Source organism: Daldinia caldariorum, assembly GCF_022478825.1.
Source record: "Daldinia caldariorum strain CBS 122874 unplaced genomic scaffold F4812scaffold_2, whole genome shotgun sequence".
Taxonomy (NCBI): Eukaryota; Fungi; Ascomycota; class Sordariomycetes; order Xylariales; family Hypoxylaceae; genus Daldinia; species Daldinia caldariorum.
The window spans coordinates 1,010,975-1,139,784 of NW_025953038.1; the positions used below are offsets into that span (position 1 = coordinate 1,010,975).

At 47.7% G+C, this 128,810-nt stretch overlaps 35 protein-coding genes and 1 non-coding gene across 36 annotated transcripts in view; 21 read left to right on the forward strand and 15 right to left on the reverse strand.

Moving 5' to 3' along the window:
- Positions 1–440: 440 nt before the first annotated feature.
- On the reverse strand, positions 441–1,035 carry F4812DRAFT_172755 (uncharacterized protein). Its single transcript, XM_047929965.1, has 2 exons — positions 980–1,035; positions 441–891 (listed from the first exon to the last, which is right to left on the reverse strand). Exon 2 carries the CDS (start codon positions 833–835, stop codon positions 497–499), a length of 339 nt encoding a protein of 112 aa, XP_047793613.1. The 5' UTR covers positions 836–891; positions 980–1,035; the 3' UTR covers positions 441–496.
- Positions 1,036–15,012: 13,977 nt separating this feature from the next.
- Positions 15,013–18,010, forward strand: F4812DRAFT_172916 (uncharacterized protein). Its single transcript, XM_047929966.1, has 3 exons — positions 15,013–15,656; positions 15,730–16,806; positions 16,907–18,010. The coding sequence occupies exons 1-3, from the start codon at positions 15,235–15,237 to the stop codon at positions 17,358–17,360; spliced, it is 1,953 nt and encodes a 650-aa protein (XP_047793614.1). The 5' UTR covers positions 15,013–15,234; the 3' UTR covers positions 17,361–18,010.
- A 1,212-nt stretch (positions 18,011–19,222) lies between these two features.
- F4812DRAFT_455413 (dual specificity protein phosphatase 12) lies at positions 19,223–20,431 on the forward strand (the record flags this gene model as incomplete). The annotated part of the gene is made up of 2 exons (XM_047936818.1): positions 19,223–19,269; positions 19,366–20,431. The coding sequence occupies 2 exons, from the start codon at positions 19,223–19,225 to the stop codon at positions 20,429–20,431; spliced, it is 1,113 nt and encodes a 370-aa protein (XP_047793615.1).
- A 7,670-nt stretch (positions 20,432–28,101) lies between these two features.
- On the reverse strand, positions 28,102–29,307 carry F4812DRAFT_173078 (DUF1742-domain-containing protein). Its single transcript, XM_047929967.1, has 4 exons — positions 28,863–29,307; positions 28,484–28,804; positions 28,371–28,435; positions 28,102–28,316 (listed from the first exon to the last, which is right to left on the reverse strand). The coding sequence occupies exons 1-4, from the start codon at positions 28,971–28,973 to the stop codon at positions 28,202–28,204; spliced, it is 612 nt and encodes a 203-aa protein (XP_047793616.1). The 5' UTR covers positions 28,974–29,307; the 3' UTR covers positions 28,102–28,201.
- A 69-nt stretch (positions 29,308–29,376) lies between these two features.
- Positions 29,377–31,297, forward strand: F4812DRAFT_173157 (Rtt106-domain-containing protein). Its single transcript, XM_047929969.1, has 3 exons — positions 29,377–29,591; positions 29,653–29,979; positions 30,038–31,297. The coding sequence occupies exons 1-3, from the start codon at positions 29,507–29,509 to the stop codon at positions 30,994–30,996; spliced, it is 1,371 nt and encodes a 456-aa protein (XP_047793617.1). The 5' UTR covers positions 29,377–29,506; the 3' UTR covers positions 30,997–31,297.
- A 1-nt stretch (position 31,298) lies between these two features.
- On the reverse strand, positions 31,299–32,602 carry F4812DRAFT_173176 (Aldo/keto reductase). Its single transcript, XM_047929970.1, has 3 exons — positions 32,421–32,602; positions 32,010–32,357; positions 31,299–31,953 (listed from the first exon to the last, which is right to left on the reverse strand). The coding sequence occupies exons 1-3, from the start codon at positions 32,528–32,530 to the stop codon at positions 31,362–31,364; spliced, it is 1,050 nt and encodes a 349-aa protein (XP_047793618.1). The 5' UTR covers positions 32,531–32,602; the 3' UTR covers positions 31,299–31,361.
- A 1,758-nt stretch (positions 32,603–34,360) lies between these two features.
- On the forward strand, positions 34,361–36,576 carry F4812DRAFT_413493 (cytochrome P450). The gene is made up of 4 exons (XM_047932791.1): positions 34,361–34,917; positions 34,975–35,091; positions 35,152–35,926; positions 35,981–36,576. The coding sequence occupies exons 1-4, from the start codon at positions 34,711–34,713 to the stop codon at positions 36,409–36,411; spliced, it is 1,530 nt and encodes a 509-aa protein (XP_047793619.1). The 5' UTR covers positions 34,361–34,710; the 3' UTR covers positions 36,412–36,576.
- Positions 36,577–37,143: 567 nt separating this feature from the next.
- F4812DRAFT_413496 (DUF726-domain-containing protein) lies at positions 37,144–40,164 on the reverse strand. The gene is made up of 4 exons (XM_047932792.1): positions 40,080–40,164; positions 38,689–39,999; positions 38,196–38,524; positions 37,144–38,071 (listed from the first exon to the last, which is right to left on the reverse strand). The coding sequence occupies exons 2-4, from the start codon at positions 39,758–39,760 to the stop codon at positions 37,403–37,405; spliced, it is 2,070 nt and encodes a 689-aa protein (XP_047793620.1). The 5' UTR covers positions 39,761–39,999; positions 40,080–40,164; the 3' UTR covers positions 37,144–37,402.
- Positions 40,165–40,347: 183 nt separating this feature from the next.
- F4812DRAFT_413500 (kinase-like domain-containing protein) lies at positions 40,348–44,300 on the reverse strand. The gene is made up of 10 exons (XM_047932793.1): positions 43,699–44,300; positions 43,160–43,631; positions 43,061–43,085; positions 42,749–42,960; positions 42,621–42,685; positions 42,504–42,550; positions 42,278–42,449; positions 41,953–42,221; positions 40,749–41,722; positions 40,348–40,631 (listed from the first exon to the last, which is right to left on the reverse strand). Exons 1-10 carry the CDS (start codon positions 44,245–44,247, stop codon positions 40,567–40,569), a joined length of 2,850 nt encoding a protein of 949 aa, XP_047793621.1. The 5' UTR covers positions 44,248–44,300; the 3' UTR covers positions 40,348–40,566.
- Positions 44,301–45,389: 1,089 nt separating this feature from the next.
- On the reverse strand, positions 45,390–48,186 carry F4812DRAFT_413501 (uncharacterized protein). Its single transcript, XM_047932794.1, has one exon. The coding sequence runs from the start codon at positions 47,956–47,958 to the stop codon at positions 45,748–45,750; it is 2,211 nt and encodes a 736-aa protein (XP_047793622.1). The 5' UTR covers positions 47,959–48,186; the 3' UTR covers positions 45,390–45,747.
- Positions 48,187–49,253: 1,067 nt separating this feature from the next.
- Positions 49,254–52,554, forward strand: F4812DRAFT_413502 (uncharacterized protein). The gene is made up of 3 exons (XM_047932795.1): positions 49,254–51,415; positions 51,482–52,036; positions 52,112–52,554. The coding sequence occupies exons 1-3, from the start codon at positions 49,970–49,972 to the stop codon at positions 52,211–52,213; spliced, it is 2,103 nt and encodes a 700-aa protein (XP_047793623.1). The 5' UTR covers positions 49,254–49,969; the 3' UTR covers positions 52,214–52,554.
- Positions 52,555–54,602: 2,048 nt separating this feature from the next.
- F4812DRAFT_413511 (sugar transporter) lies at positions 54,603–57,582 on the forward strand. Its single transcript, XM_047932796.1, has 9 exons — positions 54,603–55,099; positions 55,181–55,334; positions 55,430–55,557; positions 55,659–55,897; positions 55,964–56,029; positions 56,086–56,270; positions 56,354–56,675; positions 56,765–57,090; positions 57,182–57,582. Exons 1-9 carry the CDS (start codon positions 54,887–54,889, stop codon positions 57,364–57,366), a joined length of 1,818 nt encoding a protein of 605 aa, XP_047793624.1. The 5' UTR covers positions 54,603–54,886; the 3' UTR covers positions 57,367–57,582.
- Positions 57,263–59,794, reverse strand: F4812DRAFT_173299 (DUF382-domain-containing protein). Its single transcript, XM_047929971.1, has 2 exons — positions 59,448–59,794; positions 57,263–59,378 (listed from the first exon to the last, which is right to left on the reverse strand). The coding sequence occupies exons 1-2, from the start codon at positions 59,520–59,522 to the stop codon at positions 57,660–57,662; spliced, it is 1,794 nt and encodes a 597-aa protein (XP_047793625.1). The 5' UTR covers positions 59,523–59,794; the 3' UTR covers positions 57,263–57,659.
- Positions 59,795–60,044: 250 nt separating this feature from the next.
- Positions 60,045–62,475, forward strand: F4812DRAFT_413524 (TPT-domain-containing protein). The gene is made up of 2 exons (XM_047932797.1): positions 60,045–60,817; positions 60,890–62,475. Exons 1-2 carry the CDS (start codon positions 60,386–60,388, stop codon positions 62,201–62,203), a joined length of 1,746 nt encoding a protein of 581 aa, XP_047793626.1. The 5' UTR covers positions 60,045–60,385; the 3' UTR covers positions 62,204–62,475.
- A 926-nt stretch (positions 62,476–63,401) lies between these two features.
- F4812DRAFT_455425 (ATP synthase beta chain mitochondrial precursor) lies at positions 63,402–65,394 on the forward strand (the record flags this gene model as incomplete). The annotated part of the gene is made up of 7 exons (XM_047936819.1): positions 63,402–63,412; positions 63,510–63,657; positions 63,745–63,766; positions 63,849–63,934; positions 63,991–64,033; positions 64,100–64,654; positions 64,703–65,394. 7 exons carry the CDS (start codon positions 63,402–63,404, stop codon positions 65,392–65,394), a joined length of 1,557 nt encoding a protein of 518 aa, XP_047793627.1.
- A 592-nt stretch (positions 65,395–65,986) lies between these two features.
- Positions 65,987–68,753, reverse strand: F4812DRAFT_173552 (putative ferroxidase). The gene is made up of 7 exons (XM_047929972.1): positions 68,037–68,753; positions 67,478–67,981; positions 67,186–67,406; positions 66,768–67,123; positions 66,656–66,706; positions 66,361–66,535; positions 65,987–66,293 (listed from the first exon to the last, which is right to left on the reverse strand). The coding sequence occupies exons 1-7, from the start codon at positions 68,388–68,390 to the stop codon at positions 66,032–66,034; spliced, it is 1,923 nt and encodes a 640-aa protein (XP_047793628.1). The 5' UTR covers positions 68,391–68,753; the 3' UTR covers positions 65,987–66,031.
- Positions 68,754–70,449: 1,696 nt separating this feature from the next.
- On the forward strand, positions 70,450–71,696 carry F4812DRAFT_455427 (iron permease FTR1; the record flags this gene model as incomplete). The annotated part of the gene is made up of 4 exons (XM_047936820.1): positions 70,450–70,608; positions 70,676–71,121; positions 71,178–71,376; positions 71,430–71,696. 4 exons carry the CDS (start codon positions 70,450–70,452, stop codon positions 71,694–71,696), a joined length of 1,071 nt encoding a protein of 356 aa, XP_047793629.1.
- Positions 71,697–72,087: 391 nt separating this feature from the next.
- Positions 72,088–74,128, forward strand: F4812DRAFT_413535 (uncharacterized protein). The gene is made up of 2 exons (XM_047932798.1): positions 72,088–73,170; positions 73,226–74,128. Exons 1-2 carry the CDS (start codon positions 72,360–72,362, stop codon positions 73,867–73,869), a joined length of 1,455 nt encoding a protein of 484 aa, XP_047793630.1. The 5' UTR covers positions 72,088–72,359; the 3' UTR covers positions 73,870–74,128.
- Positions 74,129–75,512, reverse strand: F4812DRAFT_413537 (uncharacterized protein). Its single transcript, XM_047932799.1, has 2 exons — positions 75,176–75,512; positions 74,129–75,082 (listed from the first exon to the last, which is right to left on the reverse strand). Exons 1-2 carry the CDS (start codon positions 75,221–75,223, stop codon positions 74,432–74,434), a joined length of 699 nt encoding a protein of 232 aa, XP_047793631.1. The 5' UTR covers positions 75,224–75,512; the 3' UTR covers positions 74,129–74,431.
- Positions 75,513–76,270: 758 nt separating this feature from the next.
- F4812DRAFT_173686 (HSP20-like chaperone) lies at positions 76,271–77,859 on the forward strand. Its single transcript, XM_047929973.1, has 4 exons — positions 76,271–76,668; positions 76,854–77,246; positions 77,376–77,387; positions 77,486–77,859. The coding sequence occupies exons 1-4, from the start codon at positions 76,647–76,649 to the stop codon at positions 77,662–77,664; spliced, it is 606 nt and encodes a 201-aa protein (XP_047793632.1). The 5' UTR covers positions 76,271–76,646; the 3' UTR covers positions 77,665–77,859.
- Positions 77,860–78,962: 1,103 nt separating this feature from the next.
- On the forward strand, positions 78,963–81,077 carry F4812DRAFT_455431 (uncharacterized protein; the record flags this gene model as incomplete). Its single annotated transcript, XM_047936821.1, has 2 exons — positions 78,963–79,186; positions 81,011–81,077. The coding sequence occupies 2 exons, from the start codon at positions 78,963–78,965 to the stop codon at positions 81,075–81,077; spliced, it is 291 nt and encodes a 96-aa protein (XP_047793633.1).
- Positions 79,880–79,976, forward strand: F4812DRAFT_t23. The gene has a single exon. It is a non-coding gene; the product is annotated as a tRNA-Thr (tRNA).
- A 632-nt stretch (positions 81,078–81,709) lies between the features above and the next one.
- Positions 81,710–82,930, reverse strand: F4812DRAFT_413543 (uncharacterized protein). The gene is made up of 2 exons (XM_047932800.1): positions 82,470–82,930; positions 81,710–82,410 (listed from the first exon to the last, which is right to left on the reverse strand). The coding sequence occupies exons 1-2, from the start codon at positions 82,870–82,872 to the stop codon at positions 82,352–82,354; spliced, it is 462 nt and encodes a 153-aa protein (XP_047793634.1). The 5' UTR covers positions 82,873–82,930; the 3' UTR covers positions 81,710–82,351.
- Positions 82,931–90,218: 7,288 nt separating this feature from the next.
- On the forward strand, positions 90,219–91,381 carry F4812DRAFT_173938 (uncharacterized protein). The gene is made up of 2 exons (XM_047929975.1): positions 90,219–91,221; positions 91,285–91,381. Exon 1 carries the CDS (start codon positions 90,704–90,706, stop codon positions 91,178–91,180), a length of 477 nt encoding a protein of 158 aa, XP_047793635.1. The 5' UTR covers positions 90,219–90,703; the 3' UTR covers positions 91,181–91,221; positions 91,285–91,381.
- Positions 91,382–98,227: 6,846 nt separating this feature from the next.
- On the forward strand, positions 98,228–104,356 carry F4812DRAFT_173946 (uncharacterized protein). Its single transcript, XM_047929976.1, has 7 exons — positions 98,228–98,444; positions 98,581–98,774; positions 98,835–99,089; positions 99,173–99,299; positions 99,374–99,685; positions 99,784–101,037; positions 101,096–104,356. The coding sequence occupies exons 2-7, from the start codon at positions 98,597–98,599 to the stop codon at positions 104,163–104,165; spliced, it is 5,196 nt and encodes a 1,731-aa protein (XP_047793636.1). The 5' UTR covers positions 98,228–98,444; positions 98,581–98,596; the 3' UTR covers positions 104,166–104,356.
- Positions 104,357–106,217: 1,861 nt separating this feature from the next.
- Positions 106,218–107,394, forward strand: F4812DRAFT_174189 (GPI-GlcNAc transferase complex, PIG-H component-domain-containing protein). Its single transcript, XM_047929977.1, has one exon. It carries the CDS (start codon positions 106,420–106,422, stop codon positions 107,266–107,268), a length of 849 nt encoding a protein of 282 aa, XP_047793637.1. The 5' UTR covers positions 106,218–106,419; the 3' UTR covers positions 107,269–107,394.
- A 126-nt stretch (positions 107,395–107,520) lies between these two features.
- F4812DRAFT_455435 (pseudouridine synthase) lies at positions 107,521–109,164 on the reverse strand (the record flags this gene model as incomplete). The annotated part of the gene is made up of 1 exon (XM_047936822.1): positions 107,521–109,164. One exon carries the CDS (start codon positions 109,162–109,164, stop codon positions 107,521–107,523), a length of 1,644 nt encoding a protein of 547 aa, XP_047793638.1.
- Positions 109,165–109,417: 253 nt separating this feature from the next.
- F4812DRAFT_174197 (P-loop containing nucleoside triphosphate hydrolase protein) lies at positions 109,418–110,424 on the forward strand. The gene is made up of 2 exons (XM_047929978.1): positions 109,418–109,704; positions 109,770–110,424. The coding sequence occupies exons 1-2, from the start codon at positions 109,637–109,639 to the stop codon at positions 110,341–110,343; spliced, it is 642 nt and encodes a 213-aa protein (XP_047793639.1). The 5' UTR covers positions 109,418–109,636; the 3' UTR covers positions 110,344–110,424.
- On the reverse strand, positions 110,379–111,236 carry F4812DRAFT_174202 (HRDC-like protein). The gene is made up of 2 exons (XM_047929979.1): positions 110,796–111,236; positions 110,379–110,735 (listed from the first exon to the last, which is right to left on the reverse strand). The coding sequence occupies exons 1-2, from the start codon at positions 110,925–110,927 to the stop codon at positions 110,415–110,417; spliced, it is 453 nt and encodes a 150-aa protein (XP_047793640.1). The 5' UTR covers positions 110,928–111,236; the 3' UTR covers positions 110,379–110,414.
- On the reverse strand, positions 111,086–111,837 carry F4812DRAFT_413586 (uncharacterized protein). The gene is made up of 2 exons (XM_047932801.1): positions 111,613–111,837; positions 111,086–111,550 (listed from the first exon to the last, which is right to left on the reverse strand). The coding sequence occupies exons 1-2, from the start codon at positions 111,663–111,665 to the stop codon at positions 111,313–111,315; spliced, it is 291 nt and encodes a 96-aa protein (XP_047793641.1). The 5' UTR covers positions 111,666–111,837; the 3' UTR covers positions 111,086–111,312.
- Positions 111,838–111,846: 9 nt separating this feature from the next.
- On the reverse strand, positions 111,847–113,754 carry F4812DRAFT_413588 (uncharacterized protein). The gene has a single exon (XM_047932802.1). It carries the CDS (start codon positions 113,621–113,623, stop codon positions 112,460–112,462), a length of 1,164 nt encoding a protein of 387 aa, XP_047793642.1. The 5' UTR covers positions 113,624–113,754; the 3' UTR covers positions 111,847–112,459.
- An 835-nt stretch (positions 113,755–114,589) lies between these two features.
- On the forward strand, positions 114,590–119,313 carry F4812DRAFT_174264 (uncharacterized protein). The gene is made up of 5 exons (XM_047929980.1): positions 114,590–114,856; positions 114,919–115,047; positions 115,178–115,415; positions 115,496–117,762; positions 117,821–119,313. Exons 3-5 carry the CDS (start codon positions 115,238–115,240, stop codon positions 118,904–118,906), a joined length of 3,531 nt encoding a protein of 1,176 aa, XP_047793643.1. The 5' UTR covers positions 114,590–114,856; positions 114,919–115,047; positions 115,178–115,237; the 3' UTR covers positions 118,907–119,313.
- A 239-nt stretch (positions 119,314–119,552) lies between these two features.
- On the forward strand, positions 119,553–119,822 carry F4812DRAFT_455441 (uncharacterized protein; the record flags this gene model as incomplete). Its single annotated transcript, XM_047936823.1, has 2 exons — positions 119,553–119,714; positions 119,781–119,822. 2 exons carry the CDS (start codon positions 119,553–119,555, stop codon positions 119,820–119,822), a joined length of 204 nt encoding a protein of 67 aa, XP_047793644.1.
- A 491-nt stretch (positions 119,823–120,313) lies between these two features.
- F4812DRAFT_174279 (Sds3-like-domain-containing protein) lies at positions 120,314–122,682 on the forward strand. Its single transcript, XM_047929981.1, has 2 exons — positions 120,314–121,173; positions 121,238–122,682. Exons 1-2 carry the CDS (start codon positions 120,745–120,747, stop codon positions 122,459–122,461), a joined length of 1,653 nt encoding a protein of 550 aa, XP_047793645.1. The 5' UTR covers positions 120,314–120,744; the 3' UTR covers positions 122,462–122,682.
- On the reverse strand, positions 122,682–124,151 carry F4812DRAFT_174284 (uncharacterized protein). The gene is made up of 2 exons (XM_047929982.1): positions 124,082–124,151; positions 122,682–123,873 (listed from the first exon to the last, which is right to left on the reverse strand). Exon 2 carries the CDS (start codon positions 123,779–123,781, stop codon positions 122,903–122,905), a length of 879 nt encoding a protein of 292 aa, XP_047793646.1. The 5' UTR covers positions 123,782–123,873; positions 124,082–124,151; the 3' UTR covers positions 122,682–122,902.
- A 982-nt stretch (positions 124,152–125,133) lies between these two features.
- F4812DRAFT_467448 (uncharacterized protein) overlaps positions 125,134–128,810 on the forward strand; it is a 5,758-nt gene continuing 2,081 nt past the window's right edge. Inside the window, exon 1 of the mRNA XM_047938658.1 lies at positions 125,134–128,810. This exon is cut by the window's right edge and continues 2,081 nt beyond it. Within this exon, the coding sequence (XP_047793647.1) occupies positions 125,435–128,810 (3,376 nt within the window). The 5' untranslated portion in view covers positions 125,134–125,434.

Consider the following 128,810-nt stretch of genomic DNA (forward strand, 5'->3'; position numbering starts at 1 on the left):
GAATCGTCTCATCTAACATACGAATAGCCTATCTAGTATCTATCGTAGCCGTGTAAGTAGTTGTAAACCCATCTCAGCCTCCGAAATACGGGTTCGAATCCGACAGGGAACTCATGCTGGCGCCGCAATGCTGGCGGTAGATCTACTTGCCTAACTGTCAGATACAGCAAGCTAGCGGATCCTCCAGCTTATGCCTACGAGTTTCATAGTTTCGATCGTCGTCGTGCGAAGACGAAACTGGCAGACCGATGTCTCCTCCCGTTCCCACCGGGTCCGTCAGTGTTATGTACAAAGCTGCGTTCCTTCCACCGACCGGCTCGTGGAGCTAGGCAGCTATCTTAAGTGCTTAAGCTCTTCGTGGCAGGGCGAGGCGAGGATTGTATAATAGTCGACTATGCGTATATCGTCCAATGATCACCCCTAAAAATACCCTGCGCCGTAGGGCAGAGGCCGGCGGGTGGGGATGATACAGGATTGCTGCTAATGACAATGGGCGTCAGGGCCGCTTCAAATCATTCGCAGACACGGACCAACGCATATACAGAATCATTATGGGAGCACCTTGTTGTCGCAGACGGTAAATGCCGGACGAGGTCTGACAGAGTATGCTCCTAAGGCTTGACGTATTCACGCTCCTGGTTGGTTGAAGTACGCTGGCACGCAGGTACGCATCCAACCTTTCCAGCAAGGCTCCTTGGTGACCCTTTCTACCTCGTCTGTAGGATTGACATGTATTAGGTACGTAGGTATCTGTTTTCTCAAACACCATGGGCGTCGCGGTACGGCATTCGATACCCGACGGTAGTAGAAGCCCTCCCATAAGATGGAACCGCATGTTAGGCAGACGCCTCTACACGATAGCGAGGAGGACCTAGGTGTGGTGTCAACCTACTATACCATATCGAACACATTAGCTTATATCACACTCCCATGGGTTTTAAGGTACGAGAACGTGATGGAATTAGGACCGGCGATGTACAGGGGATATCAGGAGGGTGGTCCCCGATCTACAGGTTAAGGCTTTCTGAAAGAATCGTAGTGCAGAGGCACAGCGCGAACTCATTGACCCTGTTGGAACTTTTGTGGATTAGCTAATCCGCTTGACCATGTTTTAGGAGTCTATCTTCTTAACTTAGTCACGTATTAATTATTTGAGAGGCCGGCGTGATGTAAGCATAAGCCTACTTAATATTGAATAGATGCCTAGGCTATATGTGTTTCCGGGTGGTTCTTTCCAAGGACCGGGACCAAATGCCAATTCGTACCGGCCCCGGACCGGCGCCTAAGGTTATTATTAATACGGACTTACTCCGTGGCCGGAAATTAGGTGAGGTAAGAAAAAAGAATAGCGGTAGCCGTTACGACTTACCGCCTCCCCGGCGTAGGACTTTTCGCAGCCGGTAACATTGTGTTACTAGCCATGCAGTGGTTTTCCTGCATATATCATATGATTTATACGTAGCTGGACGATCACATCGAAAATTTCTGCACCGCCAGAGAGAAGAGACCCTTGCGAATATTGCTCACCGTCGTGGAACACGATAGGTAGCCTACTAAGGCTTAGGTAATTCCGAAATACATAGTAAAAGCAAGAAAGGGACTACAATCTGCAGTCAGCATAACGTGCATGCATAGATATATGATCACAAGACATTAGCAACGCACACGCACACACACACATGGTACCTAGGTAGGCAGGCAGGTGTGTACCAGGCTCTCAGCCGGGGACGATCGACAGCGGGTCGAGGCCAGTAAGTCAGCTCTGCTGTTGAACGCCGCCGTGGTGTAGCGTCGTACAATCGTTCCAATGATATAGAGCTATGAAGGTCCTACATGATTATACGTCGTAGCAGGCGTGGCAGCTGTAACCATGATAGGCCCGGCGACACGAGAAGGCGACCTCCGCCAGTGGGACTTGGACAGCTACAACCCAGGGCAGCGGAATGGGCCCTTTTTCTTGTTATGCTTTGTTGCGCCTTGTTGCGCCTTGTTGTGCCTTGTTTACAATGGGATTTGCGGGCGACGATACGACGTATATTACCAAGTTCTACGCATGTACCTCATGTATGTATGTTCCAGGTAGGTTAGGTTAGGTACACGATGTGGTATACACTATATTCCGCATGATGTATTGTACCAAGTACGCCAGGGCTTAACACTAAAACCGTAGACTACACTAGGTAACGCACCTCAATATTGGGCATGTAAATCAAACTTCGAGAACACGATCCTATTGGAGCATCCCTTGCTTTCGAATCCACTTCTTGAACCATACCGCGGGGCCCAATAGACACTAATGTATGTTAATGTGCTAAGGTGGTTTCGAGATTACGTAGGGCGTGTGAAAGAAAGAGAAAAATAAGGTCCCCACCCGCGATTCATCAGGAGTTACCGGAGTAAACATGTACGATCCAAGCTGGGTAAAGCTAAACGTACTATAGCATGGTATGTACATAACGTGAGTCTATGCGTCTGCCTGTCTCTACGCGGAAAAGGATCGTAAACGGGAACTGAGCATCGATACCACCGGCGGACGATTCACTGTATTAGGGTTAGTCCAGTGGGTTTTTTTTCTTCTCTAGACCAGAGCGTCGCCCTGGTTTTATGATTTGAATTGAACCCTTGGAGAAAAGAAAAGAGATTCTGTTGTTGGTATTGTTGCTTGCCACAGTAGACCTCAAACCATACGGACTTGCATCGCGGAAGTTAATTATAAAATTTCTATAATATTCACATGATCGGGGATAAATTTTCCGATCGGGCCAATTCTACTGAATAAAGCGTACCTAAATTTTAAATATTTTACAAAGGTTCGGGTATAAAATAAGTGTAATCGAAACGCTACTATGTAGTCTGAACCCCGCGGGATATAACTCGGAGAAAAATGCTTGCTCCAAGATCTTTTAATCAGATAGAATGCTCCGGTTATTTTCTTTCGGTTATTCTTTCAAGTACTTCATACTGTCTACCTACCAGGTAGTTTAGGGTAGTTTAGGCATGTATTAGGTAACTACATAGACTACAAGGTAGATAGGTGTAACTAGGTATAATAAACATACCTACCTAACGTACAGTAAAACACGTGGGAGTGTAAACATATAAGCATGTATACTACGTAGGTACGTACATAGAGGAACACTTCTCTCGCTTTCTCTCTCTCTTTCTCTCTCCTTCGGTAGGGCGGCTAGAAGCTCGTTTGCTAGAAACATTGGGGACTAAAACTCAGTTTAGGTAGCTACCTGGCTTGCTATCATCTAGGTACCTACCTAATGCTATGTAGGATGAACATGGTGGAGCACGGTAGTGAGTGACATCTGCACCTAGTTTGTTTACGGAAGACATCGTCCAACATAGTGACGCCTTGCATAACGACGATCCCACAATGAGCTATGTAGTAGTAGTAGTAGTATAGGTAAGGCCTAGCGTCGAGACGACAGATCTCGCAGCTGAACAACGCAGTCAGCCAAACCCGTTCGCGCTCATCCCTTGGGTTGGCATGAGCAAATAGCCACCTTCCCTTACCCACAATATCCGAGGGTGGTAGGTAATAGTGCAGGTAGATTTGGGAAGTTCGGGATGGCAGAAGGGATGGGGTGATTGTTGCGCGTGCTTGTTATAAGCGATCGCCCCCCTTCGATACGATGACTGGGCTGACGGACTTGTTGCCGGCTTCACTTTGGAAGAGTAGGGCCGGTACCGTATGCAAGGAGGGATAAACATGGGATAGCATGGGATAGCTCATGCGGGTGGGGGTGGATGGAATCATTGAGATGATGGAACTTGAACAGGATCTATCCACGCAATATTTCTAGTTTCCATGGTTGTCGTATACCAGCGCCTTGGTCAGCCTTACGAGGGGTTGGAAGTTTTTTTTTTTTTTTTTTTTTTTTACGTGAAAATCCAGGGGTCACTAGCAGATATCTTCCGGGCGAAAAGAAAAAGTAACAAAAAAAAGCACCAAGGCATGGATAATCTCAACACCCCCCGTTTTCCATTTTCCCGACTGAAGTAGTAATTCACCTGGTAGGTAGGTACATAACAGGTACCTAATCTAACCCAAGGTAGGGTAGATACTTGTTAGCCAGGCCAGGCCAAGATAACTAATAAATAAAATTCATATTGGGACCGAGTTCTCGGAACGGAAGACAGACCCGCTTGAAAACCCGTGGACCCCTCGAGAGATTGGTTAGGGCGAACGTTCAAAAACCCTCGTTTTCAGCTAAAGTGGATTGTCGAGGCGCTTAATAAGTTGAACTCTAAAATTTCGTTCCAAAAAATCTCCCTATGAAAGATAATTAGATGATTGGCCACGTGCTACATAGATGTTTGGCTGCCGTTGGCAGTAGCAGGGTCAGGGTAGGTAGGAGGTATTCAAGAACAATCTACGTCGCGGGCGGAAAATCCAGATAATTAATTTAGAGACAGCAAGTCGACAAGCTGGGGCATGTCATCGTGCATCCGTAGTGGTTTGCGACAAGGAAGAGATCTACGGGTTTTGGTTACACGATATTTTATTATACTAGCTGCGAAAGGGACTAATAGTATATCGAAACCTTCTCGCTAGGAAAATCAAGAGGTACGAAGTATGTAGTAGGTATCTAGGTAGATCAATATTCTGGAAGATCGGCCGAAGTTTTCTCCCGAGCTTCCTGGATAGGAAGGTTAGGAGAGAGGTGGCCCGCGGGAATGGAAGACTCGGTAGCCTATGGTCACACAAGGGACCAGGTGTGGACCGTATAGTTAGGTAGGTAGGTATGTATGTAGGGTGCGTTGTCATCGCATGTCCATTTGCAGATTTTGGGGGAAGTTGGGTTTGTGCTTCTAAGACAAGACGAGACTCGGAGCGCGGGCCAGTTCAGTTTAGAAGCGCCATATCACGATAGGTGAGAAAGTTCCTGCAAAACTGCTAAGCGATGATGGTCTGAACTCACTCTGAAACGTCTCGATATTAAGAACCATCACATTCACCGTCCGTAGCTTTGACGATACTATGCCTCAGGATACTATGTCTCGGGTCTCCCCCGTTGGCCTATGCTCGTTCTGGGTGCTACGCTATACGTGCGCATAACTACGTTACTGGCAATGTGTGATAGGAGTAGAGAAGCTCGGGGTAGAAAAAAAAAGGCGTGCCGCTGAAGAAAGAGGTAGCATTTAGAATTTCCGGATGTGTGATGCTAAGTGATGTGACCTCCAATTAGTCGAGTGACAATAGTAACAACGCACGCGCGATGAAGACGATTCCAGGGGGACTGTTCGATAAGGTTTCTTTGCATACGGAAAGGGGTCTTAATGAATAACATATTCGACATATTAGACGCACAATAACGTGCCATCCGCAGCTGGAAACAATTTACTCCGGCTGATCATTTATAGTAGCCGGCGAATGGCCCGTCACTGCGGGGATGCGTGGGCAATGCTACTAGGCACCCAAAACTCGTCCATTCACGTCCGGACGTCGATAGAGGGTGCCGGGCGCCGGGCTTTCTAAACAGCTAGCTTCGACTTACCACGTATCAAAAGCATATCAAAAAGCTGGTAAGGTGTTAAACGGGTGGCTGTCCGCGGGGCCACTTATGGGGCCACTTATACGGTCCCTAAGACGGGTTGCCCCCAGCCATCGACGTCAGTACCGTTGGTAGCGGTTGAGCTACCTTCACCGTCTCGTCTCGCTAGATGTTGTCGAGCAAGCTGAGAACTGATACGTCTTTAAAGAGGCGCCAATTTCTGATAAGCATGGCAAATATGATAACGTTTGATGTCAATCACGATTGAGCCGGGGTAAAAGCGAACGATTTAAAAAAACGGTATCATTCGGTCTACAGACCTTTTTGAATCTCCGCGGGTGAGATATCACACACACGCAGGCTTGCTGCAAGGGGCCATCAAGATGCATACTAGAAAGGAAATAAAATTTCTCTCCTTTTATTTTATTTGCTTGCTTCTTCTCGGTGTTACGTATCTGGGCCGCCTCATGCACAAGCAAGCAGACTAAAACAACCTACCAGTTCCGATACCATTTTTCTCTCTTCCTTTAACGTTTACTCCACGAGCCAAATACCCGCAGGCATGTGAGGGGTGTAAGGAACTTGGGAACAGGCAAATATCGGCCACGGCTTAAAAGGGCTGACGTTCCTGTTTGCCGGAAAGGGAACGATGTAGTAAGTAAGGTACCTAAGGTACCTAAAGTACTAGAGAAGAGATTGGCAAGGTCAGTAATGACAAATGAGACTCGTATGTTGTCTCGGTGCATGTCGGTATTTAAGCCGAGATCCAATGGGCTGCCAGGCTGTTGTTGTCGCCGTTACTATCCCGCCTAGAAGGAAAGATATGACAACTACTAGTAGTTAGTTACTACCTTTACTACTACAACAACTACACTTAATATTGGGGGACATCGAGTAACAAGCAGGACGAAAATGTCTGGACGAAAAAGTGCATGGCATATGCAGCAGACGACGAATATTGTTGGTCTCTCTTTGGACACAGCCACACAGGCCTGCATATCACGCGGTAGGTAACTCGGTAATAAAATAGACCGGGACGTGCATATTGTCAGCAATAGGAATGAAGCATTGTGCTGAGTTGAAGGTGAGAGAGGTTTTTACCAACTACATAGGTAAAGAGGAAAACCAGCCCCGTCTTGTCTACAAGTTGGGTTATCCGCACGGCAGGCGGAGGACAAGGAAACAAGTACCTAGTAGGTAATCAGGCGCAGCCTTGTCGCCTCGTTTTATGGGTTAGCTGAGCTGAGCAAACCTCAACCCACGTAACAACGTGTAATTGTACGTACATTTCTATGCTGTCATTGGCGTACCTAAGGTTAGGTTTTTGTTTGGCCCCCAACATCAGGCGCTGCCCGAGTCCGGAGCGGGACGAGATTTCAAGCTCAATATGGATGCAGCCTTGTAAGGTTACTTGCAGGTCTCGGGCTGCATGACATGCACGCCAAGCTTATACACCTCACATACATATCTACACGCATACACACATGTATGTAGCGTGCGTACCTACCTCCTATGTGCGTTAGGTGACAGGTCAGGTCTAGGTAGCCGAACAGTCCAAGTACAAAATACATACATACATACCTCCTAATCTAGTATTTGGATATATTGCATATGCAGGATAGAGTGTTGTATGTTACGCGGGTACGTATGTGAATTTATGTAGGCACCTAACCCAATGTATGAGAAAGACGAAGGAGGAGGGGATAATAAAGGAGAGGGAGGGGTCAGGCAGGGGAAATTGTACCCGAGCAAGAGAACCATTTTGTGCACCTCGAGCTGCTGAGCTACTTGAGCTTATAACGCAGCCAATACGCAGCATGTCAAATACTTTTAGTTGCATTATCGTTGGGTCGTCCGACGGCGTTTCGTCGTAACACATAATATCGCGATGCTCGTTGAATTCGGAATGCCGAAATCGTTAATCAGCTCCTTTGAGCGATAGATCCCCAGCTGAAAAAAAAAAAAGGATAAGGGGAACTTTATTATTAATGCTGTGCTAGTAATCCCCGAGACTTCTCCTTAGCTCGGTAGGGTCAGCTAGGGCTGTTAGGTGATGAGAGTGGGCTGCTGCTACGCAACGCGTGATGATGGTTTAAGTTAGTTGACAATTTTGGGTTGCCCGCCGGACATGTCAAGCCCTAATAAGTCTAGAGAATCTTGACGCACTAACCCAGACATTGGCCGTCAGTCTAGACTCCTAGGTAGGTATAGGTGCAAAGCTATGTAATTGCTCACCGCAGGCTCGCCGTGACGGATTAGTGGTGGGGGGTGGTTTTTGGTGTATCTACATAGTAGCCTTAAAACCTCAAGATCTTTCTTGTTGATCCTTACATAAGGGGTAAGGTCCACCAAGCAGGGGTGAGGTTCACCTAGCTTGACCAAATTCTTGGTATGGTCCACGGGTACTAGGCGGACAAAATTCCGCAAAGTAGGGCTAACTCATATGCTAAACAGGTAGTTATACTATGGCGTCCCCATCCACTATGCGAGAGCGGACTCAATATCCGCAACTATGATGATGACCCTGGTTATCCGCTGTTTTCACTAGATTCATAGTGGACTGTCTGGATACCTGCCGACAACCTGATATATAATCTACTAATATACGTCGGCATGGCACTGATCATGGTGTGGGCTTAACCATCTTCAAGATCTTAAGACCCGGAAGATGATTTCTTTTTTCTTGAACGAACGAAACTGACACAAAATTAAGGGTATGACTTTGGTATAATGTAAAAAAGTAACTTTGCTGGAGTGCCTAGGTACCTAAGGTATAGAGGAACTTTTAAGATTATAATGAAGTTTCCAGCTCAACATAGTTTCCGTTAGCTTGAAACTATGACGAGTAAAAGCACTTGGTACGATATGTTGACAACCAACAACACGTGCGTTTAAAACATGTTGTTTGCTTATACGTGAATGAGCTTGTTCTCCTTTTTTTTTAAAAAAAAAGGAAAAAGGAACCTAAAAGAAGCGAGCATAATCGCAACGTATAAAGCATCGGGGTTAGAGTATTTCCAACATTACGGATCCGGTATTAATCTGACAGTTAAGCACATGTGGCTATGATGTATTAAATCCCGTTTGCGGGATCCGGCCACGCGGAGAGCATTGACCGGCGGCATGGTTTAGGCCGAATGTATCCCCTTTGGGGTGTAGATTGCCGTATTAGTGCAGCTATTCCTCCTTTTCCAGACCTTCCGAACCTTGCCCTATCTCCGAAAAGATATCATAAAAACCAACTCAAGTCAGGTTGGATACCAAGACAGGTACATAGTAGGGGGTAGAAACACCCCGGAGCTTTGTTGATAATCAAAGAGTAATTTTTTATAGGGGTTTGGATAACGTGAGAAAATATTACTAGCATTGGTAGTATTATCTAAGAGCCCCCAAGAGGTATCCGCTTCTCATCAATCGCCGAACATTTTGATGCCGTTGAGGTATAGGTGAGGGTTTCTCGGTCTGGATCGCACAAGGGGCGGAAGCTACCGGGCGACCGGAGGACCCAAATTCAACCAAACCGTGCTCGGCCAGTCTCCCAGATCTTGCATTACCAAAGTGGCAACGAGATCTTCGGCATTTTGACGTCTTAGCGCCTAAATTGCAGCCATTCGGCCCTACGTAAGAGCGCTCACGAATCATGTTTCAGTGTCGAACGACAAGTGCCGCTCAGGGCGAATCAAAGTCGCTGCACTGTGACGATGTGCCTGCGTCCGTCGTCGCGCGGCTCGCCTGTCGCCTGCCGACGTGGCACGCGCAACCTTGCAGAAGTTTAGATTCTTATATGCGCCTTACTACCATGCCCAAGTCCAAAGATGTAACTTTATGACATGGAGCTCTCTTGTCAAACCAGGCGAAAATTTTGAAAGAAACTCCAAGCATGTCAGAATACAGACCCGTCGTGAAACCGTCTAATCTCCCCGAATCGCGGACGTCGTTGCTAACTCGTATGTACAATATAATACGTGCGTACATATACTAGAGCTCTAGAACCTCGGCGAACATGAAATGAGATTGGATAGGGCGGAACGGGTTGTTCGGACACACCCCCACATAGTAAATGTTCTATCCAGATGAAGCACGACATGGTTTTCTGTGCTTAGGGTTTGGGTCTGTCCGTAGTGGGCTTCCCCGCGGTATTAACGCACTTACACCAAGGCAAGCAACCTCCCGATCCCCTTTTTTCCTTCGGTTAGACACCTAACCCTATGAGAATGAGGACACCGACTAAATGTGAGGAAGGGAGCCGAGCTAAACTGGGCCAGGGGGGGGGGCTATGTCGATTCCCATCAATGGATTTTCGTTGCCCTACCATAAGGGTAACACGGTTTCAGCAGCACATGAAGCCTTGTAGAGTACAGACGCTTTATCAACGTAGCCAGGCGAGACGCCACGTTGCGCAGCAGATCATCCGAGATCCATTTCCCTAGGCGATTTCGTGGCACATTCTAATATCATCACCACATTATCAAACCCCGGCCGTGAGGTGAAATGTTAACGATCAGGAAGGCCAGCCTTTGTTAGTGCCATTGTGTAGAGCGCATTATACGCTAAGTGGACACTTACACGAAGTACAGCTTCTAAAAGTACCTAAAATAATGGAACGAAGCTGAAAAAGTCGCCGGCTTATAACGTCTTACCTGTCTGTAATATGTGTACCGTCTTTCACTTGGAGGCGAATTTTATATTTGTATAACACTATATGCGATGAATTCGAAATCAAGATAGGCAATATCATCACTAAGAGGAGTACGTACTCTCGAAGGAGGGATTCCTGATTCAGCGCCACGCGTTGTGTTAGCTTGGCGTACAGGGCAATCATTAGACAAGTCATTAGATAGCTGAATATCTACCTAACCTAACCTTACCTTACCTTACCTACCTAAACATACCTAAGACAACCAGATCTAGCCACGATGGGGCACTATCATGTGCGCAATAGAGCAAGGTTTTAGCGATCGAGAATGCCCATAAAACTGAGACAAATAGGTTTGGCTTAAGTCTCAATTCCCGGTACGTCCGGAAACTAGTCCTGGGGCCTAGGCGGCTCTTTGAGGGAGACGTTGAAAGATCGTGAACGTAGGATTAGGATTAGGCCTCATACCAATTTTTTTTTAAAAAAAATACCTATCTTTAGTCTCTTGACTTCTATCCGTTCTTGACGTATGTATGTTTAAATATCCGGGTTTGTTTTGTTAATGGACAAGAAAAAAGAGGTGAAGGCCTGTGGGAATATACGAGGACGCATATTATCAAAACGGCTAAATGAAATTAGCTGACGGATTAACGTGACGCGGAGGCGGCGGCGGCGGCGCAACGAACTTAAGGGGGACAAAATTGCATGATATGCTCTCGAAGCGCAGGGCGCTGAAGACTTGCGAATGGATGGGGAATGGGACGGTCATGCAAAACTATTGCGTCGAGTAGAATAAACGAGCCAGTTAGAAGCTATTTCGTTGAGATATAACCTTGGCGACATTGATGTCCGAGCTGGAGGCGCTTAATTAATCAGTTTTTTAGAACTTTCAGGTGCTCTCGGGGCGCGTACAGTTCGATTGGGGTGATTGAATGGTGAGATGGCTATCAAAACATTCTGTCTACGAGTTGATAATCGCCTATTCTTAGTCCTTTCTTAGTCCATCCTACGCTTGAATACGCACATGTGTACTTACATGCAGCATGCTGTGCAGCAAGTGCTAGCAAAGGAGAGAATATGATGGGCTGGGCGGATATGTAGGTATATGAGCGGTGAGTAGATGACAAAGTAGCACATTCTCGGATTCTTTGATATCTTATGTACTCTCACGATATTCCCCCAAGAGTGGAAATTTGTTGGTATAGGAAATAAGCATCATAGATCAACTGATCTGTATGTATGTACGTATGTTATGCGCGATGATGTTCGTCCGCGCGGTAGCGAGGGGTGAAAAGGAGGGGGACATTCTATGGAAAACTAACCATTTCCGTCGAAGCAAGAGTCTGCGAAGCCAATCACAACATCCATCCCAAGGCTCTTTTTAGCTTGTCTCAGTTCTAATGATCCCAAAGGGCTCGTAGGGCTGAGAAGGGAACATTCGCAAAAGCTGGAAATCTACATGTAATACTATGTTAGGTTAGGTTAGGTACGTACGTAGGCTGGCTCAATTGTTCGGAAGTTCTAAAACTCCTGATCTCATGTCAGTCAAGAAAAAAAAATTATATCGAAAAGCCACAATCCCGTATTAGTCCATTTCCACCCAACGACGCAAGCTGACGGCAAATCGATCTTCCCATTCCCTTCGTTCCCCACTGCGTCGAAGTAAGAAAAATTCATGCGCGCCTCCTGCACATACCGTCTATCAACTCTGCAAGCTCTGCAAGCGTTCTGCGTACCAGTACTTTGATTTGCCAACTCGTATCACAGTAAGTCGATGTACTCCGGTGTTTGGAAAAAGACGCCTCTCATCAAGGCCGTTCGGAACTAGACCTTATGAAGTCCTGCGGTCTAGAATACTTGGCTTGTACAAGTCATATTCGTATAAGTGGTGCGCGCATACAAGTTATGTCTGGTGATATGAGTTCAACGTTCGATCTCGGCGAGGCTCTAGGTTGATGAGTAAGAGTTGCTTGCTGAACAATCAATACATGCTTCATCTTGTTGCGCTGCCCACAACGGGCATCGTCCATCTAGACGGTAAAAGTGGATTTCCACCAGCGTTACTGAGGCATCCCCTATTGCAGCGCTTGGTACGGTTTAATATTACAGCATCCATTCCGGTAATGAGAAGATGCGCTTTGTGTTGTCGTGACTAATTAGCATATAGGTTTTTGATTAGTGATAGCAATGTTGTCACTAGCCCCATTAGACTTCGGTCTGTCGTGGATATACGTTTACCTACCTACCTTAGGTAGGTACCTATATATGGCTTTATAAGGCTGAGCGTCCCCATCTCAAGTATCAACTTACCTGGTTAATGAGGCTCAATTTGGAGTTATGGCCGGCCCGTTACTATTTGCCGGCAGCAGTTTCACGTGGGACTATTCTGAATCCGTGCGAAATTGCCATGATCGGACCGAAGACCGCCTCCTGACAAGCCTTGGTATATCTAATTCGATATAGCTTACGACGTACGGAGGCCCGGGAGAAACCAAGTACGAAGCAAAAGAGGTATAGATGTAATTAAGGAAGTGAGGGTCGAGGTACTGAGTATATGCTATGCTATGCTCAGGTTATGGACTATGGTACGTAAAAAACGAATCGTTCGATGATCATCGCATTACTATGTACTATGATCTCCTCAACGACGAAACAGCTGTGCAAATCGAATGGAGAGTAGGTAGGCTTATTAGTACAATACCTCCCAAACCTAACCTATCTGCCTACCTCTCTACCAATAATATATACCCTACCTACTTTATACACCATGTACGATATATGCACACCTACTAAATCCGCCATAGGTAGTGTGGGCAGCTGGACAAGATTATCGGGGTAACTTTGTTTTTGACGCATCACCAGAGATGTGCAAGCAGCGTTTTTTTTTTTTTTTTGTTTAAATCTTGTTTAAATGGATGTCGGTTACGTAGGTAGTACTGCAAGGCGGGTGACATGAAGCGGGTACACCCACCTCCTCGCCTCTGAATTTGTAGGAGGTAACATACCTAAGATGTAGTTAGACGGCGCTCATGGATATTATGTATGTTAGGTACCTATTAGCTGGACACTTCCAATCTTTTAGGTATACTGCCCAATACGCATCAGATACTCGACATCATACGTAACAAGGCAAGAAAAATAACTGCTAGTCGATTACAACTATGATGAATTGTTTGTTTACTATGTAGATAGGTAGATAGGTAGGCACCTATGGTCCGTGATGTACGACGTGACAAAGTACACCCTTAAACCAACGTACATAACATGTTCAGGGTTACATTATGTACCTATCCTACTTCTTAGTAACGTATAAGTGTACCCCAATTCTCGAGATCCAGTCTTTCTTTAGGTAGTAGGAAAAGAAAAAAAATAATTGAACAGGCAGGCTGTAGCCTGTAAGTAGTGCAGCCCTGTGCCGGGCTGGGAGTTACATCAATCCCACCCACAGCATTTATGGGTATGCCAGGTAGGTACCTAGTACCTAGATACCTCCTACATGTACCTTTTACGATAGGTACCTAGGTACATTGTACTTCGTACTCCCATGTACATTAAGTACGACGAGAAGACGAGGGATTGTAGAGCATTTTTCGATACACGCCCTAACCCTGCCCCCCCCCCCCCCCACCCCACCCCACCCCTAGTACGTAGCCAGGCAGCCAGGTACCCAGGTACCCATTTCCCTTATTCCCGTCTTTTCAACACACCCCCCTGACGTTCCCTGGCCCAGCAGAGGACCCACCTGAAGTACTTTTGTATAACCTCAATTCCAAGGTACCTAGGTATCTAGGTACTGTGTACTTTAATAACCATGTAGCCCTAACCTTCCCTAACCTTCCTGGGTCCCGCTTCATGAACTACCCTGTATGTAAATAAGACGCTAAGAGACATCCCTGCAACTCTTCTTGAAGGGCTGAGAGTGGAATTGGGGATCCACAAGCAGACTAGGCAAGTACATACATACTAGTGGTGAAGTAGAGACTGTAGGGCTTTTTCCTACATAGTAATGTTGCGGGTTAGTCCTTTCTCGAATCTGGTTTTAATATGCACCTAAGTCGCCCCTCTTCACCTCCCCGTTGCCCTTTCAAAAGATGAGAGATAGAAAAGAGAGGAACAGGTTGTCGATGGATTCTTGCGAGTGTTAGGTCGAACTTCGAACAATTTTCTATTTCAATATCGCCACTCACCTTGTCGTACATATTCGGTCTCAGAGCAACATACGTCTTTCTCTTCGTCCAACCCCTATGCAGATGCAATTCTTATACTCGCCCCAAGTCTGCGTATAGCCATCATAAGGGAATATCATAGGGGAATACCAAAGAGAAAAGCAAGGGGGCTAAATTCGAAATTGGAACCATTGGTCGACATTGGTCGATATTGGGTCAACATTGGTCAACAAGCTGATCAACCAAACCAAAGCTCCTCCTACAAGATACCATTTACCTCGCCCAACTTTATTAGTATTCAGCTATATCCTCCATTCTTGTCATCCACCACCAAGGTTGTAGCTGAGCTGAGCTGAGCTTCCATGACAAGAACACAATAATCTCGACTTCGACCTCGACTACTTTCTATAGAGGCTTTTTTTAAACTTTTGTATTTGCTTCGGTTTCTTTCTCCATTGGGGCTCATCTCGCGGGGTGTTATCATCGTGTTTTTTATATCTTACATTTTTACTACTGTTATGACCCTTTACGTTTTTCTGCTATTTTAGAATACCCTCGCACGACCATTTGTTCTGAAGTACGAGTCTCCGACAACACACATTTCGCAACCTTCGCACGTATATCACATCGGCACTGCCGACTTCGAATATCGCCACCGCCATCTTTACGACATCCCGCTTCTTGATTTAGAACTGCGCCATCGTCCGTCTGCCTCCTGTGCACCGTCTTTGCCAGCTCCACAAGCACATCAGATGCTCTAGCCTGTCCTCCTTGGTCCGCTATTCGTTCGGCTCGGTAAATTAGGACACGGATTCCGCATAACTTCAGCTACTCACTGTTACTACTAAGCTGTGGCAACATCGTCATTGGCCTACGTCGAACGAGATCAGCTTTCGTTTGCTCGAGTATTTGGAAGGGGGAATATAGAATGGATATCCCGAGGTGCGCTCCAAGAGGGCCGGGAGGCTCGCCGCCGGCCATATACATCGAGGAGTCGAGCCACTTCGATCATCATTATGGAGGTCCGGGCCGGTCTCATATGCAATCGAGATTCCAAACTTCTCTAGCCTCTTCTACTCCTATGCCAATATCTAATAGGGTTCGTCTCGCTGAAGACGACGCACCGCCGCCGTTACCTCCTCCGAAATACTTGCCCGGGTTTGGACAGCCAGCACCTACTCGACACGACCGCATTCCTTCGATTGATTCCAATGCAAGCTGGGATAGTACAAAACAGGAATCAGAACACGATCGGCTTCCGTATGGTAGGCCTGACAGTGATCGTGGGATAGGACGACCTCATAGAGACGAAGGCTATCACAGTCTCAATTCGACCATCTCATCATTAGGGTAGGGATTGCCTGTTAAATTTAAAGCGATATGCCAGTCGAAATGAGACGCTAACTGCCAGGCTTGCCTTCAGATCCCAGGATTCTCTCCCTAAGAAACTCTTCATGTCTCACGATCAGTACCAATTTAACAGACCGAACAGCAACGACTACGACAGTTCGTTAATTAAAAAGTTAGATTCCAGACGAACATTCGACAACAGGACCCCGCCTCGACGGTCTGCTCTTAGTGCTTCTGTGTCGGGCTTGGCTGCGCAAGAACAACAACAGCAGCAACAGCAACGTCTGTATACCTCTCAAATAACACCTCTTTCTCTCCCTATCCGGCCGAGTAATACGTTGGTAATCGACTCCCCCGGTCGTTATACGGACACTCCCCCGCAGTCTGCACTCTCCCCGCGTGGGCCCTCGTTCTACGGGGCTTCGAGCAGTGAATACCGTTCGCCCATTGAACCTATGGATCTAGATCGATCGCCATTTGCGCGGACGAGAAGGAATAACAGTGGTTCGCTACCCGATGATGCAACGATATCCACACACAGCAGCTACGACAATGCAGATGATAATGACTTTCCGATGGAGGATAGGTCGCAGACTGAGGAGTACATGTTGCGATCAGAGCACCAGGCCATTGGGCAGAAGAGACGGGCTTCCTCACCGCCTGGAGATGACGTCCCGATGCAGGGCATGGCTGGCTTGTGCGACCCGTTACGACGTCGTGAGGGCGCATCCAGGGCATCTCCGACCCCGCGTCTCTCCGGCATCCCTCCCGCTTCTATTCCTTCCGTTCCATCCACCACGCGAAGTGGATCTTTTGCTTCAAATGCCTCACTTACGACTAACCTGTCAAGTCTTAATTCTTATACTACTGGGAGATCACCTGGCGGCTTGTCTAGTGGAGGGCTTTCGCCTGTTGACGTCATTTCAAATTCGCCTTATAGCATCTCGAATTCTCTCAGTCACTCGCCACGCTCTTCGCTTGCACGTATTCCCCATCAACGTAACATGAGCAGTGAAACCAGGCGCCTTGCATCACCCCGTAAGGTGAGCGAACTAGCTAAATCCGGTATTTCAAAAATACCTGGTGGTTACTTGATGTGCGAATGCTGTCCTAAAAAGCCGAAAAAATTTGAGACGGCAGAAGAATTAAGGTAAGTGGTTATTGAACCCCCCTATAATTGGATGATTATATATGTTACCTCTCATTTCTACGAATAGTTGGCTTATTATTTATTTTTTTATTTTTTTTAGCGCCCATCAGGCAGAGAAACAATACGAGTGTTCGTTTTGTGGAAACCGCTTCAAAAACAAGAACGAAGCTGAGCGCCATCAAAATAGCTTGCATGTAAGGCGACATAGTTGGTCATGTTCCGCGCTGCATAGTGTGCGATACCACCGCGCGTTTCACGAGAGCACCAATCGACCTGGTGAAGCAGATACATGTGGTTACTGCGGAGAAGAATTCGAGCGCCACGGTGGTGTTGGGCGTCCACGGCAGCCAACGGACCAGGATTGGGACGAACGACTGAAACACCTTCAAGAGGTGCATAAATTCCGCGAGTGCAACTCGAGTAAGAAATTCTACCGCGCAGATCATTTTCGACAGCATCTTAAGCATAGCCACGCGGGGACCAGTGGTAAATGGACTAATATGTTGGAAAATGCATGCATGCTCGATGAAGAGCCACCACAACCGTCAAGATGAGCCAATTGAACTGACCATCAGCGACGGGGTTGGGTAGCAATACTGCGCGGGGTTTTCGAGAGGGAAAAAAAAAAAAGAATCTACAAGCTGTGGATGCGAATTATTAGGGTTTCGTTGGTTGGGGGGGATTAATGTGTCCATCGACGCACAACAACCGACGTACAATTGGGCGGTGGGATGAAAGGGATCAGTCGAAAAAGCAGGAGTAATCAATCAATCGTGCGCGGTGCGCCTCGGAGTCTCACCTCATCTGGGAGCGGGCTGGTCTTCTTTGCCGATCTCCCGCCCGTTGGATGCATCCTCACGGAGATAAATTAAATGGTCGGTTGCGGCATGATTACCAAGTCGATGCCTTATACGACAGGCCTAAACCGGATGGTAAAAGTCTTGGCTCTAGCTACCAATGTTCTATATTCCATATTCAATATTCCAGCCGAGGCGAGTAGGCGCTACTAACGCGCATTGGGATATAGTAGGGTGGGATCCCACGTTGTCAATGGCTAATTTACGAAACGTAAATGCTCGCTGACGGCACCGTTCCATTCCAACGGGTATTTGTGGTTTAATAGAGCTTATAAGGAGGTGTGGTTCGTCAATCTCGATTTGAGCCTATCAACAGTTGAGTACCTCTTATAAGGTATTTATTATCAATAGGTAGCAATAAAATTCGGACAGAAATGAATTGACGATTGATTAGGTTAACCAAAAAGTATAGATGGTATATATTGTTTAACTTCATGATATATAATAATTATTTACCAACTTATTATACCTGATAATATAAATCTGTGGTTTGAAGAAGAATATAGTTGCATAAGTACTTAGGTAGTAAAGTAAGATTACCTAGGTACCTTAGGTTAGGTAAGTATGCATGTCATCCGAGTCCGAACGTGTAAGCTAAATGCGTAACAGGTGCTGACTGACATCCTAGGGCCTTACTAGTTGGGACGTTGTTAGTTGAGGCCATTCTCTGCTCGGTCCTTGCGAAGGGTTAGTTATCTCCTGCACAGGTAAAGAAAGGGTTGCGTCATTATGACTTTTCGGCTTTTCAATAATATTTCTTTCGTGGTAACTTGGGGTTATTTTTATTTTATTTTATTTATTTATCTTTTCGAAGGGGTTTTTTGGGGGGAGGGAGGGTGGTAGCAGGGCGGGGAAAGGAATGGTATAAGACTTTCTATCGCGGGATTCGTTTATAATCCTTGCGGGCATAAAAGAGAATATTCATGGTGGAGGTAGTATTTGACTAATATCACATATGTATGTCCCCAAAGTCCCATGTCAATTGGATGGGAATTTGGAATTCCCGAGTTGTATTATTAATAGCTTAACAACCTAGCAGCCCAGCCAACTAGCGTCGAAAAAACGGGCACTCAGCATGATCACATGATTCAGCCCTACCGGAAGGATAGGAAAAGTCTAAACCAAAGATTTTTAACGTTTTGCACAGCCGCTAGTGAACGCCACATGTAGAAGATACGAGTTACGTATATATGTATAATGTATATTAGGTACCTACCTTTGGAGGGCCGCATGGTCCCGTTTTTCTGCCCTCTTCACCCGCACAATCTACGGGCGGCACAAATACGGCATTCCCGCAGAAATCCATGTAAGACGGCTATCTGACTCAGGATAGTGACATAGTCGCAGATTTGAAAAGGCAAGAAAAAAATCTAATTAGGCATAGTTCGATTACTGGAAAGGTTACAAGTGATCCCTTTGTCATAACATATCCTATTATTTTCTAATTTTTTTTTTCCTCTTCTAATCTAGACCGGGTTGATCGCTGCTTTTGACATCAAATTCCTCCTCTATCATTCCAGGCACCGCCCAAAGAAATTGACGCTACAAATCAGGGCATTATGTTAACTTCTAGGGTATCCGGGCCCGACAATCTTCACGTTGGAGGGTAATCTCATACCCTTACTCTTCCCCACATCATATATATGGTCACTTATTGGCCTGAGAACTGAGAATATGAATATGAGCTGATCTAAGCATACAGGATTTGGGTTCTGAATATCGAGGGACACCGTAATCAGCTTTACGAACAGAATATCACCCATGTGCTCTCCGTTATCAAGTTCTCATTTGATAAATGGGGTGAGGAAGGAAAGCGCTTTAAGCATATGAGCATCGACATTGATGATGACGAGGACTCGGATCTACTGGTTCATCTCTCGTCCGCTGTACGCTTCATCCGCGACGGACTCCATCCGCCTGTCAGTGGTACCAACACAGATGTATCTGCAGAGTCCAAAGATGACAGTAAGACCCCAGGCGGAGTGTTCGTACACTGTGCGATGGGCATATCGCGTTCCGTAAGCTGTGTTATTGCCTATCTCCTTTACCAGTACCCTCACCGCTTCTGCGGCAAGCAATTTACTCCTTCAACTGCTTCGGCAGCCCAGCGGCGGCAAACCTCCAAGGAGGCCGTAGAGAGAGCTTTGGAGTGGGTTCGTCAGACTCGTGACCGCGCCGGCCCCAATGCTGGGTTTATGCGCCAGCTCGAACTATGGTGGGAGATGGGATGTCCGGCCGATGATGACAGTGCTGTGGAGCGTCACCCCATATATCAGAAATGGCTGTACGAGAGGATGTTGAAGGAATCTAGGGATGTACATCAAGCTCCAGAGGCCGAACGCATCCGGTTCGAGGATGAAGTGGATCTAGGGAGCGACGATAATGAAACCGGCGCAAACGAGAAAGGTGGTAAGGAGATCCGCTGTAAGAAGTGTAGGCGTATTCTCGTCACGCCGAAGTTCGTCGTATCCCACGGCCCTACTACTGGGCGACCGGAACCTTCAAATTGTGCCCATGTTTTCGTCGAGACGCTTTCCTGGATGCGACCAGCGCTAGAAGACGGTGCACTGGAGGGGCGTCTCTCTTGTCCTAACGCCAAGTGTGGCGCCACGGTTGGTCGTTTTGCCTGGCAAGGCTTGAAATGCAGCTGCAGCGAATGGGTTGTCCCGGCATTCTCGCTTAACCGGAGCCGCGTTGACGAGGTGGCTCCCCGAGGCGCAGGTGCGCCTGCGATCCGGCAGCCACCTGGACGAAACGGGAACTTATGACATGGTATACTTTAGCAAGAGCCTCATTGATGCTTGACATCCTTGTCTGCTACCGTAAGACTCGTACCCATATATCCGCCAAGTTGGCGGCCTATCGCATTGGATGAGACAACGATCACGTTGGTTTCTTATGCCCGTCGTCGGCCTTTTTAAAATTATTCAATAATAAGCACGAGCCAACACATGCTGACGCTCAACCTCACACCCCTTAACAAGTATCTTACCTAACCCGCCGCTAACAGTCTAAGGATTAATTTTTGAACAGTAGGCGGTTGCACCTCTTTCTCTGACACCTCATCTCCTCCATATACACCCCTCTTCATCGCTTATCGCGGAATGTACTTCGCGGAATGTACCTCGATCGGATATCACATGTATTGTAGGGTGTGTCGCTCACCAGGCCGTTTGCCTTTGAGACATAGGGTAAGATGTACGCCACTAGCCTTACCGAATATACACTTCGGGCATAGGGCTTACCCCTATCTCAACAGACCTGGGGTCGTAACCTTGCTTCCCCATGCTGGATTACGATCTTATTACCCGAAAGATTCCTAAACCAGCAATGTAAAGGCCCTGCGGCGTTTCTCAGTCAATTTGCGAAGCTTGCATTTCGAATTCTATCCCATCTCTCGTCAGCCAATCGAGTCGGGATTACCTAGTCCACGCCTCTACGAAGCTCTATTTGGCTCCGTGCGACCTCCCCGAGATGGATTATCCAGATTGAGACCGACAGCTTGTTTGCAACAGAACTGTCGGTGTGGATAGGTGGGATGCTTTCAATCACCGCCATACCTCGCAGCCGCCCTTTACAGTGACACTGCATTACAAGAGAAACTTGTGACGCGGGGGCGCTCATCCCACAAAGCCACCGGCTCTTCTTGCTTTGCATTCAACAATTAGGGCCTCCAAAAAACATACCTATTGTATATGGTAATTAGATCTTGGCGGGAAAATATACTGACGCCCAAGCAAAAAGGTTTCGGCGCAGTAAATTGGTATACGAAAACCACATGTCTAGTTCGTATTACATTGAAATGGCATATATCGAGTTAGACCATCGGCAATAGCCTTTATCGACAAGATGTGTCGCTCTTGAGCTATCCATAAATCGCTCTACCATGGAGCTCCCCACGATACAGATCACAATGGCTGGCAACAAGTAGGGTCAGCTCTGCTGACGGAGCCGACGACAGTTACGTTATTCAATCATGTCAATCGAGAAAAAGCTGTTACCGGAGATATTCCCAACAGGAATATTGAAGTTCCTAGCCGAATCGAACGCATCTTAATCACAATTTTATTTTCCCCCATATACCCGATCCTCTTATTGTTAAAAGCCGACTATAGTTTTTTTTTTTAACGCCATCGTAATCTCTTTTCTCCTTTATTCCCTCATATCTAGGTATATACCTACACAGCGATAGCTTCTTTTGATAGATAGAAAGACAAGAAAGATAGAAAGAAGCCCGTGCGCCGCGTATTTGATAAGGGAAACGTCAAGAAATCGTATTACGACCTTTTCCGGAGAAAGAAAAAACAAAAACCATGAGGAAGGAAGCGATACCAAATATCCCTGCTTGTTGGATCTACAGATACCCCACGGACCTTGCTTACCTGTAATTCATTCATGCAGGAACGGCGATAGGTGACAGGTCAGTGTTACGAACAAGGCGGCGGCTTGTGCCCCCGCGTCAACAACATACATACAGGTAGGCAGCGGTTCCCCGTTCACCGATCCGGCGGGTTGGTGAAAAGAAAAAATATGATAATTGACCGTGCCAATGGCGATGATGCCGCTATTTGCGTAAGGGGTAATGCAAGAGAATAATAATTGGAAACTTCGATCGCTTCGAACTTTGGGCAAGGTATGAGTGATAATAGCTAAGAGAAAAAAAAGGGGCTTTTCCATTTATTTTATTTTTTTCTCCTTCAGTTTATGGCATGGCGTTGAGCGGGCAATGCCCGCCGCGTACCCCAATCTTACGACGCTCGCGCAGCCGCACACAAAGCACGCGCAACCCCCTCCCATTCCTCGAAAAATGAAGCCCATAGATGACCCGAGTTGCGCTCCCGCTAAATACCAATATTAGGTACGTTAGCTACCTAGGTTAGGTAGGTACGCACATAGAGAGACCAGACGGAGGATCTATCTACATAAGGGTTTAGCGCGTGGCGTGGAATGACGCGCAGGTAGCAGTATGTAGGTATGTATGTATGTATGCGCGTATGATGTACGATGTATGTATTAGGGTAGATTAGGTATAGGTATGGACATGTAGTTTACATGCATGCTATATCCTACCGTAAGGGGTAGGTGAGGGTAGGTAAGGACGTCGTATGTTCTCTCTCATAAGATAGTGGTTCCTCCATGAAACATACCTAATATGGCGTAACGGAATGATTCCCTATATCATACACACTATTCTGCACGAGAAGGTCCCGGCGTACTATTGATAGCCCCTCCTCCTCCCATCTTCATTGTCGTCGCCTCGTCGTCATCAGGAACCGGCGAAAAATACATCCCGATTCGGCTAGACCGTATATTGGGTTCGAGAAGCCTCTTTCGAGCCGACGCGCCTCACGTGAACGATTTCTGGGGCTACGCGGTAGGTACAGAGCGCCGGCTTATGTTATTTGGGACCCGGGACCTTATTTTCCTCTCCGTGTGGAGTGTGTGGGATTCCCTCTCAGAGAATAAGCAAGGGAGGGGGGGGGTTATTAGTAGCAGCGGCGGCGGCAGCGGCGGCGGCAGCGGCAGCATGGATTTAGATGGATAGCACTGCTTGCTACCAATTACCTAACCTTGACTGACTACCTACCTAGTAGATAGGCGATTCCTTCGCCCCGGGGAGATTACTCCGACGCGGGCGGAAGTTCGAACCGGCCTGACTGGATTCCGGCCGCTGCAGTCAGCAATGAGAAAAAAAAAAAAGAGCACACGCGTATGGATTACCCGGCGAAGTGGCACGACAGGAAAAAAAAAAAGCCACATAGGCTGGGATGGGGTTATGCGATATGCGATAGGTATCATATATCGTATGGGTTCTATCGGCCACGTATACACGCATAGGTACCTAATATTGGGGGGAGTTTCCGGGTGGACGAGGAGAGGGGACGCGTGATGAGAAATGCATAGCTAGATGTTGAGAATCGGAAGGATTTGGTTTAGCTAGCCACCTACCTACCTAGGTACCTGATATGTATGTAGATGTTCATGGTGGAAGCAGTCAGACAGGAAAAAAAGAAATAGAAAAAAGCAAAGGTACAGGAATACCGTTTTAAGAGCTTGTGTTCCCGTGACGAACGCCCCGGAATCAGGATCGTCGAATGATCGGGTGTTGAAAGTTAATCCTTAGCACGATCTGTCGGCAATGAAGAGAGGAGGTATGTGCCTAGATTTGGGGGTTTGATGTATAAGGCATTTCATCCATCTGGCTTTTTACTCCAGATACGCCTTTGCTCATACCGTCTGTATGTATGTATTGTACATGAGAGTAGGTACCTATGCAGTATTAGCTATACCCCGGGTCACCAGCTGGTGGTTCACAATGGTTGGGGGTCACGTCAAGGTGATTACATCAGCAGCCGAGGGCCTAGTCCTCACTGCATTAGTTATAAGAGACCCAATATGATGGTTTGATAGGTACTACCTACCAGGTAGGTAATCGGTAAGATTGCCAATACTTCGCCCTTCATCGCTATCAAAACAACTTTTGCAAGTGGTTCTGCGGCGTACCGAATAGAAGTACACTACATAGGTCCGAGAGGCCACCGAGTTAGAATTAGACCGAGCCGGCCGAATCAGCAAGATGGATAGCCTCGTTATGTTCGGCCGTGTTTTTTTGGGGGGGGCGGGGGGGACGAGGAGGCTCTTCATGGTACAACTGAAGTGAGGGTCAAGGAATGTACCCTAAATAAATCAGCTTTGAACGGGCCGTTGCCGGCAGGATCTTCAAACGATCTGACTTTTTGGGGGCGTACAGGTTGGCCTTAAGTCCGAACTCACCAATAACGAAAATACCAGGTACCTAAGCTGTGTTATGTTTGGTACCTAGATACCCACCTGCTTAGCATGTAACGTGGAATCTCTGTGCTTCGTTCTCCCCGTCCTCTAAGTTAGTAGACATGCCGCACAGATGACACTGCAAGATCACGTTGCAGTACCTAGTAGAAGTAACAACATCTGCCGCTGTTCCAGGTTGTTCACATCACGGAGCAGGCGTCTTAGGCGTCTACATAACCTAAAGAGTAAAAATGAATTCGGCTGCTCCGAGTTATGGTAATGCTGTTTTGCATTGTTGTTGCTCTTCGTCCGTAAGGGCAAAAAAAGAGTCTTGGAGTAACTCCTATTGGCGGAACACACGATGTGAAGGATTGGCGATTGGGGGGGTTTTTTACTGTATTAGGTATCTGTGTACGTGACACTTCAGAATCCAAAATTGATAACAGCGACCTAACCTAACCAAACGCCATGTTTAAGGCTTAAAGTAGAAACATTACATAAACAATCTCCTTTCGACATTCACGGGATCTGGCTTACACGTAGGTAATAAAGTTGTGCTACCCAACCTCATCTTATCGCCGCTAGAGGTTACGCTGTTAGCAAAGGGAGCTAGGCGTTAAGACGCGATCATTCCCATTTCGTCGATAAATATAACCTCAAAACAGGAGAAAAAAACAAAGTTGTCATATGCTTGGAGCCGCGATAGACAGACATGCAGTGAGCAAGTGGGAAAAGTATCGTACCTAAGGTAAGATTTGCTAGACGGCGTGTGCTTAACACCCGACGTATTCATATGTTAGGTACCTACCTAGACCTAGGTACCTTAGGTAAGTTTATCGTACAGTCCAAAAGGTCAAAAAAGGTCTAATCTTAAACCATAGCCGATGGGTGGCTTTACTAACCCAGCCATTCCATTCTATTACGCCATAAGGCTTAAGGCGCCAGCCCTATGCAGCCCAGATTCGGCTCGGCGCAGTGGTAGAGCCAGCCCTTATCATAGAGAGGTACAATATGAAAAGCCCCGAGATAAGGTTGGTTACCTTTTATCTGGACATCCTAATTTATTCAATAGCCTTTCATAAGTACCTACCTGATACCAGGTACCTAAGGTAGAAAATACGACAGTCGGAATTCACCCACGTTAGGTATTTAGGTACCTATGTGTTGGTGCTTGAAATAACCGGCTCCATTTACTTACAGGAATAACAACGGAAGATGCCGATCGTTCGGACTCGGCTGCTGTGTAACCTTAACTAAGGTTGCGGATCCGTAAAGCGGAGACAATCCCGGGAGCTAACACCTGTTAAGCGAGCCTTTCGAGATACCCGTGCTGTAATAGCCTATCGATTCTGTAAGGATACCTAACCTAGGATTTGCAAAGTATTGTTACTTTCTCTAGCCATACCACCTGAAGCGTTGTTAGAATATACCTGTAGTTAGGCTAGGTTTTAGAAAACGTCAGCTTGCGAGGGTTAGATCTCGATTCTGTCCTCTGTCTAAAAGTTTGGCGGAATGATACTGATGGACTAACCTAGTATATTCAACTAGGTACGGGTAGGTAGGTAAACCGTCACATAATGTAAGCAGCTGAATTGGAGTCAAATATGTAGAAGATTAATGGCTTCTTACACGTCACATTAGCATCATCCCGTCTGCAAGCTCTGTCGCCATGCGAATTTAATCAATACATCCAAGCAATTCTGCACGATTCCCGTCTTGAGACTGGACCGTGTAAGAGCATTGGACAGCTCGTAATCAACAAGCGTAGCCAACTGCAGCTTTGAAGTATACGGCTTATACCTACTTGGTCAATCCCTGTCCACAGGGGGGTGTTAATAGCGATGGCATGGGCGAATCATTTGAACCGATTAGTATATGAAGGATCGGAGGGGGGTGTACTACCTTAATCTAGAATGTCAGCGCTAACATGCATCCACATGTAAGACGGCCCCGCGTAAGTGGACAAAGGGTGGTCCGGTTAGCCATGCCGAACCGGAAACGTTCGAACAGGCGAGCGTCCTCTTAACGTCGAAGCGAATAACTGAAATAGCCAAGAAGAGTAATATTGCCGTGCAGCAAGCCTGGGGTACATGTATTTTCATCGATCTGCGGTATCCGGCAATGGACTTTTGACGTACGTGTGTGATATACTATGCAGGACACTGGTCTTTTAGTGAGAAGTAACCTTACATTCGGGAGGCGGCTTATGTCAGAGCCGACGCTGTCATCGTAGTTGTAATCATAGTAGATGCTCACTTTAACCAGACGACGAGATCTAACGAGAGGTCCATGAGTGACTGATAAGACAACCAGTTGCGACAAAGAAAAGAATAAAACATAAGATGGGTATTGCCCAAGGCTACCTTTCCGGTTACACGAGACAGTCCGTGGCCGATCGCCGTGTTAGATCCGGGCATACACGACGTAGCATCCCCTAAAGATTGGTAACGGCCGAAGAATATCAAAGTGCCCCACCAATCCGTACTACCCATCGTAAGGCTGACGCAGAATTGTACTTTGATACCATTTGCTCGAGGAGAGCCCGAGCAAAGCCGAAGTACATCAGTTTGCGAGCCCGGGATCTTGCTGCACCTTGAATGTTACCTGTCCTGTAACCCCAAAGCGTTGAAAGCACCGCGAGTATGTCCAGTCAAGTTGCAGAAACACAATGAAACCAACCCCCCTCTCCCTTTACCGTCAAAAGCGAATATAAGTAGGCTATACGGTTGAGCTTTTCTCTAAAGAGTAATGCAATCCCCCGGATGCAAGTACAGCTAACGCATCTCTCGTGACCTTTCTGGAAATGTGACCGGTTGTACGAATGATGCATCTGTTCACCAAAACGCGGGAGATTCCCAGTAGATCGATCCACATTCGGGTATTAAAGTGTTACAACGTTTTGAATGCCTTATCGCTTAAATGGTATCATCAGACCAGGTGCTGTGTGTTGTCGATGCAATGTAAGCACTAATCTTCTTACAGGAATTACAGAGAGCGACGAAGTTGTTGGCTTTCATGAGAAAGTTTGCAATGCTTCATGCAGCTCGCGAAATGTTTTACCAACAGTAGAAAACGGAGGGAGCGAGGCGCCTCAAAATTGAAGCCTGTCAGACCCCTATATGGGCATTCAAACATGAGAAGAACCCTATTGTTGAGAGGCCGTATTTAGATCATATTAGCTACCAGGAAGAAGTAGTGTCAGCCTTGTAAGGCAGATAGTCTAATAAGCTGTCAGCTTGTGATGAATTTTACCCCGTGCTGCAGTGGGCAAGCTATCCGGGCAAGCTAAGCAGAACTAGGTAAACATGGTGTAGTTAATAGACTGGTGTGTCCCCAGGGATGAAGAATGGGGTGCTTATAGAAAGTAACATTCTTTACCGCAGTAGTTTGCCGACCCAAGATAACGACACTTCAGCTTACCGCACGCTCCACGCCGATTAAGTGAATATCCAGCCAATTTGGACTTTCGAGTACTGGGAACCTTGAGGGTACTTAGGCCAAATGTTGTATCTGGGGTTGTAGTAAATGAGATATAAATTTCATTAAGCATGGTTAATGTATCGAACATTTACAAGTACCTATCCATAGTAAAAATGTTACTTCTCTGCGTAGGTAGGTAGCTTATGAGTTCCCCCCATTGGGTGATATGCTCATGGGCGTAGTAAGGGTATGGGCTAGAATTGTTGTCGGGGTCCAACGAGCCCGGCTTGCTTTAATATACTCACCCACCTGCCGAGTTGAGGTTCTCCATGCAGGTAAAAGCCACCTCACAAGGGATCTTTAGGGACTGAGGGAAAATAGTTAGGGTTACTTAGGCGTTCCCGGTTCCTTTTGGCCATCTCCGCAGCGCGCTTTCTGTCCAGTCGTTGCTGGTAGAAATTCCTGCATGCTGTCAGTATCTACGGCTTGTATTTGAAGAGAGGGCCAACTATAGACTTTTGTAATGTAAATACCCGGGGCTCTTCGTCTGGTTTTGGTGGAGTCTTTTCATCCGGTTTGTCCTATATCCGTAAGCCAACATGGTTTTAAGGCGTAGATAGGAAACCTACCTCGGGTTGAGAATTTGGCTCGTCTTTCTTCTCACTTTCCTTCTTTTCCTTCTTTTCCTTATCTTCACTATCCTTCTTGGGGTTTTCTGATTCCTTCCCCTTCTCCTTCCCCTCCTCCTTCTCCTTCTCCTTCTCCTTCTCCTTCTCCTTCTCCTTCTCCTTCTCCTTCTTTTTGCGCTGCTTCTCCTCGTACTCTTTCTTCACACGTTCAATTTCATCTTCCATTTCTTTCTTCTTTTTGGCTGCGACGGCATCATGGTCAATGACAGGGGTGCAAAACCCTCTATCTTTTAAATGAGCAGGACAGACATAAAAGAAGTCCTAGTAACAGAGCATCAGGGAGAGGTGCTTAGAATGTTATGATAGAACAGCAGCCCACCTTATTGTCCGGGGTTATGAGCACACTGGTACTGGGCTTAAAGCACACCTCGCATGCTTTAGCTGAGGTTTCAGCTACTTTCCTATGATGCCAAGTATTTGGGAAAGACATGACTTTATTTTTCTTCAAAGGGGGGGATTAAGTGAGTACATGAAAGAACGTATGTATAAAAGTAGTTTGTAATTATGATTATGATGACAAGGCAAAGAAATCATAAAGGAAGGCAATTGAACGGGCCAATGCTGAGAGAATAAATGTGGGGTCAGACGAATAGATACATAGGTACTACAGTAGATAATCTCAGGAGACATGAATGTATTTGTACAATTACCTAAGGTGCATCAATAAGGTGGTGCAGTTACATAAGGTTACAAATTTATACTGCCTGAGGCCTACCTAAAGTAAGTGCAGCCTTGTAAAAAGTAGGGGTTTGTTTTAGGGAGCCCCAGTACGTCATAAGTTTAACGGTAACAGACTTTAGCGTAAAACAAATTCGCCGACTGCAAAAACAACAACTGAGCATTGTGAACGTCAACTTTCCCAAAGTAAACAAGAACTTTGCAACATTTTCCCATTCTAATTTCCAATATCTCCCCTAGTACTGCGCCCAGGTGTAATTGCCCCAACAAGTCTCTTCCGATATCATGGCCAATGGACTTGATGTCCAGAAGCTGGACTCCGTATTCAAGTCGCGACCAGATATTCTACAAGATATTCACAAGGCTGCCGGTATTTCTCAACCCTTTCGCGTCAGATATTGCCCATGCTTTTATCTAACCGAGCTATATAGATTCTCCGTCGCAAATCCAATTATTTAACAAGATTGCAAATTTCATTTATGATCAAATAGGAGACCACACAGCTGGTTCGTCCTTAAAGCGACGCCGCGTCGATATAGAGCCTTCCCAAGATGGGAATCCACCTCAAGTTACGGAGACCAGTACAGTCGAAGACGTGTCCAATGAGAATATTCTGCTGGAGATAAAAGATATATCCGTATCTATCCCCCAGCGTAAAAAGTTTGAATTATGCTTTACTCCCAAACACATATACGCCCGGATTCCTGGTGCTACCGCGGCGCCCGCGCCTGGAATTGTATATGCGTGGAAAGATATTGGTATGCCATACGCGTCATATGTTGCAACGATTTAACATGAATGCTAATAGTCATATAGCGTATGCTTTTTACCTTCCAGTACCCGAGAAATCCCAGATTCAGCACAACTACGTCTTATTTCCACGAAACGCCCTCTCCTTCTCTAAATCAGGCACGCCGACCCAAGATCCGTTGCTCTTCACCGTATCAGCCGGTGCGCCGAAACCAGGCACAATTGGTGGCCCCAATGCTGGCGCAGCTTCTGCCGTCTCAGACTCGTATACCACCCTGTTTAACTGGGCTCTGAATAAGTGTCTTCAGGCGGCTGGAAATAATGTGCAAATAGTTGCTGCCAATCCTGCGAAATTCCACAGTAAAGTTCGGCAACCACACCGCCCAAAGGAGCCAGCAGTCTATGTTAAGGCATTCAGGGGCTCAAAGGACGGATACTTATTCTTTCTAGAAAACGGAATCTTATGGGGTTTCAAGAAGCCGCTACTATTTATACCACTAGATAAAATTGCGGCCATCAGCTACACAAGTGTATTGCAGCGTACATTCAACATGGTAGTCGAGGTGTTCACGGGCGAAAATGGGGACAACGAAACGACCGAGGAGATCGAGTTTTCTATGCTAGACCAGGAAGATTATGGAGGCATCAACCAAGACTACGTCATGCGCCACAGGCTACAGGATCGAAGCATGGCCGATCAACGCAAGGCGAAGAGGGAATTGGCAGAGAACGCCAAGGGAAAGAAAGATGCCGAAGGGGAAGGGGAAGGGGAAGATGCCAGTGCACAGGCCGGAGAAGACGGCATGACGGAACTTGAAAGGGCACAGATGGAAGCCGAACAACAACTGCAGGATGAAGAAGACGAAGATGAGGAAGATTATGACCCTGGGTCTGAAGGTGAGAGTGAGGGTTCAGGGACGAGTTCCGAAGAGGATGATGACGAGGAGGACGAAGAGGACGACGACGACGCAGAAGAGGACGACGAGATGGAGGACGACGGAAATAAAGGGGAGGAGGAGAAATGAATTTATACATAATGGTAATGGCGATATACCGGAGCCTGTTGTTTCGGTGAGACTTGGGTATAGATGAGCTCAGAAATGCGATGTCTTCGACCTCTGAGAACCTCGCGTCTTGGTGGCTATAGCGTGGATTAACTATCGGCAAATCTATTCGGGATTAGCTTATTAACCCGATCTACACAAACTACTTCCAACGAGCCCTATTAAATCCCTGCCGGATCGAGAGCATCCCGTGGGCCTATTCTCATTGCTATATCACAATACGAGAGACAGGCTGATTATAATATAGTATAATAGGTACATACTCAATTCAGTTATGCTAAATATAGCTGACCCATAGGACAGCAGTAAGGTCCTATATATCAAACTCATTTCAGGGGGGCGGTGTCCTGTAGATGTTGTGGCGGGACATTTGCAAGTGGTAAGTTTCGCTGCCCTGTAACTTGCAAATTCCCAATGAGATCCCTAATCTGCCGGCTCTCTTCGTCAGTGAGCTTGGCGTCTAATGCGCCAAGGTTCTGCTCGAGATACTTGATATTCCTGGTCCCCGGAATAGGGAAGAAATCGTCTCCTTGAGCCATAATCCATGACAAAACCAACTGGCTCGGCGTGCGACCCTTCCTTTCCGCAAAGGCTCCAAACTTCTTGACTAGCTCCAAGTTCTTCGGGAAGTTCTCTGGGCTGAATCTTGGAAAGCTCCTACGATAGTCATTAGGCCCGAAATCGTCCCGAGACTTGTAGCGGCCAGTCAAGAATCCACGACCAAGGGGCGAGTAAGCGACAATAGCAACCCCAAGTTCTCGGCATGTAGCAAGCAGATTGGTGCCATCTTCGCTTTCGATTTCGAGCGACCAGGGGTTGTATTCAACCTCGACAGCCGTAATTGGGTGGATAGCATGAGCACGTCGTAGCGTACTGGAGGAGCACTCAGACAAACCAAGATATTTGATTTTGCCTTCCCTATTCCATTAAATCAGTAGCCGCACTTAACTGTTGGGATGTCCTTTTAATAGTACTTCTTGAGCTGCACCATGGCTTCCACGGACTTCTCAACAGGGGTGACATTGTCGAAGCGATGGCAATAGAACAAATCTATACTATCAACTCCCAGACGCTTCAAAGACCTCTGGCAGCTGGCGATGCAGTTCTCGGGCGTGCTGTCGACGTAAACTTGCGGGTTGGCGTCGCCGCCATACTCGAGGGCCCATTTGGTAGCTAGGAAGATGTCTCCGCGTCGCTCCGGGTGCAGCTTGAACCATTTGCCCAGGAGATCCTCGCTGTCGCCGTAAGCGAACGCGCTGTCCCAGAATATCTCGCCGAGCTCCCACGCTCTATCGAGGATCTTAAATCGTTCCTCGTCGGAGCTTTGTATGTATTAGGTAGTTAGCCCACGAGCAGGCTAGGATGTTGAATTGATTTTTACCTACATTACTTCGCCTGTTCCAACACTGAGGCCCATTAAGCCGAACCCAAGCCTGGGAACAAGAGGGCCGTTTTTCCCTAGCTGGCCGGTCGGGAGCGCTTTAGGAAGAGACATGGCGAGGGTATTATATAAACTTGAGGTGAGGGGTTCCTTCAAAATCGGTTCCAAATTCAAAGTCGAAATTCTATCAGCCAGAGCTTCGTGAGGCAGTTGCTAAATAGGTATCTATCCATCTTCCCAGGCCGCAAAACTCGAGGTGGGAGAGCCCGTATTTATGTCCTACATCTCCCCCTTTCGAACAGTAATTAACACCTCATATTTCCATACCACGACTCCCTCATAGACAGCCTATAATCGAAAAAACGTCTGCGTGTTGATGGTATCTACGATGACGCGGCCGGGGATAAAGCACGCTACAGCCGCGACGTGCCCTAGAAAACCCGCAAAACCCGCAGGCTACATGGCGGAAACGCGTATATTTACGATGTTGTACGCCCCTTAGATGATGTACTTAGTGTGCTATATCAGTTGGCGGCTCTTGTCTTTCGTATGGAATAGTCTCTTGCTTATGTCGGGGTCCTGCGGGCGCTTGGCTGAAAGGAGACAGTCGGCTGGTGATAACGGCGACGGTTGCATAAACTCCGAAAGAAGAGTCGAAGTTTATCAGCCAATATGGGTTATTAATGAAGGTTTTCTTCTTTACTATGTTAACGTTTGACGCTTATGTCTTTTTTTAGGAAACTTGTTGACGGTTCATATCTCTTGGTTTTTCATTGCTTCCTGCTTCTTGCTTCAATGGCTACCTATTTGTACCTACCTGAGGTAACTGTAAAATTTCGATAGATTACTTAACAATACCCTTTCCGTAACAGCTCGACTACATTACGTTCTAGTACGCTGAGCTTATACACACTTCACGTCAATAGAGGTTTCGTGAAGTTAGGTAAAAAAAAACTCTTTATATCAATGTATCAACATGGTTAAAAGCCTAGCGTACTAGCCCACTTGGCAATGGAAATATAGTTTGCGACATATTACCTTAGGTACCTAGGTATGTGTCATTCAGTTCCGAGAAATAGATCTAGAATGAGTTGAAAAGGGTAAAAAAATTAGAATATTAACAAATCTTAGAATCAATACAACTTAATTGTCCTGCCCTACCTTAGGTACCTCATTCTATATGTTTAAGAGGAGCCATGTATTTAAAGACTTGAAGAGTTCCAGGTGCGTCTTTTGTATCCCTTTGTGTTGACTAATTTTATATCTTGAGTTATATCGTTGACTTAGAGAATGTAAGCGTAGCTGACGTCAATAGATAGGCTGTGACAAATTTGGAAATAACCGGCAATTTATCTACTATTTGAAATATATGTCGCAAATTCAGGGGCTAATAAATCGTACATATGAGCTGAACTGTCTAGGTAGATGTTTAACCCCGCGCTAAGGTTTATCCAATTCACCAAAACTCATTTCAAATTTGTTCAGCACTTATACATAGTACTCAATTGCATGTCTTATTCTTCCACAACTCTTTTCTACATTTTTTTTATTGATATACAAATTCAGATAGAGGGCGAGTAGATGTCTTTATGTGGGTAGTCAGGATAAGGTTACTACCTCGGCCTCGACGGTGGGTATATTTGTGTGCAGTACTTAGTAATACCGCGGAAGAGGGGTGACCGCCCGCGACGGGGTTCCTGTTGAATCCAATGGGCAAGTTACCAAGATTGTATTCGTGATTCACTAACTTCAATTGGTCAGGCATTGATGCACAAAATCAGCTGGTATAAATTTGACGTCGCGGATTATGCAAGACGTGCATCGGGTTACTCAACAGCCGATCCGACGTTGTGCAATCCCCGTATCATCGTATCCGTATTCAGCAGAGCAAGAACCTCCTATTGGTGTTCGAGTCACTACCATGTAGGTACTTTTATACGCTACTTTGTGCACTTTTATACATATATGCTGGGTTTCTAGTTTGTAGATCATTCTAGATATACCGGCTGTGGATGATCCGTATACTATCTACATATAGTAATAAGAATCATGGAGTGATTTCAACCCGGAATGGTTAGCTTTACCGGTGATGGGCCTCGCTACGCCATGTGCCACGTGGAGACGTGAAACGGTAGTAAGATATAAAAGAGATGAGCGGGCAATATTAGGTACTTTTTAGAACAAATTGCCGAGAATGGTGAAGGAGTATAATTTATATAAAGTCGACTGCCTTTCCGACAGCTCGGGCTTGTGACGCCTATGACTCTAACACCTTAACGACGACCACATTCGAAATGGAGGCCATCCAGCGTGTTATCCCCCAGGGGTTACCAGTATCTATACAGGTGGTTATTGCCACCCTGGCACTTGGCTTTATCTACTCGCTAGTCACCGCAGACCGACCTTTTGCTGGATTTCCAGTTATAACAGTTGACGGACATAGTCCAAAGAAAACTTGGTTATGGCACGGCGGGAAGGCCGTAGCCGAAGGCGTGAAACGGGTATATAGTTGCCTAAGCATACTCCTATTGAAAACATCATGCTAATTTATTTAATAGTTTTCTGGGCCGTTTCAAGTCATCACAGGGACGGGTCCAAAAATTATCGTACCGAATAGATTCGCCGACGAACTTCGCAACCACCCCTCGCTAGACTTCAACAAAGCATTTGCTAAAGTAACCTACCTTCTTCATGTCTCCCCTATTGTGAGGTCTCCAATCAACTGACAACTTCAGGATTTTATGGTGAATTATCCAGGCTTTGAGGCTCACCGTCTAGGCCTACACGATGGGCATCTGATTCAGGAAACGGTACGGGTGAAGTTAACCCAGTCACTCAACTTGATTACGGAAGACCTTGTAGATGAGACAACGGCGTCGCTCCACGATGTATTTGGTGATAACAAGGAATGGACCACCAGGTACATCAGAGATGATATGCTCGAAATAGTCGCTCGTCTTTCATCGAGGGTATTCTTGGGAAGGGAGCTGTGCCGAAACCGGAGATGGCTTGATATCTCCAAGTCGTATACTGTCGACTCGTTTCTCGTCTCGCGTCTAATGAGAGCTGTCCCTTCGTTTCTACGTCCTCTCGCTTATATACTGATCCCACAGTCGAGGTCCCTTCGGAACGCTGTCAGAGACGCACGAAAGCTTATCACCCCCGAGGTGGAACGCCGCAAAGCTGTAGTCGACGCAGCACGTGCAGCGGGCGAGAAGCCGCCGAAGGTTGCGGACACGATCGGTTGGATGTATGAAGTGGCTCAAGGCCGAGATGCCGACTACGTCGCGGGACAGCTTTCACTAACAATGGCTGCTATTCACACGACCACGGAGGCAACTTGTGCAGCACTGCTTGACATCTGCCAATATCCCGATGTGGCTCAGCAACTTCGACAGGAAATCATCGAGGTTATTGGCGAGAATGGATGGGCAAAGACTTCTCTATATAAGCTCAAGCTTATGGATAGCTTCCTCAAGGAGGGGCAGCGACTCACACCTATGGGTGCAAGTATGTCTCTCCCCAACCCGTTTTCCCCTGTCCTGGCTAATCATAAAAATCCAGCTACTATGCATCGATACGTAGAGAAGGACGTGAAACTTTCTGATGGAAGCGTGTTGCCGAAGGGTGCCCGCATCGTAGTTGCGGGCAACTTCATGGACCCGACGATCTATCCCGAGCCCGAGAAATTTGATGCCGCCCGGTTCCTCAAGATGAGACAACAGCCCGGCCAAGAGAACAGTTGGCAGTTCGTGACCACCAGTCCGGCACACACTCTTTTCGGCCACGGTCAGCACGCATGTCCTGGACGCTTCTTCGCATCCAACGAAGTAAAGATTGCGCTGTGCCATTTATTGCTGAAGTACGATTGGCGGTTCATTCCGGAGGAAGGTCGACCTGCCCCGCGTGTCTTCGAGGGTGTTAACGCCGTTGACCAAAAGGCGAGAATCCAAGTGCGGAGGAGGAACGCCGAGATTGACCTTGATGACTATTGAACGGATGATTCTGTGGAATACCGCATTCCGTCGAACTGTTTCTAGATTGTTTGTACCCTTGAAAGTAGAACCAGTTGTTTCTGAGAGCTTAGTGCCGCCATAGATGCCCCCTAACACAACCAGGTGCGCCATTAACACCCACGTATCATATAATTTATTCCCATACATCTAAGTGTTTAACCTCAATGTGACAGCCAATTGAATATCACTCTTCTAAAAGAGCTCCTAGATCAATTGGGTGTATCATATCATCAAGCCCCTGAAGAGACCGAAGCAGAAAGCGAGATTAAATTTTGTGAACCCGAAGGCAGTGAATTCAAGAACGGAGATATTGTCATTGTCTATACGGCTGACAGTATTATCCAACATAGTAGACTAACAAGAGAAGGCTTGCTAGCCTATACCATTCTTGCGATTATGCCGATGGCCTCCAGGGCATTGGGCTAAGCACAATTCTTAAATTGGCAAAGCATTATAAGTCCCAATAAATGACTCTTATACTAAACAATTCCATGTCGAACCATCACAGAAAACTCAGCAAACGGCGCGCTGTGCTCTTTTGCATCGTCAAAGACACTTTCCCAAACAGGGATTTCACGGTTCCTCCAAAATCTTTCTCCTATATAAACTTCCACCCAGGAAGAAATATACGCTGACCCTTGGAGTACCTAGTGGTACTCTGAGGTCAAACAGGTACTTAAGTAATAAATGAAAGATCATCAAGATGGGAGAGGAGATCATTGCCCGCAGAGATGAACTATCTACGTAAATTGAGAAAGGGGCGAAATTACATGTTATTATGGTTTAAATACGAGAAGTATAGTTATACCTACATTCTTTTCCACCGGGGTCGGCGAATCTAAGGTACTAACTCAAGTAGGGAATAGAGTATTCTCAGGAGTTGGTTGCGAACGAATGTAATTCATATTGATGTATGATAGATATCTCTGAGAGTGCCGAGTCAATTGCCTTTTACCTTGATCCAGTACACCTACTCCGATACCTTCATCTGCTCAACATCTCGTTCCATTCTCCTGACCTCTCGGTCCTCTCCCTCGCCAACCTCTGGATCAGCGCCCTCTTTTTCACCGCCGCTCTCAGCACTCCTCCGCTGCTCCTCTTCCTTCTTCTCCTGCTCCGCCAACCGGTCCTCTTCGCGCCTAATCTCCCGCAAGTCAATGTCTTCGAAGCCGATACGCTTAAGGACCGGCGCCGTCGCGTGACGGTATAACGTGTGGCCCTTGACTAGATCGCCGACGTCGACGTTCTCGACCCCCTGGACGTCGAGGACGGGACGCAAGCCCGCGACGCCGAACTGGATGCTGCTGCTCCGGTACAGGAACGCGAGGATGTAGTCGTTCGCGCTGTACGCGTTGACGACCCTGCCTGCGACGACGGACCGGATGCGCCGCCAGTCCGCGGAACTGCTGGGCGTCGGCGCGCCGAGCATGATCGCATTCTCGACGATGCCGAAGGCTTGCCTCTTGGCGAGCTGCTGCAGGCATACGTATATGACCTTGGCACCGAGGGAGTACCCGATGAGCGTGACGGGTCGCTCGCCTTGTGCTTTGTTGATAAGCGCGTCGGCGAGGACTTCGCCGGCTTTCTGGGCGCGCTGGTTGGCGATGCTCCAGGGGTTGTCGATGATATGACTGGCTTTCTGCGCTTGTATGTTAGCGTTCTAGTAATAACTACCTACTGCTTATAATTTTCGAAAATATCATGACGACTATTTCGAGAGGAGCGAATAGGAGAATTAGGGCGGGACGCTGCATTGTACTTACCACTAAGCCTAGCGGCCACAAGCCAGCGGACAGCGCCGCGAAAACAGTACGCTTAATGATCTCAGACTTCGCGTAGGACCACGCTGCCGAAGTGACCAGTGTTGTAAGCGCGTTCCCCAGATTGATCAGCGCATCCAGTTCGAACCGTAGAGCGAATGATTCTTGGCCCGAGCCGATGCATTTCCACGGCTTGACTACATCGTCTTTGTCGTCCAGCCAGCCGGAAATGCCAATGGCGATCCGCAGACGACGCGCTTCGATCTCGGTTTTCCCCGGCCTCTCGATAGGTACGAATGCGCAGTCTTCCACGTCCCGAGTATATTTCTCCACTGGGATATCGTGAGTGAGTAAACGCCGTCGAATAAATAAATGTCGGACTGGCGGGCTCATTCTATAGACCACTAGATCTAGAGGAGGTCTGAAGCGAGTGCCTCTACCTACCTTACCTAGTTTTCAGGAGGCTATGAGACAAAGAGCTGGGTAGTTCACTTACTAGCTTTACTCGTCATTTTAGCGCCATAGGCCCCGAATAGACCACCTACCAAGACACCACTCCCCGCTAACGCTCCCAGGTAGCCCGCCGTAGCGGTAGCACCGAGCCCGATCCCCCCCAGCACGGTACCCAAGCCGGAAGCTAGGAGGGGAGCAGCCAACCCGCCGGTAATACCGATGAGGGCGGCGCCGGCGACCCCCGCGACGCCCATCTTCCATCTTCGCGCGGTGCGGTTCTCCTCCGCCCTTTTCTTCGTCTCATCGTCGGCCGACATCTTCTCGGCCGCCGAGAGGAGCCCATGAGCGACTTTCGTCTCGTCCTCCGCGAGCACCGTGGCGGAGAGGCCCAGGCTCGTGGTTAGGTGCAGAAGAAGGACCCGGGAGTAGGCGTTGTAGTGCTCCAGGCTCAGCAGGAGCAGGAGCACGGAGTGGAGGATTAGGATTCGCTTCTCCTTGGGAATTTTGCACAGCGCGGTTTCGACGGGGGGATACGTCTTTAACAGCGCTTTGGCGATCGTATCCTCGTGCTCGTCAGCCTCGACGCCCTCTAGTCCAGGTTCGGTTTCCGAGCTCGCGAGTTCTGGATCGGCTTGCTTTGATTGTTTCGCGGCTGTTTTCCTGGAGTTGACGACCTCCCCGACGCGGAGCACGACCGCGTCTCTCCAGCCATCGAAGAACTCCAGCGCGCTCGCCTTGAGCGTGACCATTTCCTCTTTGCTAACCTCCTTTTCGCGTTTCGCAAACTCGGCCTTTTGCTTCTCAAGCACCTTTTGCGCCCTCTTCTCTTGTTCCTCGTCGCTTAGCATTTCAAGATTTTCCGATTCACTGCAATTGTCACTTGCTAGCGCAGAAAGGTGGTCGTCTTGAGAACCCGTTTGCTTGGGATCAAAAGTATCCACGAGTCGTCTGCGCATAAGCTCGGTAATCTCAGAAACGAGGATTGTGAGTGAGCTGCGGTCTTCGTCCGTTTCTAGTACGCTTGTGAGCGACTCGCCTTCCTCGTCCTGTTTCCTTGGATCGTCTCCGTCACCGCCGCCCAAGAAAGTGCTGGCTTTCTGGAACATTGACGCCATTTTCGCGCACTTGATTAGTCAAAGGTTTATGGATTATTCTTGAAAGTTGGAAGCAGATTCAAGATAAGATAAAACCAGGTAAAGCAGACCTATTATTTTTTTGTTACTATGTACCTCTGTCAGGTACCTAATTCGAAGAGCTCCTACGTCATCAATCTCAGCTTTAGCTTACAGCTCATATCCCTGTCAGTAGGGTTTTGTTTACATAGCAGGTACTTCGTTGCCGTAGTGTCTCTCTGCTGAATAACGTAATTTATGATAAGTTTCATATATTAATGCTAAACGCAAACCTTTCGTGATAGATATCTTAGGTACATACAGTAGGCGGTTTATTACCTAGGGGTACCTTAGGTAGTTATGTGATGTAGATAAAATGGCTTCGGCAGACTGAGATATGGTAATGTGGTATAATGTCGTCAGTCTCAAAACAAGACTACCTAGGTACCTATGGGAGAGTACATATATGCATGTAACCACTCATATCTATCCGATAGATGTATATCTACCTTAGTTACCTGACATGCAAACGGGACGATAATTGACAAACCGAGTCTCCAGATAGGGGAGAGAAAAAAAGAACCAAAAAATAAAAATAAAAATACCATGCGAATATTCTAAAGTATATACTACATAAATACCTAAACGACATGCCCTACCTGTTTTAGCTCCAGGTAACTAACAAAATAACCTTCATATACCGGAAATATATTTCTTGCTAAATCAATCAAGTCAATATTGACTTCGCCCTCCCCTAGAAGAACATGTTATATAAAAGCTAGGAACCAAATGACGTTCCAGGATGTTTATCAATGAGCACCTCCCTGATGGCCGCCTCCTTGATGGCCGCCTCTTTGATGGCGGTCGAACATATCTAGAGTTTAACAAGTCAACATTCCGTTTGAATTTTATACCTATCTATCTCAAGGGACACGGGGGGAGGGGTGGGGTTTAAGGTAGGTAAGTAAGTAAGTCTAGGGAGGCTACTTACGTTGGAGCCGTTCGCGAAGAGCATCTCTACGGCGTTTACGAGGCAGAGCTAGCCCGTGCCTTGGAGGGCGGGGGTGTCCGAAATTTTGCATCCGTTTTATAACCCGGTTCGCAAGGCCTTGAGGCTCCCGTTGTGGCAGCCCGGGTATGTTATTCGCCGGCCCCTGGCCTGCGCCGGCGAAGAATCCGAATTGATTTGGCGGCGGCTGCAGAGGTTGCGGTATCCATTGTAATGGGCCACCACCGGGTTGAGGCGGTTGCGGTGGTAGCCACTGCACTGGACCACCAGGTTCTTGTGGTGGCGGTGGCGGGGGTTGCGGGGGTAGCCATTGCACTGCGTCAGGGGGAACCAGTGGTGGATTTATGGGACCAGGTAAAGGTGGTGCATCGTCCATTGGAACGTCAGGCCCGTCGAAACCTGCGAACGGATCAATATTTTCGGCGTTTTCGTCAAAGCCATCCCACTCATCCTCGTTCGGATCGACCCATACAACACCACCTTCGCCCACGCCTCCACCTCCACCGTCTGGCACTGCGTCATCTTCATCGTCTTCGCCGCCGTCGTCGTCTTCGCCATCTGCGTGCGCTTCGTCTTCCCAAATCACAATCTCTTCGACATCTCCTTCCCTTGGTGGCGCTAATGGCGGATCGGCAGGAAGATCCGGGAGAACGTGGTGTGGACGAGGAGCGGGCGGAGGAGGACCAATAGGACCGAGGGGGTTGGGTCCTGGAGGTCCCAGAGCATCTGGAGGTCCTGCAGGTCCAGGAGCGGGCCCAGGAAGACCAAAAGGACCGGCACCCCATGGAGGCGGTGCGGGTCCAGGAGCAGGTCCATGAGGTGCAAAAGGATTCCACGGTACTTTGACAGGGGCAGGGGCCGGGGCCGGGGCCGGAGGTTCCACGTTTTCGGGATAAGGGTACGGTCCATATGGGTTTAAAGGAGGGGCATTGTCTGGCTGAACAGCATCATAGATACTAATATAACGAAAACATTCATGTCAGTAGTTTGATACCTTGTTCATAGTATCCACGCTCTTCAACCCGAGAGGGAAATTTGGTAATTACGAAGGGGATTGAGCGGGATTGGTTGCTTTACATACTAGAACATAGTCAGCTGAACGGTCATTCAAGTATATATACCCGACGAAAGCTTTCCCAAAACAGGAGGGCTAAGGCTAGGATATGATCTACTCTTATCACATACCAATGTCTGAACCCAGTTTCTAATCATATGATCAGTTTCTCCAGGATATCTTCGCACTGAGCCTTCTTTCGCCCCCCTCATTAAAGTATCTAGTGGTGGTCGCTCTTCCGGGTGATGCCTCATACATTGCGTAATTGTTCTTCGGAGGTCTTCGTCTATATAACCAAGCTCGGGATCATCCATGAGCAATGCCGCATAGTGAATCGGTTCTTCCGCGCTCCGCTGTGGCGGGACCGGCGGGCGAGATACCGTCATGAGCGTCCATAAGGTCTGTCCGGGCGTTAAACCGTTTGTGACCTTCATTATAGTATCCAAGGAACTCTTACCAGCGCAATCCCCCATACGTTCATAGGTGATCCGTAATGCCCAGCTACTCTTTCTTCCGCAAGTTCCCAACCCGACGTGGTTTCAACATTTACGTGATCCCAATCCGTTCCAAATTGTTCAGGGGCATAATGGCCGTATTTCCCGGTGAACCGATGTCGAAGATAATACTGGCTGTATTTGAATAATCAGTATGAACCCAAAGCATGGAACAACGGTGCAGCTTACTTTCCCTTGTTAGGCTTTATTATTCTTGCACGTCCATAGTCCGCAAGCTAAGCTACAGTCAGCATAGAAGGAGACGAGTCAAAGATAAGTGTATTATGTCCAAGACTACTAGCCTACCTTCAGTCTAGGAATTATAGCATGCTCGCCGTCTCTAGCATTTCTATCTGGGCCGCCGATGAGGACTTGGTAGTTTTCAGTTAGCTTCATCTCATACAGTAGGGAAAATTAGGAGAAAGTCTTCTTACCATTTTTAGCGTCGATATCAAAATGGACCAATCGCCTCCCAGCCCATCTCTTACGAGTGGGTGGGACCTCTTCATAAAGGTCATCTCCGGTACCTTTCCACTGATCAGGCCCGCCTTCGGGATTCGAAGCAGCCGCTTCCTCTAGCGCCCTTCGTATCTTGGCCGGATCATGTCTGTCGTGTCGCTCAGGGTGGTACATCCGCGGAGGAAACCTTGAAAATCCCATCATGTCAACGTAAGTTACCCAGGGGTCGAGTATTACCAAATATTTTTGAGTAAAGAAACGGGGGCTCTCGAGATCCAAGAACTTACTCCAAGCCAACACATGCCCTAACCACTAACAATCTCATTAGTTATAACACATCGTGATTGGAGGAGGTAGAAACAGTAGAGAGCAAAGACTTAACATACAGCAAAGCCAAAAGGACCAAAGGACACGATTTGGAACCCTTTTTTCCTCTCTTGGTAAGCTGGCCTTCTCAATTCTTTGGATGAGATGCCCCAAGTCGCCATTGCCCAAATACTCTAGGATGATATAGTCGTGGCGGGAGAGTGGGTTCTCAGGATCGTTCGGGTCACGGTCACGGATCATACGGTCGATCAATTCGTCCTTTTCTCTCATCCTTATCCGGTGAAGCCGAACCTTGTCCTCTTGATCTTCGGGGTCGTTTTCAAAAGTGTGCCTCCGACTATCGTTCCAGCCCGAGTAGAAACGATTATCGTCTAAAGTTTCTACATCCGATGGAGGTAAGGAAGGTAGATCGTCGTCATCGTCGCTCGAATCATATTGGTCTATGTATTCGTACTCAAACGGCTGAACGTTTGCAGCAATGACATGAGCCGGATTGACCATCTGGACACTATGAGCCCCGCGGGCTACTTCCTATTTGCGCCATTAGAAGATATCCTATAGGTAGGTACCTAACCTTATGCTTGTCGTCACTACGTACCTTCATCATTCGTTCTTCGCGACGGATTTCCGGGCTAAACCAGCCCTTGCGACCAATCTTGATGACCAGTTCCTTAGGTGGATTTAGGCGCGCGAACTTAATAGCTATACCATTCGCACCATAGCCCAGCACTTTCAGAGCCATAAGATTTCTCGGGGGGTGCCTCTCAAAAAATTGTATAGCATCGCGACATCTCTGCCGGATATCGTTCCTGTACGGCTCATCCCATATATCCGACGTATTAAGTACGAACGGCGGCCAAGTACTTTCCCAAGCGTCATGCTTGTACGGGGTCCGATTCCAATTTTTCTTTATGACATAGTCTCGAGGGTTGGCTTCTCCTGGCCTCGGAAACGGTTGCTCCGCCCACTCCTCTCGGTCTACACGGTATGATCTAAAGCCCCCTTCGTAGGCGCCGCCCTCTTCTCGATAACGTGCCCAGAGGGCGTTCACAGCTCTATAATGTTCCGAAAACCCTTCGGGATTCCCATATATGCCTCGGTCAAAATCCTCCGGGTAATCGTGCATCACCCTATCCGGGTCGTCCATTTTTCTTGATTACTGAAGGCCTGTAGCCGCGTATTGGATAAACAATTTTGAGGAGCAATACACATATAGAATTTATTTGGTATCGCGGTTTCAAAAATATGGCTATACATATGTGAAAGGCCATAATCGCTATTGTGCTATTGTGCTGCTTGCAGCAATCGAACAACTGGTAGACAAAGAAACTCAACGACCAGGAAGGATCAATTTTCTCGGTAGTCCCACGTAACCGCAGTCTTAGAGATTATGAAAGAAAGAAATTTATAAAAGAAAGGAAGTTGTAAGGAAAAAAAAGACAAACAGCACCTCTGCCACGAATTTCTGTAGGAGGTAGCTAATTACCAACTCTACCAGTAATTAATTGGAGGTTGACTGAATTGTTCCAAGAATACCCTTTCATTGCCACATTAGTATTGTCCTACGTCTTGAACAGAAGGTTGCTGCATTCAAATCAGGTATCTATATCACATAGTTCATCCAAGTGCCCCTTTTCTACTTACGAGTCCCTCTAGTTGCTCACGGCAGATCTCTCAACTAGCTAGTCCGCTCTGCAATCATGTAAACAATTCTGGCGCTTATCAGTATATAACTGATGGTTTGTTGAATTACCTAGAACTAAAATTGTTTTATTACGTATTCAGGTAAGTAGAATCGGGAGAATCTGTCATAAGAATAGTATGTAATAACGATATGTAGATGGCTTTAAACGGTTTCCAGTGAGTAACTGGGTTCACATTGGAACTCGGCTTCAAGGCCAAATGAAGAAATAGTCACGAAGGGCTAAAAGTGAAGTCTGATGAAAACGACATGATAGCCCTCTTCTCCAGTTGAAATCTATCGCCCAGTGAGGATATCTCGGTACTTAATTCCATGCTTTGAAAATAATAAAATAATATTAGGTATTAAATCGGCATAGAATACTACCTACCTGTTACAGGTAGGTTCCCGTATGGCGAATGTACTTTAGGATCAACCCTGTCGAGGAGTAACTTTCTTCGTACCATGATTTCCGGATGCAGTATCACAAAGAACCAATAATAGGTCGACAGTGGTATTACAGAATGACTTCTAAAATCCACCTCTCTGGTACCTAACCCGTTGGTCAGGTACGTACCAGGTACTCAATCACCTGGAAATGAGGCACTGTTCGGATCGCTGTTAAATTTTTTTTTTTTTTCTATTTTTATATAGGCGAGCCTAGGATACCAAGAAAGGTACCTTACATATACTGCCTCTATTTGTAAGCTACCTTTCAGCCATGCAACATGCAATTTCTAGCCCTTCTGTATCAAGTACATTGGATGCCTTGGACGCCTTGCCAATCAAACTCCATGTGCGGGATCGTCGTGTCAGTGATGACGTATATCTAATAATGTCCGATCTTACCATCCAACGCCAAGTTCATTAGAATAATTTCCATCCCTCCCACTTCCATCCTCATGCAAGTCATAAATCTCTTGTTCATATTATGTAGGGGAACCTTCAACCCATTTGAGAAGGCTATTAATCGAAAATATCGGCATCTCCGCCGTCCCAATCAGGATCCGACTCTTCTGGAGAGTCCAAAAAGTCCTCCATGTCGAACTGTCTTTCCGTGGGCCGATGGTTATCAACTTGAATATCCACCACATCACAGAGACCATGAATAAATTCATTGTCCGATACTTGTCTCGAAACCTTTCTCACCTTGCGTTCCAATTGACTCTGATCGGAGTGGTCAGCGGCTAATTCGTCTTCGCTCTCTTCATCGTCGGCATCTCGTTCCTTCAGCAATAATCCACTCCCTCTGAGCCGCTTGAGTTCTTTACTGATGGCCGAGGCTCGCGTGAGCTCAGCCTTACTGAGGTAATTCGGCTCACCCTCTGACGAGGTTGGTGCCGGTGAAAGATTAGCGATTCGCGTGCTTCGCCGCCGTGGTAACGTTGTAGAAGTTGAGATCTTCGGCTTTAGCTCCATCCTCTGTTCTTGCCGCTGGGGTTTGACTGGTGGTGCGCGTACTGTCTTGATATCTTTTCTAGGCTTCGTCTTCCTCTTAAAGATCCTCGCCATCTTATCCACCCAGAATTCCCGGAATTCTTGGCGTTGACGCCAACCTATGTCTAGCGCGATTCTCAATGCGAGTCGACGAAGGTGGGGAAGTTCCGACGCGCTCTGCACCAAGCTTTGAAAGAAAGTCTCTGCTGCCCTACGACCCCACTTCCGCATGTGAAGGATCTCAATAGATTGAATTGAGGGCGGCCACCTCGGCACATCGTTCTCCGTAAGCAGGACGTCATACTCAGGTTTATTGTCAGCATAGTGCTCGTGGTGTCGGAAGTAGGACAAATCTATGTAGAGGTGTTGCAGCTTGGGACAGGCGAACTCTAAGACGGGAAGAAATGTTAGGCTCAACGATTGGCAGTGATTGATAGTGAGACTTTGCAAGTGGCTCCCGTTAGAAAGTAGAAAATTAGTAAGATCATTTGCTGTTAGCTCCCAGCAGTTGATAAATTCCAGATGTTTGAGGGAGGTGGGAAGTTGTTCCAGTAATAGGCCATTAACCAATGTACAGGACTCTAAAACGAGATGCTCCAGGTCTGGCAAAGCCGAAATACAGGCAGAGAGTTGGGCGATCCTTTCATGGTTTTGTCTCTCTATCACTTCACTAGACTGTTGTCTAGCCGTCAAGCCCCAGGACGCAAGTTGATAATTCACAAATGCTACTTTTCGCAGGCTGGCGAAACTTGAGTTGGAATGAAATCCCGCCAACTTATCTAGCGAGAGCGAGTCCGAAGTAAGACGCGAGTTCCAACGCCAACTTTTCAATTGCGTGGGAACGGTCGTATCACTAACTTTACGGCCTGCTAAAGTTTGCATCAAGTCATCTGCAGCACATTTGAATCGGATGTGCTCGTCTAATTTACGATAAGGCGGCTCGTCAAATTCGTGGTACAACTCCATACTTGACAGTCTTGGCAGATTCCGCACCACAGTCTGAAAGTTTAGATAGTTTGTGCCGAACCTTGGGATCAAAGTTGATGCCACTTCCATCTGTAGAACTTCAACTTTGGGTCGGTAATTCATTATGGTAGTGTCGGGAGACAAGTTTAGAGTGTCGATGAATTGGCTGAGAGAGGTTTGGGGGGCTTTGGTGTATCGCCAGTGGTGGTAGAATGGAGGGCACTTGTACAAGTTTGCTAACGCAGGTTCGAGAAAGGCCTTGCAAACCCGTGCGGCCGACATTAAATCTCCAACCGCCTCGGAGACATCTTCACGTCGTGATGAAAGGTCACGGATTGGCGCGGCGATGCTGTCGAAAACACATAGGAGGACGTGATACGGAAGATTTTCCAAAGGAAGACGGAATGTACAAGTGTTGGAAGGGGTAGCAGGTGAAGCCGCAGGTGTAACCTCATTTGAATCCGGGGTACTAGGAGCTATTGTTTTCGGAGAGGCCTTTTTGACGACTTTGTGTGCTTGACGCAGGACTTTTTTCGGAGGTGGCGAGTAGTTATCGCTGGTGCTCTTTCGCTTTCGCGTGGTAGGGAATGTATGTTTAATCGGGGCATGGCTAGTTTCGAAATCGTCGCTGTCATCGTCAAGATCACTGTCGGACTCGGATGAAAGCGAGTAGGAACGGAAGTATGCGGCTGTTGATCTAGTCGTGCGGCATGGTGCCTTCAATTTGGCGGCGCGGGATGGATTAGTCCGAAGAGCTCGTAGAGGGCGATCCATTGTCAGAGGCGAGATCGAGAATCATTAGCTTGCTTGGAATAATAAGCGGGCACAACGACGGTCGGCATAGGAATAACAAGGGATCGAGGAATAGAGTAGCGTATGCTACTTAGTTGATTGAATGGTGGATTGATTGGCAAGAGGTTTCGCAGGTGGATGCTTCGGCGTGAATTAAGAATTAACAAAGAAAAATGGGTTAGGTAAATCGGAAATGGATTGTGTTTATCCTGGGAAAGTACGACGTAGGAGGTACGGCATTGACTCACTCAACTGCAGCTCAAGGTACATAGTAGATTGGCGGTACCCACTTAATAAGGTTTTGCGCTTATGATTGGATCTGCACTCTACACCCCCACCTTCCCCGTGTACCATAGGAGGAGGTAGCCTCTTACCCGTGGAACCTCACTTCCGCGCGCAGCTGAAACTGTATCTATGTACCACTGAACTTCATCTTATCGTTCTTGGACATCACGGAAGAATTCTACAACCATGTGCACACATATATGTAGAACATATTAGGTAGGTACCCCCGCTAACCTAGAGTGGAGGCTATATTATCATATTAGATTTGCTATGTACTTACCTAGGAGTTAGTCAGACCATACAACCCTTAAGGTCTGAATTCCGCTGATACTATGATCGTAGTTTTGCCATTTTTATTTAACTGTCGATGGTGCAAGTCCTACTTCTCATTTCATTACGAACTCTTCCGTATGTGTCTTGATTGCATTTACTTCAATTGGCTTTTTACCTAAGGTAAGTGTATATAAGGTAAGCTGCCTTAAGGTAGCTATTGCTTTACTTGAAAACGTATTTTGGAAAGAATTTATAGCTCAAATACAATGTATATTAGAAACCCTTAATCTTTGTAATTATTACAAGCCATACTTAATTAATTCATCATCTATAGTTTCATCTATAGTTTCAATCCGGTCGGGTAATATCAACAATAATTATATAATCCATATCTTATTAATCTGAGAAGCAATTGACTCCATCTTTTAACTTGGAGAATAGTGCCTTAGGTACTTGTAAGTGCGTGTGTTAATCTGCACTTAAGTTTTGCTAGTTGGACTTTCACTGTTTCAATGTTACCCATGTGAAAATCAAGTAGCAAAGGAGGGAAGGTGGGTCTAGAGTACATACATCCAGTACCTAGAAGCAACCTGTACTTGTGGCTTGTATGCTTGTATCTCCGAGAGTACTACGTGGTACGTATCTTTTTGTACATAAATGCACGGTTCCGCCACTTAGAAGATCCAACCGTAGCCACACAAATTCCACTTAAGCCATACAAGACTGGACAGGCCAGACAGGATTGGTCCTTTCCTCCTTCAGCCTACCTTGGTTAGTCGGAACGCGTCGACGGGTTCTTCCACTTTTCACGCATCGCATCGCGGAACATGTCAACCGCATCACATGCCCTCCCAACTTATTTCTCTATAGTCACATTTTCTTATATTCAATACCGTTTGGTATTGTAATTGCATCCGCCGGCAAGCCCGCAACTTTTGCCGACAAATCATCGAAATCATCGCACCGAATTACGGTTAACATAAACAACCAGGTTCACCATCATTTCATGGCCAGCCACACTTAATTTATTGCACATCTCATCCCTCCATAGCCACTTTCACTCATTCTTAAACTTCATTTCGTCTTGGCCCTCGATTCCTCGCCTGACTTTGATCTCAGTTTTACGCCATAATTCTCATTGACTTGTCTTCGGCGCTAAGAATACCTAAGGTATCCAATAATGCAACCCCAATATCTGTAATTCCTAATTGGTTGTGTCCGAAACTTGGTGCTTCCGAGGCAACTACCTAGGTTAGGTACTCAGCAACACTCATATATGCTTGCTTTACTTCCATAGCAGGAGTTCAGGAGTTTGCCCAATAAGACTTTAATAGCGCCTTCAGTCATTCCTGTAATTATCTGACGACTCTATCTTTATCTCTAAACCAGGGTGCCACAACACCGTGGTGGGCTGCGCCGATGTTCTCCTTCAGAGATGGCAACCATCACCCCGTACAAACGCGAACTACCTTTCATCCATCGAGCCTGGAAAACTGCTGTCGATCACCTTTCTCCGTACGGCATGGGAATCAAGTTATCGTCAACGAACGGTGACAACATCGTTAGTGATGAGCATGGCTCACGTGCCCCTAAAAGACGTCGCATAGAGGATTCCCCGGAGTTGACTCCAAATGGCGCCGTTAGTCACTTGTTACCTGAGAATTATAACGACTTCGAAAAAGCTCTCCGTGTGGAAATTCTGCAGATCACCCACAAGGACAGCTCTAACTTCAGATCCAGCAACCTGTTGAATGGCACGGGATCTCCCGCAAAAAAGGACACTCCCACTATTCGCATCCGCTGTAAGCTTAGCATTTTTCGATTACGCGGGTCAAAGGAAGTTCGTATCCTTCATTGCGATAGTCAGATATGCAATCTAAGGGTCTTTCGAGACGCAGACGATGTCTGTCGGAGGGCTAGGATTTATCTAAGTTCGCCATTTCACGTCCCAGCAGACAAGATATTCGTTGAGCGAGATGATGGCAATGGCTTTAATCTAGATGACAGCTATTTGGTCCAAGCCGAGTTGGAGTCGGCCGGTGATCCCTATTGGCCGCCAGTTGACTTACTACCTAAAGAAGAAGCCCAGGGCGACGTCTCGAGCAAACTGCGGCATTGGGTGTTGACATCCCAAGTCATCTACAGATTTGAAAAACACCGGGCCTCTACGCCTGTTAAGATCAGGAAACGAGTCGGTCATGAAATAGCAACCGAACTAATGATGGACATGGATCTGAGATGGTCCACATGCCATAGAGCAAGGAGCACCACTGAAGTCGAGGTTTCGCCACCAGAGACCAAAGCATCAATCCCCAAAGGCGCTTTAGAGCCGTTGACAAACGGACACGTTAACGGGAGGACAGATAATGCAACAAACGGTGTTTTGAAGGATGATCAAGATATCTTGATAGAAGAGGACGACGATCATGAAGACGCGGCAACCCCTAGTCGTTCTCTAAGAACGCGGGAAAAGCAGAATTATAATCTCAAGTTACTGAGTGACAAGGCTCGAGGGAAAGAGCGTAAAGAACGCAAGCAGCGTAAATTGGCTGAGAATAGAAGCCAAAATGGGCAAGTTACGTGGGTGCTCCCTCAAACCGGGGAAGTCGTACTAAAGAATTACCAATGCATACGATGCTATGCGGCTCATCCATCCATGAACCAGCTAGTAGAACATGTAAAGGTTCATTATGAGTTCAAGTATGACTTTGATATGAGCTCCTCTCGCATCTCGATCTCTCATCACGGCCAAGAAACCCCGCGTCGATCCAGCTCATGCGTATTGGACGTTCAAGGTTCAGAAGCTCAGGAGAGTGACTTCGAAGACAGTATATCTCTTCATAGGAACCAGAAGAATCTAGTGCAGTCAAAGTCTTTCCAAGTAAGTTAATTACAATGACAGGTACATAATACGGTGAAATCTGTGTCATGCTAACTTCATACGAAGACATACCTCCCGGGTCGTCCAAAAGATGGAAAGCAGCTAGTGCCGAATAATAAGCAGCCCATGTACGATCGTCTCAGCAAAGCGTTGCTCGAGCCAGGATCGTTGGTTGATCCGCCAGACATCGACGATACTTGGCTGGTACAGAAGCATCGAGATATCATTCGAGATTATAGTGACGTCCATCAAGATGAAAAGGAATACATCTCAGAATGGGACGCCTACGTAAATAAAGAATGCGTCACCTCAGAGCCTCATTTACAAGAGGTTTATCTCAAATTCATTCAAGACAAGGCGTCGTGGCTAGCCGCGTCCCAGAGCCGAATGACGGAATTTTCGAAGCACTTGAGCTACCTAAAGGCAAGGAATTCTTTAGTCGAGTCGACTATCATTAAGGCGCTTGCAATTATGCGGCAGGCTAGATCTCAGAGGCGCCCTGAGCAACCTGAGGTTACAAAACCACCTTCTCCAAGAACCCAATATCGCAAGTCGACGTCAGGATGTGCTGTCTGTGGCCAACCAGTTCGCGGACCTTCCACACTAATCTGCTCGAATTTGGTTAGTTACATGATTTTTTTCCCCCAATTTCCTTTTCAGTGTCACTCTAGATAGAACGCAAGGCTAACTCTTTAGGATTGTGATAAACCCCTTTACCACATCAACTGCCTCCGAGGAGACGAGAACATTCCCACAGGGAGTCGTAATTGGCGTTGCAATGATTGTTGCAAGAATTAGAGAGCTTTGGACGTGGACGTCGTAGCACGTCGAGCCCCACCGGTGCTTCGAGTTGGAAGCCGGGAATCACTCTTAGGCGGGTAGTTAAAGGTTGGCAGTTCAACTTAGGAACGCTAAGCCTAGCTCCGAAGGAAATACGTGGACCTTGTACATAATAGGCGATCTTAAAGCCTCAGTGGCGATCAATGTTTGGATAGGTGGATATGAGGCATCCACAACTTCTCTGTATCCCATACTACATTTAGAATCTCTTCTAGAGATGGTGTACTAAACATACCATACCTTAGGTAGGTATACCGATGGGGTAATCCACTGCCATATGAATTAAATAATTTAGTTAATGATCAGGTTAGCTCGTCATCTGTGAATTGGATACCTGCACCGTTTAGACAATTTAAGAGTAAGTCTATTAAAATTAATAGGTGAGAAGCCGAGGTATGGAGTGGACTTGACTATATATCTTATACTTCTACGGCCTGCAGAACAACTTCATCCAATTACCTACCTTAGATAGGTACCTTGATTAAATGCCGATGCACCACAACTGCCCATCTATTATGCAGTTGTTTCTAGCGACTCTTCATGTTATTAAATAAGTGGTATTATTTTCGGCTATTCTACCTGTTATCAGAAATATTCTTTCACGGGAGAAGCAAGCGTTGGTGTTCTATTGGAAGCAAATGGACATTGAATGTTTTACCCATAGCAAACCCAAAAGTCCCAATGGAGTCATTCTAAGCGTGTCATTTCACTTCTAATAGAATAGTATAGACTAGATCACTTCACATTTGTCTTCTGTTGTCCAAAATAGCAAATAGAGCTAAGTCAAAGCAGACAACTATTAGCTGTAATCCAATTACGTTAGGGAAACGAGATATCATCTATGTTGATCGAGAAGGGAGGTACCTACCTAGTGAATTATGTCTCTCTTCTTATACGAGTGATCTAATATGACTTGAAAGATCTTATCACTAAAGTTACAGTTAAACATCCGCTGCTATACTTGTGACTACGATAGCAGGTCACGCTGACACGTATCGTCCGGACTTAAGAATGAACGAGCAAGTCGCTCAAGAGTTGTTACTTGTTTCCCATCATATATCAAACACTAATTCTTTTTCCAGTATTATTTAACTCTCCCAAACCTCTCTCATCCATTCCCACTATACCACCAAACATCCAACCGCCATCAAACAACTTCCCAACCCCCCACCCCCCTAGGCATAACAACCGGCGGTCATATCACAGCACTCCAAACACAAGCACCCATCAGACGATAGGTACAGCTGTCTCGCCAAAATGCTCAAGCCGATCCTCATAATCGGCGTCCCCTCGATGGTTCTGCTAGTCGGTCATAGTGTGATAACGATAATGACGTCCCAAGGCCAAACCCTAGAGGTTTTGTGGATAGGATTGGGCGCCTTCATGGCCACTAGCGCTTTCATCACAACTATTCTCACCTACCCAAACTATTACTAAAGCTCGGGCGACGCGAGCCACCGGGGGAAATGCGAAAGTGGGTTTTCTCTTGGCTTAGGTAGTAATAGGTAATTAGTCTTGTCGATTTTGAGGTGCTTGGGACGAAAGCGTGGTATTCACTCGAGATAGGTACCTATACTAACCTAGGCAGTTGTCTCGTGTATGGAAATTTTTGATCCGGCCCAAGCCGTGGTGGTCGATAGGACGCGAATACATTTTTGAGTGTATATTTAACTTGGCTTTAACGTAAAATAATATGCAGTACGTTGTTATAGTGATGGCGACATTGATTTATGAATATTTGATTATATAGGCGAAAGGGGTTGGAGGTTATCCATCATGTTCTTCCTTATTAGTAGGTCTCTTTTGAAATCACAGTTGGTCAATATACTTAGCGATATGTCTTGCTATATTTCCGTAATTGCCATCCTAATGTTGCTTAAATTTCATTGATCGACGATAAAGTTGATCGTATCAACTAAAAACCGCCTTTCCTCATGATCGGCTAGTTCACATGAGATTGGAGATTGGGGATCACCGCTTTACTTACATAGGTGAACTGTCACATGACCCCAACCATGGGATTTATACACAGATACATAGTATCAACAAAGCTAGGATACAGGCAGGACTGATTGGATTTAAGTTCTCGGACGTCCTTTATTGGGAAGTAATGTAGGTGCACATGCGTTGAGGGTCCTGAAGTGGAAAAGGCTCATGTTGTGACCAAATCTCTACCGATGTCGTGGAATCTCAGGACAGCAAGAAAGCTATGGGCTGTACCCCGCATTCCGAACAAACGAACGGGATGCCGCGCCTCTCGGTCCAATCACCGGACCCCCCATGTGTACTACATATGATAACGAGCTGGTTTGACGGGTTTCCTGGTTGTCTAGACCTCGGGACGTTGTGGTGGTGGTATGGTATATATACCTAACATTTATTATTGCCCAAGGGATGGAATGTGGTAGGTACTAAGTAACGTTGCGGGGTAGATCTGTTATTCGCCTGATAGGTAGTATTAATATTATCTTATTATTCGGGGAATTCCCTACGGTGCCGTGAGATATGGAGGTGTAACAAAGGGAATCTTTTAATGGTCAATCTCCTCGGCCTCGTGGCGAGACAAAGCAGTACTAGATCTCCTCAAGTCACCATTCACTGGAGTGCTTCCCCTAGATAATCGTGATCAAAATGGGCAATTCTGAGGAGCGCAAACAGCAACCTTCTCAAGTAGGGGAGAGAGGCGGAGAGAAGATTCAGCCAGAACTGCAGCATATTGGTAGAGCTGGTGGCCATGATTCCGAAAAGGGCCTTGGGCCTGGGCACGGGTTAGGGAATGGGCAGTATGCCCAGATCGATCCAGTTATCGCCAGTCGCATCGCGGAGAATGTCGACGACTTCATGGTAAGACTCACACATTTTAAACTACGTATAGGTGTACCAAGGTAATTACAAAGTCGAGGAGAGATACTAAACGGAGGATAGACTCTCGTCAACGAGGCGAACGAAGCAAACGAGAGAGAACGAGATATGAAGCTCACGCACGCCTTCAAGGTGTATCCCAAAGCCGTCGGTTGGTCGATGCTGCTCTCGTCGTGTATAATCATGGAGGGCTTTGGGACTTCGATTGTCGGATCATGTAAGTTGAAAAAGAAAAAAAGAAAAAACACGTTTTGTACTGCTTAATTTTACCCCGAACTTAACACTTATACACCATACCATCTCTGTAACTAGATATTTCGTATCCCCCTTTCCGCGATAAGTTCGGCACTCTGGCACCCAACGGAGACTACCAGATCCCAGCGAGTTGGCAGAACGGGATTTCTGGCGCGACGAATGTCGGCGAGATCATCGGGCTTCAAGTATGCACTTCGTTTTTCATTTACCTTTTATTTTAATTTGCTGCTGAGTAACCACCCTTAAACTTCGTACTAAGAAATGTCCCTTTTCTTTTTTTACCTAGATCGCCGGTGTTTTATCCGAACGCTGGGGCTACCGCTGGACGTTAATCTCGGCGCTAGTCGCCGTCACGGCGTTCATATTCTTCCCGTTCTTCGCCAACAGCCTCACCGTGTTCCTCGTCGGCGAGCTGTTCCAGGGCATGGCCTGGGGCGTCTTCCAGACCATCACCGTGGCCTACGCGGCTGAGGTCTGCCCTGTGCCCCTGAGGCACTACCTCACTAGCTACGTAAACCTCTGCTGGTTAGTCTCCCATAAAATAAAACGCCTTACCTGCAGATTGGATATATTGCTAATGCTACTCTGTAGGATCATCGGCCAGTTTATCTCGTCGGGTGTACTCGCCGGGCTCGAAGGGCGACATGATGAGTGGGGGTAAGTTTGTACCTTTGTCCCGTGCTGGCGACGCTCGCACTAAGAATCCTCCTTAGATACAAAATCCCCTTCTCTCTACAATGGATATGGCCAATCCCCATCGCTATCGGCACGTACCTCGCACCCGAATCACCCTGGTGGTGCGTTCGACATAACTATAAAGAGAGGGCGGAGAAGGCCCTGAAACGATTGGCTCGCAGCTCTGGGTTTACCCAGCGCGATGCCGATGCGGCCATGGCTTGTGTGTCACCCTCCCCTAAGAGCGACTAGTCAAGAATCGCGGACTTACCTAGAAGAAGAAGAATGGCCTGATTTATTTTATAGTGATGGTATATACCGACGAGATGGAGAAGCGAGTCTCCGAGGGAACTAGGTATTGGGACTGCTTCAAAGGGACCGACCTTAGACGGACCGAGATCGTATGCTTTATATGGCTTGCGCAAACCATGTCCGGCACCGCCATCGGAGGACTATCGGCTTATTTCTACCAACAAGCGGGAATTTCAGACGCAGATTCGTTTAAGCTTGGTTGGGGCCAGAATGGTCTCAACGCCGTGGGGACTATCGCCAGTTGGTTCGTCCTAAACAAAGCCGGCAGAAAGACGCTAGTTTTCTGGGGAATGGTTATCATGTTTATCTTACTCCTGTAAATTCTGAGTCTTCTCTTCCGCCTTATATGCCTTAGATAATAACGACTATTCCTCTTGGGCAAGTTGCTAACTCTCTTATAATTAGGATCACCGGCTTCATGGGAATCCACGATCCGCCTAGCACGGCAGAAGCCTGGACAGCAGGGACGATGGTCATCCTGCTAAGTGCCACGGCCAACTTCTCCATCGGTCCCGTGGTCTACACCATCGTCTCCGAGATACCGTCGACGCGGCTGCGCTCCAAATCCATTATCCTAGCTCGCAACGCTTACAACGCCATCAACATCGCCTTCGTCAACATCGTCTCGTACCGACAGCTCAACCCGGTTGAATGGAACTGGGGTCCCAAAGCTGCCTTCTTCTGGGCCGGCACGAACGCCATATTTACGGCTTGGGTTTTCTTTAGATTACGTTAGTACCCGTCCCCCTCTCTCGCATAAGCTTGGTTATTTCTCTGTTTATAGAATCGTTACTGATTACGTGCTTGATCGCTTTCGTATAGCCGAAACTAAGGGGCGGACCTACGCTGAGCTCGACATCTTATTCGAAAATAAAGTACCTGCTCGTAAGTTTGCGAGCACCAAGGTCGAGACTTTGCTTCGAGGTACAGAGGGGGCACAAAAGGAACAAGCAGATCTTATTACCACGAGTCATGTTGCGGGTGGAGAACAGAAAGCTGGGAGCTAGGAGCTATATTCCATACCTGTTGCTAGGATATGTGGAGAGTATTCATAGTCAAACCACGCACAAAGATATGGTAGCAATAGCTGGTGTATTCGAATAACCAAGGATATGTCAAGTCATCGTAAACTACCTATATAACACTCATTACCCAATCTCCCGCCCAGGGGCATGTCACATTCGATTGGATCAATATACGCTCGATAATGGAAACTTGCAAAGCGCTCATTCATCCCAATGCTATACACTAAAGTACAGGTCAATTTAATTATTAGTTCTGTTCTAGGAAGCGAACCGGCCTAGAACCTATATTTCTTCTTCTCCTCTCTCTTTTCTTCGTCGCGCTTCAGCCTCTTACGACTTTCATTGGCAATCATCTCTTCGAGACCCTCTTCTCTTCTCCAATTAGCACCAATGCCTTCATCGCGCCGACCTTCTTCGAACTTCTTCCGCATCTCGTCCTTGCTAATACCATCTGCTAATGCATCTGGGTCGAAAGATACATCTACATCACCAGGCTTCTTTCGCTTTCGGCTGCTATCGTCGTCCTGGCCGAGGACACGCATGTCCCCACCAGCGTTCTTAAGATCGTATACGCGGTCACTGCCGAAGAAGCCTTCCGCCCGTGCCTGCTTCTCTTGAATGACTGTGTAAGCTGCGCGAGGATGCGTGCTCTCCTCGGTCTCATAGCCACGGCGGGATTTCCGAAGATCCAACTCTCCAGCTACAGATTCGGTTGCTGTACCATATTCTGTCGGTACACTGCTAGCCAAGCCGCCAGGTGTCTCCATACCAGTCGGAGTCTGTAATCCTACACCGACGTCTTCTTCGTCTTCCTCCTCCTCCTCATCTGACTCCTCCTCTTCTTCGGACTCTTCTTCAGCTTCTTGAAGCTCACCCCATAGTGTACGCTCAATGGGTTCCCCAGGAGGGGGTGCTGCTTGGGATGGTTGCATGATACCGAAGATATCTCCTCCGTACAATGGCCTGTTGTATTCATCGACAGGAGGCTTGCCATAGCATCCTGGGTTGAAACCCCATTGTGCACCTGGTGGGATAGGAGCATTCAGTCCGGGAATTCGAAGGGAGGGATAAGATGGAGGTGGGCCAAATCTTTGTTGATGGATAAGCCATGGCGGGGGAGCCCCCGGAGGAATACTGAGTGCCTCCTTTAAGGTATCGCTCAACTCTCCGGGTCGGAGATGCCGCAAATCTGTTTCATATTCTTTACCCTCATAGTATACTTCACCGAAGCGTGTTAAATGGGGTTTGTTTTGAAATCTGAAGAAAGCATCGTACAGCTTCTGGTAGTCGATATCCAATTTTCCCATTTTCGGTTGTACTCTTTCGCGTTGCTTCTGCTTTAGGGTTTGCTCGGCTTGCTTCTCTAGTACGGCATCCCTCATCTCCGCAATGCCCGTATCCGCAATAAATTTGGGCAGCTTAAAGGCAGGCTTCTCGATACCCCTCTTGGACGAAAGATATTCGCGCTTTAGTGACCAGTGAGAAGGTACCGGAACGACGTTTCGTTGCGCCTTGATCTGTACCAGCGTTCGAGGGTCTGATGATGACGTATCGTGCCATTCCACAACTTCAGGCTTTCTTACTAATGCCTTAAGCTCTGCAATGGAAAGTTTGTTGAGCATCTTTCGTTTCTTTTTAGAGAGTTTAGGTTGTGTATTTCTTTCGTCTTCTTCATCGGGTAGATCGTTCTCGTCGTCGAAGTAGACTTCTCCCTGGTTACCAGCGTTGGCTTCTTTTGCAATGTCGTCCTCTTCTCTCGATGCACCGAACTTGGTAAATATATCCTTGTACATAGAAAAAGTAGGATCTTCGTGATCGAAATCTAATTCATCGACGGTTTCAGCAGGTCCATCGGGGGCAACCTTATCTGACGAAGTAGGCTCCTTCTTAACCTCGAGTCCTGCCGTGTCGCTTTGATTAGGCGCATCCTTTTCCGGCTCGGATTTGGCCTCGTCTGCTTGAACCTCTGGAGTATTGTCGTCTTTGGATATTTCCTGCTTCTATATTAGTATTCAAAGCATCCAAAGAACGGGTTTGGGTTGGTTTGGTTTGTGAAGATATACCTCTGTCTTCGTTTGCTTTTCTGCCTTCTTCTTCGCGCGGCGCTTCTGATTCTTCGTCATCTTAGGAGGCGCCATCGTGATAATCTGCTTAGGCTCCCGCCTCTTTTTTTTCGTTGAAAATCTATGCGATAGCTCAGGCACGAGGACCTTAATTGGCCTCTCGACGAAGGAATCAGAAGTATCCGCAGCTTCAGATTATCAACGGTAGAGGGTGATAAATGGTAAAATTTGGGATGAAATCGTTCGTTGATAAGGCTAACTTAATAATTTCAACACGCGACTTTGAAAACTGAACATTGAAAGTCTAGCTCAGAGCTTCTCCCCAGCCACGGCCTATTGAAGTTAACGCAAAGCCACATTTCTTCATTCAATGGTGAAAAAAGTCAGCTCTTATCTATGTGGCGTAAAATTTAACCGTGCAGTTATGTACCTATCGATGCATAATCGATGCGTTAGATCTGTCCAAATTTAGCTACAGTACGAAGTACTCAGGTACTTGGCACACTGGCACGTCCCTTTAGGTAGCTTCTAGCGGTTTGCTTAATTTAAACCGATGCTTTGGTACTTTGGGGGACTCTTGGCATTTTCGTTACTACAAAATTCCACTCCCATTTTTTTTTCAATCGCGTCAGCTAGCCAGTCATTTCAACAGGGGTCGCCACGCGGCAGAAGTCAGACCCTCCTTTATATCTACGGAGATAAGTCACTCGATATCTTATTCATGGATTGGACCCGATACCGTAGACCGTTCAACCAACCCGATATCCATAATAACCGGTCAGCGCATCTCGCAATATAATTCATAATTGCATCAAACTTTGTACTAGGTCTGAAGCAATGATCCTATGAATTGAACTCTTCAATTCGAGTATTTGCGCGTTGCTTTCTCGTCGCTCGTTATAACATCACCAACCCGCACCGCAAACTCCCTTACCTCGATGCCTCATTCCACTAGCTCGGGCTCTTATGCCCGAGAGTCCTCCGTACCCCGATCCAATGCCAAGTACACGGACGACCCAGATAGCGATTCCGGTCTGGAGAAATTCCCAGATCATATTGATTCTCCGGCGATGCGCGCCAATGGTGCAAGGTCCATGAGCCCTGCCGGACTGAATGCATATGGCATTGGGTTGAGTGGAGGAGCTCATCTAAATGGAGATCGTTGGCAACCTCGACGAGATCTCTCTGCGTCGAGAGGTGTGCGATTCGGCTCACCGTTGGGCCATCTAGCAGGTGTCCCTCGAAGCCACGGACGGCAGAAGAGTATTAGTGAAGCCTTCCGTACTATCAGGGATAGAAGCGGCAGCGTTAGTCAAAATGCCCATGAATTAGCAGATGCGCTACGGGCACCTATATCCCCCAAGCTCATTGTATGTCAAATAAAACAAACATCATGGCCGTTCAGTCCGACATCTACTGACGTGACATACGTGATTATCTAGGGTCTATGTATGATGTGGTATATGTCATCCGCCTTGACAAATACATCTTCAAAATCCATCCTCAACGCTTTCAACAAACCTGCCACCTTGACTATGATCCAATTCTTCTTGGTCGCATTTTACTGTCTGACCTTGTCGTGGCTGGCCAGCGTATTCCCTAACATACGAAGTTCGGTCCCGGCATTGAAGAACCCCATACGATACCCATCGAGGGATGTCATTATGACGACGCTCCCTCTAGCTCTATTCCAGATCGGTGGCCATCTACTGAGTTCTACGGCAACCTCTAAGATCCCGGTATCTATGGTACATACAGTGAAGGGACTCTCGCCGCTATTCACCGTTTTCGCCTACCGATTTATCTTCGATATTCGATATCCGAGGTCTACATACCTTTCCTTGATACCACTTACCCTAGGTGTAATGCTTGCCTGCTCATCGAACCACACCTTCAAGGGAGAGATTCTGGGACTCGTATACGCTCTGTTAGCGACTATCATCTTCGTCACGCAGAATATATTTTCCAAGAGGCTTTTCAACGAGGCCGCTAAAGCAGAGGAGGACGGCCAATCAGCTAAATCGCGAAAGCTAGACAAGCTGAACCTTCTTTGTTATTCATCTGGTCTCGCTTTTCTCCTGACATCCCCAATCTGGTTCTGGAGCGAAGGTATTGGACTTATCAGGGATGTGTACCATGATGGTTCGGTTGACCTCTCTTCGCACCCTGATAGCTTTGATCACGGACGCCTAGCCCTCGAGTTTCTGTTCAACGGCACTTTTCATTTTGGGCAAAATATTTTAGCTTTTGTCTTGCTGTCGTTAGTATCGCCCGTCACATACTCAGTTGCATCTCTTATTAAGAGAGTGTGGGTTATTACGGTTGCGATTCTATGGTTCCGCAATCCTACGACCCCTATTCAGGCTGTAGGCATTGGGCTGACATTCCTTGGTCTTTATCTGTATGATCGGACAAACCAGAGCAACAAGGCTGATCGACGTGCACGTCTTCTCAGTCAGAGTGCGGGAGGGGGCCAACCACTCCTACCTCTCAACACAACCCAGAGCAAAACAGGTATATCCGGCCAAGCACCCCAGATTTTCGGGAGTCCAATGTCTATGTCTAACGGGTCGACGCCTCACCCTTATACCAATGGACATTCCTCTCAAGTAACTTCCACAGCCGAAGATTTTAAGAAAAGCGATGATGTCGGTAGCAATGGCCGGCAAAGAGGTAGTAGCAATGCGGCTTGGTTGCCGCCCGGTACCAAACAAGAAGAGACTTGGAGATACGGGGATAGGGTTAGTGTTCGATGATTTACAGGTTTTCCGGATAGAGAGCCAAAGGGTTATGAGACGTCGGAAGTTACGTATGAAAACTATTTTCTTTTTTTTCTTTTCTAGTACACGGGATGGCCTAGTGGTTAAGTTATCCCAAAAAGCCGGTGATATGTCAATCATCTTGCAAATAGAGGGTCGTGGTTTTCAAATCATGAACTGGAGTCTTATAGGCAGGAGGCAAGGACCAATGTTAGAATACGGCCAATTTGGTCGTCTGTACGAAGGGCCGGGCCAAAAGTCTTGCACATGCCAAGCTTTTAATCCCAGGAATTTAACGTGCACGATTATATTAGCACTGTGTCGACTTAGTACTAATTTTAGGAGCGGATAGTGGCGTGGACGCTGTATTTTAGGGGGCTTACCACTATAGCTACAGGGGAGCTAGCTGCTATTGGTAGATCTGACACCGTATAGCCTTCTTTTTTGACACATGCTAAAGTGGGTAGCTTACCTAAGCTACGATGTGCAAGACTTTTGGCCCGGCCCTTCGTACAAGTATCGTATAGAACAAAAATCGATGCGATGCGATGTTGCATAAGGCGTAGGGTTTAGAGTTGTGCTATAAAGAGCCTCGGATACCTCCTCCATTTTATAGGTACCGGATCGGACAAATGGGATGCAAATAAAAAAAATTTGATCTTTTGATACGTCTAGGTACGGGGCTGAATTATGTCTAGGTACCTAGGTTGGGTACGTATCTTGCAGGCTCACAGCTTCGCAAGTTGTACCTAGGTAGTACCTTTATGCTGAATTATTTTCTCTAATGACTCGAATTGTAATTATAATTTTGGGGAAATTATTATACAACTAAGCAACATTGTTACTTCCAAAACTTATTTGTTTGTTTTTTCCGGCATCTAACGGAACTTTTCTGTTACCAAGGAAGGTCAGGTCTTACCTTAGCAGCTTAGATACCTTGGTCCTTAGGTAGGAGGTAGGTACCTAGGTAGTGGGGTTCGGATCGGGTAGTACCGTAAACTCATGTGACCTCATCACGTGAATTAGCTTTCTTCTTTCAGGTGGAGCTTCTCAAACCTGGATCCCAAGTTCATCCGGACCAAACGGCCGCCAGCGCCATTTTCACTTCGACCTTGCTTCAAATTATTTCCTCCCCCAGACTCATCACCTCCTCCACTCCCATACATTCTTTAATCGCTCTAGGTCATCTATCAAGATGTTCAAGAGGTAAGTTATTACGCCCGGACCTACTTTTTAAACTGCCCCTCCTTCAATTGAGGTCAATTGAGCTGACGGAGAGGTTTTTTTTTTACCCCGACTTTAGCGGCCTCTCCTCCTTCGCGAGAGCTGCCAGGCCTGCCTTTGCCGCCCCTACAAGGCGCGCAGTTAGGCCTGCCGCATCTGCTTTTAGATTCCCTCTGACGAGCCGATTTGCGAGTACGACGAGTGCCGGTGATGGCAAGATTCACCAGGTGAGTTGGGGTCGCAAAATCCATGTTGCTAGAGCTCAAGAATTTTGCCGAATTGTGGGATGGGAGCTAATGGATATATATAAATAGGTCATTGGTGCCGTCGTCGATGGTTAGTAAAACCTCAATAACAAATTTTATCTTTCTGTGTTGTTGTCGAGGGTAGCTCTATTAACGCACAATTTGTCCCGCAGTCAAATTCGAAAACTCCAAGCTACCCCCCATTCTAAACGCCTTAGAAACCAACAACAACGGACAAAAGCTTGTCCTTGAGGTTTCGGTAAGCTTCGTTACCATATACTTCTATTTGTTTAACCCCTTTCTAACATTCTATAGCAACATCTGGGTGAAAATGTCGTCCGTTGCATTGCCATGGACGGTAGGTCATGACGAAAAAAAAAAAAAAAAAAAATCCCCGTGCGACAATAAACTGACGTCCTCATAGGTACCGAGGGTCTCGTTCGAGGCGCCAAGGCCACCGATACTGGCGCTCCTATCACAATTCCTGTCGGCCCTGCCACTCTTGGTCGTATCATAAACGTCACTGGTGACCCGATCGATGAGCGTGGACCCATCAAGACCGACAAGTTCCTACCTATCCACGCCGACCCCCCGCCGTTCACTGAGCAGTCCACCGCTGCCGAAATTCTGGTTACTGGTATCAAGGTCGTCGACCTGCTCGCTCCCTACGCTCGTGGTGGAAAGATTGGTCTGTTCGGTGGTGCTGGTGTCGGCAAGACTGTGTTCATTCAGGAGCTCATCAACAACATCGCCAAGGCTCACGGTGGTTACTCCGTCTTCACTGGTGTCGGCGAGCGAACCCGTGAGGGTAACGATCTGTACCACGAAATGCAGGAGACCTCCGTCATTCAACTCGATGGCGAGTCCAAGGTCGCCCTGGTGTTCGGTCAGATGAACGAGCCCCCCGGAGCTCGTGCCCGTGTCGCTCTTACTGGTCTTACGATCGCTGAGTACTTCCGTGACCAGGAAGGCCAGGATGGTATGCATGATATTCGCTACTATTTTGATATTTGCTAACACCAATTAGTGCTTCTCTTCATTGACAACATCTTCCGTTTCACTCAAGCCGGTTCCGAGGTGTCTGCTCTGCTGGGTCGTATCCCCTCTGCCGTCGGTTACCAACCTACTCTTGCCATTGATATGGGTGGTATGCAAGAACGAATTACCACCACCACCAAGGGTTCCATTACTTCCGTCCAGGCCGTCTACGTCCCTGCTGACGATTTGACTGATCCTGCTCCCGCCACCACCTTCGCCCACTTGGACGCCACCACTGTGTTATCCCGTGGTATCTCTGAGTTGGGTATCTACCCCGCTGTCGACCCTCTCGACTCCAAGTCTCGTATGCTCGACCCCCGTGTCGTCGGTCAGGACCACTACGAGACCGCCACCCGTGTCCAGCAAATTCTCCAAGAGTACAAGTCACTGCAGGATATCATTGCCATTTTGGGTATGGACGAACTGTCGGAAGCTGACAAGCTTACCGTCGAGCGTGCCCGAAAGATCCAGCGTTTCCTGAGCCAGCCTTTCACCGTCGCCCAGGTTTTCACTGGTATTGAGGGTAAGCTGGTCGACCTCAAGGACACCATTGCCTCTTTCAAGGCTATCTTAGCTGGTGAGGGTGATGACCTCCCCGAAGGTGCCTTCTACATGGTTGGTGACTTCGCGTCGGCCAAGGAGAAGGGAGAAAAGATTCTGGCTGAGCTTGAGAAGTCGTAAGGAACTAATATGGACTGCTGTTAAATAGACGCTGTCGATACCCCCGACAGTGACCTGTGTATATCTAGAAAAGGAGAGCAGTGCGGTCTGATGATTTCCCTAGCTCAATCGAGTCTTTTTGTGAGCTGTATACCTAAAATTCCACGCTAATTCTGATATGTCCTGATGGCCCAGTACAACACGTATCTAGTTGTCCCTTAACATGTCCACTCCAGAAGTACCTAACTTTGTAAAAGCTCGACCTTGACAGGTATCTCAAATAGCTTAAGTAGTAAAACCTAACGGATGAAAACGTATATTTCTTGTCATTTATATGAGGCACCTAATCATAGGGGATGCCTATTTCAATACGAATGGCGGTGCCGTAGCTATCAATATCCAAAAACGAACCCTCAACTCGAAATGTATCATCACAATTCTATACATTAACTCGACTCACACATGCAGTACAGCTATAAGTCTCGAACCAGAAGTAGACGTCGTTTCTCTTCATGACATGGTATATTCCCGTCTCCCTCTCCCCGCCTTTCGCCTTCGCAGCCTCTAATTCTTCCTATATCCTACACGTGTGTCCTATATCCAGCCCCCGTAAATTATCTCCCTCGGCTACTCTCATTCGTATCTTCCTAAACCCATCTCACAACGCCTTGCTACTCCCGCCCCCAGAACCCGCCGTAACAGTAACGACTTCCGGCTCCGGCTCCAGCTCCGCCCCCGTACCTTCCGACGCCCACGCCGCCAAGACGACTCCCTGCTGGTGGTCAGCAGCAGCGGCAGCAGCAGTAACCCATTCCGGGGCCGCGGCGTCGGGCGCGAGGCCGTAGAGCACGACTACGAGGACGCCGAGAATGCCGCTTAGACAGCTGAACGCGAGGGCTACCTTGCCGCGGGTGGTGAATCTGCGGGGACGGACGGGTTAGAAAGAGGGAGTCGAGCAGGAACAGGAGCAGGTGGGGGGTGTCTTACCCTTCTGGCAGCGGGTTGGGGGGCCGAGGCTCCCCGTCCAAGTCGAGGAAGTCCGCCGTGTTAGCTGCCGCGTTGCCGGAGGTGGGGATGCTAGCGGCGGCGCAGGCGTCGAGGTGGTCTTTGGGAAGGGCGATGGTCTTTTGTAGATCGAGGGGTGCTTCGACGAAGGTTGCGACTTGTGGGGGTAGAGCGTTAGCTTCTTGTTTGTTCTGTGAAGACGGAGGGGGTGATGAACGAAGGTAAGGTAAGGGTCTGGGTTTGGGTTTGGGTTTGTGGGAATATGTCAGGTACTTACTGAGGCCGGATGCGACGTGCCACTCGATGTGGCAGTGGAAAAGCCAGACACCTGGGTATCCATAAGCATGCTATCTATATAGGTAAGGATCGTTGGGTTAAATAATACTTACCTGGATTATCAGCCCGGAATCTCAGCACGATGTAGCCGGTGGGGTATAGCACCAAGGTATCGCGGCGCATGGGAGTGGCGGGGAAGTCGGCTTCCGTGACGCCGGAATCCTCAAAGGTCCCGGCGTCTTCTTCGGATCGGTAGACAGCTTGGAAGTGGTGTCCGTGGAGATGGAAAGGGTGACGCCCGGTATCAAGGTTGTTGACTACGATCTGCACTATCTCGCCCTTCTCGAGGACGAACGGGTGCGTATAAGTGCCGTAGACGGCGGGGTTCGTGGCTAGTTCTCCGGCAGATAGAGCTGTGTAGAGAGTAGGTACTTTGGGAGACTTGTATGTGATATTGTTGAAGAAGGCGCTATTGGGAAGGTAAGTCGACGTTGGTCTTCAGGAAAAGTTCAGCGCGTAGAGAAGACTTACTAGTTCGCACCATCCCCTAGGTTATCCATGATTACATCAAGTTGGACCTCCTTGTCGGGTTTGACGAGCAGAGTTTGGTTGTCGTACGGGACCAGGGTCATGTCGTCGAAATTGTTTAACTGGTCGACCAGTGCGGGCTCGGGTAAAGGTTTTGCGTCGTCATAGACGAGCCACCCTGTGACATTGTAATTCAAGTCATCTGGCAGAGTATCGAATAATGTCTGGAGTAAAAGGGGAACGAATTAGCGATCAGCTAGCATTGTACGCGCGAGTTTAAGATAAATTAGCTTACAGTATCCATGCTTGCCACAAATGCATAGTTGGCTGTTGTGTCGTTCTTTGTGGTTACCAGAAAGCTACAGCGTTGAGCAGCGGACAGGTAGATCATATCGGCTTCAGCCGGTTGATGGTAAACACCATCAACCTCTATGATAGTCATGTTGTGACCCTCAAACCAGAGGTACTGACCTGCAAAGGCCCCAACGTTTATGACACGGAAGAGATAAGTTGTCCCAGGTTGGACCGCGACCTTTAAGTTTTGCGTGTCATTGAATAGGGCGGCCTGTGGAACGGGCTCAGCTCCTGTAGGATTGCCCTTGTTGATGAATCCCGGGAGTAGGTCTGCCATTTGGTCATGATACCAGTCCGAGACGGTCAAAACCCTCTCGTTTTCTTGCTTGTAATACGTATCAAGGAAAGGAGATTTCGGGTCATGTACAATGAGAGGGCCTCTGAGCCCATCAGGATATTGCCCATTTGTATGAGAATGGTACCAATATGTGCCAGGTTGATTAATCTGTCCATTACGTTAGTTTTATGAGCAATATACATGTTTTCTTGCGGATCCTTACGGTGAAGTTGTAGGTGAAACTTGAGCCGGGCGCAATAGGGCATTGTGAGACCTGAGATGGACCGTCCATATGAGTTGTGCCATTCATGAATAAGCCATGGAAATGGAGCGAAGTCGACTGGTTTCCGAGCTGATTTGAGACATTGATTACAACATTATCGCCAACATTAGCGACAATAGGAGGAATAGGCCATTGGCCGTTAATTCCAATGGTCGGTTTGTCAAACGCCCCATCGGGATTTGATGTGACCCAGCCTATCTTGAAGTCATAGGTAACGGTAGCAGCACTCGAGAGGCTTAGAAGGATAGAAGCCGAGGATAAGATTGAAACGAGGCCTTTAAATAGTGACGACATGATGAAGACGTCCCGCCTCGCGGGTAATATGAGTGAAGGCAATAGTAAAATAGAAACGAATTCAGAAGTGCTTGAAGTCGAATGCTTAGGTGTAGGTAATTAGGTAAAGTGGGAGGCCCGTAGTCGGTCGGCTCGCCTAGGCTAGGGATGCCCTCAAGCTCAACGCTACATGAACTGAAGAGAAAGGAAATTTTGAAACTATTTCCCTTCCTAGGCCTGGGCCAAGTGGAAGATAGGTAAAACGGGCCGTGTATACAGTACTGATATCCGACTTTACATGGATCAGGATCAAGTGTTACCGAGAGCCAACGTTTAGTCAGGGGGTAAAGAGGAATTAATAGATTATCTTATCAATCGGTGAATGCAACCGCAAGAACGCACGGAGGCGTCTACCCTTGTTGAGAACTTCGGCCTTTTCTGCTGGCCTGATGTAGTATCATGAGGATTAAAGCAGCAGGGAGAAGAGATCGGACCGCTCCACAACCAATCTACGCCCTAAAAGAAAACGGCCTGATTCGGGCCAACCTTCTGAACGACGCCATCGTATAACGCCGCGGCTAGTGAACATACTACTACGTAAGAGACATTGATGCTTCTGTGATCCGGGTCAGTGCTAACTCCTGAGAACGACAATTAAAGTCTCGGGTAGACAGGTGTTGTTATACTCGTGTTTCTATGGAAAAATCTTTTGCAAAAGGGAGGGGAAATTGGCGGGTTACTCGAACCAATGAATACTAAGATTCAGGGCATTGTTTGTGTGAAAACAATGAAAACAAAACATACATGTAGGTCCAGATTATTATTTTGGAAAAGTAGAGAAGCCGGCTTTCTCTATTGGGCGGTTTGTGATTCCGACTAGTTACCTTAACATAGCGATCTCGGTAGGTGACAACAAAGACCAGGGGTACCCACACAACCTGCTACATAGTACATAGTATATAGGTAGTATGTATTGTACAAGGACAAGCTGCAATACGATGATCTGATAAGATTTCTTAGGCGATTAGGGTTGGTGATAATGTGATAATGTGATAATGATGTGGGGTGCTCCGTGCTCCCTTTTCCCGTATCCCTCCCTTAGGTAGCATCGAACAATAATAGCCAATTAGCAGTGAAAATGGGAAATCTGATAACTCGAGTGGGAAGGAATAGACCATATATATTATGCGAGGTGTATAAGATACATTCTCGGTCAAATTAATATTAATGTATACCTTAGTTCTAACTCTAAGGTTGAGGTTCTAACAAGCGAAGCAACCCTTTCCCAGACAAGATCCCATTCCGAAGCCTTTGTCGAACTACCCGGGGCCACTTGTCCCCGCAAAAGATGAAAAAAAATTATCGGTGTCAGAAGCAGCTAGGGACATAGCCGGAACTTGGAAGCATTGGCAAAGCTTGAATCGCCAAGCAAGGATCTATGTCTTTCGTACCACTGCAAGACAACGGGGTCCCCCCCGTGCCTAGACCCTGCCCGTAATGTCTGTAATACATAGTACTCATTAGTGAAGTTGGTTGAACCCTACAATTCTTAATATACTGGCAGAATGGATGGATGGCTGGCTACAAGACTGATTAGGTAGGTAGGTTACCTACTTGATAGTTTGCAAGGGGCGCCACAATCCAGCATTCGATTTTTTTCATTAATCGAACCATCTCGCTGGCTAATCAAGAGTTGATCCTCTACACCCTGCTTTGCTCTGACTACTGGCTGAAATCTCCCGCAGCTGACACCCGTTGCACTGTGCAGAGCTGAACGAACTATCTTTCCTACCAGATGTTCAGAACTACTCTCATCTAAGCCGTAATCGGCGTTTCATCGCCCAAGCAAGCAGCCGGCTTTGCACACTGGTCAAGCATCGATCTGATGCCGTAGCCCGAATCCAATCTCTTCTCGGTCCTATGTCCCCACTCCAGATTATCTGATCCCACTTATCAGATCAACAGATAATTTGCCGTTTTCCCTCAAACACTTATTCACAACGGTTCAATCCATCCATATCTTAATACCTTGTTCTTGAGGAAGCCTGAAGTGCCCCCCTTCGTCTGCTTCTCCTTCGCGATGGCGTCGGATACTGTCTTCGCCGTTCCCGTATTTCTCGTCGTGTTTCGAGAAACACTCGAAACGGTTATCATCGTCTCTGTTTTGTTGGCTTTTCTTAAGCAGACCCTCGATGGCCCTAGTCGAGATGTAAAGGTGTACAAGACACTCGTCAAGCAGGTAAGACATCTACTCCTCCACCCAATATCCTAGTATTTGGTACAGAGAGAGTAACCATAAGCTCTAGGTATGGGTTGGAGTTGGGCTCGGCTTCTTCCTCTGCCTCGTCGTTGCCGGAGGATTGATCGGCGCCTTCTATACCCTGGGCAAAGATAGCTGGGCGTTAAACGAATACAACTACGAAGGAGCATTTGCCCTCGTCGCGTCCATCATCATTAGCATCGTTGGCGTGGCCCTTCTCCGCGTTGGAAAAATGCAGGAGAAGTGGCGGGTCAAGCTCGCCAAAGCTCTCGAAACCCCTGTGGTCACGGGCAGTCGACGAAATGGTTGGCTGAAGCGCGTCGCTGAGAAGTACGCGATGTTCTTTCTCCCCTTTATCACCGTCTTGAGAGAAGGCATCGAAGCCATTGTCTTCGTAGCCGGCGTGTCTTTCTCTGCGCCAGCAACTGCGGTTCCGCTGCCCGTAGTCGTCGGGCTAATCGCCGGCTTTATCGTGGGATACATCCTATATAAGTGAGTTCTGATATGTGACAACAGGCATGATGCATAATTTTGCTAACCTGTACTAGGGGAGGAGCGGGAGCAAAATTGCAGTACTTCCTAATAGCTTCTACATGTCTGCTGTATCTAGTGGGCGCCGGTCTCTTCTCACGTTCTGTGTGGTACTTTGAAAACCAGCAGTGGAACAACGTCATTGGTGGCGATGCGGCCGAACTGGGAGATGGACCGGGTTCCTATGATGTCGACAAGAGTGTCTGGCACGTGAACGTAAGTAACTCTATCCATGTTCCTCATCTCCGATTGCTAATTCTCTGGTATAGTGCTGTAGCCCTGAGCTAAACGGTGGCGAAGGGGGTTGGGGAATATTCAATGCCATACTTGGATGGACGAACTCGGCAACATACGGCTCAGTCATTTCTTATAACCTCTATTGGATCGCCGTCATGATCTCGTTCGGCGTTATGAGATACCGTGAAGTTAAAGGACATTTGCCGTTTATGAAACCCAAGGAGAGTTCAGTGGGTTCGGTAGTCCAAGCTGATAAACCAGAAGAAGAGAAGACCGCACCTCAGGTTTCAGTTGCTTAGGACGAATAAGCCTATGGGAAAGCTTGCGATATTTTCGCTTCGTATCATTAATAAGTTTTAAGTTGATATAGGTTGGATTCTATTTTTTTATAGGACACTTTATAGAAGCCATCGTAACTATAAGGACTGTTCCGCTTTAGTACCTTAGGTATCTCCTAGGTCGGTATATATGAAGATATGTTTACATAACACTCTTGTTGAAACTTGAAAGAAATAGTATTTTTTCAGGTTAGCTAGGTACCTAGGTAATTATATGAAAAATATAATATGAGAGTTTTATGTCAAGACAAGATGATAGATGATATTACCAGTGATAAAATAATCTTTATTTAGTGTCTCCACACTTTGCCAAGCTGTCAGATTTTGGTGGCGAGAACGTCACTCCCGTCGTCCCGCTCCCTCCCCCCATATCTTATGCCAAGACGGTCCATTTCAACTACATACATAGTACTACCTATTATTTACGTACCTCCTATCTGATCTAAGGACTACCTATACCAAAATTTACTGAACGTTTTTATTAAATTCCTATGAAATACGGATTTCAGTCACTTGGGTATTTTCTGAAGGCTTGAAGTTTTCGACGAGCTAAGGAACCGGAACTGATGACCACCTCGGATCTTTGCTTCTTTAGGGTACGGCCTCACACGGGAGACAAGCCAGATGGACGACTCGGGCGGTGCTTCAGATGCCAATGCGTCAGAGCCCAATCTTACCGAGAAGCTTCCTGAAGTCGTCAACATTACCCAAGGTGGAGATTTGATTCTAGATGTAACTTTTGAGAATTCCAAGGATACTATTCGGACCGCACGGGTTGCCCAATCGAAACTGTTTAGTCGGGATTCACAACCCGCACCGAAGAGGAAGGCCCGCTTAGGTTTCCGTGTAAGCCTCAAAGAGCTTAAGACTCAGTCCAAGTACTTTGAAAGACTTCTCACCGACAGTCGCTTCAAGGAGGCGAAGGATATATCGAGCGCCTTTGCCGCGCTCTCGGTGAGGAGCGTCAAGCCCGAAACTGCTGAGGCAAAGGAGCTTCCCTGGATCAAAATACAAGATGACGACCAGGCAACTCACTACGCACACCGCGAGGGCGCATTTGGCGATCTCCTGCGGATTCTTCACGGCAAGGAAGTAGTCACTAAGTTCACGATGTCGTTTGTAACCACATTGGCCGTCTTGGCCGATCGCTTCGACTGCGCATCCGCAGTCTCGAAATACCTCGTCGCGGGCACGAGGTTCAAGTGGCCTGTGACGAATCGCAAGCCGGCGAGAGATGAGTCGGTGGTCATGAGCCGCAGTAATGAGGATATCTTACGCCAGAAGATACTCGTGTCTTGGCTGCTGAATCAGCCTGCTAGGTTCCAGGCCGCCACCAAGGAGATCATCATGAATGGCTCTTGCCGGTGGAGTTCCTTTGCTCAAGACGATGAGTCGTCGGATGCTACTTGGTGGTACTTACAGGATGGTCTCGAGCGTAAGTATTCGACGATAACCTGATATATTCGCGCGTGTATTAACCCCCGAATTAGAAGAATTGCAATACCGCCGCCAATGCATACTAAACACAATAGCTTCCGTCCAGCGGCACTTCCTCGCATTATACACGTCGCGCACGCGGCAGTGCAAGCTCGGCTACGACTCCAGCGCAGCCTGCGACTCGTACCAGCTAGGGGAGATGTTCAAGTTCCTCATGCACAAGAACCTGCTATTCCCAGTCGACTTCTCCCCGGGATCCCTGGACTCGATAGCCGACACCTCGCTGCTGCAAATCGAGTCCGTCCTCGCCACGCTCCGGCAGTGCCCCAGCTACCAGATCGACAAGAACCACACCAACTGCGGGCTGCGCACGCGCGTCCTGCCCATCCTGGACTTCATACTCGGCCTGCTGTCGGCGAACTCCGTGCCCATCACCAGGAGCACGTGGAGGAGCAATCGCCAGGCGGTCGCGTGGATGCCGCCCGAGGGGGATGCGGAGGGCAAGGGTAAGCAAGAAGCGCGCCCGTTTCGGTTTACGAGGTCGTTGGCGGGAGACCAGCGGTTGCGGTTTGAGAATGCGTTGGGCGCGGATAAATTTGCCAGAGACGTGTTTACGGCGGCGAGCTGGGATTGGACGGCGGAGGATCAGGGGTATGACGATTTGCCGTCCACTACTCCGAGGTGGAGCTTGAAGTAGGTGTTAGAGATGCTAGATACAGCAGGGAGGTAACTAGTATAGATTCTGGGTCTGGAAATAAGGGGGTCGGAAAGAAGTGTAGGTATATTTTGGAATTTATGCTTAGGTGCACAAAATATGGAAAAGAACCTGGATACCGTGGTAATTACCTTAGATCCCAGATCAAACCTCAGTACGCTCTTACACAACTTCCATTTCTATATAGGTAAGTGTGGTAAGTGTGGTATAGCATGTTATAAACGAAACTTCGAGAATCAGGATTTCCGTAAAGACCTCTGTATCAGTGCAGATGAGATATATAAATGCTCGAGATATCAATCGATGTATAATCTAAAATGAACATTGAACCAGAAAACATGTTATAATCTCTATATACACGGCAATTCTTGGCCGTCTTGACTTGAACTCATAACTGAGCATTCGAAATATGTACCCATCCCATCCCAACCGAATACCTTAGACGAAAGTCGTCACCCACGCCGCAACGCCAATACAGAATATGACTAAATGACTTCCAAAGGTAGTTCCAAAGGATAGACGCGGAAAAGCAAAATCCAAGAGTCTAGCTCCTGAGAGCCTCTAATCTGTTCCTCATCTGGTCCATCATCGCCTCCTGGTCTTCCTCTTCTTCCTCCAGCTGCACAGGCTGTTCCTCGGGATGAGACGGCAGCGGCGCGCTGGGCGTCGCGCCGGCCTTCTCCATGCGGCCCTTTAATATCTCTCCCAGCACCTTGTCGACCTCGCCCTCGGCCTCTTCCTCCTCGTCCTCCAGCACGTCGTCAACGGGGAGGTTCTCGCCGACCATCTCCTCGATGACGCCGGCCTTCATGAGTTCGACGGAGAGCTCGCGCATGGTGCCGGCCAGCTGCGGCAGGCGGATCAGGCTGTTGACGTCCTTCATGACGCCGACGCTGGCCCGGATGCTGCCCTCGATCTTGCGCACCGCGAACGCCTCGTTCACCTGCATCTGCACGCTGTTCAGCTGCGCCTTCGACGTGACCAGCCTCGCCGACGTGCGCCGCGCACGGATCAGCTCCTTTGCGAAGTCGCGTGCTTCTCGCTGCGCCTGCTTCGCCTGCGAAGGGTTGCGTTGCGCTCGTCGGTCCGCTTGGATGATAAAGTTCTTGGTCTTGAGTTCGACTTGCTTGACCTGGTTGATGTCTCGGTCGAGCTTGCGGATGTTGGATCGTATTAAAGCGTTACATTTCCGCATCTGTTATAACCGAGTAGTGTGAGTGGGATGGATGATATCCTCCTAGGCAAATGGCAAATGGCAAATGTCCCACGTGGATAAGGAATTGCCTACCTGGGCATTAGGGTCTGGTTTGACGAAGAGTGCTTTGAGACTCTCCATCTTGGAGGGTATCTCTTAGGGGGTATCTCTTGGAGGGTATCTGTTGTATGGTTCGTCTAGGTTGACGGATTCTAGATTAACTAAAATGGAAAAAGGCGGCTCCTGCCGAGGGAATCCCAGATGAGATCTGGCAAAGCAGTCTGGGGGAAGGCTGAATTAATTTAGATAAGGAGAGCGAGTTGTAGTGGGACTTTGATAGATGGGGGATGGTTATGTGTTATGCAGCTTAACGCGATCTAAATGACGTTGGTCCAGGCTGGATGGACAAGCCAGACAGGGCAAGATGGGGAAATTCAGGAACAGCCTAACCCCGCTAAATCGCTAAAAGACCTTAGGTTATTTTAACACAGTGTCTACAGTATCAAGGGAAGGGATAATGATTACCTAACACAAACCACAAACATCTATCAAAGTACCTCCTACCTTAGGTAAGTACTATAGTATACAAATCCATCAGAAAAGCTGCAGATACCCGGCTACACTTAAACAAAGATATCATTTATCACATTTCTGAATTAAACCTCAGCATTTTCTTCCACAATTCAATCTTAGGTATCTTTATAGCAATGTCAGAAATCACGTTTTACATCGGTAATGAAAGCACAGTATCCTTAAAAAAGATGTTCAAATCTGGTCTGGTTATACTTCAGTCTTTATATTCTTTACATTAAATACCTTAGGTACCTACCTAGTCTCATAGGTAGGTATTGGAGTGGAATGCAACTCCAATATTATACATGCAGATGAATCCAGAACTTTGGGACCTAGATACGTAGGCGAGGCTTCTGGAATTGATCTGCTTTCATGCAGTCATCTCGGGGTTTAGTTAAAGGTCTTCTTTCGATATAACGTTCCGTGGAGGTCTACTTCTAAAATACTAATAATAATAAGGATAGGTAAAACGGTGATATTGAAAAAGGACGTCCACCTGCAAGTTTCGGTAGAGCTTTCTTAAGCTGCTTGGGGGTTCTTCTGCCTTATTGATGGAGATACGAAGGCATTGGTTGTACTGGTGTACCTACATGTACAAGACAAAAGTACCCACGAAGTCTATGCCCAATTAGGCCCTATTCTCTTACAGTGCGAAATTACCGGTGAAAGCCCAGGCAGCTACCCCCCGTGCAAATCCAAATCTAGCCCTGTTGCTTCCGCCGCTTTCGTGCGGGTTCGATATTCGTCGGAGGGGTGCATCTTAAGCTTTGGAACAGCCTCATACCTACCTCTTTTTTTTTCTATTTCTTAAACTATCCTCCCACAAAATTCTAACAAGTACAAGATCAATCTACATTTATATTTAAAACCCCAACTTTTGAAAATCCATTTCACCACCCACGACCCTTTTTTCAACAACATCCATCCCTACTTTGCCGACGTCATATCCAATCACCCCACCAACAAATTCAGATACCCAATAGCAACCAACATGTCGCAGGTTACTCCCGAAGGTGAGTCTAGTACCTGAATTAGCGAGCCTCGATTCCCAGCTCTGTTGCAGAGGACTGAGCAGAGTCAACTATAACTGAGTCGATGTCTATGTTACTTACATGGATATTCGATATAATTATTCTATATTCTATAGTTATACTATAGTTAAGAGTATGTTTAAGCTAACAGGTATTCCTCCACTTAGTTCTATGGGCTCAGCGCTCTTCCAATACGGAACCCGAGAAGAACTTCGTCTATCTCACCATCTCGGTTCCCGATGTCCCCAAGGAGAATCTGAAGCTCGACCTTCAGCCCACAGGCCTAACCTTTACCGGTTACTCCGAGACCCTGAAGAGAACGTATCATCTAGAACTGACCTTCTATGCCGAGATCGACCCCGCTGAGAGCAAGGTCCACCACACAGCTCGCAACGTCGAGCTCAAGCTACGCAAGAAGGAGCTCAATGACGAGTACTGGCCGCGTCTTCTCAAGGAATCTAAGAAGGTCCAGTTCGTGAAGACCGATTTCGACAAGTGGGTTGATGAGGACGAGCAAAATGAGGCTCCCGAAGACGATTTCTCACAATTCGGTGGCATGGGTATGTGAACTTCTATCATCTACAGTCTACCCCCTTTAAACACATATACTTTGAAATCGAGAAAAGAAAAAAAAAATATTGGAGTCTCGTCTTTACTAGAATTTTGTTGCTAACAATTATCTTTTACAGGAGGCATGCCAGGTATGGGTACGTAACCTTCAAACCCCTTGTCCTACGGTTATTTCAGGGGCCAAGATCAACCCCCAGCAATGATAAGGAAACTAACATGTTCACATTAGGTGGTGCTGGCGCTGACTTCGGAGGTATCGACTTCTCTAAGCTCGGCGGTGCCGGTGGATTGCCTGGTGGTGAGGATGAGGAGGATGAGTCTGACGATGATATGCCAGCTCTCGAGGGCGAAGAGGAGGCCAAGGAGGAGGCCCAGGAGGAGAAAGACGCAACCAAGGTGGCCGCATAAACTCGATTTCTGCAGGTTATAAGGCACTAATCGTTCCGCGGTTACCTTGTGCAAAATCTATTCGTCGTGCCCAGACCTGAGAATGTGGTTAAGGCGATAGGAAGGAGTAGCAAGTGGTAATGCGATTCAGATATGTTTCGGGAGCCGGTGGGCTATTGGCAAGCTAGGACGTCAGGTTACCTGGTACTTTACGCTGGAATCCGATTAAAATTTTATGAAGTAATTAAGCATGTTCCGTCAGATGGTAGTGCCAAAGATTCATACGAGCTCGACGGGTAGCAAGGAATACATTGAAGATTTGGAGTCAATCCCCGTACATTGACCCCATTATTCTGGCTACACAAACCATGTCGTCCCACGCGGTCTATCTACCGCCATGAAGATCTGCTTATGTGCAGAATATGTCTTGAATTTCGGCAAGCTAAGGCAGCCGCAATTCCCCATGCCCTGCATGATTGGTTACGACCGAACCCCCGAACCTGTAGTTCTCTGGATGGTGTGACGTTGATGCCCGTTGTCAATCTTTTGCCTCAGCTCCGGGCGAGATGTCTCATAGCACGGTCGATAATCGATAGATCCGAGATCAATATCTATGTGTATATGTCTCTCTCCGATGTTCATTTCCTTGATTCACACCATCTTTTACTTGGGACTGTCTCCCCGAACGGCATCTTAACTTTAAGATATCTGTCAAAGTGCGAGATTCTGGCCGATGCCCGTTTAGCGAAAAATGACTCTTAGGAGGTCGGCTGTCTCTTGCATCTGAACTACAGAATTCGGTGCCTTATTTTAGCTCCCGCTGTTGAAACATGTCAAACTTATTATAGTATGTACCTGTTACTCTAAGTGGGTATTTGGTTCCCCCCTGATGAGGTGCCGCAGGAAAGGACCCAGTCCCTCGGGCCTCCGCTCGGCGGATACATCTGCAATGCGACAGGAGGAAGGCATGTAGGTAGGTATCTTGTCCTGTGGCGTACTTGCCTCTGTATAAAAAGGTATGAAAAACTCCGCGTGGGAAAATTTTGATTTCTTCCCCTTTCCTCCGGTACATACAGCCACATACAACCAACAAATAGAAAATATTTACCCCTATCTCTCACTTTTCCATGTGTTATGCCCCCTAGGCATCTCATATATACCGTTCATACGCGCGAGCTGAAGAATTAGGTACTATCTAATCTATCTTCATCCTCCAAATAGCATACTTTCCTTCTCTAAACATCTACTTGCAATCTCCTACGTCCTAATCCTAATTCAACAACACACCCAAGTTAACAAGTAGCAACTACCTACCCACAATGTCCCACCCCATGAAGAAATCCACACGTTCACGGATTAACCTGACCACATCCACGCCCATCCAGTACTCGCAGTCACGGGCACAGAACAACCAGCCGTCGTGGACAGCAGCAGACGCAGCTAAAGCCTCGAAGAACGGCGCATTCCTTACCCCTTGGCCCCCTAAAGAACCATACTATACTCCGGCAGTTGACCTTTTCGGTCAGGGGCAGAGCCAGACCGGGTCAGGAAGACCTTGAAGTGTAGGGAAGCCTCACAGGAGAGCACAAGTCCCCCCGGACACTCGAACAGGCGTTAGCGTTGAAGAGGGCTTTGGGAGGGGGGCAGAGTCGTGTGTTCTTGAGGGTTCTACAGACTTTCCACGGTGTTGACAAGTCATACACAGGTGCCTAGGTTGTCAGGGGATAGAGAATCAGCGAACTGGCTGTGTACGATGAGCATGGAGTTAGGGGTGTGATAGGACGAGGTGGCTTTAGACTGTAAAGTACATTTATAGGGGCGTATGGAAGGTTAGATCGCGGTATAAAGCTGAGTCTTGCCATGGGTGCTTGAGGGATTTAGTTAAGTGCCTTAGAGATAGACAGTATGGGTTTATAGAGGAACTAAATTAAACAACGAAACCAATACTGAACTTACTTAGGTCCTAGGTGCCTGCCTACCTCCTATGCTAGACTGACGGCTTGGCTTGGACACCAAAGCATTATTAAAATCAGTTTCTCAGAATCTTCGGTTGATGCCTCCAAGTATTCAGTAGTCCACGTGGTACACCTAGGCACTCATACCTACTCTCCTAAGAACCGCTTGATATTTTCTTATATGTGGATTCACGATTTTTCATTCCATAAGACCCCATTCGGTAGTAGTATACCTAGTACATATGCAGACTTTTCCAACCGACTTTCACCAATCCACACACGCCCGCTTGGCACAGCGGTAATGCGCCTCACTAGTACTTTCAAAGTACTACTAAGGAAGCTATGAGGAGATGACTGGTTCGACTCCAGTAGTGGGCAGTTTCATTTTTTGCCAATTGTTTTTCTTTATTTTTTTCTTCTTTTTCACCCCTTTGGAAGTGGGCCGGTATATTTTTTGTGGGCTCTATACGAGAAATGAACGAATAGCCTCAATTTCTTTTTGGCTTGTAGCCCTACCCAAGCGGGAAGGCTTAGGTAATACGAAACAAGCGGTCTCCACACCGCGTTACATGAGCCACTCGTTTAGCGAATTCATCAGCCGTTGGAAGGGGGCCATGGAGAAGGGAGCTGATGTCGAAAAGTTTAATATGTTCTATTATGTATAAAGTTGCTCGAATCATTCGCAACTACCCTCAGGGACCTGAACTCAAAGAACTTAGATATTGTTTATTGTGTTGTGTTATGCGTGTGAGGTCTAAATTAGCTACACAGCGCTTGAGAGGGTAGAGCCTCATCCTCTGTAATTCAGGCAATGCTAAAACAGGGTTTAGTGAAAACCTGTTCGGTAACACCGTCTATGAACAGGGTCTTAAACGTGTGGACATATTTTATCATGGATTCTTGTTGTGGTGAACTCTACAAGTTGGCGAGGAGAAGGCTCAAGTCTTTGGTGAAGGGTTTGAATCATTTGAATCCATATGATGATGTCGGCAGCATCCCAGACTATCCATTGTATTATACACTTTGTTCTCATAAAAATGAGAACATATACATCTCTCCACGGACCACGGTAAGCTCTTATATCGGTATCACCTCAATATAATCATGGAATTTTCGTTGAAGTCTATATTTTCTTTATTTCCTATATATAATACGTTAAATAGGTACTTAATCTCACCACCATCCATGTTTAGCCAATGGCTAATGATACCATTCTTATCTCTGTAGGTGGAAATACCTCTGTAAGGTTTGAACCAATGTTGGAACGAAGATTTATTTTATATTAAGGTAGGTAGATATAGATAATTACTTGATATCAGCTTTTAGTATTCAAATGGTAGTTTATTTAGACCAATAGTAGCTCGTGATTGAACATAAGTGGTTGACAATTGAGAGGTATTCATTAATACAAGGCTGAAAGCAGGTGCTAAGCTTTTGAAACCAGCTTCACCTACCGTGATTCGTAACATCGATGCCTGAGATGGAGGGCTATATCACGATGCCTTAAGCGCGTAACGTTCCCTTTAGGTTTGAGAATCTTCATCACGCAATCTCAAGGTTTAACGTGGGCGGCAATCCTTGGGGGTGCTTTATCTATAATGGCTGGCTGTTAAGGCGCGTGAGAGCTATCATCGTGCTATCGGACCCCCGGACATATATATCATTAGCGCATGAGTCTTCCTTCCACCACCAATACTTGCGGCGCGTCTGCGTCGTCGTGATACCTATCACTTACTAGTGAGTTGGAATGAAAAAGTAGAATAGAGAAGCTGGTTTGGGTCTTTTACTAGTAATATTCCCTGCGGTTGTCTTTGGTTCCTAGTAATTCTCTTAACAGAAGCCAGAGCTTGGGGGGTATAATATTGCTACCGGGTCCTTACCTAGCAGCCATATACGGAAAGTAACCCGGGCTCGATTGGAGCTAATAGCTCTCCTGCGGCTCCGCGGTCCGCATGGGGGTTGGGTGGGTAGGACGGTCATGTGTTTAAGGTCTTAGTAGAATTCGTCACATCCCATCTACATCCCATACATCCCCATCCCTTTCCCTATCACTTCGTCACAATCACGCACATACACTCGGAGTTAAGACGCTGGGGGCCCTGACTTAAAGCTAAGCTAAGCTAAGCTAAGCTCAGCTGCTGGGGGGATTGCGATTGGGGAAGCCCATTAGGCACTTGCAGCTCACCGGCCGCAGCCACATGTGTAGGTATATCACAAGATGTTCATAGTAGTATGTACACATGGCATAAGCGAATCGACGCCTCGTCACTCGGGACAACGCCTTTCCGAAATGTGACATATGCGCAATTTGTTGCCATTACTTCATCAACTGCTAGGTTTAATCTATACCTAGCCATCATGCCCTATCGATAGAGATCACGAAACCGCATTTGCTTTCCGCTCCCGGGCTCCGCTCTTCGGTGTTTGGGAGTTGATGGTATGTCTCTTCTCCGGGCCAATTGGTCAATGGCTTCCCGCTACCTACTGCTAGGCTACCACATATGTGGGCATTGTGCCTGTTGCTCACCAAACCCAGCCTATCCTCTCGCGACGCGGTAAGGAGGAATGCTGTCCGATCAAGTTGTGTATGTGATTCATCATCTACACCACCTTAGATTCGCCGTGAAAGTTGGGTCGCATGCCGCCGGCTGCAACAAAGACGACGATGAAGACGACGGCGGAATAAAAGAAAAAGGAGGGAGGGTGTCGTCTCTGCACTTCTGCTTTACCCCGCGCATTGGAGTTCGCGCAAATCAGGAACAGCATTCGAAGCCATCGCGGCCCGTGAGTGGTTTGCCACGATTGTCTAGGACTGCAGCCGAAGTTAAAGGTAGGTATAAAAAGGGCTACCGTACATACATATGTACATACATACGTCCGTCTTGCCTTGCAGACGGGGAAGCGCTTCTACGAAAGCAGGAAAGGGGCCAAGAGGGCAGGTAAAGCAAGGCGAGACAAGACAGGCAATGCCATTCATTCCATGGAAAGCTAGATAGCTTTCCCGGACTTGCTTGGGTCTGAGAAGAGGAGATATATAACCACTTAACCTAATACGCAAAGTTGCGTTCAAAGCCCAGCAATGAATGATTGCATCGCATCGCATCGCATTGGACCCTGCAAAGGGAAAAGCCGCGATAGCGCCCACGACAACCGACGGCCGTGCGCACCGCGCAGTGGAACGAAACAGGGGGGAAAAGCCAACCAGCCTTGAACAGCAAAACGCATTTTTATTTCTTCTTTCTTCCTTGTCGAGAGATACATATGTATCGCACATTAACTAATAAGCTTCTACGTACATACCTACATACATACCTACATACATACCTACATACTAGGTACCTACGTAAATGGGAAAATCTTCAGCGATATATTGGGCCTCAATGCTAGTCCAAGGCGCTGCTGCGGGCGGGAGGTTGCAATCCTGCAACATGAGCGTATGGATTTCTATGCTCCGATGCAGTGCAGTGCGCACGGGAAGGGAAAACAAGAAATGAGGTTTTGGTAGGTCTTGGATTTATGAGAAGGAAAGCTCTTCTCGCTTAGAAAAAAAGAAGAAAAAAAAAGTCACGAATGAATAGAAGCAGTTTGTTGATTTGATAGGAGAATAGCCTGCCTAACGTTAGGTTAGGTTGGGTACCTAAGCTGAAGTAAAACATATTAGGTATTGTCGTCTAACTACCTCCTGGCCATACTATACTCACATTTGGTTGTCTCTGGAAATATGGCCAATTCTGGAATGTGAGTTGTGCAACATACGATTTCCAGGTTCGAATTCGCTCCAACGCACATTCTGGACTTTCTCTGGATTAAGAATTCAATCCCGTAGGTAGCTACCTACCTGAGCTAGCTTTTCTCCTCCGTCACATATCTTACAAGAAGTAAGAAGTAAGACCTGCCTACCTATAATAGAGATGTGATTCGACTGGGGGGTAGCTTCGCTGCTTCATTGGTACTTTAAAAGAAGAAGACAAAAAAAAAAAGCTTGGCGTGGATCCATTACTCGGGTAGAGGGTGTGTGTGTGTGTTAAACGAGAGAAAAGCTCCGGGGTTTGAAGACGGCTATCAGATTGGTTACTTTTATATTTGGTCGTATTTGGCCCAAAACGATAGATCCCGCACTTGTTGCATGTGTTGCGAGATCAAAATGCAAGAAACTCTATATCCTAGCCCTTGCCCGGTGTAAATCGATTACCGCTTTGGTCGGTACGCGCTTCGAGGCGTTCTGTCGTATGTATTATAGGTCAATCTGGCCAACTGGTCGCGTACACATCATCGTCAACCTTGCCGACTCATTGGTAAAACCTGTGCCGGAATGAAGTAACATAGAACCGGGTAGCATTTCACAGTGCTTTATTCTATTTCATTTAGAAACTCCAACCTTGTTGTAGTAGATTTTTAACTAGATTATCAAGTACAATGATCGAAAATCACAATATAATATTGGAGAAGAGGAGTAGTTTTACGATACATGCTACACCCGGTACCTAAGGTACCCATGCACTTACGCATCTCCCGGGACTTGTTGAAGATGAATCCGGGGATAATTAACCTTATTATATTATCTCAACTAAGCGGGACAATCTCGCCGGCGGCTTTATAACATAAGCCATAAGCGAAAGTAGTGAACAAGGGATACTTCGCTCCGCGAACATTGGCGGCGCGACATCGGCCCTGCGGAGTATGTCCTACGGGGTAGACGGCTCTTAATACCTTGTGTTTTTTTTACAAGTTTTATCGTGTATATGTGTTCTATATGATTCTGTTCCTTTTCACACATCACGGATATTCGCGGATCCTCGACAACAAGGCCCGATTCCTACGTTTCTGCCACATGGACAATTAACGTGGTAGATATTAGGACGTCCAGGTGACAGGAGAAAAGAGTCAGAGAGAAAAATAGGAAGATACAAGATGACGTCGTCGTTTCAACTACCGCTTCGGCATCCTCATGCGAGACACGAAATCAATATTCAGATTCGCATCTGATACCGAACGTTCCAGGTGTTCGTTCGAATCGCACCGCATGAGGTCTCGCGTACAGGATCGCATTTTGTCGTGGATGAGGGAAATTAAGTCGAGAATCCCACTCCATCCTCTTTTCCCGCAACCGCAATTGCAATCACATATGATAGAGGGTAGAGATATCCACGACGCCGAATGCCGGAGTTCTTCGATTTGCTTAGTAGTCCGAGATCTCTGACCGACTTATGTAAGATCGGGCTGGACAAACCTACACACCTTCTTCCCATGGTGTGAGAGATGGGAAATGAAAGATGGGATATGAAGTATGGACATGGGAATGCGGATGGGAGATGGGAGATGGGAGATGGAGGATGGGGGGTGGTGTTACATGATAAACTCCGACGTGGGGTGATATCGATGTTCACCCTCCCAGCCCTCCATCCCAATCTCGAATTCCCCCCAATCAACTTTGTTGGGGGGATCCAGTAGCTAAAATCGTACATTGTATAATCAAGTACTCTACTTTACACATGGAGATCAAGCAATACCTAGCAGGTAATTGGAACAATAATTCTATTCATGGCTCGAAGGAATCGAGACATCACATGTTGGGTTGGACTAGAACCTGAAGGAGGACAAGGATGATAAAATAGATTCCTCTAGACATGAGACTAGCCTGACAAGCGTTTGAAGATCTGGGGAGATCAAGGGAACGTTGATGTTTGCTCGTAAGGCTTGTTATCCAATAACGTGCGTTTTAAAGCCTGATCATCTTCCATGGTGGGACGCCATAACGGTTGATCACATCGTTATCACCAACATACTAGCATACCTCTAACCTCGATGCCGTATCGTAACTGTAGGTACCTTTCACATCTGTTGACAATACATACCTAATATCTTAAGGTAGATATACATACTATCAAACGGAAGAGGTCCGAATTCCCTTTCGGCTTTGCTCTCAGTAGGAAATAGAAGAAACCTTCTATAGCTGTTGAAACAAGTTCATATATTCAACGTAGCAGAGCTGCGTTTACATGATGGTACTTTGGAATCATCCGAAATATACCGATTTCTTTCTTCCAAAGTTACACCTTGTAACCAACTCTCAATCTGAACAAATGAATTAGCTGATCGCTGCGCCGCATTCCTCTAGGTCTCGTAGGTAACTGCCTCATGGTTTACGTTGCACATGGCAAACATATGAGTGACTCCTCGGTACGTCCCAATGGCAGTGTGTGAACGATACCCGCTTATGAGTATTATGGTAGGCAACCAACCGGGCTGTGTGGCTTCTCGTGATGGACCGTCGGGTGCGAGCGGACTTTAGTTAGTGGATGGGCTCCGACAAGTTCCTGAACATCATCTCGTGTCCAGTTTGGTTCTGGCTCTGGCCTTTTTCTTTGTTGTTGTGTTCCCATTAAAACCTACCATCGTAATAGAGTAGTATAGCGTTAGGTAGCGAATGATTTCGTTTTTTTTTGGTCACCAATAATGGGCAGAAGATGGGCAGTAAAATATGGCCCAATAGCATCGGCTATTCCGCAGCGCGACTCGATTTACTACCAGTTAGTAGCAGTAGTGGACGGAGTCGACATGATTGATACCATACGTGATATATGTGATATACGCCTTCGCAAGGAATTTCGCGTATTTCGTACAACTTTCTCATTCGATTAACCTCGGTCGAATCACGGGAAGAGCAGTTTTCCCTACGAGCGAGAGAGTGGGCATTGCGGTATCGCGCACGCGCGCCCGTCGCGGTCGGTGCGGGACGCGAATAGCGCTACGACTTGTCAAAAGGAGAGTCATATGGGAATCTTGAAATAGGTGATGATCTACGCCGGGCCCTCTTCTTCTTAAAAGCAAACTAGGCTCTCTATCTCTCTCTCTCTCTCCCTCCCCCATGGGTCTATCCTAGTGTACTCCTCCCCCATAGTTGAGACTTACTATTACCCCCCCTCCCTAAACCCTTTCCGGGTGGCTTTCGGTCGCGGTGAGCTTGCCACCGTCTTGTCTAGACTTATCGGGAAACCCGGAAAATCCGGGGATAGCAAGGTTTAATTGGTGATCTTGACTTAGTCTACCAAGGTACTTAGTCTTGTTGTCGGAGTCTAGGGAGTTTGATAAATACCTGTGATAATGAATGGGTACCGACAGCTGCAAATACGAGGCGGTCAGCGCGCGGACCCGAAAGAGTCCAAGCTTTTCTGATTCTTTTTTTCTAGAATGTCGTTGCTGCAACCTATTGGTTCTAGTTAACGCATTTGTTACCTGGCTACCTGGCTTCTGGAGGGCAAATCTTAGGTACTGAAGGTCCAAGTGGTAGCAGACCTGCACGCATCCAATCCACCTAAATTACAGCAGCTACCCTACCCCATCCTAGCTCTCTCGTTCGTGTCTCTGTGCCTGTGCCTGTGTATGTGTACGTGTGTGTTTTTGAGGTTGTCTTAGGTACGTATTTGCGCATGCCAGCTGCTGGCTGCCTATCGAGGCGCCGTTCCGACTATACACTTACTATTGACGGGAGGTCGATACAACCAAGGTTGTAATATGTACAATTGCGTACGACGCCTGGCCACAACGAGAACCGGATTTCATGATGGAAAGGGGAAGCTCAACAACAACAATAGCCAGCGACAGCTATGGCAACAACCTAGAACAACATGATCGCAAATAATAGTAGATTCTAGATGTCAAACCCGAGGGAGCGGACAATTTCGTTTGTAATCAATATATCTGCACAATCCAAAACCCGAAAATACTACACGAAGGATTAGAGTAAGCAAGAATCGTGAGATGACAACTTGAATCCAAATGCTACGGCTACGGATATAAAATGTGTGTTACGTAGGCACGCGTGAGAGTACATTCCAACGAGGATAGCAAATGTGTTTGGAATACATTATATCGCACCCACACTTACACGCGCACACATGTATCTTTTTTACAAATAATTCCATAGGCGGCATCAAAAATGCGGAGTGGTGGTTGCATCTGAGTCATCTAGAGGTGTATCGTAAACGGTTCTCGTCTCGATTACATACGGGATCTTGATCTCTTGGGTGGAGGAGGGGGATTTGGGATTTATTTCTTACGCACATATTTTTAGGCACAAAATCAAACGCCGAGGCACATGGGAAAGCACATCATCTAGCGGGAGAATCTGGTCGCAGGCGAAAATCTACACCACACTGACAGGTTAGTAGACCGCGAAAATCCCACCTATACGATTCGTCCGTCCGGGCAGGCGGTCAGAGGAGAAATGCCGGTATTGGCCAAACACGAACGAAATTCGTTGTTGCGGTCAGTCAGCCAGCTCACACACACACCTATATTTCCCTTTCCTCGTTGGACAGCGAGCGACCTACCTAAGGTACCGAAGGAGGAAGGTTAGCTATGCCCGCGCGTGAATCCGCCAGCCAGCACAGCGCAACTTATTTGCTCAGCCCGCCGGGAGATGTTGCTGACGGTCACCGTGGCGTAGAGGAAGCCAGTTGCGAGATGAGATATGATACTCACCTATACATTACTACGACCACCCTGTCGTCATAGCGTCATAGATGTTGTCGTTGATATGAGCCAGAGACATAGGGAGGGGGTTAGACATGGAACTGGAACACGGGGAAGTTAGGTATGTATTACCATTCATCCCACCCTTGTAGCAATCAAATGAAATAGGTAAATCAAATTTTTTTTTTTTGGCTCGGGTCCTCAAGTCCTTGTTGGGGTTTTTCTTTTCTTGTTATTTTCCCTTCTCCCCCAAATAAGGTGGCGCTCGGACGGCGCAATGACGGTACAAAAGAAGAAAGAAAAATAGGGGGCATATACTAAACGTTAGCCATTATTGAATATGAATATAACTAGCTGGGGGTAGGGGTAGTAGGTAAATGAAGCAATGCAAGCCAACGGGACGGAAGGTGGAAATATTCTCCCATTTTAACATTTTAACTCGTGCCCGAGGTGAATTGGCTGCCCGAAGGGCCAACCGAAGCCAACCAAAGAGATGCCAACAGGTGCGCCTCCTTCGTCAGACGAATATAGCGTTGTCATAAGTAACAAGAATAGCTACCTAGGTGGCTAGCTTAAAGCTGGAGACCTGTATTGTTGCGTATCTGAAGTACCTAACCTATTGTAACGGATCCTTCGAAAAAGTACCCAAAAACAGAAGCAAACGGTGCTGGCTTCGGCGGCACAGGAATTCCCAACGTGTAATTAACCACCCCCAGTTCTAGTTCAGTGTCTAGTACCTATTATCCGTCTACAGAGTAGGAATAAATTTGCGACTTTCGGCATCTTGCGAGCCACTACCACGTTGCTTCACTCGTCGGAAGTAGAAGGAATTAATCATACATCCTACCGCATTAGGACTTCATTAACGTCGCTTTTGTGTGTAGTAGATTACTCTATTTTCTCCAGTAATCAAGTAGAATATACCATCTCGTTACGGATGTTGTATTAGTTGTATTAACCTTCCGGCTGGTACCTAATCTACATCCCCAACGCCACCCCCAGCTTTTTCCCACGCGTTGTATCAATGTATTTTTTTTTTTTTTTTTTTTTTTTTTTTTTTTTTTTTTTTTTTTTTTTTTTTTTTTTTTTTTTTGGTTTGTTTGGTTTTGTGACCGGTATGTAATGTACAAGCACGAGCGGGCGGAACGGGCTACAACAAAAAAAAAAAAAAAAAAAAAAAAAAAACTGACCTGTAAGGTAACCCCTGGAACTCCGGCAATAGGGCCTTTTAACCAGGATACAGGGCACAGGACAGGCCTAAGAGAAGAAAAAGAAAAGAAAAAAACGATAGGGCTAACTACCTAACGTAGCCCTGAATAGCTAGGATTCTCGCTGCACTGGGAAGCGGGAGATAGACCCGGCCGCGGCAGTCGGATAAGAATATCGAGTTGTGGACCTCGTTGAACCCTGATCGTCATCCTACTTTGCGGTACGCGGTTAAGATATTCCACGGATCCATGGACCTTGTTTGATGGGGCCCTGCATTGCAAATCCCGCAGGCCTGGCAATTCCAATTTCTTATTAGTTTTTTAATTCTCTTATGAGCGTTTTCATTCTTTCCCTTTCCTGCGTGTGGGGACTGAAGCCTGCAAGCGAAGCATCGGAGAACAAAGGCGAAGCCCAACGGCGTGCTGCCAACAATGTTGTACATTAGGGTAGGGTAGGGTTTAGGTAGGATAGTTATGGATCACAGTCCATAATGACCTTGGACGTACATAGATAGTACAGGATGCGGCGCTGCTTAGCTTCGCTTTGCTTTACATAGTACTCTACTTTTAGTACGTCCGTAACTAGGGAACGCCCAAAACGTTGGCTACCTACCTATGTATTGTACAATACAATAGAGGTAAGGTACCTAACATTTTGGCGGTGTCAATCCGTTTACTTTTTCGGCTGATGTGATTGGTAGGGCACAGCTCGGCGATGAGATACTCAGGTACCGCCTAGACGGTTGCAGAACGACGGGACGATTGGGAAATTGGGGACGAGATGGGGGTTTCAAAAGCTGACTCCAGTTAAGGCGGTCTAGGCTGACTTGGTGGTTGACACCTATTTCCCTGCGTCCCGAGCCACACCCAACGCCTTCACACCCCCCTCCCCCCCCTTTCGCGTATCCTTGACAAGGCGGTCAGCCAGGATTAGCTATTTGCAACGTGGGGTGGGGAACAAAGGGGACGGGGAAAACTGGAAAATTAAAGCCATGTACTCTATGTACCTCTTCTGGTAACGGTCAAGAAAAAAGAAAGCCCTGCTGCCTCCGTGCGGTGATGATTCATATCCACCACCACACCCACCGATTGTATATATATGTTCTCATGGCCGTCCCATGCGCTCCCGTCCCATGCCCCCATCTCCATTACTCGATACCCCAGATTAGTTACTAGTAGCCATAGAGCAGTAATACATAATATTCTATCATCATCATCAACAGCTCTCTACTAGCTTTTCTACTTATACAAGCTGGAATATCTGTCATCGACTAGTCGCATCTACTGACTTCCACACGAAAATCGACCCGCCTATTGCGAAATATCCCGACTTGAAAGCTGCTACTATTTGAAGGAAAAAAAGGAAGATCTTCCGCTACTACTACTACTACTACTACGGAAACCCACATTACATCACTCAAAATGTATAGCCCATACGGCTCTTATAGCTCCATGAGCGAAGCTGCTCAACCGATGGAGATCCCAACCACGAGCTACCTCGCCCGCAACAGCGTCTACAGCGCGAGCTGCGCGTTCCCATCGTGGCCGCGCCGCTCGTCCCTTACCGACTCCGCGCACGAGGAGCGAGCGACGTCCTACCTCTCCGACGACGACCTGTTCCCCTGCGACATGACGGAGGACGACGCGCACAGCGTGTCGAGCGCGGGCAGCACGACGCCCACCTCGCCCGTCGTCGCCAACGAGGTCGACCTCCTACGCATGCAGCGCGAACAGATGGCCATGCAACGCGAAGCCATCAAGTTCCTCCTTAGCGAGAAGGAGCGCAGGAAGCAGCAGCTCAAGCGCCAGCGCCGCAGCAGCGGCGGTAGCTCTAAGAAGAGCAGCCCCAAGTCCTCCAAGTCGGCGCACCTCGATGCCATCGCCGAGACTGGCGAGTGAGCATTTGATTTCTGGTTTCGTGTCGATTCAGCGTTTTTATGGTAAGCTCATTACATTACATTACATCACATGTCATCAAAACAGCAAGCTAATACATCATATAGAAGTATGACTACCTATACATTTACGACTATTATGATGATTATACCCCCAACCCAACCACGATACCCCCTTCCCTTCCGGATTCACACGTCGCCAAGATAGACGACCAGTGACGCAGCGTCGCGGAGCACATTTTGTTCACATGCTTCGTCCCCGCGCCACGGCGGATAACGGCGACGAAGTGTGCTAGTGCACACATCAATCACATCATCCAACTTACAGCGGGCTCGCCGAGGAATGAATTTCACACAACCTCTGGCATCATTGCCACCCGCCACTACCACCCACTATCACACACCCCTTTTGATTATTTGGGAAATATCGATATATTTAGGTATTTATCTATCTATCTACCCGCCGCCGGACGCCACTTGGGGCGATTCTGGGAAAGTCATGTCTCAGCCACGCCTGGTGGTTTAGAGCAGTTTTGCTTTCGCGGCATACACAATATCCACTATTCTTTTTTTTTTTTTTTTGGACGAACCGAGGAATATTTTTTTTATGAAGTGTGTTGTTGTTGTGTTGTTAATTGTTTGTGGAGGAGAATATTAAAACCTTACCCACCCGCATTAATTTTTGTTACCCAGAGGTCTTTTCCAAGGCAGGGGTGCGGGTTTTTCGGTTAACTATTATTACTTCTACTACTAGAGCAAGGGAGGGGGATGATGAGGAAGAGAGGGGAGGGGTGAAGAAATTCAATTCAATTCCATTCCAGACTTTTTTTTTTTTTTTTTTTTTTTTTTTTTGTTTGTCTTCTGAAGATTACACTGCACTACTACACCATGATAACAAGGGAGCGGTGAGCGACGGTCAAGCGGAAGAGGGGCCGGAAGGAAGAGAAGGAAGGGAAGGAAAAGAAGCCGAGGAAGCTAGTCAGTTCCGACTAAGCTAGCTAGGGGGCGTGGTTCAATTCAATTAGTTATGGTTGTTAAACCCGCCTGTTTGGAATTTGAGAGCTCGGACCTAATAGTATCGCGGAACAAGGGTCGGTGACGAAATTTTGTGTCAATTCGCGAATTGGGGACCCGGGTTTTCGGGATTTGGACAATGGATTAATTTCACAAAACTTTTCTAGGAAAAGTCCGGGTCGGGAGCATGGAGCCAATTGGCATTATGGCCACTTGCTGGTCGGTGCATGCATAAAAATATATTATGCTCTCTATGCTCTCTATGTGTGTTTTGGGATGGGGGATATCATAACATTGATACCAGAAGGGGTTGCACAAGCACAAGCAACAATGTGTCCTTTAGTGAGGACGGAACAGGAACAGAAACAGTTGTGATAAATTTACTAAAACTACAATTAAAGATCAACTAATTATATCAAACTAAGCCAAGTCTTTATTCCCTATGTCTGAATTAAAAAGCGCATGTCTCGAAACGTAATCTCTCCTATATACCGACCATTTAATCAATTCCCATAGTACGGGATAGTATATGTGTAATTGTCTTTAATTGTCTTCCAACTACCGCCGGCAATGTGCACTTTATTATTCCGGTCTTATTCCATCTTGGGAACAACGTTGCTAATCCGTACATAGAACGCGAGGGATGCCAAAGCAGTAAAAGAAAAAAAATTGGCCACCCGGGATCGCGTTTCGGGGATAGCGTCGCGGAGCCTACCCATATATTTCCAATAACTGTGGGAGATCTTTGCAGGCGGGACTGGCGGGATGTACGCTGATCATCCTTTGACGGACACGGGGGGGCACATACGCCCGCATATGTACCTAAGGTATAGGTAATGCTCTATTCTAAGTATCATATATATAGGTATGTAGGTAGGTACGTAGGTGTGTACGTGTGTAGGGCCAACGCTGGCCGCACTCTGGGCACGCCAACGAGACGAGGGGAGCTGGATCGACTTGCCTTATCAAGTTGTGTGGCTTACAAGGGAAGAGAAGAATGAGGGGATGAGGTGGAGATGGGAATGGAGATGAAGATAGCGATGGAGAACAAGAAGCCATTGCCCTAACCTACCGTGGCACCTACAGGTAAAATGGTATACACACAATATCACGTCTTTGTGACTTGTTTGACGGTGGGGTTAGAAGGAGCTGTCCATCCCGAAGCACGTCGGCGGAGGTTTAGCTTGTAAGTGAGTGAGTGGGTGGGTGGGTGTCGGTGAGCATCCCGTTTTAATAGCTACCTCAGAGTGGATGCGCATCTACAGAAATAGGTAGCTAAGGTAGCTAAGGCAGCTAGTGATGCAGTCGAGAGGGTATCCCGCAACCTCATCTAGGGTTATGATGCTGTTTTGGCCCTATTTTGAGACGGGAAGGATTTCAGTTGGAATGGGCCGGCGTCGGAAGCAAGTGTCAAAACTTTCAACGTTGGGGGGAGGAGCCAGACTGAGGATTTGGGGAATGGAGAATGGAAAATGGAGAATGGGCCCGGTGAAGCGGTTTTCACCAATCAAGAAGGTTTACGGTTCGTTGACCGACTATCGTTTTGTCGCCGGCCGAATCGTAGGTATTGGTTGGCTCTTGACCGCCGGAGAATTCATCACTGGGTAGTTGGGCAAGTTGACGCACACAATGAAACGATAACTTTCGAGGATCACCGTTGAGCATCGAGACGTGGTTAAGTCGATCGTGGCAGCTCCGGAAGACTCACAGTGGCTCAAATGCCCGATAAGAGTGGATGGCGATAGAAAGTTCAGGAGGTTCAGGAAGCTCTTAGGAGCTGTACCCCACACGCGCAGCCCGAAGACCTCGTCTTGTCTTACCGAGAAAATCTGGTTGACAATCTGATTGTTCAACGGCGTGGCGTCTCTATTATCTCACGCTAATGATGAACTCTATCACGATGTCTTGAACCAGAGCCTATCACACGCTAGAGCTTGGCGTTCATCAGATCAGCATAAGGTCACCGGACCCAGCCTCTAAGATTAGCGACTGGGTAAGGTGATGAGGGCGGGGGTGAACACAAGATGGTTCTTAACTCTAAGAGGTCTATCTCACCGTGACCAATATCGGGTTGCGCTCACAAAAAAAAAAAAGTGATGCCCAACTTGAGACAAGTCGTGATGAGTTGATGAAATCGCCGACCTATCCCCGCACGAGAACGATTTAAACAAAACCGGGTTACGTCTTTACTTGTTTTTGTAGAAAAGGTTCAAGCTATCACATTCGCCAAGCTTGTAGACTTTCGAGCTTAGAGCAAGGCAAGGGTTTGAACCATCCGCAGAGTTTGCTGCTGATAACTGCTCCTTCGAGAAAAAATCTTACTTCTTGATCACGTACAACGTGCATAGACTCCCCGCTACTAAATAGTCCACAATTTAACTGGATGAAGAATTCGACCGGACCGTCCCTGCTGAGTAGATGGATCGGGACGCCAGCCAAAGCAAGATTCCCGTCTAACCGCCCTCTACTATTTTACGCGTTAGGTATGCACTAAGAGCGTTAGGTTTGTTTTTTTGACAGGAGCCTAATGGACTTTGGCTTCAATGTCAGTCAGCCACCAAAAGGCGCCTGATGTTGTTCCATATACCCAAAAGAATAAAAGAATAAAAGAATAAAAAAAAGATTAGAGCGTGGTTGGTCGGTTGGCTGTCAGAGTCAGGGGGATATATAGAAACGGGAAAGGTATCTATACTATACTCATCACAGCTCTAAAAGAAACCTGACCCAAGTAATTTCGCAGCCTTGCAACAGCTAGCGTAGCATTTGTCATTTCGCTTTGTATCGTTTGGTTGCGCTGCTGGCATGATGATGGTGGAGGGTAGATGGCATCGTAACTACATAGTACGTACGAATGAACCTTGACAGAGAAGATATTTGGAGTGGAAAAGGTAAGAAGGAAAGGGGAAAGGAATTTCGATAAGTATCCCCGGGTAGTACCGTTTTTCCTCCCCTGGATTTCATCGTATCTTGGGTATGACAATATGCAAGGGGCTGGCGGCGAGCAAGAATGCGCAATCGGCCAGCAGCCAGCTTTTTTAGAGTGAGGCTGCCCGCTTCGGTAGCATAGTCGCAAAGTTATTAGTTCTCTAGGTTAGTCTCAAGTCGCAAGATTACCTGTAATGCTGGCCGCGAGAACAGCGACCTTGCGGGGTTTACATGGAAATGTTCCTAATGCGCGACAATATGCAACCCCCCGAACCGATCCTGGGCATTGGGTCGTACGGGGGCTCATGAAATACGATCTTACTAATTGTGAGGCATTTCACATATAGTATCTACGCCTTCGTACGAGTCTGCTGGAAGTAGTACGACAAGTCCTCAGGTATGCCGCCTCATTGGCGAGTTGCCGGCTGTGATGGCCTGCGCATGAGTGCAAGTGTTTAAATTGATGAAGCGCTGCATAAGACAACTTCTGGCCATTCTGCCATCCCGTTGTGGGGATAGGCGGATGACGTCGTTCCTATCAGATATTAAGGCCGCTGTCGTTACGATGCGATAACCTGATAGCCAGAGGGGTCGAGGCTCTAAGAGGCTTGAGTTGGTCTTATGGCATACATATAGGTGTGCCTACCATTATCCGCGCAGGTATCATCCGAATCGCATGGCTACTATGTACGCCGAAAGAGAAGGTATTATCTTGCTCACTTACATAGTACCAAGGGTACGGATGTAGAAATGCGTGTCTAGCATAGCGAGATACCATGCATACTTGGATCTTACCCATGCTTCCTAATTGGGCACCACCTCTGTCTGCTACCAGCCTCGATTTTCCCCGTACTCATTCCTATTTTAACATCAGAAGCATCTCGTCAGCCAGCAACGACACAAGCGACAGAAGCGACAGCAGCAACAGCACAGCGTCAGACGCAGTGTTCCTTGCTCTTCGGTTCAAGATTTATGAGTGTCAAGGTTGAGTGTGCGGGAACAAAAGTGAGTACTACACGTGAGTAACGTGGGTAGGATGCTGGCACCCATCGGTGAGGAAACGAGAGCCACGGCGTTCCAGGTGCGCACATAGGATGATCTTGCGTGGTGGGGTAGCTTAAGGTATAAGTTCATGGTCATATATGCGGGAGGTTTACATCCTGTCAAGGTCTCACGGGTAATCCTTGAAGAAAATAGGTCCACTGGATATTGTTCGATGGAGAAGATAATGTAATAGTAAAGAGAGTTGTGGATAAGTAGAAGGAGAAGGGAAGAATAACAAGTTATGTTAAATGAAAAAAAAAAAAGCATTGGACGTCAAAGCGCATATATCACATACTAAAATCCATACTACTTACCATGCTGCCATGATACCCCCATCATGATGTCAATAGGTTATAATACTAGGTTAGAAGGTAGTTATACTAAAAGGAGGTTAGGTTAATTCTTCTCTCATTTCGGGGGAGGGGATTAATCAAGAAATTAGTAGTACCTAGTAGTAGTATCTGTAGTAGTATCCTACATGTATGTATGTAAGACTGATGGTAAGATAAAAAAACAGATAATTAAAAAAAATTAAAAATTACAAAAAAAGATGGATATCGTTGTCGATAACCCTTGCATCCGTCTACCAACGAAGTTCCTCGTCACTCTCTTTTGCCGCCGCGCCGAGCCCCAGTAAATATTTTATAACCAATCATCCCGCCCGGCTCCAAATACCCCTTGCCGGCAACGGACCAATCCTCTTTCATAACCGCCCTCTCACTGCAGTCGGCGCTACTGCGAGGAACAATGCTCGTCAACATCCCATTCTCACTTGTCCAATGCTAACCCACTTGCCCATTATCCTTTACCCAACCACATGTCACAGCTTGCTTTCTCCTCAGTAGCTCAGAATAATAGCCAAATGAGTTCTTGCTATCTACCTACGCTAGGTTTCTAAACTAGCATCTTCAAATAAGGGATACCCAGCCATTCATACCTCCAGGCGACGATGTAGCCACTTTAGTAGAGTCATGCTACGCAAACCATGTTCGCTGGGTTTCTATGTACCAGAGACTTCGGATGCCTCGTCGTCGCTCACTGCGCCCTGGGTTTTCAAACCGCCCCCAGATGTTCCTTTTGGAGATGGCTGGGGGGCCGGAGCCCGCATACTGCATTCTCTGGATATAACCGTTCGCGTGGGCTTCTCAAATACGCTCAGACACGCCTTGACCGTTGCTTCAACTCAACGGCTTAGTAAACGCATGAAAATCACCGAGTCGCCGTTTACTTTGATGTCTTTTTTTATATATATATACCAGGTAGTTATATGTACAAGTCTCTATTTCCAGCTGCTCTGCCGAGTGGCGAAGCTGGACGAGCCTCAATGTATGTGCCTGCGAAAAGAGGTACACAGGAGAAACAGCTGAGGCTAATTATATCGAAGTATACATGTACAATACCCTTCCGCAACTCCCCTGCTTTTGCATGATCCATCGCACTACTGTATCATGGACGATTCGATCACCTTGCTAGGTACCCTGTTCATTCGGCAGGCGATGGCTGATCAGACCCTTGCGAGATGCTGCCAATGTATGTAAACCTAGGCTTAGCCGGACCCGTATCCGCTCTAGATATGGCCGCTCGGTTCTTTACTACGTAGTATATGCGATCTGGGCCATTGAGAGCTCAGAAGAACTCCTCTTTAGGCGCTGGACTTCTTGACAGCGATACACGTCTTATTTGCTCTTGCACACCCCCCCCAAAGCTCGACCGAGCATACAGTTCCTCTACTTCTTCTTATTCAACGTGCCTGTTTCTTCTTTTTCCTTGTATACGACCCAAGGATCTGATGCAGCAGACAGGCCTCTCCAAGCCTTTTCTGATTCAAATATAGAGTGACACTGCCGCTACTGTAGCACGCTCCCACGAGGAAATAATCGGATTAGCACACCTCTCTGTGTGACATACCCGATTCTCTCCACCTCAGACCGTCCTTTCTTAACCTCCAACCTCTACAATACATACCCTTCCACCCCCGCGTCCCATTTGGGTTTTCTAAGAAGAGACAGGAGCATCAGTACCCTTCCGAGCCGGCGCAACATCGCAGCGTGCTATCGTGGAACACGACACGCCGTCCTCGAGCTAATTGCGCTTCTAGTTTCTCCCGTGGTATCAACTCCCCCGTAGCCCTGGCACGCGGAACGTGGAAGAAAAAAAGGCGACTCATCTCCGGGAACGGGCAGGTTTAGGTGTTGCGTGTGATGTTCGGGGACCCAATTGTGTAGCGCCCCCGCTTGCTTGGACACTGGGAGAGTATTATCTCACGGAGATACACGCAAGTTGAGGTGAGTTATTCCCATAACCGTTTTTTTCTTCTTTCCTCTCATGCAGGGGGCGAAGTGTACAAAGAGCCACCCACCCCAATTCCTTATCAGCTTGGGATATCCCCTCATATTACGGTAACATTAATATGCTGGGTAGGTAATTCGCACTGCCAATGTCGTCCTCGAGCTATCAGACGATGCCTCGGCATCGTAATGCCCCCGCGAGTTCTACCGGGCGCTCTTCGAGAAAGGGAAAGGTGGCTGCCGAACCGAGAGAGTTCACATCACCGACGACACTCGTTAGATACTTTGAGCCGACAGCAGCAACAGCTTCGATGCTATTATATGGACGTGAGTAGGGAGAGGGGACTTCGTCATTAGCTCAGGGGTAGGGGCTAACATCTTAAACAGAGGGCAACTCAGTAGTCGTTGCGCACCATGATAGCTTAACGATCGAGAGGCGATTTACACGCCATTCGGCAGAGGTACATCTGTTGGCCGTGGACACGCAAAGTGAAATTGGGGCAGGCCGACTGGTAGTGAGTTACGATGCGGATATGACTGCTATTGTCTGGGACCTTATGACAGGTGACGAAGTAGCACGATTTGCTTCATATGAGACTCTTACATGCGCAGCTTGGATGCGGAACGGAAACGTCGCATTTGGTATGTCTTCTTTTTTTTTTCTCTCTCTCTTTTCCAATAACAGATTCAGCCGTCTATCTCATACTAACATTATGGGTAATAAGGCAATACGCAAGGAAATGTAATCCTCTTCGAGCCTACTACGTCTGAGCACATTTCAGCACGAACTATCGACCAAATTCCGGTGACGGCTCTAGCCCCAGCGGCTGACTGTAGAACCTTTGCCATTGGGTAAGTTTCATAGTCTTTAGTCCCCTAGATCTCGTGTAACTCGTTAGGACGCCTCGTAACTAACACACATTCAGGTACCAAAATGGCTCCCTACTAATTGCAACTCTTCAGCCACGTTTTACAATTCTGCATAACCTAAGCACGTCAAGGAGTCCGTCACCAATCGTAAATCTAGCATGGCATGCCTCATCTTCTCGCCAAAAATCAGATATGTTGGCTGTGCAGACCAACGACGGCGACCTGAGAGTGTGGAGCGTGGCGAAGTCGTTCAACAGCGACGACCCTGCCAAGGTTGTAAGGATACTAAAGCGTACGGAGAATTATATCAATGGGCCCAACTGGATGGGATGGTCCAAGAACGGCCGCATAATTCAGTATTCAGAAGGGTAAGGCTCATTTTTTTACACCCCCTTTTCATGCATGCCCAATTACAGACTACGCGCGCGCTTAATTCGCATGATACTGATGATATCATCCGTTATAGGGAGACCCTCTCATGGGATGTTCGCACAAAGCATGTAACTAATGATAGCATACCGACCCTTGATCATGTCCGCGGCCTCGCCGTGTACGGGCCCGGTGCGACCTTGTTCACCCTTGGTGCCAACAACACCGTCCAGCAATTTGACCTAAACACGCCATCGATGATGGTTGCTAACGTCCAGCATCCTGCTAATGTTTTGCCACCCTCTCCGCCAGTCTCCATCGAGGAGCAGCCCGAGCAGGGCGTTGTCATCATTGGTACTTCAGAGTCGGATTCGTCGATCCCCATTAACGCCGAGATATCTGAAAGCGAGGATGATCACATGTCTCCATTCGCGAGGCTTACTCGCGGGGCGGACTCTACCACTGATACGTTTGAACAGGAGAGGTCCCGGACAGCGAGTCCTGTGTCCTCAAGGGGGCCTCCGTCTACCATTTCCATGTCATCTAACGGCTCTGGCACTCGAGGTCGATATCCGCCTTCGGTCATATCACGTGGTATGACTGAGAATACTTACATCTCTGCTGGATCTTCGCTTCGATCTTCGGCCATGCCTCCATATGCTGATAGGGACGCTTACTCGCTTAGCAGCATTAGCTCCGCTTCCATGACTTCGTCTACACGTTCTCATCGTCGGCCATCTCGGCTAAGGAATGAAGTTTTACCCAGCCCTGACGAAGCTAAGGTCAATGACCTCTTCAAGTTCACGAGGAGCCGACTTCACGATATCCCCTATAAGCACGCCATGGTGGATCAGTCTCGCCTAACTAACGATGACCTTCGTCGGCAGATGTTGAGTATTATCTTTGGGTGGAATGGAGAGATCGAAGACCTTATTCGTGATGAGATGGCACGTCATCTTCCGGGTACTCCTGGCCGTATTCTCCTGGCGAAATGGCTCGGCGATATTGACGCCGATGTGATGACGGCAACGTCAGAGAACATGACTTCATCGGACTGGATGTTGCTGGCTCTGAGCGGGATTGGCGGCCAAGCCTCCCAGCACAAGCTTGGGCGTGCGTACGTTCAACGCCTTCTAGAGAATGGTGACGTACATGCTGCTGCAACGATTATGATTGGCATGGGTGACACAAATGATGCTATTGAGATCTACATCTCCCATAAGAAGTACATGGAAGCCCTCATCTTGCTTTGCCTTTTCTTCCCCGGCGTGTGGGAGCGACAATCTCAAGTGATTAAGAAGTGGGGAGAGTTCGCTGTCCAGCATGGCCAACAGCAACTGGCGATTCGATGGTAGGTTTAACAACAACGAGGATGGCTAACAAAGCATCGCGCTAACAGTTTTTGACAGCTTTGCATGCACCGGAGTAGAATCTACTGAGCCCTGGACCTCGCCGTCAGCAGCTCAGGTAACCTTCCAGAACATCAGTGCGAGCATCCCAGAGATCCTGAGCCCTCCATTATCTCCTCCAGGCGTTAACCGTGGACCGCAACGTAGTATCGCAAAGACCTCAGCGCTAAAGCTGATCACGTCTTTTGGTGATCAGGGGAAGAAGTCGAAATTCTTTGCGAATGGCGACGGAGGTCAAACTCCCATTGCTGCGGGTGTCACACCGATAGCTGAGTCCGCAGTTTCTCCTGGTGGCCATGAGCCTAACACTGCATTCATTCGCCCCTCGCAACGAAGCGTTTACAACACCCCTGCTTCTGCAAGGCCTACTACCCCTGGTGGTTTTGGACGACAGCGTTTACCCTCAATAGGCGAGATCCCGCACCGTGACCTTCCCCGCGACCTTCTTAGCGACAGAAATATTCCAACTCCTCCTGCTGATCACGCTCCTGAAATGAGCCAGGCTCACCGGGCCACTCACTCCAAGACGCCTTCTGCTGATGACCGGTACGATGTCGGATTATCTGTCCCAAGAGCTTCAACTGCAAGCCCAATGATGATGAGGGACTCCCTTCGTCGAAAGGAACCCCCACCACCCTCACCATCACCACAGTCGCTTAATGCTCTAATGCAACAAGGTCGTGCTAGCCGAAATGGAGCCCGGGAGCGGAAGCCTGAGGGAATGGAACTGAAGATTCACTCTCTCGAGTCTGCAATGAATGGTGATATAACCTCCCCGGAACAATCTGTAGCGTCATCAACTCGCTTCCATTGGCCATCTCGCCGCCGTGGACCAGGATCAATTGCTAGCTCTGTCACGTCGAACTCAAGCGCAGGACGAGGCTACCGAGCTAACCAAGCAGGAGGTCGTGGCTTAAACGAGTATATCCACAGCTTAGAGGCTGCACAGCATTACTCCAGGAAGCAGCGAAGCCGCGAAAGCAGCCGGCACCGCCAGGACGACAAAAATGCTCGAAGCCGAGAAGGGAGCCGTACCCGCCAAGGCAACGCACGGGAACATTCCGAAGATAGGGGTAGGGGTATTTCTCGAAACTGGACGCCCAAGCCTGCTAAACACTCTCCTACCTCTCCCGTGCCCATGTCTCCAGAAGACTTGATCAACTTGAGCACTCCACAGCAAGCAGAATCGGGGATAAGCGATGAAAGATTCATGGCGATTGAGTTCGACTCCGGTGAGCGTGAGCCATCCACAGTTCGTAAGTCCAGCCAAATCCGACGAACTTCCCCTCCTCGAGCCACTCGCATCTCTAGCCGTGCTTCGAGCCGTACTGGCCGCCAAAGGAGCCACGAACGACGACCACCAGCGTTGGACCTCCGTGGTAGAAGCAAGAGCCGTGGCGATGGCTCCCTTATGAGATCTCCATCGTCCCCATTGCCAATGTCAGCTCCCATGCAGTTCTACGGGTCCGACGATGAAGGGGATTACCGAGCCGCCCTTGCTGCGCAGGAACAGTTCAGAAACCGACACAACCGAAGCGGTAACCACAGCCAGAAGGATCCGTCTTCCCCAGCTGTCTCCCGAGTTCGGGATCGATCGGAGAGTCGTCGCAGGAGAAACAAGACCCCGGGCGAGCAAGAACCGATGCCAATAGCCCAGCCGACGCAGATAGCCATCAGACAGATCCCCCCTCCGCCTCCGCCAGCACCGCAACAGCCGGCAGGTGAGGCTCGAGCTGGAGATCTGAAGTTGATTTCTGTTGAGAGACAGCTAAAAAAGGAGGCCGCAGCCCGCGAACTAGAAGAACGCCGCAAGTCCCTTGCGCGTCGTCCTTCAGCGCCCCCTATCCCTCACCCGGATGAGCTCTCCCCAATTGTGTCCCGCACGCCAGGTATCCTCGAACTGCCTCAGACGACGTTCGTACCTCCCAAGGACATGCCCATTAGGAGCCAGACCGCGGACCCCCACAGAAGCTCCCACTCGCGTAGTGGAACTGTGCCTATGATTGGCCTACCAGCAACACCGAAGGCCATGCGTCTGCAATTCACGTCAAGTAAACATGCTGGAGGCGCACCGCCAGTTCCTACTGTCTACACTAAGCCATCGCCACCTTCTTCTGGCCAGTCATCTCCCAACCGTCCTGCCAACAACTCGCCAACTAAGTCGCCACCTATGCTAGCCGAGTCGCCTAGGAAATCGTCAGATGGGTATTCGGACAAAGAGGCACCACCGCCGCTGACTCTCCTTCCTTCAACCGTGTACTCTCCCCCCTCGCGACCCAACATCGCGCGGTGCATGTCCGCCCCTATTCCGGAGGAGCACCCGCCTCAATTCACCCACTCGGCCCACCACCATGGGATGCAGGCTAGCAACCAGCCACCCCGCAGGGGATCTCTCTCGGTAAGGAAGATGAGTGCAGATGTCAACGGAGGATTGCCTGGTATCGAGGAGAAGGAAGGGTCCGCCAGACACTCGAGGAAGGCTTCCCGAGACGACCAGATCCCCCCTCCGCCTCCGCCGCCGCCAGTCTTAAAGGAGCTTCAACACCTGGCGACCCCCCCACCACCGCCCCCTGCGCCCATCCCAGGCGCCAGGCCGACCATCTACGGCGGTGCTCAGCCTGCCGGGTCCGGTACCATCGAGATCGTAATGGACGATTCGGACGACAACAACGCCGCTGCGGTCGTGCAGATCCCGGAACCTGCCCCGCAAGCCTCCAGCCCCCAGGTCTCGCCGACCTCGCGCAACGGGCACAGCCGCGGGCGCAGCTTCGGCGACCGCGGCTTCGGAGACAACAGCATCGCGGGACGCATCAGCCGGGCGGCGGAGCGGATGCGGTCCGCGAGCCGGGGCCGCACGGGCTCGATCCTCGGCAACAGGACCAAGTCCCCCGACACCGCCAGCATCCCCTACGAGAGTGTCCCGCCGCCGGTCAGCTTGCACAGCAGCGGCTTCGCCTCTCCCGCCAGCCAGCAGCTGCAGCAGTCTGTCGAGCGCCACCCCCGCGAGGTGCGCGCCGCGTACCAGGAGCGCGAGTACGGCAGCGGTCTTCACGCCAGCGAGATGATTTAGAAACTTGGATTTGGATAAGCCGGGCCGCTCGCTCCTCATTTCGAAGCGACGCTTAGATTCACAAATTGTCTTCTCTTCTTCTTCTTCCTATCTGACGTTTTCGAACTATATACGACGCATCGTCATCATCTTCTATCTATCCACCTATCTCTTCTTTTCTTGGATTCTTCCCGCATCTATCTCACTCAGCATGTAATTCGCATGGCGCCGGCGTTTTTCATCTACTATTAACTACCATTGATACCATTTTCCAAGTCTTGACTTCTTCTTTCTTTTCTTTTTATCCCGGCCGCCATCTTTTACGCATTTTGCGCATGCAACTATTTTTTATCTTTCACCCATTCTAAGATTCGACTTGGTGTTCATGTCCACCACCTCTTAATGGCAATTCTACGAGCGAAGAATCGAAACGGCGACGTAATACCTATCTATGTATACCCCCTATTTTGCTACCGAGAAACAGCCATCTACTTATTTACGACCTCTTTACCATTCCTTCTTCCGTTCCCTCTTCTTCTTCTTCTTCTTTTCAACCTTTCTTCACCTATTCACCTTGTACACTTCTACATTGTCCTCCGAACCGAGGACGAAGGTCTGGCTTAAAAAAAGAATTAGCTAGTACCCCCATTTTGCGACCTTCGGGATGCGCGCAAGCAGTTCCGAAGGCTAAAACTTGTTCTTTTTATATCCTTTTTTCTACCACCTCTTTTTCTATATTTGGGTTGGAAAACTGACGACTTTATGACCTACTATCTGGGAGGAAATACAGGATAAGAAATGACAGGAAGGCAACTTTTTTTTGGAATGAACCAAAAAATAAGGGAGGATGGCGGGGGACTGTAGAAGAACGAAAATGACAGTTTTCCCGCGGCGGCCACGGGGTTACGTTTACGGGAGCTTTTGTACACACACAAACACACACAATGAGAGACAGCAAGCAGTATATCTTCTGTTTTATCTATCTAGGTACTTTACCTACCTACCTTAACTAAACTTGACGATGATGACGTACCTACTGTACAAGAGGAAGAAGGGAGAGATACAAAAATCCCGTTGGGGGAAAGGGGGGGTTACGACACAACACGACATACCACGAACTTGAGTTTTTTTTCGCAGAAGAAGAGAAGAGGAAGAAAAGAAAAAAGTCTGACAACACAACTACCACAAGAATTGGTGCTGCCTCACGGCCATCTTTTGTTCTTCGCTTCTTTTAAACCTGCTTGCTGCTGAAAAAAAAACCAGCTTGCCGGTTAACAAGGTTAGAGCAAGTAAAGCGAAACCCCGAATATTTGTTTTTTTTTTCTTGATAGTCTGTTATTATAGTTATTATATTATTATCATACTTTATGCTTGAATTTATTTGAGTGCAGTAAATTGTTAAATATTCCATTGACCTGGAGAAAGATTGAAGTATTAAATATTGCGGGTTGTGAGTGTAACTCTGTAATTAAGGGGTAAAGAGCCGAAGTCAAAAATCTCAAGGTTATGGATTCGAATAGGATAGCAAACGCATTTTTTGGAGCACATTCAAAACTTTCAGACCTCAGATAAAAAGCCGAGAGTTTAGCTAGAATGCTTCAACTCCATTTCAGGAGTTATTGATGTGCAAGAAGATTAAAAAAAAAAAAAGAATAACGGAGTTGACAATCTCCATCTCGTACCACTAGCCCAAGTCCCCGGGTCAAACGCTATCCACCACACCATGCGACGGGGGAGATGCTCTGCAGAGTGAAACCTCCCTGAAGTATACCCTCCATTTCATAGGACCAACTAAACATCACTGGTTACCCGAGTGGATGGTTGGTCACCGCAGCATTTGCAGTGGGCGCGACCCAGGGGTTCTTATGGGATTGGGATTAGCAATACGAGAATTTTAAGCGCCTTCTAACCAAATAGACCATTACAGTCAGAAAATCTTGTTCAAATTAGGCACTATATACCCGTAGTGCTAGGCGCGGGGCTATGTGGGGCTGTACGGCATAAACTTCGGAACTTTGTATACGCTTTTAGCGATAACGGTCCTTATGCGACAATTGCATTTATTCCCTTTAATGGGATTTCAGCACTTGAAGTCTTCCGATAACTGTTACCTTGGGTCTTTTGGAAGCTTCGATAAGGACCAGCAGTACCTGAAACCTCGGGATATTTCAAAAGCTCAAATCACATCATTTGCAGAGTCCACATGCATGTATACCTCATACTTAGGTCCTAGATACATAAGCTAGCCACCTCTTCGCTGGTCCAGCTCGACACAATGTTGACTACAGCGCCTTACCTGCGCATCCGGCGCCCGTCCCCCACAACAGCCGAGTTCATCGTGTCGACCCTCCCGCCGCAGACCCTACCGGTACGCCTCGCCCTCGGCGCCGTGTACTTCGTGCGTCTGTTACTCGCTCTCGCCGTCCTGCTCATGATGTACGCCGCCCAGAGCTCGTACTACTCGACAACGCCCCTCCAGCCCCTGCTACTATCGTCAACGAAACCGTTAGCAGCGGATCTACAGTCCAACTCTTCCGCATCAGCTGCTGCCGTTGCCGTTACCGCCGCCTCCTCCATCTCCTCACTTAGCCCTGCCGATATCCTCGCCACCACGCCCATCTTCTCCCTCGCCTTCGTCCAGCAGATCCTGCACATGCTCCTCTCCTCGCGCCCCGGCTCCCTCCTCTCCAACCTCGCGACCTCCGCGCCCCCCTGGGTCCTACTCCCCAGCTCGCTCGCGGCGCTGTACCTCCTCTCGCGGCGCATCGGCGCGGAGGAGCGGCTGCTGGTGCTCCGCGGGCTGGGCGTGCAGACGAGCTCGACGGGCGGCACGGTGTTCTCGCCGCTGCAGACGCGCTTCATCCCCACCGAGAAGATCCGCGACGTCCTGATCAACGAGGCCTTCCGCGCCTTCGAGGTCCGCCACTACCTGGTGGTCGCCGTCGAGGCCGAGGAGCACCTCGTCGTCGTCTTCCCCCGCCTGCTCCCGAGGCCCCGCGTCGTCGAGAAGGTCTGGAAGGGCGCGAGGGGGTGTCTCTACGGCCGGGACGGCGAGGACGACAAGGACGCCGGAGGACCGGAGCGGATGAGACTACATAACGAGGACACCGACGGCGCGGCCTAGGAAAGTGCTGCGCCGCCTCCGCTCGAGTTGTCGCTGCTGTGTCGTAGACGAGAATGGAGACTTAGGAGCTCGTATATACTGGTTTAGAACGGTTTTTTATTCTTGCTTGGCGTATGGTTTGTGATGGGAATGAAGTTTTTGACTTATGGAATATGATACCCCGAGAGCGTTGCGTAGCTTAGTTCTCTCCAATATAGCGATATTTTATATCATGCCTCTCGCCCTTTTCTTTTTAAATATAAGGTACACCTTCTATTCAGTTCCCTCCTCTAGATCATCTGCACCTGCTTCCTGCTTCTTCTTTAGGAGTACTTCTCTCCACTCCGCCGCGTTTGCGTAGCCCTTTCTCCTAGCCTCCCTGTCAAACACTTCCTCCGCCGATCCTCCCCTCGGCTTCTGCAAGACAGGTTGGTATCTACCCGCTAAACGCTCCTTATTTCCGCCCTCGAACGCTTTTACCGTAGCCGGGACGTGTAACGGCGCCTTCGAATCCTTGCGGAGGCTGATATCCGCCTGAGAGGAGATCACGTTCAGCAGCTGGCCCGCAAGGAGCTCGTCCAATTTCCGCTCTCGCCAGTATTCCCACATGGAACTCATAAGACCGTGTGAGCCGTGTTGGTTCAGGGGGTTATCCTCTCCAACGTACACCCATTTAAGAGCGTTCTCGGGCTTCTCCGGTCTAGGAAACTTGCAGTCCCATAACACCAGGGGCACATCATCCGCAAGTTGGTAATTGGGTCTTCGTGGTTCGGCCTCGAAATCCAGCAGTTTGTCTACTATCGAGGGGTCTTCTAAACGCTGGCCCACCGAGAAGACAATTGCTGCCATGCATCGTATTTGATGCCATAGGAATGCGGTCCCTCGCACATGGAAGTAGTACACCTTGGGTAACTTCTCCTGCAAGTCCAGGCCTGCAGGTCTATACTCCTCGCTATCCAAGAACGGCAGAGCGGCCCCGGCGTCCTTCACCTCTACTATGTCACTTTCGAATATCCTTCGTTGAAATTTTACGTTAATTTTGCTCGGATCGATTTTGGAAAAGTTTCTGAAATCATGAAGGCCCTCGAACTTCTTAGCTGCTTTCCGCATAGCCTCGATGTCGAGCCAACCAGCTTTCAACTTTTGAGAGGTGTTGGCTGGGTTCTCGAGGCTCTGCGGTATCGGTGCGAATGCCGGCTGCGTGAAGAAATATCTATACTGCCTTTCGCAACAGTCGTGCCTTGCAGAAAAATCTTCCGGTGTGGTGGGACACCAGGCAAGCATCCTGATATCAGGGGGTAAGATCCTGTTCAGAAGCCTGCAGTACTGGATCTCGTCTGTGAAGTCATCAAACTCCCGCTTCTCCTCCACCTCATCGGCTTCAACGCCCGGTTCTGCTGCTACCTCGATATTTTCATCTCCTTGACTAGCTTCTGCTGGTTGCTCCTCTTTAGGGAGAGGTCTGTTACTCCTAACTCGAACAGCGATGACCTGACCGAAGGCGCTAACGCCACGATCCGTACGTCCGCACTTCGAATACTCAATGGAGTCCCAGTTGACTTCGTCAGGCTTCTCGGGGAAGATCAAACACGTCTTGACGAAAGCCTTCCAGAGCTCCTCCTCGATAGTTGGCTGGTTGGCATGTGCCGCATACTCGAAGCCTCCATATCGCTTACCCAGATACGCCAACTTAAAGGCCACGAGCCGCGTCGCATATTTTGACGGGTCGATCTTGCCAGGTACTTTCTTCTTTTTTGGCGGGTTGGCCGCATCCCCGTCTGCGGATGTAGCTGTGGTAGACCCCTGGGCAGGCTCTGACTTATGCCCGCCGTCACGGAGGTTTGCCTCCAGGTATTGGATGCGCCTTATAAGCGCATCTTTAGTCCACTTGTTATAGGTAGGATCTCTTTCGTCCATCCTATATTTCACTTTAGCAAGTTTCGTAGAAAATCTGCATTGACGCTCCAGACGAGCCGTGAAGAAAACCGATCTTAGAGATGCTTGCAGGCGCTGGTTATAACACCCGCGGGTGAAGGGTCTCATCCACCCCACGTCAGAAAAATATACAAATGACTTTTTTTTTTTTTTTTTAAGTCGGGGTATTTTTTGGAGAGGCTCTATGTCAAATATCGAATATGATTGAGGTAGGTACTGTTGTAGGTACAGCAGTACCTAAACCTAATAGAAATGAGTCAAAAATGCTCTCTATAAGGTCTTATCGATAGTAGAGTTTCCTTAAAGGCCCTTGAAGACTGCTGTAAAAGAGACTAAGCGCAATAAATTGGGGCAGCTTCCAAGGTTACCTCTCATCTACATCAAGTTCAACACTTCGTTCGGCTCTAGGTTCAGATTATGAAGTTTACAGATATCCCAAATTGAAATTACATTAATGGAAGACGCCCCAATAAAAATACTCCTACTTGGAGATGAAAAAGTAGGGAAAACGACGTTTTTATCGTGAGTAGAATTCATTATCTTTGAAATCACTGACGGTTACAAGTCCGTGCTAATGCGTGACCCAGGCGAATTAGTGGAGGAAGTAGTAGTCTTGAGGGCCATGCCCCTATTACTTTATTACGAGATATAGACCAGCCCTTCATTTTCGAAATACGAAATCGAAGGCGTGGATATCGTCTTGAATTCTATGATACTTCCAGTCCAGAAGACTGGCGGCTGCTCGAACCAGATTTGGTCTTGATTTGCTATGATATCAGCCAAAGACTGAGTCTCATCAATATGCAAAGAGTCGTAAGTAAAGTAAAGTCCTCCCCATCCCAAGATTCTCGTATAAGATATCTGATCTTGCATTTCCAGTGGATCAAGCAGGTCCAGGCCAACTTCCAAACCAGCGACTGCCTCCCCGTAATTGTCCTAGGTCTTAAGAGAGACTTAAGATCCGAAACCGATCCTAATGGCATCATATATCCCCAGGAAGGATATAAGGTGTCTCAGGAGATGAGAGTGGACAAGTATGTCGAGTGCTCGGCTGTCACGGGCGAGCTTCTGAAGCTGGCGTTTGAAGAGATCTGCAATACCGCGGTAAAGATGACTGTTGCTAGTGGTGGGCAAAGCGAAGGGGGTTGTCTAGTGCTATAAGCGTTGATAATGACCCCCTGAAACTCGGGACACGGACTGGGTCAAGAGTCCTTTTTTGAAGTTAACTGTTCTCATTGCCCATTCTCAGTGGTTTCCATAACGCCATCTCCTTGGTCACCTTCCTCGGGCTCCTGGGGAAACTGCCCAAGGACTTCGGTGACTATGTCGAGAATCTCCTGCTGCTCGTCGCCAGTGAAGCGGTCTTCCATGTCTTCTATGACGGTATTGAGGACAGGAACGTTAGTAGGACGGATATTGAAGAGCATGATACATTCTCCTTTGGTGATCTGGTACAGGCGCAGTCTCTTAACCAACTCGGGGATAGCTGCCGAATCAAATGGCAGCGGCTTCTGACTCAGAGGACCTGGCGGGCTCTCGAAATATTGCAATACCTATATCCAGTTGTCAAAATAAATTGAACGGGTTATATTGAAATTAAATCTAAGATTTACCTCTTTACGTATCGTTTCTAAGTTCGCTGGTCCCTTGCGCTTCTGGTCGTCATATTGCTTTGCTTGGTTAGCCAGAAATGTGTAAACCTCGACGTTGGTCAACACAGCGGATTGTGCTTCTAGGATTTTCATTGTGGAAGTCTCGGTGAGTCTCCAGACTTCAGGATCTGATCACACTCTCGCCTCAGATAATATAATCAATAATTTGAATGAATTATTGGGTTGACCTTTTGTGTTCCTTCTCGCGTTGTGAGATGTAAGTCAAATTATATTGAATAAATGTACGTGGGGTCCTAGATTTTCTTCTGGAAAGCTAAGGTCAGGTAGCTCCTCTTAGTACCTACCTTAGGTACCTACCTAGGTAGTTACATGGTTACAAGTAACTTCCAAGGTTGTAAGTTGGGCATATTCCCCACTATAGAGTGGATATTTATCTTTTCTTTAAGCTTTTAATTGAAACCGTCTAGATTCAACATTTATAAAATCCATTGGGATGTAATTCATCATAGCCAATCCTCTATTTTTGAGTTGAAGAACGTATATGCACTTTACTCGCCCTCTCTCCTTGCTCTATAACCCCTGAATCCTGTAACTTATCGAAATCGTATTCCCATGACCGAAGTGCAGCTTTCATCTCGGCACGGGCTGCCCTAATTGCTTTCGTCTGGTTGGCAACAATCCGTTCAGTCGCAGACGTAGGTGGGCTCAGTAGATACGCGTCCAAGCAATACGACGGATGTAGAGCGTGAGACGTACTATCCAACCACATTCAAACTTAGCATTCATGTTACGCATTTCAAATTGCGGCATGACATACCTTCCATCATCGGACACAATAGCCGAAAAGTCAGATCTCGTGGATGTAGACATAGAGGGTGGTCGTAAAGAAGATTCAATAGCGTATTCAGGTCATGTCTTCTAACATTGTTTGGTCGAGCTACTTCCATCATCCTTCACCGCCCTTTCATATATATACCTACCTGGTAACGATCGTATTCTTCCTATTTTTTTTTTTTTTTTTTTTTTTTTTTTTTTTTTTTTTATATACATTTGTTAACTTTTTAGCAATGAGCACAACTGCTGACAACATATTACTAGTAAGTTGGGAAGTTAGATCTAAGCAAAGGCTGGGCTATAAGTGTATACTCAGCACAGCTGTGTTCCGTTCAAAATTTTGAATTGAAAGATTTTCCTAACTTGAGGATTACGCGATGATATAAAAGCACATCACCGTGGGTTTACCTGGGGAGGTATATTTATAACACAAATGTGCTGTATTGTCTGAACCACAGTTTGGCGCGAGCCAAGCCAAGTGAAAGCACACTTGTGCTCTAGCAATACACTCAACCACACCATTATCGCACATTTCCTCAACAACATGGCCGTGCACAGAGGCATCGTTATATAGATGTAGGATAGATCTGCTTGTTTGTGTCAACTAGATTGTAGATGAGCAAGTGAGGTCTATTCTAGTGAACACCACTACGGAGAATTGTGTGGCGTTGAAGACAGGGGAAGGACGTTAACATGCTAATCCAAAGTCGTAAAGAGCCTACAAGCAGAATTAAAAATAGTGGTACGCAAGTTCGGCTATCTACACACACACATACACATAGTTCAGATCACAACTGGACACTACACACCTGAGACTTTGACCTGGTAAATCATTGTAGGCCTGCCCGGAGTCTCTGTAACTGGCTCATTATTCCATACAGGGGTTTGTTCTCCGTGCCACCTCCGTCAGAGCTAGCAGCAGCAGTAGCAGCAGCAGCTTTCTTAGAACTACCATCTAAGTCTACCTTACCATCACGGCGGCTGTTTTGTTCCACCTCTCTCAGTAACTCCTTATGTCGATCCTCAACCATTTTGGCCAAACCCTCAATGAACTTCGTTCTTCCTTTTTCTTCTGCTGTTCCTTTCCATACCTTTGTTAACTCTTTCAGCTCTTCTATGCGGCGTGCCGCTTTCTCTATTCCCTCAATAGGATCTGCACTTTTTGTGAGATAACCTGATATCTCCTCCCTGAGCTGCTTGAGCACTTGTTGTCCTTTCTCTTCTGTGCTGTGCGCTTCTACACCTGGCTCTGGTGCGGAAACGGAGAGGAATGACGAGCTGACAGAAAGTGCAGAAGGCGGGAACACAAACTCCATGGCTTCGCCAAACGTCTTAACCACAGTGTCCAGTCGCGACCGAACTAACGTCAAGGTTTGTAATTGACTTATATATGGCGGGTCTACGCCAGTACTATTTTGCGGAATGGATTCTAGGCTTCCAGGAGCTACCGTGTCTGTCGGTGGCCTCTCGATAGCTGTACTAGCTCTCTTTTCCTTGGTCTCGGGTTGCTCTTGTATATCTTTTGGAATAAACCTTGCTATCTCGTCTTGTAGACCATCGGATAATGCCTCCGATAAGCTTAGCGTCTCGCCGCGCAGGAGTTCAACCTCGTACGCAAGACGGCTCCCGCTTCGTAATATGTCATCGGTTAATTGCGTGAGGATAGTAGTTAACCTCGTCGTATGGGCATTCAATTGGGAGAGTTGCGTCTGAGCTTGACTAGATAATTCTGCTAAGGGGACCGCATTGTCGGTCGTTCGGGTAGCGGACGAGGCCGTAGTGGTTTGGAGTGTTGGGAGCGAAGCGTTGAGATATTCGACCGGATCGAACGATGGAGAGAGAAAACTCCGGAGAAACGGGTCGGTAACATGAGTAGATTTAGGTTGTAGAGGAGGTAGCTTTGACAGTTGTTTTGCATGGTGCGGTAATGATCGCGAAGAGCTCACAGAGCTGTTCTGTCGCCGTCTAACGGCAGGTTTAGAGTCCCAGGACATTGTAGTAGAATTTCTTTATTATAAATTATGCATAGGAAATGCCAAACTTCGACCTTGATTCAATTTAGTCAAACCTTGCTAAGAGGTTTCGCTTCTTGTTGCGGCGGTAACCAGCAATGAGCATAGGTAGGTATATAGGTATGATTTGAAGCTGCATGTATATATTGTACCCATGTGCCTTTGCTTTTTGTATTACGTAATACATATGAATGCCCACTAGGTACCTTAACTTGCGTACCTGTTGAGGTAAGGTACCTACCCTGCCGCTCCCTAAAAGTCTAGGTAGTTCCAATGCTAGCCCGGGTATTAGGTACCTACAGGTAACTTCCAAGCATGCGAAATTGTGAGCTAGGGACCGCTTAGCTTTATTGCATACAACTGGAACATCATCGTATATACCTAACCTAGGTAGGTATTTTATAAACTCTCAGATCTCAATACTCTTATCTACAACTATCTAGATTAATTAAACTGTCTTCACTGTTGATGATCTGATGAATAGGAGCAGTAGTAGCGTTGATGGTAGGGAAGGTCTCCTCGGTGAGCTTGATGAAGGGGTATAGGCCTCTGTCTTTGGTGCTGGCGATGTTGATCCTCTTCTAACACTGTTAAACCAGGTAGGTACCTACCTAAGGTTGCTGTTCGGACCTGCGATAAAGAGATAGCCAGTTGGCAGTTGTTAGAGGTCCATACATTACACGCAGCGTAGGGCTGAGTCATATTGTCGGGTAAGGGGTACCTGCATTGAGGTTACATGAATGAAAAACACGTATAGGTACCTCCAAATATATAGGAAGGGACATGCTACTTATGTCATATATTACTATTCGAAGCATGACACTTGCCATATTTATCTACTCAAGACGTTTGATTGGTTATCGGATCACAGTAGAATCCTTGCAGTTGCCTGGCATACCTTTAACGCATCTACTATGCCATACAGGTATGCTATGTCAAAGGTTCGTGCTTCCCCATTCTGTTGATATAAGGCTACCTACCTTCACACCTTAGGTAGTTGCCTAACGAAGTTGTACGGCAGATATCTTAAGAAAGTTGAATTTCTATCTACTTCACACTTGCAACCCGGTGTATGCATTCACAGATTTTTGGTGCCTTGCGCTTTACACACTTTACATATTCCCGCCGCCTTCTCCTTTTCTTACTACACTCCATCAAGTTCATAATCCTTCCTCTAGTATCCCCACCAAACATCTTCATAGATATATGTGATCAGTGCGTATTTGCCCAAAAGGCATCTTCCAGTGATATATTGTTGCTAACGTGTATCGTTCTAGTTTCTTACGCAGCCGGATTACAGACGCGAGGCGGCAAATCTAATGCTGACACCAATCATTCACTTCATGGGCTTCGTGGATTCATACAACCCATAACATCACTGCAAACTCTAGCAAAATCCCATCAAGGTAGCAGCACCTAACCCCCCTTTTCCTGCATACTTTATTAGACAATGAAATATATATGATCATTTTCATTCTAGATATATGCTATAAGATAATAGGGGTTGATACATTTTACTAACACTTCTTACAAAAGCCTAACGTCATCCTCTCACCACCAGGTATTACTTTACCTGGCAGCTTTGGTGAAGACGTGATGCCTCCGTCAAAGGGACAACTGAGATTTCAAGCCGACTTGAAGTCGGCAGCTGAAAAAGACGATGATCACATATCCACAATCGAGAAAGGGGATGCCGATGACGAATTCACATTCATATTTAGCCATCCTAACCTACCTGATCCCACTTGCTTTGAAATACATGCTCAGCCACAAGGTTAGTTCTCCCACCCGTGCTCCTCACTAAAGTAATTGAAGCGTCCGCCCTATGCCCTTTCTAGCTAATAAAGAAATCAGAGTTGCGAAGTTATCCGAGTGAAAACACTTTCCTCATATACACCAATGATAATATACCCCCATCGGTTGCCAAAATTCTAGAGGAATCTATCTTCGAGACGAGAGGCCTAAAAGTCCAGGACATGCTTAGCAATATCTCTCGAAGGCTCCGGGTTGTCCTGGACGATGGCGGCTCCGGGGAAGAAAGTAACGACGTTGACACGATAGATGATATACCATTCGAACTAAACAGCAGTGACGATGACATGCCCTTTGCATATGGTGATGATCTTAACGATAACTTCTTCGGCGGTGGCGCAGAAAACGTAACCAGTACACGTTTTATGCTCCCAATAGATATGGAGGAGTCACTTACACCATTGCTTCTGCAACGAATCCGGCGAGATCTTCAGTCCGTGCTTAAAGCCGGGTTTCACGTGGGAAAGATTTGTGGACTTGAGGATGGTGTATTCGAGAGCATAATATCAGTTTCTATCCGGCTGACCAAACTATGTCTCTCTAAAGAGACCTATGAAGCATGGGGTCTTAGTTCTTCGGACTACATCATTCTGCTCATCAAATCTGGCCTGTATTACACTACTTTTGAAGACATGCTTCGGAGCCCGCCCGGTCTTGCGATGGTGAAGTTCCGTCTAAGAAAGTGTTCTAAGAAAAAGCCGTCGTATCAACAGGCCCAGGCGGCTTTCACAACCGACGCTAACACATATATTACGAAAGAAGTATCACAGGATCTGGGACTATACACATTTTTGGTCAGCAAGTCAATCGATGAGCTCATGAACATTGATTTCGCATCCTTGTTGAGGTTGAGGAAGGAACCAGGCATTTCCTGGGACATGGCAAGAGAAATAAAACACCAACACGACATAAATCCATCCTTGGGGTCGAACGACCCCGCAGCAGACAAACCCTCGACCGTAGGGGGAGGTGAAGAAGAATTGATTGGTCAGGCCCAGTTACCTCCTATTCTCGCTAACGATCACATCCAGGATGACGGTGAGATCTCTCTCCCACTCGTTGCTATGCAGTTTGCCTTGCGTCGCCTGGTTAGGTGTACAGACTACTGTACTATATGTCATCGCAGAGTAAAGGGGAACTTTGAAGCTCTGAGACCATACGTCTGCAGCAATCCCCTCTGCCTTCACCAGTATATGAACATAGGTCTAGGCCCAAACATAGATTTTGAGATACGAAGCCAACCTAAGGTTGTCGACCTCCTAGTTAGCCTCTGCTATACTAGCCTACATGCCTCATGGTCGGCAGGAAAACTCTTCATGCGGGATTTTCCCACGGGGTTGAACTTACAAGTGCCGAAGATACTGGGGAACTACGCCACTACACATACCAGTCAAGCTCCTCTCACTCATGAGAAACAAATATCTGAGAACGCGGCGCGCCGTTTAGTGAATTTCCCTGGGGTACAACTTATAGATCCCTTGGACGTAATGTTTAACTGGGACAGTTCTACTGCTTTAATCACGGATGCAATGGCCGGCGTAACATTCAAAGAAGGACAGTGGGTTGTTATCTCGACCCAAATCCCAGATCTTGGAAGTACCGAGACTTCTATGACTGTGCTACATCATGCACGTGTCGTAGCAGCACCACGTGAAGCTTTGTTACCGCTGGAGGTGATGGCACGGCATAAATTACCCAGTCGTAGACCGGGGGGATTTAACCTAGTTGATGAGGACGTCTGTCAGAACGTAGGAGGTGTTATATCGGGCCATCTCGTATTTTGCGATGCAGATTTAGACGAGCTCAGTGGCGAACAGGACAAAGCTTTCTCTCTGCTAATTGTACTTTCCATCTTGCCTTCGGTCGAAGACATAAAGCGATATTTGATGAACAACCAACAACTATCCAGGTGGAGTAGAATGTCACGGGCAGCATTGGACCTACTAAGATGGATCATAGCTTCAAATAGGTCATATATCGTACAAGTAGACGATGAATGCCCTACGGGTTCTCGCGCCGCCCCGCCTCCTGACAAAATTTACGGCGTTGATGGTTGGGTTCAATTCAGATTCGCCCAAGGGTCTGTGGAGAAGGAAACCCGCTTTAACGAGGTTCTGAAAACCATCAATAAACCCCAGAAGACTCTCGTTGCTTGGCACGGGAGCCCCGTTAAGAATTGGCACAGCATTATTCGGCGGGGTTTAGATTATAAAGTCACGGCCCATGGTCGGTCTTTTGGGGATGGAATCTATTTTGCTAGAAATTTTCAAACGAGTATGGCCTACACCGATGGGAATGCTCAAGTAGGTGTAAGTATTATTGCCTCGATCTTTGTGTCATATGACGACTATTCTGACCACCTCTTAGGGGAGCTTTTGGCCTAATTCCTCACTGCAGGTTCAGACCGTTATGAGCTTGAACGAACTGGTCAATCTACCCGAGGAGTTCCAAAGCAACGCTCCTCACTTTGTAGTGCAATACTGCCATTGGACTCAGTGCAGATACCTTTTTGTCCAAACTGCAGTAGCGGATAATTCCGGCTCTCAACCCTCAACTACCGGCGAAAAGGCGCATGCTGGGATGCTTGAGTTTGTACAAGATCCCAAATGGCCAATTATCGGCCCTCGGAATAGCAGATTATTCATTCCAGAGTGTGCGATTCCTTCAGCGCGGGATAGACGCAGCACTTCACGGGTGCTGTTAGCAGATGATAGGGAAGAAGCCGGTGACACCGAGCTGGTCAGTAGCGACGAAGATGAAGAAGATATAGCATTTCTCTCTTATGAGGAAGGTCATTCTCAAAAGGGCCAGGGATATGAGACTGATTTCCGTCCCGGGATGCTTGATTTCTCGACTCTTCCGCAGCTACCCCCTCCATCCTACGCAACTAGCATTGCCCAAAAGGCCCTCGGATATGAGATAAAGAAGCTAGAGAAGATACAGTCCACAACACCTCTCCATAAACTAGGTTGGTATATCGACTTCGAAAAGATGAACAATATGTTCCAATGGATTGTGGAGATGCACTCCTTCGATTCCGACCTCCCGCTAGCGCAGGATATGAAGAGGGCTGGCCTGAATAGTATCGTTCTAGAGATGCTCTTCCTCCGCGAATTCCCCATGTCCCCGCCATTCGTGCGTGTAGTTCGCCCCCGTTTCCTCCCATTCGCCAGCGGTGGAGGTGGTCATGTCACGGCAGGAGGAGCCATGTGTATGGAGCTCCTGACAAACACAGGCTGGTCGCCAGCGAACAGCATGGAAAGTATCCTCCTGCAAGTACGCCTAGCTATCTGCAATACGGACTCTCGGCCAGCACGTTTAGAGACTAAAGACCGACGTAGTATGGACTACAATATCTCTGAAGCGGTAGAGGCGTACATCAGAGCAGCAAATGCGCACGGATGGGATATTCCCAAAGGCTTGCGAGAAGCAGATGCTTCTGGTTTTACTTAGTGGTCAGTCCTTAATATTAGGTTAGCATTAAAGACTGGACCGAAATTTTCAATGCATACCACAAGACGGTAGGCGTTACGAATCCAGCCATATCCTGTGCTGTTTCCATACCTCGCATGGCTTTATTTGGACCGTGGTGTTGAATCTTGATCCTCTAGGGTAGCTTTCTTCATAAACTACATGATATATCTGAGAATTCAGCCCGTTTTTGTCGACAACGCCGACAAATCAATTTTGTACAAAGTGTAGCTTAACATTTAGCTGTTCAGCAATCAAGGTGCTTCATATCTTCGTTTATTCCTAGCAATACGGAGAAACAGATTCATAGTCGCCCCAGGTTATATCGGTATCCAAGAAGTAAACGCTAGCAACCTGTGAAGTAAAATTAGGTACTTAATGACTTGAAAAATAGCAGAAGGTGGTTGATTTTGAACATACCAATAATCTAAATCTCGATTTCGACTGTGGCCAACCTGGTTGTACTACGGGTACGCCTTTTTCGAATATGTTGTATCCCTTGGAATTTTCCGCCAACCTCTCTAACCCCTATTCGCCGCCCAATATAAAATCAACTTCTGCAATAGCTTAATTGCAGAGGCAATGTCTATTTTTCTAAAAATCATAGAAATAATCAATAAAGCTCATCATGTCAAAATCGTTCTTAAACCCTACAGCCATAGCCAGGTCCGGCTACGGCGAAGACTACCTCTTCGAACTCCTACAACACAATCCCATACTACGGCGAGCGATAGTTCTGGCCTTGACAGTGCTTTCGCTGGCGGCTTTTCTTGCGGTACACCGGTCAAAGGTTAGTGTTTACCTAGGCACCTTGCTTATGACGAAGAGAGAAGAAAAGCTAAGTAAAATTACGCAGCTGCTCGAGTATAACTGCCAGTATGCCGATTTGCCTCAGTGAGAATTAAGAGGTCTAGAACAGCCAGTGAAACAGCACTTCGTGGTAATAGCAACTCCGGCGAATATCTCTGGTATTGCTAAGGATGATAGGTGGTTGGGAAGTTAGGCTTTGAGGCTGTCGGATTTCTAGAACGATGGTGCTAAGACCGAGGAACCTTTCTTGAAAACTACCTAGGACCTTTCTAAGGAGTAGTTAACTTTCATAACACTTTCATAACTTTAAACTTTACATTTCGAGATTATCCTAGTTTGGCAAGTGGGACTGATCTGCAAGCTCCGTCAGGCGTCACCTGCTCAGGTGCTCTCATACAAGGTAAGGTAGTACGTAAGACCTGACGGCATAGGAGGTACCTGGTACCTATCAGAAGGTATGGTATGTACCCCCGTACCTACCGATTCCGCTAGTCGGAGAGGTTTGAGCAGGGGTCACACAGCAGGTGTGTAAGTGAAATAAATCGGCTTGCGACTATCTAATCGATCAATCCTGTTGTCGACCTGCCTACCGTACCTAACTTAACCTTTTTTCCTCGCACCCATTAAACAATTGACAAGACACGCATACATTCAACAATTGTCCTAACCGCAGATTAGGTTTTAAACCACTACTGCCTTACGTGTCTCTCGTCATAAGTTGAAATCTGTCCTCCAACCTCGTCCAATTTTTTTTTTTTTTTAAACCTTTCCCATGTTTACCCAACACCGCAGCAAAACTTGACCTTGAAGCGGTTTACCACCTTCGCACCTTGAATTACGACTCTTTTCATACAATTCAATCATCTGCTTTATATGACCTTCTACTCCTTACAATTTACCCTTTCAAGGATTGAAGCTCTTACCTTACAATCTACATTATCTTTCTACTCTACAACTCTACAAAAAAAACAGTTATTACCGGTTTCTATTCTTGGCCTGATTAGTTCAGAATGGCCGCAACCGAATCCATCCAGTCGTCAGCTTTGGCGGCTATTTCCACCAAGACCACCCGATCGTCTCCTCCTGCTCAGTCCAAACGCGACAAGAGGCGACAGACCGTTAATGACCGTCTAGCTGTCTTGGCTGATAAGTTCAGTCGTGACAAAGACAAACACTACCGGGACGAACTTCATAAAATCCAGATCGACGTCAACCTCGTTGGCCGAGTTGATCCCTACGCTGACCGACCTTTGGACGCAATTGATCGCGAGTACCGAGAAATACAGCAAGCTACGAATGCCCAACACGCTGCAAATTCTACCAGTAATGGTAGCCCTAAGCGAAGTCTGCTCGAAATGGCGGGCCCTACATTTTCCGAATGGGTTCACCAGATAGAAGATCTTGTTGAACACCGCGATTATGAAATAACTAGCCACAAGGTATGCTCTACAATCTTGCCAAGGTATTCTTATGACCAGAATCTTACGAGTTTTTGTTTTCTAGATGGAATACGAAAGAAAGCTTCGTGAACATCAGAGGACTCACGCCTACAGAGTCGAATTAGCCAGGCGTGAACATAAGACTCTCTCGAACACTCTTAGAGATCGGTTGATCAATCTAATCACCTCTAAGAAGTACCGATTGGGCAAAGAAAAGGAAGCCCTAGATATTGCCGACGGTTCTGCTCTTCTTCTACACCCGAACCAATACAGCCTCACCAACCCCGCAAGCCCTGGCGGAACCCACGGAAAGCGAAATACCCGACTCCGGAGAGAGATGGAGGAGCTCCCCGGTTACTCAGATAGCAAAAAAAGAAAGCGAAACGGTGGTGATGATGAGGGTTCGCCAGCTCCCAAGAGAGGAGCCCTGGACAGTTCCAATACTACGCCTTTCTGGTCGAGTGAGAGGGTCAGAAACCTACGCAAGGAGACAGGTCCAATCTACAGCATTGATAAGCTTTTCACCGACAAAGAATTGGCTATGACCTATAATGCTGCTGCCCTAGCAGCCCACAAGTATCTCCTGATACGCCGAGACACGAATGGCAATATCGTTACTCCCGACGAGAGTGTCGCAGACGGTAATGACAACGACGACGAACCTGCTGCAGTGGCTATGGAACGGCAGCCCTCTCATACCACACGAAGTACTCGAGGTGGGCAAGGCCAACCCCAGAATCTTTACGATGAACAAGTTGGAATAGAAGCCTTGGCCAATTTCGATATCCCAGGAAATCTCGATAAGGTGTCTGGCTCAGAGCCTAAACTTCCTCCTCTTACTCATTCACAGTACTCGAAGGCTTATAGAAGAGACGAGTCGAATACACCTCCTACCTTGAACGAAAGCGACCGAGATAGAGATCTTGCGGTGATGAAGCTGTTCAAGTCATATCAGATCAAGCACGGTGTTGGCGCCAACCTTGATGTTGATAACGGTGGTCGGAAATTACTTGAGTCTATGACTGCGCCGTTGCAAAGTAGCAAGTACGTACCATATACTCAAACCCGGAGGACTTTCACGGATGAAATGTCCGAATCGTTGGGCATCCGGGACAGCGTTATGAGAGGCGAGGCCACAGGCGCCGAGCAGGAGAACGGCGGGAGTGCTAGAGATTTTCCAGCCGTGGGAAAGGATTCCGCATCGGGGATTCCGATGAGCAGACAGAGTAGCCTGGGAGGTGTTGCAATGAGTCGATCGGGAAGTGCACGAGGCAAGCGGAAGGCCTAAGGGCAGGAGTTCCTTTTGATTTCTCCTCTGGATTCATTTTCGTTTTATCATGTATCATGGCAGAGATCATACGGCTCAGCGTTATCATGTGAGGTGGATACCCGTAAAAATTAGGGTGGTTTTTTTTTTTTATTTTTATTTTTTTTCGTCATTCAGGCTAGATAAATCCTGGAGTCCTACGGGAGAAGCGGCGCACATGCATAGGATATATGTCAACTAGACATATCCCGGATCGCATAGGATTGGTACCATCCCACGAATAGGCGTTGGGAGGGGGAATTAGATTTGGATTTCACTACAGATAGCGGTCTTTTTCATAAAAGTAATGTTGAACGATACCATTATTAAATGCCCTACCAAACTACCTAACCTAAATGTCTACCTAACGTAAAGTGAACCGTAACCTTGTGAAATATTTATTTTGCACCTGTTACATCTTTTTTAAGGTCCGAATACTAGTGCCCGTACCTCAATACTCTCCCTCCCTTCCGCATCAGGCCTCGTCCTAGGGTCCTCGAAAGCAGTGTGCGGCAGCCGCCCACCGGCCACCCCGGAATTCTCCTTGGTCCCCTCGCTATCGAAGCACTCGAGCAGCAGGCGCTCGTCGCCCGTCATGCCGCTGAGGTAGTGCCACTTCTGGTTGGGGTTGTAGGCGATGGCGGCGGTCTGGCCGACGTACCCGGTGTTGTACCTGTGCTCGACGGGGATGACGTCCGCGTCGTCGAGGGTGGAGCTGGACGCGAAGGCGAGCGGCGTGGCCTCGACGGGGTTCTCGTTCAGGGTGCGCCAGACATTGACGATGCGGTACCGCCCCTTGAGCAGCGCCTCCGCGTCGTCCCCCATGTGCCGCCGCACCCGCTTCTCCGCCGAGTACGGCGTCTGGTCGATGTGCGCGAGGAGCACGGCGCGGCGGGGCGCGGCCGGGTCCGCGCGGCGGATCGTGTGGTCGAAGATGTACACCCTATGGCTGCCGGGGATGCTGTCCAGCAGCAGCTTCTCCACCTCCGGGTAGTACCTCTCGGCGATGGAGGCGTCGTCCGTGAACCCGGAGCCGGACCCCGTCTCCTCGGCCGACGGCGGCAGCCCCTGCACGATCTGGAAGGCGTCCTTGTCCAGCGTGTACTCGGCCTCCCGCCCGCGCACGTCCGCGATGGTCACCTCGTGCGTGTCGATCCCCAGGTTCCGCTGCGGCTGGCCCGCCGGCGGCGCCTCCACGTAGTTGAAGGCGACGACGCCGGGGGCGGGGCGCTCGTTGAAGTTGATCTTGGCGGTGACGGGGCCGCGGGGCACGGTGCTGGTGGTTGTGGCTGTGACGGCCATGGTTTTTATTTTATTTTATCTTTATGGTATTTTATATTTTATATTTTATCGTATGAAAAGAAGGGGTGCTGGGTGTTAGGTAGATGTTATAGCTATGAAGATATATATAGAAATTAGGTACGAGTATATGAAGAGCAGGCGTGCGAAGATGAGTCCTTCAAGGGAGAAGAGGAGCTTAGATTGGGAGAACTTGATATGAGCTGGTGGTAACTATGGAGACGTCTTCCACTTCAACTTTGACGTCGGGGCTTTAATTTATATATCCTTATAAGTGTTAGATGTTAGGAGAGTAGGTAGTACCGTCTGGCTTATCTGATCCATCTCTTGCGTTCCGCATTTCAAAGCAATCGAACGATGGAGAAGAAGCTTAGAATCACGTCATTGTCCTTTTTGGGGAAAGGGACCTACCCGATTATTTTAGAGGGATACTTGGGGGGACAGGTTCGGGAAGATAGAGTTCCCCTATGCGCATTGTTTCTTGTAATCAACGGATAGACAGGCCATCTTATGTCGGATATAGGGCGCATAGGTACCTACTGTATTGTACTACCGGCATGGGTTAGGTACAAGTACCTAAGGTATTCGCCGTTCCATAAGTGGTTATATTTGCCGCCTTCTACCGCATAGGTATGCGCTTCGATACAAGCAAGGTTGTGGCTTCGATGTCCCGAGCACGCAATCGTCCTTGCTGCCATCTTGGGATATTTATATCGAGCCGAGGTTTTCCCTAATGCCTCCATTTGGGTTGGTTGTAGGTAATGTTAAACGTCTCGGACGATGACGTTATGAAAGGGTTACTAAAGAGTATAATTATCCAATTAAAGGTAAAATAGCCTTGATTAGAAATAATTGCTTAGATAAGAACATTTAAACCGAGGGCCCCCCGTGTAGGGGACCACAAGAGCCCGACTTTAGGAGCATATCATAGTCATTACATAAGGTAAGTACTAATGTATCTTTCTATTTTCATTTATTTTCCTAATTGATCAAGTTTTACTCTACTTTTAGTCTTCCCAATTTGTTAAGCGAGAATTTCCTATTTGAGTAATCCTTCTTACTACATTCCGACACAACATCCCTCCTAAAGTCGGGCATAAATCGTATCGGGATTTAGTTTATTGAAGTCGGACCCATATTATTATACCTTGGCTTCTGGATCTTTTTAGATCTTGTACCTTCGGGCTTAGCGGCAGAGCGGTAGAGCGGCTTTCTTTTGAAATTGCCCCGCTAGGTCTTGTAGGTACAGGTACTTGCACGTGTCAGTGCGTTTAGGTACAACTTACTTGTACCGCTTGTATCGTTCCTGTCAGCCTTGCCCAGCCTGCCTCTTTTAGGCCCCTTTACATACGAAGCCTATGAGATCGCGCTAAAGTAAAGTAATTCAAAGTAAACAAACTGCTCCTTTTGGGTTTTCGGTAGCAGTTAGGTACCATCCGGCGCGTACCTATTCTGCGCATCCTCCGTTATCCTTGCACATATTGAAACTTTCACAACTACTACCTAGTAGGAGTTTTCATTCAATACCTACCTACCTGTAAGGTAATACCAATTGCATCATTCGGTATCTAAGGTAACTACCTAACCTCAGGTACTTACCTTTACCTACCTTACCCAAACCTAACATCATAACTATCGCCATCGTTGCCCATTATCATGGATGAGTCGTTATCATCTCCTGACCCGCTAGGCGACGAACCTCCAAGCTCGGCATTTCCATTTACGCGCCGCGCGGATAATAATACCCTTACGCACCACGACCTCTCCGCGATTTCTATTCCTAAGAGTCAAATAAGAAGATCATCACCAGTGAGGAATTCCCCTAGAAGGAGAATCTTCGAACTCGATGTTGGCAACGAGCTCTCACCAAAAAAGATACTCGTCACGGTTGAAGCCGAAGAAGCTATGAGGCGGGGTATTAACCGAAGATTATTTCAGTCACCACATCCACCATCTTCGCCTATACGAGGCCCTCGCCGTAAAGAAACTGTTATGACTACCACCACCATACCCCTTAACGATGAGATTGAGAATGAAGCAACTCCGCGACGACGTGGCCGACCGCGCGGCACCGGCACCGGCAATGGTAATGGCACTCCGATGCCGAGGGGGAAGAAGAGGGCCGCAACCCCTATGAAGGAGACTCGGCGCACGCGACAAAAGAACGACCCGGAATCTGAAGCCAGCTTAGTAGATGCGACGCCAAAAGGGCCTCAAGTAGATTCGGTCGCGTCGAAGGCAAAGGCGAAAGTACGAAAGACTCCTAAGAGCAAGTTAACCACAGAGGTTATACCGTCGTCGCAAGTCTCCAATAATACGATTAAGAGGAGACGTGGACGACCGCGAAAAGCCCTAATGCCCGAGGAGGATGCTGTACTAGCAGATACCGGCAATATATCAGGAAAGGGTGTAGCCAGCACCAATGCCGCCCGGTCTGCATTCGATGATTTAGAAAACCTACCGCCGCCAAGTCTAAGCTCGGTTCCAGATTTGCCTGGCGAAGAAGAAGGACGACAAGTGACGACTAGCGATAATCTTATCGATGATATTCTGGAGGCGAGTGGAAGGACACCGACGCCGAAGAATATCTCCAACATATATGAGACGAAGCGCACAGGGCGAAATCCGGAATCAGAGACAATGTCATATCAAGGGGAGCCACATGATAGTGATGACGGTATGGATGATGGCTACCCGGCATTGATGGAGACTCATAGCGATGTGGAGTCGGATTTGGATAATACCGAACAGATACCTCACAGCGGACAGGACACACTCGCACACGCCTCCGACTTCAGCATGATCGCTGTGGAATCCCTCCCATCCTTCCAGGCGAATAGAAGTGCCTTCCTTTCAGATCCACCCGAGATGGGCGAAGAGACAAATATGATAATAAACCAGACGCTAGAGTCATGGCGAAACAGCACCCGAACGGAAGCAGACCATTCATTAGCACAATCTACCAGAAGTCATGTACCGGCAGAGGAAGATCACTCTGGCGTACCAGATCGCTCAGGGATGGAGGCAAGTGACCGCAGTCCAAAGGATCGAAAGAGGAGCCCAAGAAGACAAAAGCAACTCCCATTAAGCCGACAAATTTTCGCCGGTAAAGCGCCTCATGTGGACGATTCCTTTTCGAGTCTTCCAGACAGTATTCTCAAAGCAGCGACGCCAGGACGTCTACCCATGAAACTGACCTCCATAGCAGAGCAGCACGGAGATACTACATATGACGACGAATTTTCGGAAATCCCGGATGCCATTCTTGAGGCTGCGACCCCTAAACCAGCAAGTCGCGTTAGGAGTCTCGCGGAGGGAAGCCATGCAGAAGCTTCAACCGTTGATGACCAAGTCAACTCTGTCAATAGACAGACAGGCTCTAATTTTGGGTCTAACAGACTACCAACTCCTGATGATACGTCGTCCTCGAATGCTGGTTCTAGAAGAGCTCAAGAAGATGAACCGGGCCCGTCTACGAGAGAACAAGACGTTGCCGGTCCCAGTTCTAATTCGGGCTTTCAATCTTCACCTCCGATTATAAATCGGCCGCGAGCAATGGATTTTGGCCCATCTCGATTGGACCAAGAAATCAATAACAATACACCAGAAATTCAGCATTCCTCTCCCCAACTACCTCCTTCTGCTAAAGCACTTACGGAACCCCCTAAGGCATTAGAGCCTCCCCCTCATAGCAGACCATCGCTCTCGCCGATCGTACGTGTTGGACGAACGCTCCAAGATGTCATGTCAGACAGACCATCCCCTGAACGGCGCGAAAGCAGTCTTGGAAGTCCATTTAGAGGATCGACTTCGAATGACCCTTCGCAACCTTTCCCTTTGGATCAATCTGGCCAATCATCCTTGTCTAAACCACCCAGTCGACATGGTCGTAGCGCTTCAGCTCAATTCAATCCCCAGTCTTTGTCTGGTCCTAGTGCTGCTCTTTCTCAAATTCGGAGATCCAGCCTGTCTCATGGTCAATCGTCAGCACAAGGTGAGGTGGTTGGTAACGTCTCAGCCCCGTTTGGCCCAGCTATGGGCAATAGGTCACAAAGCGGAATATCAAGGAATACTAGATTTGACACTAATGGCCGAGCGCCGGAACTAAGTCGTTCATTCGATCAGTCCGTGTCTAACTCAGCTAGGACAATTCCGTCAAGTGACAATGGAATAAACTGGGCCGCAGACGGTGATAATCATCAGCAAGATGTGAAGCAAAGCTCAGGTTCCCAGCCAACACGTTCCCGGAGCCCGAATATGTTTACTACGCACGGCTCAAATGCAAGCCGTACAGCAACCGAGGCTCCGAATCACGAAGTGACAGAGCAGCAGGAAAAAGGATTCGAGGAGCAGGGTGATAGCGCGCTAGTAGACTACGAGGCGGATGATGGTGACCTCTGGGATTTCGAGGCATCAAGGGTATCACCTAGGAGGACAGAGCGCACGCGACGCACAAAGGTTCCAAGCCCCTGGAGAAAAACTAGCAGACGTCTCATTTACCGCGAAGAGATTGCAAGCCCTTCTCAAATAGAGATTGAGGAGAATCCGCAGAGCGAAACGGAAGATGCGCCACAAGTGCGACAAAGACCACGGGCTTCAGATGCTCACTCCATACTACAGGGATGGAACTCCGAGGCTACTCGCATTATTGAGAGCTCGTCTCCCGAAATCGAACAGTCAGTTTTGGATCCTCGTCAGGATGTCCAGGGCGTCCAGGAGGAGCTAGAAGCCCAAGGAGAGCCGGAAGAGGAGGAGGAGGAGGAGCAAGAGGCTCGAGAATATTCAGAAGCACGGGAATTATCAGCAGAATTAGAAGAACCGGAAGAACCAGCAGTACAAGAAAGACCACGGGAAGAACCGCGAGAGCCTGTAGAGTCCGCGAAGAGTGTGGAAGCCGCCGCGGGGCCCGCCGAAGTGTCTGAGTACTCAATGGTAGCAAAGCAGACAGGGGCTACCCCGGGGACTCAACAGAAATCTAAATCTCGACTATTCGGCGGCTTTGATATATTGTCTTTCTTCTCATCGCCAGCTA

What these genes read in the sequence shown, in the direction of transcription:
- F4812DRAFT_172755 (XM_047929965.1), bottom strand. Translation starts at nt 835, where the DNA reads ATGCGGTTCCATCTTATGGGAGGGCTTCTACTACCGTCGGGTATCGAA.
- F4812DRAFT_172916 (XM_047929966.1), top strand. Translation starts at nt 15,235, where the DNA reads ATGGATATCCCGAGGTGCGCTCCAAGAGGGCCGGGAGGCTCGCCGCCG. An exon ending in TCGACCATCTCATCATTAGG is followed by an intron (nt 15,657 to 15,729) that starts GTAGGGATTGCC and finishes GCTTGCCTTCAG; the next exon opens with ATCCCAGGATTCTCTCCCTA. An exon ending in GAGACGGCAGAAGAATTAAG is followed by an intron (nt 16,807 to 16,906) that starts GTAAGTGGTTAT and finishes TATTTTTTTTAG; the next exon opens with CGCCCATCAGGCAGAGAAAC.
- F4812DRAFT_173078 (XM_047929967.1), bottom strand. Translation starts at nt 28,973, where the DNA reads ATGTCTTTCCCAAATACTTGGCATCATAGGAAAGTAGCTGAAACCTCA. An exon ending in TCATAACCCCGGACAATAAG is followed by an intron (nt 28,805 to 28,862) that starts GTGGGCTGCTGT and finishes CTCTGTTACTAG; the next exon opens with GACTTCTTTTATGTCTGTCC. An exon ending in CGGGTATTTACATTACAAAA is followed by an intron (nt 28,317 to 28,370) that starts GTCTATAGTTGG and finishes GACAGCATGCAG; the next exon opens with GAATTTCTACCAGCAACGAC.
- F4812DRAFT_173157 (XM_047929969.1), top strand. Translation starts at nt 29,507, where the DNA reads ATGGCCAATGGACTTGATGTCCAGAAGCTGGACTCCGTATTCAAGTCG. An exon ending in AGATATTCACAAGGCTGCCG is followed by an intron (nt 29,592 to 29,652) that starts GTATTTCTCAAC and finishes CGAGCTATATAG; the next exon opens with ATTCTCCGTCGCAAATCCAA. An exon ending in ATATGCGTGGAAAGATATTG is followed by an intron (nt 29,980 to 30,037) that starts GTATGCCATACG and finishes ATAGTCATATAG; the next exon opens with CGTATGCTTTTTACCTTCCA.
- F4812DRAFT_173176 (XM_047929970.1), bottom strand. Translation starts at nt 32,530, where the DNA reads ATGTCTCTTCCTAAAGCGCTCCCGACCGGCCAGCTAGGGAAAAACGGC. An exon ending in GTTGGAACAGGCGAAGTAAT is followed by an intron (nt 32,358 to 32,420) that starts GTAGGTAAAAAT and finishes ATACATACAAAG; the next exon opens with CTCCGACGAGGAACGATTTA. An exon ending in GCCATGGTGCAGCTCAAGAA is followed by an intron (nt 31,954 to 32,009) that starts GTACTATTAAAA and finishes TTAATGGAATAG; the next exon opens with GGAAGGCAAAATCAAATATC.
- F4812DRAFT_413493 (XM_047932791.1), top strand. Translation starts at nt 34,711, where the DNA reads ATGGAGGCCATCCAGCGTGTTATCCCCCAGGGGTTACCAGTATCTATA. An exon ending in TCAACAAAGCATTTGCTAAA is followed by an intron (nt 35,092 to 35,151) that starts GTAACCTACCTT and finishes TGACAACTTCAG; the next exon opens with GATTTTATGGTGAATTATCC. An exon ending in ACTCACACCTATGGGTGCAA is followed by an intron (nt 35,927 to 35,980) that starts GTATGTCTCTCC and finishes ATAAAAATCCAG; the next exon opens with CTACTATGCATCGATACGTA.
- F4812DRAFT_413496 (XM_047932792.1), bottom strand. Translation starts at nt 39,760, where the DNA reads ATGGCGTCAATGTTCCAGAAAGCCAGCACTTTCTTGGGCGGCGGTGAC. An exon ending in TAAAATGACGAGTAAAGCTA is followed by an intron (nt 38,525 to 38,688) that starts GTAAGTGAACTA and finishes ACGATATCCCAG; the next exon opens with TGGAGAAATATACTCGGGAC. An exon ending in TGTGGCCGCTAGGCTTAGTG is followed by an intron (nt 38,072 to 38,195) that starts GTAAGTACAATG and finishes ATACAAGCGCAG; the next exon opens with AAAGCCAGTCATATCATCGA.
- F4812DRAFT_413500 (XM_047932793.1), bottom strand. Translation starts at nt 44,247, where the DNA reads ATGGACGACCCGGATAGGGTGATGCACGATTACCCGGAGGATTTTGAC. An exon ending in CTATAATTCCTAGACTGAAG is followed by an intron (nt 42,551 to 42,620) that starts GTAGGCTAGTAG and finishes ACTGTAGCTTAG; the next exon opens with CTTGCGGACTATGGACGTGC. An exon ending in AGAAACTGGGTTCAGACATT is followed by an intron (nt 41,723 to 41,952) that starts GGTATGTGATAA and finishes TCGTTATATTAG; the next exon opens with TATCTATGATGCTGTTCAGC.
- F4812DRAFT_413501 (XM_047932794.1), bottom strand. Translation starts at nt 47,958, where the DNA reads ATGGATCGCCCTCTACGAGCTCTTCGGACTAATCCATCCCGCGCCGCC.
- F4812DRAFT_413502 (XM_047932795.1), top strand. Translation starts at nt 49,970, where the DNA reads ATGGCAACCATCACCCCGTACAAACGCGAACTACCTTTCATCCATCGA. An exon ending in TGCAGTCAAAGTCTTTCCAA is followed by an intron (nt 51,416 to 51,481) that starts GTAAGTTAATTA and finishes CTTCATACGAAG; the next exon opens with ACATACCTCCCGGGTCGTCC. An exon ending in CACTAATCTGCTCGAATTTG is followed by an intron (nt 52,037 to 52,111) that starts GTTAGTTACATG and finishes CTAACTCTTTAG; the next exon opens with GATTGTGATAAACCCCTTTA.
- F4812DRAFT_413511 (XM_047932796.1), top strand. Translation starts at nt 54,887, where the DNA reads ATGGGCAATTCTGAGGAGCGCAAACAGCAACCTTCTCAAGTAGGGGAG. An exon ending in GACTTCGATTGTCGGATCAT is followed by an intron (nt 55,335 to 55,429) that starts GTAAGTTGAAAA and finishes CTCTGTAACTAG; the next exon opens with ATATTTCGTATCCCCCTTTC. An exon ending in TTGGGTTTTCTTTAGATTAC is followed by an intron (nt 57,091 to 57,181) that starts GTTAGTACCCGT and finishes GCTTTCGTATAG; the next exon opens with CCGAAACTAAGGGGCGGACC.
- F4812DRAFT_173299 (XM_047929971.1), bottom strand. Translation starts at nt 59,522, where the DNA reads ATGGCGCCTCCTAAGATGACGAAGAATCAGAAGCGCCGCGCGAAGAAG. An exon ending in AAAAGCAAACGAAGACAGAG is followed by an intron (nt 59,379 to 59,447) that starts GTATATCTTCAC and finishes ATATAGAAGCAG; the next exon opens with GAAATATCCAAAGACGACAA.
- F4812DRAFT_413524 (XM_047932797.1), top strand. Translation starts at nt 60,386, where the DNA reads ATGCCTCATTCCACTAGCTCGGGCTCTTATGCCCGAGAGTCCTCCGTA. An exon ending in CTATATCCCCCAAGCTCATT is followed by an intron (nt 60,818 to 60,889) that starts GTATGTCAAATA and finishes GTGATTATCTAG; the next exon opens with GGTCTATGTATGATGTGGTA.
- F4812DRAFT_173552 (XM_047929972.1), bottom strand. Translation starts at nt 68,390, where the DNA reads ATGTCGTCACTATTTAAAGGCCTCGTTTCAATCTTATCCTCGGCTTCT. An exon ending in CTAGGGGATGGTGCGAACTA is followed by an intron (nt 67,124 to 67,185) that starts GTAAGTCTTCTC and finishes CCTTCCCAATAG; the next exon opens with CGCCTTCTTCAACAATATCA. An exon ending in CCCAACCCGCTGCCAGAAGG is followed by an intron (nt 66,294 to 66,360) that starts GTAAGACACCCC and finishes CCGTCCCCGCAG; the next exon opens with ATTCACCACCCGCGGCAAGG.
- F4812DRAFT_413535 (XM_047932798.1), top strand. Translation starts at nt 72,360, where the DNA reads ATGGACGACTCGGGCGGTGCTTCAGATGCCAATGCGTCAGAGCCCAAT. An exon ending in CTTACAGGATGGTCTCGAGC is followed by an intron (nt 73,171 to 73,225) that starts GTAAGTATTCGA and finishes CCCCCGAATTAG; the next exon opens with AAGAATTGCAATACCGCCGC.
- F4812DRAFT_413537 (XM_047932799.1), bottom strand. Translation starts at nt 75,223, where the DNA reads ATGGAGAGTCTCAAAGCACTCTTCGTCAAACCAGACCCTAATGCCCAG. An exon ending in AACCAGACCCTAATGCCCAG is followed by an intron (nt 75,083 to 75,175) that starts GTAGGCAATTCC and finishes CGGTTATAACAG; the next exon opens with ATGCGGAAATGTAACGCTTT.
- F4812DRAFT_173686 (XM_047929973.1), top strand. Translation starts at nt 76,647, where the DNA reads ATGTCGCAGGTTACTCCCGAAG. An exon ending in GTCGCAGGTTACTCCCGAAG is followed by an intron (nt 76,669 to 76,853) that starts GTGAGTCTAGTA and finishes TCCTCCACTTAG; the next exon opens with TTCTATGGGCTCAGCGCTCT.
- F4812DRAFT_413543 (XM_047932800.1), bottom strand. Translation starts at nt 82,872, where the DNA reads ATGTGCGATACATATGTATCTCTCGACAAGGAAGAAAGAAGAAATAAA. An exon ending in GCAAGGCAAGACGGACGTAT is followed by an intron (nt 82,411 to 82,469) that starts GTATGTACATAT and finishes CTTCGGCTGCAG; the next exon opens with TCCTAGACAATCGTGGCAAA.
- F4812DRAFT_173938 (XM_047929975.1), top strand. Translation starts at nt 90,704, where the DNA reads ATGTATAGCCCATACGGCTCTTATAGCTCCATGAGCGAAGCTGCTCAA.
- F4812DRAFT_173946 (XM_047929976.1), top strand. Translation starts at nt 98,597, where the DNA reads ATGTCGTCCTCGAGCTATCAGACGATGCCTCGGCATCGTAATGCCCCC. An exon ending in TTCGATGCTATTATATGGAC is followed by an intron (nt 98,775 to 98,834) that starts GTGAGTAGGGAG and finishes CATCTTAAACAG; the next exon opens with AGGGCAACTCAGTAGTCGTT. An exon ending in GAACGGAAACGTCGCATTTG is followed by an intron (nt 99,090 to 99,172) that starts GTATGTCTTCTT and finishes ATGGGTAATAAG; the next exon opens with GCAATACGCAAGGAAATGTA.
- F4812DRAFT_174189 (XM_047929977.1), top strand. Translation starts at nt 106,420, where the DNA reads ATGTTGACTACAGCGCCTTACCTGCGCATCCGGCGCCCGTCCCCCACA.
- F4812DRAFT_174197 (XM_047929978.1), top strand. Translation starts at nt 109,637, where the DNA reads ATGGAAGACGCCCCAATAAAAATACTCCTACTTGGAGATGAAAAAGTA. An exon ending in GGGAAAACGACGTTTTTATC is followed by an intron (nt 109,705 to 109,769) that starts GTGAGTAGAATT and finishes TGCGTGACCCAG; the next exon opens with GCGAATTAGTGGAGGAAGTA.
- F4812DRAFT_174202 (XM_047929979.1), bottom strand. Translation starts at nt 110,927, where the DNA reads ATGAAAATCCTAGAAGCACAATCCGCTGTGTTGACCAACGTCGAGGTT. An exon ending in TAGAAACGATACGTAAAGAG is followed by an intron (nt 110,736 to 110,795) that starts GTAAATCTTAGA and finishes AACTGGATATAG; the next exon opens with GTATTGCAATATTTCGAGAG.
- F4812DRAFT_413586 (XM_047932801.1), bottom strand. Translation starts at nt 111,665, where the DNA reads ATGTCTACATCCACGAGATCTGACTTTTCGGCTATTGTGTCCGATGAT. An exon ending in ATTGTGTCCGATGATGGAAG is followed by an intron (nt 111,551 to 111,612) that starts GTATGTCATGCC and finishes GTGGTTGGATAG; the next exon opens with TACGTCTCACGCTCTACATC.
- F4812DRAFT_413588 (XM_047932802.1), bottom strand. Translation starts at nt 113,623, where the DNA reads ATGTCCTGGGACTCTAAACCTGCCGTTAGACGGCGACAGAACAGCTCT.
- F4812DRAFT_174264 (XM_047929980.1), top strand. Translation starts at nt 115,238, where the DNA reads ATGCCTCCGTCAAAGGGACAACTGAGATTTCAAGCCGACTTGAAGTCG. An exon ending in AATACATGCTCAGCCACAAG is followed by an intron (nt 115,416 to 115,495) that starts GTTAGTTCTCCC and finishes TAAAGAAATCAG; the next exon opens with AGTTGCGAAGTTATCCGAGT. An exon ending in ATGGGAATGCTCAAGTAGGT is followed by an intron (nt 117,763 to 117,820) that starts GTAAGTATTATT and finishes ACCACCTCTTAG; the next exon opens with GGGAGCTTTTGGCCTAATTC.
- F4812DRAFT_174279 (XM_047929981.1), top strand. Translation starts at nt 120,745, where the DNA reads ATGGCCGCAACCGAATCCATCCAGTCGTCAGCTTTGGCGGCTATTTCC. An exon ending in ATGAAATAACTAGCCACAAG is followed by an intron (nt 121,174 to 121,237) that starts GTATGCTCTACA and finishes TTTGTTTTCTAG; the next exon opens with ATGGAATACGAAAGAAAGCT.
- F4812DRAFT_174284 (XM_047929982.1), bottom strand. Translation starts at nt 123,781, where the DNA reads ATGGCCGTCACAGCCACAACCACCAGCACCGTGCCCCGCGGCCCCGTC.